Genomic DNA, 144,179 nt, shown 5'->3' with positions numbered 1-144,179 from the left:
TTTTTTTTTTTAATGTTCAACTTTATTTTCATTAAAAAATCCTTCCTTAGCATGAATAACAGCTTTACACACAAGTTATTCCTCGCTAGCTGGTCATCCCAAATAATTATTTAATAGTCAGGTGACTGGGCAGGTATAAATTAAAACAATTAGTGTTTTTCTTTTTTCTTTTTTTTTTTTTTCTTTCAATTCTTTTTATTGAAAAATCAACAATTACAAATACAAAAATGTAAACATAAATTCTCAACTTTCCTTTTTTTAACAAACAAAGAAGAAACACCCCCACCCCCCAAAACACAAACAAACCCCCAGACAAAGACACATACATGCGCACGCACACACCCCCCACATCCCCCTGCTTAAACAACTGAAGAAACAAAATAAAGGTCATGCATACAGTCCAATTTTGACCAATTTAGATCCTTAAGCAGGTAGCACCCGTAGTCTCCTAAAATAAGAAATAACAGGTTGCCACTTGCAAAAAAAAGTGCCAGTAGAACCCCTCAGTGTATATTTTATTTTCTCCAAATTAAGAAAAAACATTAAGTCTTTAAACCACCGAGAGATGGAAGGACATCCTCTTGTATGCAACATCTGGCCAATAAAGATGAGAAAGCTAAAACATATTTGTGTACAGAACTCAGTGATACCGACTCGTTGGTAACCCCAAATATAGCAATCAGTGGGCATGGCGTCAACTGCACTCCAAATATCGAGGACATAATGCTGAAAAAACCTGTCCAGAATGCATGTAATTTCGGGCACAGAAAGAATGACTTAAATGACAGGGGGAGGCATGACATCTGTCACATCTGTCCTCAAACCCAGGATAGATTTTTGCCTGTTTCGATTTGGAAAGATGAATTCTGTACAAAACCTTAAACTGAATGAGACTGAGGCGGGCACAGGAAGTGGTAGACCGTATCCTATCTACGGCCTTCTCCCACTGTTCATCGCCAAACTGCAGCCCCAACTCCTCCTCCCATGCAGTCCTGGTTTTATCTGTATTACAGCTTTTAAGAGATAAAATAAAACTGTATATCCGGGAGATCAAACTACGCTGGTGTGGAGTAAACATGACTAAACTCTCCCAAGGTTGCTTGGGGGGTACAGAGGGAAAATTGGGGAGGCATTTCGATACAAAGCTGCGGACTTGGAGATATCGAAAAAAATGAGCTGTAGGCAGCCCATACTCCAAGGATAGGCTGGCAAAACTTCTAAAGACGCCATCTTTGTACAAATTATAAAGTTGCTTGATGCCTTTTTTGTGCGAGAAAGCTGAATCCAAAAGTGACGGGGGAAACAAATGATTTCTATTCAAGGGATTCAGTGCTGATAAAGCCCTAAATTTAAAGTGATGCCTAAACTGAAACCAAATCTTAAGTGTGTTCAGTACGACTGGATTGTCAGTATATTGAGATGGTTTGACTGGAAAAGGTGAGCAAAGCAGAGCAGATACAGAGGATGATCTACAAGACAGTAGCTCTAGATTGCACCAAGTGGATTCTGCTGAATTGGACCAAAAGTTCAGTTTTTGGATATGTGCAGCCCAGTAGTATATTTGAAAATTGGGCAAAGCAAGCCCACCACTGAGCCTACATCTCTGCAATAAAGTCTTACGGATTCTGGGTGTTTTTCCATGAATAGATAGATTCCATGAATAGATAGAATGAATGATTCTATTTAAAGAATCAAACAAATACTTGGGTAAAAATAGTGGAAGCGATTGAAAAAAATAGAACATTAATTTTAACTGCATTGATTTTTCCTGTTAAAGACAGAGGTAGACTGCTCCACCTCTGAAAATCCGACTTCATGTCCGCCACAAGCGGAGCGAGATTGGCATGAAAAAGTCTGGGTAAGGAACGGGTCACCGTGATACCAAGGTATTTAAAGCCTGAACAGTTGAATTTGAATGGCATATTCAGATGCTGAAGTTGTAGAACAGTATTGTTTACCGGATAACACTCACTCAAATTCAATTTCAATACGAAATTCAATTTGTATCCCGAGAAAGAGCCAAAATCCCCCAAGATAGATAAAATGACAGGAACAGAGGCTGCAGGATCAGTCACATATAACAACAAATAAGGACACCTTATATTCTGCCCCCTTGCGAGTTATACCCTTAAAGGCTAATGAGGATCTAAGTTTAATAGATAACGGCTCAATGGCAAGGGCGAATAGCAGTGGTGACAGTGGGCACCCCTGCCGGGTTCCACGCCCGAGACTGAAATAACCAGAGCTAATATTATTTGTACGAACACTGGCTTGCAGAGATTTATAAAGGAGGCGGATCCAGGAGACAAATGTATCACCAAACCCAAATTTCTTCAATATTGCTAACAGGTATTCCCACTCGACTCTATCAAACGCTTTCTCAGCATCCAATGAGACTACCACCTCCGGCAAAGGAGATGACTGCTTAGAGTAAATTATGTTGAAAAGTGTACGAGTGTTAAAAAATTAGTGTCCCCCTTTTATAAATCCAGTCTGCTCCATAGATATGATATGTGGTAGTACACTTTCTAACCGGGATGCGATCACTTTCGCCAGCACTTTCACGTCGGCATTCAGCAGCGACAGCGGTCTATATGACCCGCACAGGTTGGGATCCTTGCCCTTCTTCAAGAGAAGAGCTATTGAGGCCTGATTAAAAGTAGGTGGTAGCACACCCCGACCCAGAGACTCATTTAACACACCAAGGAGCAGCGGCACCAATTTATCGATAAACCTCTTTAAAAACTCAACTGGAAAACCATCTGGGCCTGGGGCTTTATTAGACTGCATCACCTTTATTGAAGCTCTGACTTCGTCAAGAGATAGTGGAGAGTCCAAGTCCCTTACAGAGACCGTATCAACAACAGGAAGATTGACACCTTGAAGGAAATCACCCAGTCTCTTACCATCTGTAAGGCATTTAGATTTATAAAAAGCAGAGTAATATGACTTTAATACTGCATTGACCTCTATGGGATCGGTAACGGTGACATTTGAGTCATTATTAATCTGCGGTATTAGGCGCGATGCAGCCTGCCGTCTCAGCTGATGAGCCAACAATCTGCTTCGTTTGTCACTGTATTCATAATACGATCCACGAGTTCGTAACAACATGCATTCAGTTTCCCTAGTGGAGAGGAGATCGAATTCTGCCTGCAACTCAACACGCCGTTTGTATAGCTCTGGAGACGGGTTGGACGCGTAGCTCTAATCGAGTTGGCTGATAGCCGATGAAATTTCAGAGTTTAGCTCTGTGCTCCCAATATGTGAAAGCAGAGTGAAAATGAAATGATTTGCCCCCTGAGATAGGCTTTCAAAGTCTCCCATAATAATGAGCATGGAGTAGAGTCAAGACGATTAAACAACAAGAATTCATCAATAGCTTTAGAAATAGACGCACAGAAATCCTCGTCTGCTAGGAGATGCGAATTAAACCGCCAGGGAGATTGTGTAGGTCTAAGGGTTGAGAATTGGATATCCAACGCTAGAGGAGCATGATCAGAGATCACAATGCCCAAATAATCTGTAGATACAACGGAGCGATTAAGACGGCTATCAATAAAAAAATAATCAATTCTGGAATATGAATGATGCACCGGGGAGAAAAATGAAAATTCGTTTTAACCAGCGATTGCGACATCTCCATGGGTCTACCAAGCCGTTTTGTGACGCGAAATCGGAGAATGATTTAGACATTGCAGATTGGGATACAGAACGAAAACTAGAACGATCCAAAACAGGGTTCAAAACACAATTCAAATCACCACCAAAAATTATCAAATGGGTATCTATAACGGGAAGACTGCCAAGTAACCTATTCGCAAAATCAGGATCATCAAAGTTTGGAGCGTAAATATTAACCAGCAGAACCTTGGTCTGCATCAGTGTACCAGCCACAATGACATACCTGCCATTCCTATCTGCAATTGTATGGGTAGGTGAAAACTGTATGCTTCTATTCACTAGGATTGCCACCCCTCGTGCCTTAGAATTGAAATTGGAGTGGAAAGTTTGACCCACCCAAGGACAGTGAAGCCTATGATGATCTCTGACTCTGAGGTGTGTTTCCTGTAAAAATACTATGTCGGCGCGTAAGCGTTTCAGGTGGGTAAAAACCCTAGACCGTTTAATAGGATTACCCATACCCCTAATATTCCAGCTAAGGAACCGGACCGGTGCACCACTGCCAGCTAAACGTGAGTCTGTATTATTGTCAGCCATTCATCCAAAAACAACTATACAAAAAAAAGAGAACAGGACCTGTGAAGCCAGGGGGTGGGGGATCATCACCCCCCACCCCCGTGCGCGCGCATCAGACACTCAAACACAAACCCAACACACAAGTAGAGTCTCTGTCCTAACAATAACCCCAGGGGACAGCAACATAAACTACCAAAAAAGAAACCTATTGCCGCCCACACAAATAAATGTGCTAACGACACGGAGAACAAGCCCATCCTAAGCAAACCGTTGTGTGTGATACGTAGCCACGCTGGATAAAATAACCCGTACCGCACACCTTCAATGTCACGGAGCTGCCGACGCACCTCGTTAAAGGCAGCCCGTGCTTTTGCGGTTTTTACCGTATGGTCTGGAAAAATAGAAATGTTCAGACCCTGAAACTGAATTCGCTGCAGTTCTTTGGCACGCCGCAAGACATCCAGACATTCGCTATGTTAGTGAAATCTGGCCACAATGGCTCGTGGTCGTTCACCAGGTTTTGGTACGGGCTGTAAAGTGCGATGTGACCTGTCCAGAACCGGCTGGAGTGATGCGGTTGCAGGGAGAAGAGGTGGAGAAGGTGGAGGAGTTCAGGTACCTGGGGTCAACAGTGCAAAGTAATGGAGAGTGTGTTAGAGAAGTAAAGAAAAGAGTGCAGGCAGGGTGGAGTGGGTGGAGAAGAGTGACAGGAGTGATTTGTGATAGAAGAGTATCTGTGAGAGTGAAAGGGAAAGTTTATAGGACTGTGGTGAGACCTGAGATGTTGTATGGTTTAGAGACAGTGGCATTGAGTAAAAGACAGGAAGCAGAGCTGGAGGTAGCAGAGCTGAAGATGTTGAGATGTTCGTTGGGAGTGACGACGATGGACAGGATTAGAAATGAGTTTATTAGAGGGACAGCGCATGTTGGACGTTTTGGAGACAAGGTGAGGGAGGTGAGATTGAGATGGTTTGGACATTTGCAGAGGAGGGACACGAGTTATATTGTTAGAGGAATGCTGAGGATGGAGCCACCAGGAAGGAGGAAAAGAGGAAGAACAAGGAGGAGGTTTATGAATGTGGTGAGGGAAGACATGCAGGTAGTTGGTGTGAAAGAGGCAGATGTAGAGGACAGGGTGGTATGGAGACGGATGATCTGCTGTGGCGACCCCTAATGGGAGCAGCCAAAAGAAGAAGAAGAAGAAGCAGAAGATATAAAAATGACTGTCAATGACGCATAATTATGACTTATTATCTCATAATTTTACAACACCGGATTTGACGTAACTGCATTTTTTGCTAGGAAGCGTCTCATTGCACAACAATGGAGATGTAGCAGCTATTATATGGTTTAGCGTGATGACTGTATATTAGTTTAATTAGCTACTGGACATTTCCTCGCTGACCTGCAGCTACTGCTAATTCATTAAGTTACGGTAAGTCTTGCTTTAGGTAATAGATACTGGGCATTAACTATTATTATTATTATATTTTAACATAACTACTAATATAAAAAAAAAGTCAAGTCAAGTTTATTTGTATAGCGATTTTCACAACAGACATTGTCTCAAAGCAGCTTTACAGAAATCAACAGTGAAGGTGAATGGTGTGTGTTTATCCCTGATGAGCAGCCGTGAATAGCAGATATTTAAGCAAGAATATATATATATACCTCTCCTTGAACTGCCACCTTAACGTGGTGGAGGGGTTTGAGTACTCGAATGACCCTAGGAGCTATGTTGTCCGGGGCTATATGCCCCTGGTAGGGTCTCCCAAGGCAAACAGGTCCTGGGCGACGGGTCAGACTAAGAGCGGTTCAAAACCCCTTATGAGAGATACTACATCAGGGACCGTGACGTCGCCCGGTATGGCGCAGCCGGGGCCCCACCCTGGAGCCAGGCCCGGGGTTGGGGCTCGTATGCGAGCGCCTGGTGGCCGGGCCTTCCCCCACAGGGTCCGGCCGGGCTCAGCCCGAAGGAGCGACGTGGGGCCGCCTTCCAGTGGGCTCACCACCTGCAGGAGGGACCGTAAGGGGCCGGTGCTAAGAGGATCGGGCAGCAGTCGAAGGTGGAGGCCTCGACAACCCGATCCCTGGACACGGAAGCTAGCTCTAGGGACGTGGAATGTCACCTCGCTGGCGGGGAAGGAGCCTGAGATTGTGCGTGAGGTTGAGAGGTTCCGACTAGAGATAGTCGGGATCACCTCTACGCACGGCCTGGGCTCTGGAACCACACTCCTCGAGAGAGGATGGACTCTTTACAACTCTGGAGCTGCCCATGGTGAAAGGCGTCGGGCTGGTGTGGGTTTGCTTATAGCCCCCCAGCTCAGCCGCCATGTGTTGGAGTTTACCCCGGTGAACGAGAGGGTCGTTTCCCTGCGCCTACGGGTCGGGGATAGGTCTCTCACTGTCGTGTGTGCCTACGGGCCAAACGGCAGTATAGAGTACCCGGCCTTCTTGGGGTCTCTGGGAGGGGTGCTGGACAGTGCTCCGACTGGGGACTCCGTCGTTCTACTAGGAGACTTCAATGCACACGTGGGCAGCGACAGTGACACCTGGAGGGGCGTGATTGGGAGGAACGGCCCCCCTGATCTGAACCCGAGCGGTGTTCAGTTATTGGACTTCTGTGCTAGTTACAGTTTGTCCATAACGAACACCATGTTCAAGCATAAGGGTGTCCATCAGTACACGTGGCACCAGGACACCCTAGGCCGCAGGTCGATGATCGACTTTGTGGTCGTTTCATCTGACCTGCGGCCGTATGTCTTGGACACTCGGGTAAAGAGAGGGGCGGAGCTGTCAACTGATCACCACCTGGTGGTGAGTTGGATCCGATGGCGGGGGAGGAAGCTGGACAGACTCGGCAGACCCAAGCGTACTGTGAGGGTCTGCTGGGAACGTTTGGCCGAGCCTCCTGTCAGAGAGATCTTCAACTCCCACCTCCGGCAGAGCTTTGACCAGATCCCGAGGGAGGCCGGAGATATTGAGTCCGAGTGGACCATGTTCTCCACCTCCATTGTCGAAGCGGCCGCTCGGAGCTGTGGCAGTAAGGTCTCCGGTGCCTGTCGAGGCGGCAATCCCCGAACCCGGTGGTGGAAACCGGAAGTAAGGGATGCCGTCAAGCTGAAGAAGGAGTCCTACCTGGCCTGGTTGGCTTGTGGGACTCCTGAGGCAGCTGACGGGTACCGGCAGGCCAAGCGAACTGCAGCCCGGGTGGTTATCGAGGCAAAAACTCGGGCCTGGGAGGAGCTCGGTGAGGCCATGGAGAAGGACTATCGGCTGGCCTCGAAGAGATTCTGGCAAACCGTCCGGCGCCTCAGGAGGGGAAAGCAGTGCCCCACCAATGCTGTTTACAGTAGAGGTGGGGAGCTGTTGACCTCAACTGGGGATGTCGTTGGACGGTGGAAGGAATACTTCGAGGATCTCCTCAATCCCGCCGTCACGTCTTCCATTGAGGAAGCAGAGGCTAAGGGCTCAGAGGCGGACTCGTCCATCACCCAAGCTGAAGTCACCGAGGTAGTAAAGAAACTCCTCGGTGGCAGGGCACCGGGGGTGGATGAGATCCGCCCTGAGTACCTCAAGTCTCTGGATGTTGTGGGGCTGTCTTGGCTGACACGCCTCTGCAGCATCGCGTGGCGGTCGGGGACAGTGCCTCTGGAATGGCAGACCGGGGTGGTGGTCCCTCTTTTTAAGAAGGGGGACCGGAGGGTGTGTTCCAACTATAGGGGGATCACACTTCTCAGCCTACCTGGGAAAGTCTATGCCAGGGTACTGGAGAGGAGAATACGGCCGATAGTAGAACCTCGGATTCAGGAGGAACAATGTGGTTTTCGTCCAGGCCGTGGAACACTGGACCAGCTCTATACCCTCTACAGGGTGCTGGAGGGTTCATGGGAGTTTGCCCAACCAGTCCACATGTGCTTTGTGGATTTGGAAAAGGCATTCGACTGTGTCCCTCGCGGCGGCCTGTGGAGGGTGCTCCGGGAGTATGGGGTCGGGGGCCCTTTACTAAGGGCTGTCCGGTCCCTGTATGACCGAAGCAGGAGCTTGGTTCGCATTGCCGGCAGTAAGTCAGACTTGTTCCCGGTGCATGTTGGACTCCGGCAGGGCTGCCCTTTGTCACCGGTTCTGTTCATAATTTTTATGGACAGAATTTCTAGGCGCAGCCAGGGGTCGGAGGGTGTCCGGTTTGGTGACGACACGATTTCGTCTTTGCTCTTTGCAGATGATGTTGTCGTGTTGGCTTCATCAGACCAGGACCTTCAGCATGCACTGGGACGGTTTGCAGCCGAGTGTGAAGCGGCTGGGATGAGAATCAGCACCTCCAAATCCGAGGCCATGGTCCTCAGTCGGAAAAGGGTGGCTTGCCCACTTCAGGTTGGTGGGGAGTTCCTGCCGCAAGTGGAGGAGTTTAAGTATCTTGGGGTTTTGTTCACGAGTGAGGGAAGGGTGGAACGGGAGATTGACAGACGGATCGGTGCAGCTTCTGCAGTAATGCGGTCGATGTACCGGTCTGTCGTGGTGAAGAAGGAGCTGAGCCGCAAGGCGAAACTTTCGATTTACCGGTCAATCTACGTTCCTACTCTCACCTATGGTCATGAGCTCTGGGTCATGACCGAAAGGACAAGATCCCGGATACAGGCGGCCGAAATGTGCTTCCTCCGCAGGGTGGCTGGGCGATCCCTTAGAGATAGGGTGAGAAGCTTAGTCACTCGGGAGGAGCTCGGAGTAGATCCGCTGCTCCTCCACATCGAGAGGGGTCAGCTGAGGTGGCTCGGGCATCTGTTCCGGATGCCTCCTGGACGCCTTCCTGGGAAGGTGTTCCGGGCGCGTCCCACTGGGAGGAGACCCCGGGGAAGACCTAGGACACGCTGGAGAGACTATGTCTCCCGGCTGGCCTGGGAACGCCTTGGTGTCCCCCCGGAAGAGCTGGAAGAAGTGTCTAGGGAGAGGGAAGTCTGGGCATCTTTGCTTAGACTGCTGCCCCCGCGACCCGGCATCGGATAAGCGGGAGAAGATGGATGGATGGATGGATGGATATATATATATATATATATATATATATATATATATATATATATATATATATATATATATATATATATATATAAGTAGCTATATTGCCAACTTTTATGATTATTATCATTATCTTTTAAATAGAGAGAGAGGTAGCTGATATGATGGAGAGGAGAAAGGTAGAGATGTTGTGTGGAAAGAGAGTAAGAGCAGGAACATTGGAGGTGTTTAAACTGTTCTATCATGGTGTGGATGGAAAGAGAAATGGTGTAGGGGGGATTCTGAAGGAAGAGTACAGTAAGAGTGTAGTGGAGGTGAAGAGAGTTTCTGATAGGGTGATGAACATGAAGCTGTAAAAGAGGCAGATGTAGAGGACAGGGTGGTATGGAGACGGATGATCCGCTGTGGAGACCCCTAATGGGAGCAGCCGAAAGAAGAAGAAGAAGATCATTATATTTTAAATAAAAAAATAGTAATGACACTAAGATATCAATATTGTATTTCTATCTTTAGGTTATTCACAGAAAGAATGCTGTCATGGACAATCAAGCTGAAGAGTCGAGCTGAGAAACGCAGCTATTGCAAGAAATTATTCTATTAAAGAAAGAAAATGAGGATTTCTGTGCCCTGAATCTGCAACAGACTATTACTTTTCCTGTTCTGTATTTTATCTATTCATTTATATAAGTAGTTTATCTGTCAGGGTGGTTGTCTGCTAGTATCCACCTTTAATCTTTTACTATTATTATTTGTAAAGAAATTCTACCAATAAATACAATAAATGGTATCATGTGAAAATATATAGTTTTGTTGTGTAGTTTTCCACCTGCAGAAGAAAATGCTAAACTCCTACATCTCTCTCCTGCACACAATGTTGTAAATAGACCAGCAGGAACGTAATTCCTGCATACAACTGATTCTTTCAGAGACTTCCTGCATGTATCCTACAGGAGAATGAGCTGAAAATCCTGTAGGAAACCTGCATAAAATTCCTGCTAAGCTTTTATCTACATGTGATTGTTTATTTTTAATAAATTTGCAAATATGTTAAGCAAACTTCTTCCACGCTGTCATTATGGGGTTTTGTTTGTAGAATCTTTAGGAACATAATGAATTTAATACATGTTTGGAATAAAGCTATAATAAAATGTGGAAAAGTGGAGAGCTGTGAAGACTTTCTGCATCTACTGCATCTGTAATTCATCTCATTAGTGTGTAGAAAATAAAAGCTGAGCAGATGAGAGGAAGAAGTGGTGAAAATGATGGAGAGAAAACCCAAGAGATCCAGACCATTAAAGGGAATGTGTGTGTGTGTGTGTGTGTGTGTGTGTGTGTGTAGTGCGCATGCGCTCTAAAGTGAAAGTAGCAGTGGACGGTGGATGTGTAAAAGCACAGAGTGGAGATCAACCAGAGTTTCTAATCTTCACGTTTTGGTGAGTTTATGACCCACATTATAACACACACACACATCTTCTACACACTTTACACTTTCACCTGTAACTCACATCACTTTATCTCTTCATCCCGAGCTGCACTTTTCATCTCCTCACCATGAAGAGTTTCTGTACAAAACCCCACAGGAAACAGTTCTGAAATTCATTATACACAAATACAGCTTTCTGCTTTATTGACCCAGCCATTAGGGGGGCACAAGCCAGTGTACTCTTAGTGCCGGTCCCAAGCCCGGGTAAATGGGGAGGGTTGCGTTAGGAAGGGCATCCAGCGTAAAACATGTGCCAAATCAAATATGCGGATCACAAATGAGAATTTCATACCGGATCGGTCGAGGCCCGGGTTAACAACGACCGCCACAGGTATCGTTAGCCGACAGGGTACCGGTGGAAATTGGGCTACTGTTGTCTGAAGGAGGAGAAGGAGAGGAGGAAGACGTCTACAGAGACGGCAGGAAAAGGAGCAGTGTAGGAGAGTAGAGGTTCGGGTTGGTATTTTAAATGTTGGTACTATGACGGGTAAAGGGAGAGAGATAGCTGATATGATGGAGAGGAGAAAGGTAGATATGCTGTGTGTTCAGGAGACCAAGTGGAAAGGGAGTAAGAGCAGGAACATTGGAGGTGGGTTTAAACTGTTTTATCATGGTGTGGATGGGAAGAGAAATGGTGTAGGGGTGATTCTGAAGGAAGCGTACAGTAAGAGTGTAGTGGAGGTGAAAAGAGTTTCTGATAGGGTGATGATCGTGAAGGTGGAAGTTGAAGGGATGATGATAAATGTCATCAGTGCCTATGCTCCACAAGTTGGCTGTGAGATGGAGGAGAAAGAAAGATTCTGGAGTGAATTAGATGAAGTGGTAGATGGCGTACCTAGGAAAGAACGATTGGTGATTGGGGCAGACTTTAATGGGCATGTAGGTGAAGGGAACAGAGGTGATGAGGAGGTGATGGGTAGGTATGGTTTTAAGGAGAGGAATGTGGAAGGGCAGATGGTGGTAGATTTTGCTAAAAGGATGGAAATGGCAGTGGTGAACACGTATTTTAAGAAGAAGGAGGATCATAGGGTGACGTATAAGAGTGGAGGAAGGTGCACACAGGTGGATTATCTTCTGTGTAGGAGATGCAACCTGAAGGAGATTGGAGACTGTAAGGTGTTGGCGGGGGACAGTGTAGCTAGACAGCATCGGATGGTGGTCTGTAGGATGGTTTGGAGGCGAAGAAGAAGAGGAGGAAAGTAAAGTTTGAAAGAAGAATAAGATGGTGGAAACTGAAGGAGGAAGAGTGTAGTGTGAGGTTCAGGGAAGAGGTCAGACAGGGGCTCGGTGGTGGTGAAGAGGTGCCGGATGATTGGGCAACTACTGCAGGAGTGATGAGGGAGGCAGCTAGAAAAGTACTTGGTGTGACATCTGGAAATAGAAAGCAAGACAAGGAGACGTGGTGGTGGAATGAGGAAGTGCAGGAGAGCATTAGGGGAAAGAGGTTGGCAAAACAGAAGTGGGATCGACAGAGTGATGAGAAAAGTAGGCAGGAGTACAAGGAGATGCGGCAGCAGGTTAAAAGGGATGTGGCGAAAGCCAAGGAAAAGGCATATGAGGAACTGTATAAGAGGTTGGACACTAAGGAAGGAGAAAAGGATTTATACCGATTGGCCAAGCAGAGGGACCGAGCTGGGAAGGATGTACTGCAAGTTAGAGCAATAAAGGATGGAGAGGGAAATGTGTTGACTAGTGAGGAGAGTGTGTTGAGAAGATGGAGGGAATATTTTGAGCAGCTGATGAATGAGGAAAATCAGAGAGAGAGAAGGTTGGAGGATGTGGAGTTGGTGAAGCAGGATGTAGATAGGATTAGTAAGGAGGAAGTGAGAGCAGCGATTAAGAGGATGAAGAATGGAAAGTCGGTTGGACCAGATGACATACCGGTAGAAGCGTGGAGATGTTTAGGAGAGATGGCAGTGGAGTTTTTAACCAGATTGTTTAACAGGATTCTGGAAGGGGAGAGGATGCCTGAGGAATGGAGAAGGAGTGTGCTGGTACCGATCTTTAAGCATAAGGGAGATGTGCAGACCTGCAGTAACTACAGGGGAATTAAATTGATCAGTCACACCATGAAGTTATGGGAAAGAGTAGTGGAAGCCAGGCTGAGAGAAGAGGTGACCATCTGTGAGCAACAGTATGGTTTCATGCCGAGGAAGAGCACCACAGATGCCTTATTTGCTTTGAGGATGTTGATGGAGAAGTATAGAGAAGGACAGAAGGAGCTGCATTGTGTATTTGTGGATTTAGAGAAAGCGTACGACAGGGTGCCGAGAGAGGAGTTGTGGTATTGTATGAGGAAGTCAGGTGTGTCAGAGAAGTATGTGAGGGTGGTGCAGGACATGTATGAGGACAGTGTGACGGCAGTAAAGTGTGCAGTAGGTACGACAGACTGGTTCAGGGTGAAGGTTGGACTGCATCAAGGATCGGCCCTGAGCCCTTTCCTGTTTGCAGTGGTGATGGACAGGTTGACGGACGAGGTCAGACAGGAGTCTCCCTGGACTATGATGTTTGCAGATGATATTGTGATTTGTGGTGAGAGTAGAGAGCAGGTTGAGAAGAGCCTGGAGAGGTGGAGATATGCGCTGGAGAGAAGGGGAATGAAAGTCAGTAGGAGTAAGACAGAGTACATGTGTGTGAATGAGAGGGAGGGCGGTGGAGTGATGCGGTTGCAGGGAGAAGAGGTGGAGAAGGTGGAGGAGTTCAGGTACCTGGGGTCAACAGTGCAAAGTAATGGAGAGTGTGTTAGGGAAGTAAAGAAAAGAGTGCAGGCAGGGTGGAGTGGGTGGAGAAGAGTGACAGGAGTGATTTGTGACAGAAGAGTATCTGCAAGAATGAAAGGGAAGGTTTATAGGACTGTGGTGAGACCTGCGATGTTGTATGGATTAGAGACAGTGGCATTGAGTAAAAGACAGGAGGTGGAGCTGGAGGTAGCAGAGCTGAAGATGTTGAGGTTTTCGTTGGGAGTGACGAGGATGGACAAGATTAGAAATGAGTTTATTAGAGGGACAGCCCATGTAGGATGTTTTGGTGACAAGGTGAGGGAGGCGAGATTGAGATGGTTTGGACATGTGCAGAGAAGGGACATGAATTATATTGGTAGAAAAATGCTGAAGATGGAGCCACCAGGTAGGAGGAAAAGAGGAAGGCCAAGGAGGAGGTTCATGGATGTGGTGAGGGAAGACATGCAGGTAGTTGGTGTAAAAGAGGCAGATATAGAGGACAGGGTGGTATGGAGACGGATGATCCGCTGTGGCGACCCCTAATGGGAGAAGCCGAAAGAAGAAGAAGAAGACAGCTTTCTGCTTTATTACTATTTACTAAAAACACACACACACACACACACACACACACACACACACACACACACACACACACACACGATTATTACACTTAATATGTAAAGATAAACAGAGTCGCACAGGCCACACATCTGTGCATTTATTGTTTTGAGTGTTGACATGTGTGTCGTTCTGTACTAATAAAATTACGGTTTAATTCATGAATAAACTGTTTATTATTATTATTATTATTATTATTATTATTATTATTATTATTATTATTATTGTAACAGACTTTATTGAATGATGTTATGCTGTACTAATTCTGGATCAACTGGTGCTTGTTGTATGTGTGTGTACGGGGCTTGCTATTTGTCGGCAAGATATATACCATGTGAGAGAAGTGTGGAATAAAGCTGGGAACAGTTTGGATGCCCTCGTTTACGGTTTTCTTCCTTATAAGTGTTTAGGTGAACTCTGCTCGAATGCTCGGTCACATTAGTGGCAGCGGTGTGTTTTTTGGTTCAGTGTTACTGCGGGTGTCGACCCTGTTAGCCTTTGGCACAGATTTTGGGACTCACAGCTGAAATGCTCTACCTAACTTTAAATGTTTCCAGTTCCTGATAGAAATGTGCTACATACACGATTTAGATATCTTTAAAAAGAAGACACTTTGATCCATTATTCCAAGTTGATATTGCAAAAAGATAATACGTTATAAAACGTACGGTGGCCGAGAAGTGCAAAACACATTAACAAATCCGAAAACAAATGAACAAATCCAAAAACACAACGACAAGTCAGACCCTGAATGGAAACTTACAGATCATTGGACGAGACACCTGTCAGTCAAGATATACAGGTGAATGACATGTGTCTCATCCAATGATTGATAAGTTTCCATTCACAAACTATACCTACCTTTTCCAATTTATCTGACTTGTCGTTGTGTTTTAGGATTTGTTAATGTGTTTCGTGCAACGATTCAGACAAACCGGAAAAGGTAGGTATAGTTTGTGAACGTAAACTTACCGATCATTGGATGAGACACCTGTCATTCACCTGTATATCTTGACTGACAGGTGTCTTGTCCAATGATCTGTAAGTTTCCATTCACAAACTATACCTACCTTTTCCGGTTTGTCTGACTTGTCGTTGTGTTTTCGGATTTGTAATTTTGTTTTTGGATTTGTTGTTTTGTTTTCGGATTTGTTAATGTGTTTTGCACTTCTCGGCCACCGTAAGAATGTTATAAATTAAGTTAAATATATATAATATAAAAAATCTTGAATTGAAAATTTCTATTTCATATATAATTACATGAAATCAGTCCTGGAGCAATTCAGAAAAGTACTGGACATGTCTCATGAGTTTTATGAAGATTTTAATGAAAAATTAGATTCCTACAAACATTTATCTGAGACTGTGTCTGACCCTTTTCTCCCTCCCCCTGTTTGAGACCCACCTGCTAAACTCACAAGTTCATTCATACTCTATTCAAACAGTCTGCATATTGTAGCGATTTGCTCCCTGTAATTAAAGTGAGCGCGAATCCGTGAATTAGTCTGGAGCCGAACATTCTCCAATCTGCCTTCCTACGTGGCTCCTTTTATACTCTTCAGTCACCTTGATGAGGGTGAAGAGTTGCTGATCTCCTCATTAGGTCTCAGCTGCACCTTGTTGTGATGCTCCGCCCCCCTGCCATGTGCGCCACAGCTTTCCATAACACGGGTGCTGACATGGCGCTGTCCATTCAGCACCCACCTGCCTGAGTGTTCAGAGTGCTTGCCTGTTGTTGTGGGCATGACGTGAGGCCGACGTCACAATATAAATCAACTGCTGACCATTAAAGGCTTTTGTTCTACATGTTTAGATATTGAGATTGAGTTGGTGTTCATATTGATGACCAGGTAGCAGACAAGTATTGTTTTACAGTCATGACCATTCATTTTAATGTGCAGCCATTTCAATCTCAACAATACACACACACACACACACACACACACACACACACACACACACACACACACACACACACACACACACACACAAACTTACTTTTCAAGCATTTCTCTTTCAAAAACAAATGGGCAATGTAACCTATAACTGTCAGGGATCACCCTGCTTCTTCTCCCGTGCGCGCCCCGCCCGCTCGGAGCACCTCGCCATCATACTGATTCCACACACCTGTTCCTCATCACCCTCGCAGCGTACTTAAGCGCCTCACTCACCCCACTCCGTTGTCCGTTATTGTTCATGTTTGGACTCTGTGTGTGTGTTCCTGGCTCGGGCTTTTCTAATTTTTGTTCATTAAAGACTGTTTGCTGTGCCTCGGCTTCCGCCTTGCTCACTCACGGCTGACAGAATAACGGACCGAAAGAAAGGAAGGAAAAGAAGGAAACCAACGTAATATCTGCCCCGCGCTTACCTCGCGATGGAAGATCAGGCAGTCGCCGAGCCCACGGCGATACAGGATCTCATCGCCGCGCTCCAAGCCGCCTTCCCATCCGCGGCGGCTCAGCAAAACCCCCCCGCGCTCACCAACAGTCCCATGGCGCTTCCGGCCACGTTTTCCGAAAAGGCATCTGAATGCCGCGGCTTCATGCTACAGGTAAATCTCTACATCGAGATGCAACCACAGCGTTTTCCCACGGAGCGGTCGAAGGTGGCGTTTTTCATCTCCCTCCTCTCCGGGAGAGCGCTGGCTTGGGCACAATCCCTGTGGAAAGCGGCTGGCCCAGTGACGCACTCATATGCCCGGTTTACCGAACATTTCCTGGAAGTTTTCTGCGCCGCCTCCGGGACTCTTACCACAACCGACCAGCTGCTCAGGTTACGTCAGGGGAACGAAAGCATCACCGATTACAGCCTCCGTTTCCGCACCCTGGCGGCATCTAGTGGCTGGAACGAGTCAGCGCTGCTGGGTGTGTATCGGATGGGATTAAATTCAGAGATACGGCAGGCAATGGCTATTCATGAGGATTCAGTGGGGTTGGAGACCTTCATTCAAAAATCGATCGGGCTCTCTCAGCGCCTAGCGGTGGACAATCCTACTCTTCACCCATTGGGCACTCCACAGGGCGCATCCGCGGCCCCGGAAGGCGAGCCGATGCAGCTGGGATCGCAAAGGCTGTCTAGACGGGAGAGGAACCGCCATCTCGCTGCCGGCAGGTGTCTGTACTGCGGATCCCAGGGGCATTCCATCTCACAGTGCCCCACACGCCCTGCTCGTGCCGTGGTGAGTACAGTAGAGTTACCAACTGACAATTTCCCGTCTATCTAAGCTCGATGTGTCTCTCATAACCCCCACTCTCTCCATCTCTGTGCGTGCCCTAGTCGATTCCGGCTCGGCGGGGAACCTTATCTCCCAGGCCTGCCTCGACCGACTATGCCTCCGCCGAGAGCGGGGCTCCCAGGATCTAGCTGTCCAAACCATCCAGGGACGCCCGCTGGGTGAAGGGTGGGTGAAGTACTGCACGCCGGATATAACGTTACAAGTGGGGCTATTCCATCGAGAGGCGATCCGGTTCCTGGTCCTGGAGAAATCCACGGTCAGTGTGATCCTGGTGAGGCCCTGGCTTCAGAAACACCGGCCTAGATGCTCTTGGGACCCCTGTGACATCCTGGAGTGAAGTCCCCGCTGTAAGGCACACTGCCTCTCACATCTCCCCACGCGAACCCCAGGAGCCGTGATAGGAGCCACTCAGGTGGAGGAGGCCACAACCACGACCCCTGTGGAGATCCCGAGGGAGTATAGTTAGTTTGGAGATGTGTTCAGCGCGCAGGCCGCCACCCGTCTCCCCCCTCACCGACCTTGGGACTGCTGCATCGACCTACTGCCCGGGGCAAAGCTACCCAAGGGTTGTGTGTATCCCCTGTCCGTTCCGGAGCGTAAAGCCATGGAGGAGTACGTGCAACAGGCGCTTCGTAGGCGCTGGAGGTCTGCGTCCCTGCATCGACTACCGTCAGCTAAACTTGCAGATCGCACCTCTTCCCTACCCCCTCCCACTCGTGCCCGCAGCTCTGGAGGACCTGAGGGAGGCGCGGGTGTTCTCCAAGCTTGACCTCCGGAGCACCTACAACCTGGTGCGCATCAGGAAGGGGGATGAGTGGAAAACGGCCTTCATCACCCCCTCGGGGCACTATGAGTACCGGGTCATGCCGTACGGCCTCTCCATCTCTCCCGCCGTCTTCCAGGGTTTCATGAACGAGGTACTCCGGCCTTTCCTCCAGAGATTCGTCATGGTCTACATCGACGACATACTGATCTATTCCCGGGATCTGGAGGAACACCGACGACACGTGCGAGCGGTGCTGAGGGTGCTTCGTTCACAGCGTCTCTATTTGAACCTCTCGAAGTGCGAGTTCCACCGCCATACCATCCACTTCTTGGGCTACATCATCAGTGCGGAGGGCATCCAGATGGAAAGTAAGAAAGTAAGGGCGGTGAGGGAGTGGCCGGTCCCGGAGTCAGTCAGGGAGCTCCAACGCTTTCTGGGGTTCGCTAACTTTTATCGCCGGTTTATCCAGGGCTACAGCAGGATCACTGCCCCACTCACCTCGCTCCTCAGGGGAAAGGCCCGCACCCTGAGGTGGAACAACGAGGCTCAAGAGGCCTTCGACGAGCTTCGCCGTCGTTTCTGTTGCGCCCCGGTCCTGCGTAACCCCGATCCCTGGAGGCCTTTCGTGGTCGAAGTGGATGCCTCCTCGACCAGGGTAGGGGCCACCCTGTCTCAGAGATCAGGGTCTCCCCCCCAGCTCCACCCCTGCGCTTTCTTCTCGCACAAGCTCTCCACCACCGAGCAGAACTACGATATCGGGAACCGCGAGCTGCTGGGCATCAAGCTGGCCCTAGAGGAATGGAGACACTGGCTTGAGGGAGCCGAGCACCCATTCACGGTGGTCACCGACTACAAGAACCTCCAATACCTACGGAAGGCCCGGAGGCTAAACCCCCGACAGGCACGCTGGGCGCTGTTCTTCACAAGGTTCCGTTTCCAGATCACCTATTGAGCCGGGACACTGAATGGCAAGGCCGACGCCCTCTCCCGGATGTACGGACCGGACGAACCAGGTGAACCTGAACCCATCCTCCCTCCTGCACTCATCCTGGGGCCGATTGTCTGGGAGGTCGACCAGGAAATCGCCTCCGCTGCCCGCCGAGAGGCTGCTCTGGCCGGGTGCCCAGCAGGGCGCACCATCGTTCCTGCCTCTTGCCGGCCCCGTCTCTTTAGGTCTGTCCACGAGGGACCGGGCACCGGCCATCCAGGGGAGAAGCGGACCATCCAGATCCTCCAGACTAAGTACTGGTGGCCCGGCATGACCAGAGAAGTAAAGCGCCTCGTGGAGTAGTGTCCCACCTGCGCGATGTCCAAAGTCCCACGCCACCTGCCGGTGGGGAAGCTGATGCCGCTCCCCGTCCCTCAGCGTCCCTGGTCGCACCTGGGGATTGACTTCGTGACGGATCTACCCAGGTCAGACGGCCACACCTGCATTCTGGTGGTAGTAGATCGCTTTTCTAAGGCCTGTCGATTCATCCCCATAAAGGGCCTCCCCACCGCACTTGAGACTGCGGAGGCTTTGTTCCATCACGTCTTCCGGAACTTCGGTCTCCCGGAGGAGGTCGTGTCGGACCGGGGCCCACAGTTCGCATCTCGGGTCTGGAGGGCTTTCTTTCGACTCCTGGGTGTCTCGGTGAATCTCACGTCGGGATACCACCCACAATCCAACGGCCTGGCGGAGCGGAAGATCCAGGAGTTGAGCCGCTACCTGAGGACCTATTGCGGTCAGGATCAGGAGGACTGGTGTAGGTTCCTGCCGTGGGCCGAATACGCCCAGAACTCGCTACGTCAGGACTCCACGGGGCTCACCCCGTTCCGGTGCATGCTGGGTTTTCAGCCGCCCCTGTTCCCTTGGTCGGACGAGCCCAGCAGCGTGCCATCCGTCGACTACTGGTTCCGGGAGAGCAGTCGGGTCTGGGAGGCAGCGCACACCCAGCTGCGTCGAGCCCTCCGCAACACCCGCCGACACGCTGACGCACGGCGGCTGGACTCCCCCCGCTACCGTCCTGGAGACCTGGTATGGCTGTCCACCAGGGACCTGAAACTCAAACTGCCCTGTCGCAAGCTGAGCCCCCGGTTCATAGGGCCCTTCAGGATCACCGACCAAGTCAGCGCAGTGTCCTACCGGCTCGCACTGCCGCCAAGGTACCGTATCCATCCCACGTTCCACGTGTCCATATTGAAACCGTGTGCCTCTTCTGTCTCTCGCCCTCCAGGTGGCCCCGTAGCGCCCGACCCACCGGAAGTCGTGGACCAGCCCGGGGTCTACGTGGTGAGAGAGGTCCTGGAGTCCAGACAGCGCCGGGGTCGCCTCGAATATCTGGTGGACTGGGAGGGATTTGGCCCGGAGGAACGGTCGTGGGTGGCCCGGCAGGACATTCTGGACCCGGCGTTGCTGGCTGAGTTCCACGCGGCCCATCCTCGCTGCCCAGCGCCTCGGTCGAGGGGCAGGCCGCGCCGCCGGTTCAGGGCGTCTGGTGCCGCCCCTGGGGGAGGGGGTGGTGTCAGGGATCACCCTGCTTCTTCTCCCGTGGGCGCCCCGCCCGTTTGGAGCACCTCGCCATCATACTGATTCCACACACCTGTTCCTCATCACCCTCGCAGCGTACTTAAGCGCCTCACTCACCCCACTCCGTTGTCCGTTATTGTTCATGTTTGGACTCTGTGTGTGTGTTCCTGGCTCGGGCTTTTCAAACTTTTGTTCATTAGAGACTGTTTGCTGTGCCTCGGCTTCCGCCTCCCTCACTCACGCCTGACAGAAACATTGTATAAACTATAAAGGAAAATTTATTGTAACTTATAGATGTAAAATCGCATCTCCATGCAGATCTCCAAGTCTCTGTTGTTACTTTGCCCCCAAGAATATTTTCCACATCGCTGCTTTGTGCAAATCTCCGAAAAAAACACCTTTTTTGAGTGTTAATTTTTTTCTTTGTTTTCTTTTTTTTGTAAACAAAGTCCAGTTAGCACGAGTTATAAACAGCTGTTTGTGCCAAATTGAGAGCTGCATCACTTCCTGGTTTGTGTGCATGTGTGCTGTTTCGACCTGTAAGAGTTTATAAAGAATAATAAAACTAAGACTCACACGTGGGTAATAAAATCCTCCCATATATCGTTACAATCCTGCATTTATTGGCTACATTTTCCATCAGTCATTTTGTTTCCACAATGCTACTGACTGGAATAAAAGGTTTGAAATGATTGGTGGTGCAGTTGTTAGTCTGGTTTATAGTTGTTTATTCTAAGTGCTTAGTTGAGTTAGCATGCGCGAGTTCAGCATGGATGCGGCCATCATGTGGTCTAAAAACGAAGACGATTTATATCCGAGACGGGACCGCGATAGGATCAACAGAATTGAAAACAAAAGATTGAAAACCAGCGCAAATTTAAGAGCGATAATTGAATGGAGTGGAGGCCGCTTTGAGTCTATTGGTATGTGCCAGTGTGTCTGCGGGGGCTGTGGATGCCAATCATGTGTTTTTGACAGTGCACGGGTAATAACATTTGGAAAAAAATTAAATTTTCCAACGCAGTGATGAATACATCAAGTATGGATGTTCGTGATTATAATGACTCATGTGCTGCTCGGTCCGCTGCTAGATGCAGCCCCAGCCCTGCTCCTCGTAAATTACTGAGTTCCTCGTAGGAACTGTCATAAAGATGATTCAAGAAAAAGGGCCGTGCGATTCATGTATCCTGACAGGGCAGAACGTTGCAGAACAGACTGTCGCTGATGTTGCGGCCCAAACACCAGCTGTACTACCTGGGGGCCCTCAGAAGGACAGTGTTAATGATTGCTACTCAGTCCCTGAAGACGTCAGTGGCTGGCTGTCAAGCTTTAGCAAAGCCTTCTCTGTTGGCCTAAACACTATCAGAAGCACTGACCTACATTTACAACCTAAATTCTAATATTTGTTTCATTAAGTTGTATTAGTTTATTCCCAACAGATTATTCTCTTCATATCATAGCGTTTCTCTCGGCTGCACTGCTTCCAGTACGTGTATGTGAATGTTAGATTTCAGCCTTTATGTGCTGCCAGGTCAATCTAATCTGGTCAGTGCCTTCAAAGTCAGTACTGCTGGCCCTTTTACCATAGTCTCCTTAAGAAATAACTCTGTTTCTTTAACCGATCAGATTTCAGATTCTCCTCACAGGGCAGCTAGCTGGAACAGAATAGCGTCAGCATTTTTCTGTCCTCTGATTGGTTGGTCAGAGGGAAACTGTTACAGCCGAGTTTGACTGGTAAAACACGTGTGTAGCTCTGCACACATTAATACATCTGAGTTAGACTTTTTTACGCCTACGGAAGAAGAGAAATTGATTTGGTCTCGGACATACTTGAAAATCCATTTTGAAGAAAAGCTAGACATCATGAGGAGGTCGACCAACCCTGAAGCTAGCTAGCATGTCCCAGCCTGGGAAAGGGTTTGTTCACCACTTCCAGACAAGTGAATATGAGCGCTACCACTGAACCAACTCATTGGAAAGAATGCCCCCTTTGTGTGGACTCCCGAATGTGACATCATTTAACCTTTTCAAAGGTGTGTTGTCATCTGGCCCTGTAGTGATATTGCCTGACTTTAGTGTACCTTTTAAAATTTACACTGATGCATCCAACTTGGCAGTTGGTGCAGTTCTTGCCCAGGACAAAGAGGGACTTGAACCTGTGGTTGCATATTTATTGTTTTCTTCCTTATGTGTTTAGGCGAACCCGCACTAACGCTCGGTCACATTATTTTTATGGATGTGGTGAGGGAAGACATGCAGGAAGTTGGTCTGAAAGAGGCAGATGTAGAGGACTGGGTGTATGGAGATGGATGATCCACTGTGGTGACCCCTAATGGGAGAAGCTGAAAGAAGATGATGATGATTTATTATTATTATTACAGTTACAGTAGTATGTTTAGTAGTTATTCTCCGATGATGATTGCTACAAATAAATCCCAAATAACTTAATACTCTTAATAAGTCCTAGCCTTTTACCTTAGTGCTGTGTGTATGTGTGTGTGTGTGTGTGTGTGTGTGTGTGTGTGTGTGTGTGTGTGTGTGTGTGTTCTGTCTCTAGTCTAAATGCTGGTGTTGGTTTTAAAGTTCCAGTGTTTCTGGATGTGGTTAATGACTCCCCTGTTCTCATCTGTGCAGTGCTGCTGGTGCTGTTGTGTCTCAGACATGGAGTCCTGCAGGGTTCCTCACCATGTCCTGCTTTCATTCACCCTCATCTTCATCTTCATCTCTATCCCAGGTGAGTGTGATTTCAGTCTCCCTGCTCACACGGAGCTCAGCTCGTTCCTCTTACAGTCTCCAAACCTCCATTAAACCTGTTTCAGGATTCATTTCATTTACTTTCTCAGGATTTACTCCAGAGTTCAGGAGCTCAAAGTGTGAAAATTCTTACTGCAGTGCATCTAAAACGTTTAATGTCACTCCATGCTGCAGGTCACATGTGCCTCAGTTTTAGTTTAGAAACACAAAGACGTCTAGAGGAAGGATTTAAACTGAAATGTGTAGCACATCAGTTTCTGTTCATTATATGTACATGTATAGATTTATATTTTATTCTGATTCTCTCTTTCAGTACCTGGATCAGCTGATGGTACTGTACAGGTGAAGTTTAATCAGCCTGCAGTTCTGCCTTGTGTACAGAAATGTTCTGGTGAAGCCAAATGGACTCTGTTCAGTAAGAGAGATGTTGTAGTGGCTCGGTGTGATCAGACGTCCTGCAGCTCATCAGATGGATATAAAATATCTCATGATCAGTACCTGAATGACAGGGCCGCTGGAAGTAATTTTGAACAGGGGGTGCTGTGAATTATTATTATTAATATTTTTTTGACAAAAAACCTATGAGCCTATTTAGAATACATTTTAATAAATAACATAGGGCTGTGACGATGGCACTTTTTTTTTTTTTTTACCACCGCGGTGGTAGTGGACCAAATACCGGCGGTGTTGCGGTGGTTGGGGGGTTGTTTTGAAATAATAATAAAAAAAAACCCCAAAGAAACAACACACTAAAGCCTGTAAAGCATTAAAATAAATATCAGTAAATACTGGTAACTTACATAATATAATAAAGTTGAATCCTTAAAAAAAAACAACAAAAAAAAAAAACAGTTGTATATTTCCACACAAAGACGCGTTATAGCCTCCCGCTCTGCGCTTTGAGAGGGATGTGGAACACGAGCAGGAAAGAGACCACCGATCTCTTCTTCTGATATCTTCATGTTGTTGTAAAAGGTATGAAGAGCTAATTTGATCTTCCACAAGGGCAAGGCATTTAGGCTATGTGTGCGCGCTGCCAGAGAAAGCCAAACTCAAATCACCCGCGCGTGTGAAACGCGCTTTACACATGAACCTGAAAAATCAATATAATTTAAATAATCAAAATAATTAAATTAAAATCCAAAATACACTTAATAGCCTACGTGTGTCAAAATCTTTTCCTAAAATATTCATAAGGAATTTATAAATTGTGCAAAATATTTTTAATAGGCCTACATTTTTTAAAGCCAATAAAACAAAGCTGCAGCACCCCCACTTCTTGCAAATTGATGATGTTCTTCTCAGAATCGAGAGTAAGTGTCTTTACTTTATCTGCTCTATAGCTTATAAACTCTCACTGATTCAACTTTAATGTTATAACACATTTACTTCCACTTACAATATTGTGTTTCTCCTCAGCCATGAAATCTTTACTTAACATAAACCCTGGTGATGATCTGCTGCTGGAGTTACACATATCACCACATGGAGGTGATCTATAACAGTGAACAGATCTGCAGTGTGGAGAGAAGATCACTGAACTGTAAAGATAAATACACACAGAGAACATCACTCACTAACACACTACTTACTCTGAGTGGAATAAATGTAGCTGATGATGGAGTTTACAGCATCCAGGACTCAGTGTATAAAGAAGATCTTCATATTTACGCAGTATCAGTGAGAGGTACGTATTCAGAGTGATTTGTGTAGAAACTTCTACATTTATCAGAATAAAGTGAATTCTGGGAAACATTGAGAACAGTTTTGTGTGTGAAAGTTGTAACAATCGGGACTGCATTGCCCAGAATGCACTGGAGAGTGTGGAGTGACTAGGTACAGTGGGGCAAAAAAATATTTAGTCAGCCGCCAATTGTGTAAGTTCTCTCACTTTAAAAGATGAGAGAGGCCCGTACATCATAGGTAGACTTCAACTATGAGAGACCAAATGAGAAAAAAAAAATCCAGAAAATCACATTGTCTGATTTTTTAAGAATTTATTTGCAAATTATGGTGAAAAAATAAATATTTGGTCACCTACAGACCTGTAATTTCTATTTCAAGAGGCTCCTCTGTCCTCCACTTGTTTCCTGTATTAATGGCACCTGTTTGAACTTGTTATCAGTATAAAAGACACCTGTCCACCACCTCAAACATTCAGACTCCAAACTCCACTATGGCCAAGACCAAAGAGGACACCAGAAACAAACAAAAAAGGACACCAGAAACAAACTTGTAGACCTGCACCAGGCTGGAAGACTGAATCTGCAGTAGGTGAGCAGCTTGGTGTGAAGAAATCAACTGTGGGAGCAATTATTATAAAATGGAAAACATACAAGACCACTGATAATCCCCCTCGATCTGGGGCTCCACGCAAGATCTCACCCCGTGGGGTCAAAATTATCACAAAAACTGTAAGCAAAAATCCCAGAACCACACGGGGGGACCTAGTGAATGACCTGCAGAGAGCTGGGACCAAAGTAACAAAGGCTACCATCAGTAACACACTCATATCCTGCAGTGCCAGACGTGTCCCCCTGCTTAAGCCAGTACATGTCCGGGGCCATCTGAAGTTTGCTAGAGAGCATTTGAATGATCCAGAAGAGGATTGGGAGAATGTTATATGGTCAGATAAAACCAAAATAGAACTTTTTGGTAAAAACTCAACTTGTCGTGTTTGGAGGAGAAAGAATGCTAAGTTGCATCCAAAGAACAACATAACTACTGTGAAGCATGGGGGTGGAAATATCATGCTTTGGGGCTGTTTTTCTGCCAAGGGACCAGGACGACTGATCCGTGTAAAGGAAAGAATGAATGGGGCCATGTATCATGAGATTTTGAGTGAAAAACTTCTTCCATCAGCAAGGGTATTGAAGATGAGACGTGGCTGGGTCTTTCAGCATGACAATGATTCCAAACACATCACCCAGGGAATGAAGGAGTGGCTTCATAAGAAGCATTTCAAGGTCCTGGAGTGACCTAGCCAGTCTCCACATCCCAACCCCATAGAAAATCATTGGAGGGACTTGAAAATCCGTGTTGCCCAGCGACAGCCCCAAAACATCACTGCTCTAGAGGAGATCTGCATGGAGGAACGGGCCAAACTACCAGCAACAGTGTGTAAAAACCTTGTGGAGACTTACAGAAAACTTTGATCTCTGTCATTGCCAACAAAGTGTATATAACATAATAAGTATTGAGATGAACTTTTGTTATTGACCAAATACTTATTTTCCACCATTATCTGCAAATAAATTCTTAAAAAATCAGTCAATGTGATTTTCTAGATTTTTTTTTCTCATTTTGTCTCTTATATTTGGTCTCTTCTGGTTGAAGCGTAACTATGATGAAAATTACAGGCCTCTCTCATCTTTTAAAGTGGGAGAACTTGCACAATTGGTGGGTGACTAAATACTTTTTTGCCACACTGTATGTGAGGGGGACAGAAGTTTAATAAATAAATGGATGTTCACCATGTGTCAGGGATCCACCAGCCTCACCTTTCCTTAACACCCCGCCCTCACACAGTGAGTCTCCCTCATACTAAACACCGGCACCTGGTGCTCATCACCCCAGGGCCAACTTAAGGCCCCTCTCCTCTCGTTCCGTGTCCGTTCTCTCAGATTATGCTGGCAGAACACCCAAGGACTCATCTCGGCTTTCTCATCTCGCCTTCCCCAAGGATCTCGCCTTTCCCCTGGCGCCTTATGGATCCCGCTTCTCTAACCTTCCTATAGGACTTCCTGGTTCCTAGTGACTTTCCAGGTTCGGAATCTAACTCCTGCATTCCCGATTCACCATACAGATTATAACCCTGAGCTTTATCTTGGTTAGGTTTTGTGCTGTTCCACTACATTAAACTTGTAAAACGGACTTCGGTTTCCGCCTGTGTTTGTCGGCCGGACACCATGTGAGTTGGACATGACGGTGTACTGCGTGGTTACTGAGAAAGCACAGAGATTATAATACATGGTGTCAGAAGTGAACCTAACGATTAGGTTACAGAAAAACGCAGGCAGAAAGCAAACTGCATAATGGCTGTTGCAGCAGTGCAGATATCGCAAATGGAGCCGTTTGATTTCTCCAATTCGGTGGATTATCCGAGATGGATCAAACGTTTTGAGTGCTTTCGTTTAGCGTCTGGATTGAGTGAAAAGCCTGAGAAATACCAGGTCAACTCCTTGTTATATGCCATGGGGGACGAAGCAGATGATATCTTCGCTCTATTACCGCTGGGTGAGTCGGACAGAAAGACATATGACTCTGTGGTAGAGGCACTGTGTCGGCAAACACACGTCAAATTTAAACGGGCTCAGTTTAATCGGCCATGCCAAAACAACTTTGAAAATGTAGAGGCTTTCATAACAGCAGCAGACAAACTGCCAGAACACTGTTAGAACGTTTACAACTGGACCCAGAGCTAACGTTAGCCAAAGCTATCCAAACAGTGCGCCAAAACGAAACAGTCAAGAAACAACAAGCTGACTTGAATGAAATCAGATCACATGACCATTTATCATTTAGTTCTAATCAGAATATGTGTGAAATAACAATCCAATAGAAATAGAAATCCATAGAAATGTGAGTGAAATGTCTTTATCACTCATGATAACTAAGACATACAGGACTGTAGCAGATGATCTGTGTTCAGCTCTGAGACAGATGGAGGTGGTTTCATATATTTTGGGTTGTTTATGGTGCAGTATCAGAGGCTTCTAGAAGATCAGCAGCAGTGTTCTTTGTTCTATACAGTTTGCTGTTTTGGATGAAACACTGTGAGAAACACAAAGTGTTTGTGAAGGTGGATGTAAGATGTGAGTGGACTTCATAGGAATCTTGTGCTCTTGTGATTTTTCCTGCTTGTGATGTTTAATTGATCAAATCACACTTTAAGACAGAACTTAGCGTCTAAAACTGACACGAACATTTTCACCTTCATATAACAAAAGATAAGTTTCAACTTTATTAATCCTGGAGGAAATTCTTCTGCCGGAGTCTGCTTTAGATTACAAGGAGAAATAAATAAAAATGAAATATAATCTTGAATACTTCAAGATGGCGCCACGGATTGCAGCCTTGGCACGACTTTTTTCTTTCTTTTATTTTATTGTCTGTATGTTTGGTTAACCTGCCCTAATCACTTACACTGCTTAAGAACTGTTAAACATTGGGCAGTTTACTGTCAGGGATTCACCCTGCCACGCCCCCCTCTGTAGCTGTCAGGGATTCACCCTGCCACGCCCCCGTCTGTAGCTGTCAGAGATCCACCCTGCCACGCCCCCCTCGATAGCAGTCACGCTGCTTCCCAAGATTACCGACAGCTGTGGCTCATGAAAGATCAGACTACATAAACTCACGTTCTTGAGTCACAGGCTGTCGGTCGTTGTATTGTCATGCAGGTAAATCGCGTGGCTGCTCAAACGCCGGGATTCACCGCTGGCTATTTCTCCGAACTCCATTTCCTTATTTAAGTACTCATTGCCGAAAGCTTTACTTGCATTGGGATTAGGCGTTTGACATTCGCGCTCATAGTGGATACTTCGTTACGAGCGGATGTCTGGGTTTGCTTTTGTTTTCATTGGTGTATGAGTGTTTTGTTTTTTGCACCTCAATAAAGAACATGATTGGACTTTATCTGCTTCCGCGTCTGCAGCCTGACATTTACTCTAGATACTTTTTTTTACCAGTGTTTACAAACCCGGAAAGTTATTTTGGAGATCTTAGTTGGAGGAGCAGCTGCTCTCTATGAAACATGGAGGAAACGCCAGCAGAGGAAGCGCACCGGTGAAGCTACGACAGAGGGGATTTATAACTGCGCTCCCATCGATTCATTTGAATCTCCACTCATTGCAGTACAAAATGGACAAACTGATTCTTCTTCATGGAACAAACAAAGACTTTGCATTATCTGCTGCTCCCTGTTTTACTGACCGGAGGTTACATCCCACCACAGGCCAACGTGAGTAATGCACTGAAAACCTGGTAAACCAAATACCCGGCTTGGAGCAAAAACATCCGACTTCCCTATTTATTATCCTTGGGGACTTTAACAGAGCAAAACTAACACTCAAACTTCTAAAATACAGGCAGCATATTATTTGTCCCACTGGAGAAAATTACACACTGGATCACTGCTAGAAAATTTTAAAGGATGCATAGGGTTAGGCATCAATAAGTGTTTCACTTCAGCCTAAACCCCTTCAGTCATTGCTGTACTATAAAAATTCTGTTTGTGTATGTTGTAATGTTTGAATGACTGAAAAAAAAAAAAAAAACTAACTAATATTACTCTGTACACCAGGCAGCCTTGGGGAACTCTAATTACTGGCTCACACCAACTGGCTCCTATCTTTACTCATATCTTTAACAGATCACTGGAGCTGTGTGAGGTCCCCTCCTGCTTTAAACTCTCCACAATCATCCCAGTCCCCAAGAGACCCTCCATCACTGGACTGAATGACTACAGGCCTGGCGCTCTGATATCTGTCGTCATGAAGACCTTTGAGCAGCTGGTATTGGCCCACTTGAAGAATGTAAAGAAACAGATGCTGGATCCCCTACAGTCTGCCTACTGAGCAAAAAGAACGTTGTATCACACAGTCAACATGGGGCTGCACTGCATTCTGCAACACCTTGACTGCTCAGGGAGATATGCCCGGATTCTGTTGGTCGACTTCATTTTGGCTTTTATTACAATAAAAGCACATCAGGTGACCCAGCTGTTAAACTCCTGAAATTTGCAGATGATACTATGCTTATTGGACTAATCCAAGATTGCGACAAGTCTGCATATCAGCAGGGGGTGAAGTGGCTGGTACTATGGTGCAGTCAGCACAACCTAGAGCTAAACACGCTCAAAACTGTGGAGATAATAGTGGACTTTAGACTTTAGACCTTCGAGTTTCTGGGAACTACCATTTCCCAAGACCTGAAATGGGAGTCCACAAACCACAAACGGGAGTCTAAAATAAACGCTATTCTTAAAAAGGCCCAGCAGAGGATGTACTTAAGTAGTAACAGATGTTACTATGGAATGCTGAAGTATAATTACAAGCATTTCGTAAATGCCAAAGGCTTTTACTGACAATTACATGAAGTTTATGCAAAGAATCAATATTTGCAGTGTTGACCTTATTTTCCAAGACCACTACAATTCGCTCAGGCATGCTGGCAATCAACCTCTGGGCCACATCCTGACTGATGGCAACTCATTTTTAAAGAATCAATGCTTGGAGTTTGTGGGTTTTTGTTTGTTCACCTGCCTCTTGAAATACCGCGTCTCCCGGTATTTAAGGACAGACAAGACTTTATCTTACCGGCTTACTATTGTCCCATAGCTGAATCAACTTTAGGAGACCTTGCTGGATTTTCTTGGGTACCTTGAAGCTATCTTTACAACAATTGAACCTTTCTCCTCAAAGTTCTTGATGACCCTATAAATGGTTAATTTAGGTGTAATCTTACTAGCAGCAATATCCTTCCCTGTGATTCCCTTTTTGTACAAAACAATGATGACTGCACGTGTTTCCATGCAGGTATCCTGGTTAACAGAGAAAGTACAATGATTTCTAGCACCATTCTTTTAAAGCTTCCAGTTTGTTATTCTAACTCATTCAGCATGGCAGAGTGATTTCCAGCCTTGTCCTCTTCAACTCTCTGACCTGTGTTAATGATAGAATCTAGAGATCAAGATGGCGCCGGTGAGGTTGGCTGCCGTCACGACTGCTCCGGCTACGTTTTCTCTATTTTTGTTTATTTAATATTTTTATTTACTTAGTTACCAATTCATCTACACAAGATGGACATCATTAGATATGACAGAGACACTCTTATAGCTATTGGTGTACAATCCACTCACCTTTTGCCGTTTTTAAACCCGGACCCATGCTGACCGAGCGAGATCCTGAGGAAGAACAAAAGGACGCGACCCATACCGGCGTCCACGAGGGAAACGAGCCAGCATCAGGAACAGGCTGAGGGTACGCACACACCGTGCTCCCTTACCTAGTATCCTGTTAGCCAACATCCAGTCACTGGAAAACAAGCTAGACGACATCAGGGCAAGGGTCAAGTTCCAGAGGGACATTCCTACTAGTACTAGTACTAGTACTGCAACCTTCTCTGCTTCACCAAGACATGGCTGAACCGAGCGGTACCAGACCACGGCGTGGTGGGCCTGATCTTTAACAATGATGAGACGGCCAACCTACAAGAGGTTAAAAACCTGGAGAGATGGTGCCAGGAGAACAACCTTCTCCTGAACGTCAGCAAGACTAAGGAGTTGATAATAGACTTTAAGCAGGAATGGTCATACCAACCGCTAAACATCAGTGGAGACCCCAGTGGAGAGAGTGGACAGTTTCCGGTACGTAGGGGTTCACATCACACAGGACCTCTCTTGGTCCTGTCACACCAACACCCTGGTGAAGAAGGCCCGGCAGCGTCTGTACCATCTGAGACACTTAAGGGACTTTAAACTACCCTCTCAGGTGCTAAAGACTTTTTACACTTGTACCATTGAGAGCGTTCTGACGGGTAGCATCACTTCCTGGTTTGGGAACATCACCATGCAGGACAGGCGAGCCCTCCAGAGGGTGGTACGTTCAGCTGAACGTACTATCCACACTGAGCTCCCTTACCTTTAGGACATCTACAGAATGTGGTGCAGGACCAGAGCCAGGAAGAATATGAAGGACCTCAGCCATCCCAACAATGGACTCTTTTCTTTGTTGCGTTTAGGGAAATGCTTCCGCTCCCTGAAAGTGAACACAGAGAGAATGAGGAGGAGCTTCTTCCCACAGGCCATTCGGAGTTTGAACCAGGAAACACCCAGAATCTAAACCTGGTCCTCTCTCTCCATCGCCACACTTTTCTGCAAATATTTTTCTTTTTGCACTACGACACTTCAATCTCTGGACTGTCACTCTAACTGTGGACTTGCACAGCACAGTGAACATCAACCACCTTATGTGATTACTGTTTACTGTCATAAGCTTATCTTGTATATACACTTTTTCCTCATATATATTTACATCTACATTTGCGGCATTTAGCAGACGCCCTTATCCAGAGCGACGTACAGCAGTGCTGGAAGACTGGAGGTCATAAAGTGTTATTTGGAGATCTTGACCTGGAGATGAATCACCTGGGATGACCAGCAGTTCTGTTTTGCTGGGGTTGAGTTTTAGTTGGTAAGCACTTATCCATGAAGATATGTCTGTCAAGCATGCCAAGATCCAAGCAGAAGCTGTGGTATCTGATGGAGGGAAAGAAAAGAATAGTTGAGTATCATCTGCATAGCAGTGATAAGAAAACCCATGTGAGGATATGACTTTACCAATAGAGTGGGTATAGATATTTTTTATATATTTTATATTTTACAGATCTGTTGTATAGGACTTGATGTTGATATCCCTTAATGCATACTTGAGGCACCGATGAGACTCTGTGGGATGGTCAATTGAGTGATGGCACCCTCTGCCACACTACTCCTCAGTCGATCCTTCTCCTGAGGTTGCTCCTTTCTTGTAACTCAGTGCATAAACCCATCACATGACCTGAGGCACCGTTGAGACTCCGTGGGATGGTCAACTGAGTGATGGCACCCTTTGGGTTGTCAAGTGGGTGCCCTCCTTCCTGGTTGTTTTGCTGATAGGCCCATGACACCTCCAGAGGGTTCATCAGTTCATCTGAACTGCACCCTCCCAGGGCACGGTGAGCTCGATGATGTAGACAAGCTTGAGCGAGGCTGACCACAGAACAAGGTCTGGTCGCAGGTTGGTGGCTGCAATTTCAGCTGGGAAACAGAATTTCTTATTCAAGTCTGCCAGCAGCTTCCAGTCCTGTGCTCCTCCCAGCTGACCAAAGTCTGATCTTATCGTAGTAAGGTTGGCTTGACCCTCACCCTCCCGGACAAATGGTGTTGGCTGCCACTGGGATGATGGGGGAGGAAGGGCATTTACACTTGTCTGTTGACTTTTCAACACTGCAGCAAGACACTTCAGCACCTGGTTGTGCTGCTAGGTGAAACGGCTTTGGCTTAGGCTGGTCTTGCATCCCACTAAGATGTGCTTCAGTGTTGCTAGACTTGGGCATAGAGGGCACCATTGGCTTAGGTTTGCAGGAGAAGGTAGGACATCATAGGCAGCCCTGATGGTAAAGCTCGCTCTGAATGTCTCCATTTCCCACAGCTCTTTCCAGGAGATCTTCCTCTTCGCCACTCCTTCCTATGTAATCCACTGTCCTTGCTTTGCCTGTGCCACAGCTTGGGCGCACCTTCTTGCTTCCTTCTCCCGACGTATCTCCTTGACCACCATCTTGCGTCTCTGAGATGGAGAGGCCTTGCTCCACACTGGTGAACTGGCCCCAAGTCCAAGACCACTCCTTCCCTCCTGCACTCAACCCACGATGTCCTTGTGTCTGAGTGCTGCCTTTGCCTGCTCAGTTGCAGCCAACGGGGTCCACTTACTTCCGGTGGCCAAGATGGGGGCGGCTTGGGCTACAAAGGGATCGCTCGAATCCAGTAGCATCATCACCAGTCTGACTTTAGCACTCTTCTACTCCTCTACCAGACTGGCAATGGGCAGATATAGCATCCCTCTGCCTCTGCCATGCACCAGAGCTTTAGCTTGCCAGAAAGCAGGGTTCTGTCGATGTTCTCCAGGCCACTGGCTACCTCCTTCCTAAACTGCTCTACTTGCTCTTTGTCTTTAAGGGAGGCATCATACCCTAGGCTCTTCACTGGCTTCTCAGAGACAGTTGGGATAGGTTCCTCGCTGATGTGGAACCGGTGGTCTGACAGCTTCTTGAGAGATTTTTCCCTCCATGTTTTGAAGGCTGATCTGTCGGGAACTGCCCGATCTCTGCTGATTCCTTTTCCTGGGGGATAAGGATTCCTCCGGCTCTCTGCCAGGATGTTGGTATCTCCTTCTTTTGCCACACAACTCTCTTCAGATTCCAGAGGAAACGCAGGACAGCTGGAGCATTTTTGTAGAGCTTGTATGGAACTCCATTGGGGCCTGGAGATGATGCGGCCCTTGCTCTATGCACGGTTTGTTCTACCTCACTCCACCTGGGTGGGCTGATATCCAGCTTGTGCTCTGGTGGGTTGACTGGTGGCATGTCATGTGGGAGTGTAACTTTTTCTTGGTGTCTTTCATCTGTGCAGAAGTTTTTCAGATGTTCTTCCAGGGTGGCCTTTGACACTGAGAGCTCTCCGCTCTTCTCCTTTGTGAAGAGACAAATTTGAAGGGATCTTTGTAGAAGCGTGATCTTGTTTGCTTCTTCCTTCTGCACTTCCTTTAGGAGGTTTTTAGCTCTCCTCAGTGTTAGCCATAGTTTATACTCTTTATTTATCTGCCTTTTTTTTCTTTGTTTTATTTTTCTCCCCATTCTATGTCCTCATGCCGGACAGTTGTATAAAGCATTTCACTGCATGTCGTACTCTGTATGTATGTGTATGTGACAAATATAATTTGATTTGATTTTGAGAATCGTGACATGATATAAGCTGGTCTTTTTTGTGGCTCAGCTGAAATGCAGTGGAAATTTTCATTTTTAACTTTGATATATATGTTTATTAAAGTTTATTTTCATGGCAAAAAGAGACTTTGCATTTCATCTGACCACTCTTTTTGTGTGTTTTGGAGTTTGAACATTTTGGAGTTTATGCAAATTGCCATCATAAAAACTGAGGCAGCAGACTTTGTGAAAATTCATATTTGTGTCATTTTCAAAACTTACAATGGTGACTGTTTTTCTCCTCAGCCATAAAATAATCAGTTCACATAAATACGGGTGAAGATCTGCTGCTGAAGTTACATGTATCAGAGAGAGTGGAGGTCATCTTTAAGAGTAAAGATTTAGTAGATCTACATGGTGAACAGATTTGCAGTGTGGAGAGAAGATCACTGAACTGTACAGATAAATATACACCGAAAACATCACTCACTAACACACTTCATAATAAATGTAGCTGATGGAGGAATTTACATCGTCCAGGACTCAGTGTATAAAGAAGATCTTCATATTTACGCAGTATCATTGAAAGGTACGTATTCAGAGTGATTTGTGTAGAAACTTCTACATTAATCAGAATAAAGTGAACTCTGGGAAAAATTGAGAACAGTTTTGTGTGTGAAAGTGTGATCACTGCAAACAGTCTGATTCTGGCATCTGATAATGACTTGATGAAATAAGGTCACATGACCATTTATCATTCAGTTCTAATCAGAAAATGTCTTCCTCTTTATCACTCCTGATAACTAAGACATACAGGACTGTAGCTGATGATCTGTGTTCAGCTCTGAGACAGATGGACGTGGTTTCAGATATTTGGGGTTGTTTATGTTGCAGTATCACTGGCTTCTAAAAGATCAGCAGCAGTGTTCTTTGTTCTACACAGTTTGCAGTTTTGAATGAAACCCTGTGAGAAGCAGAAGTGTTTGTAAATGTGGACATGATTGTGGGAGAGCTGACGGTTTGGGGAAGGAGAAATCACTCAGGACAGAAACAGTTCAAAATAAAATTATTTATTTTCAGTGTTCAGTGCTATTTCAGAAGCTCATAGGCACACACCATGGCACACCCTTTTGCTCCTCTTTATATGCTCCCCCTGATAACTGCAAGAGAGAGAACATTTGTTAGTCAGGATTTCCTTGAGGTGTGTCATTCCTACGCCTTTCTGCTTCCAGCCTCGCCCTCCATCCACAAACCGGCGCTCAGCCACGCCCCCACTGCCACAGTGATCATGTGAATGGACTTCATAGGAATCTTGTGCACTTGTGATTTTTTCTGCTTGTGATGTTTAATTGATCAAATCACACTTTAATCAAATCATACATGCTCCTTGCTACGCTTCAAGTCAAGCATCCAGTTAAATTTGTCATTTGCTACAGTTTCATCTCCTGCTCTCTTGTGTTTGCATGTTTAGACTAATAAACGACAATCTGTTTTACTCCCGGTTTCTGATGCCTGGTCTTTCTAAGACAGGAAAGCCTACCAAGTTCCCCACTGATCGTTCCAAGATGACTTTCCTCATATCACTGCTAAGCATTAAGGCTCTGTCATGGGCGAGAGCGATATGGAGCACCAATAGTGCCTTTACCACCTCATATGTGCTCTTCACCAGCCACTTCACGGAAGTGATCTGCATAGCCACCGGGGCCCCTCACCACGGCAGACCAACTCTTATGTCTGCGCCAAGGGTCCTCCTCTCTCATGGAATATAGCCTCCACTTTCGCACCCTGGCTGCCACTAGTGGTTGGAATTAAACCGCTCTCTTTGGCGCATATCATCAGCGGCTTAATCAAGAAATCAAGATGGCCATGGCGATATATGACGATGCGCTGGGTCTCGAGGCATTCATCCAAAGATCCATATGCATCTCCCAGCGGCTGGCTGCCTGTCAATCCCGGAAGGCTGAACCGTCACCTCGCCCCACTGTCCCTTCTATCCCAGAACCAGAACCCATGCAGATCGGGTCCAAACCGCTAACAAGAAATTGCCTCGCGGCGGGGGCTTGCCTGTATTGTGGTGATCCCGGTCAATTTATTTACCAGTTTCCTGCCCAACCTCCACACCCGTTCGTGAGTACTGTAGATCTCACCTCTGACATCACCCACTTATCCAATGATTCGGGCTCCGCGGGCAATTTCATCACCCAAGAGTGCCTAGAGCGCCTCCAGCTGGCCTGTGAGAGAGGGATTTAGGAGCTCGCCGTCCAGACGATCCAGGGGAAACTGTTAGGGCTTGGTTGGGTGAGATCAGGTTCTTGGTCCTCAAACACTTCACTGCCAGCATCATTCTCAGGTGTCCCAGACTCTTGTGACTCTCCGCTAAATTCTTCTGGAACCCATGTGACATCCTAGTGTAGAGCCAAGAGTCCCGAAACGACTGCCTGCACCACCTGCCCAAAACACGCCCAGCCCAAATCTCCCTAGCATTAACACTAGTTGGAAGTCCTGAGACCCACAAGGAAATGAAGGTTCCTCCCGAGTCCCGATCGTTTATGGATGTATTCAACAAGCAGGCTGCCACTTGCCTGCCCCCTCATTGCCCTTGGGATTGTGCCATCGACCTGATGCCAGGTGCCAAGTTGCCCAAGGGTCGAGTCTACCCGCTGTCCGTCCCAGAGCTATGGAGAACTACATACAAGAAACCTTAAAGCAGGGCTTCATCACCCCATCCTCTTCTCCAGCGGCCTCTAGCTTCTTCTTCGTGGAGAAGAAGGATGGCGGTCTTCGGCCGTGTATTGATTTCTGCAATCTCAACTCCTTTACCCGCTCCCCCTGGTCCCGGCCGCCCTGGAAGATCACTGTGGGGCACAGGTCTTCACCAAGTTAGACCTCCAGAGTGCTTACAACTTGGTGCATATACGCAAGGGCGACGAGTGGAAGATGGCCTTTAACACCCCTCTGGGCACTGTAAGTAACGGGACATGCCGTATGGACTGTCCATGACTATGGACATTTCCCCAACGGCCTCCTCCACAGGTGCAGGGGGCGCCCTATCCCAACATATGGGCAACCCACTACGCCTGCAACCCTGTGCCTTCTTTTCAAAGAAACTCTCTCCCGCAGAACAGAACTATGACATTGGAAATTGGGAACTTCTGGCTATAAGCCTGGCTCTAAAAGAGTGGCGGCACTGGTTGGAAGGGGCGACACATCCGTTCACGGTGATCACCGATCACAAGAAGTCAAGTCAAGTCAAGAGGCTTTTATTGTAATTTCTACTATACACAGTGGTACATAGTACACAGTAAAAACGAGACAACGTTCCTCCGGAACCCTGGTGCTACACTAAACAACAACATAGAGCTATAACACAAAACAAGCTACATAAAGGGGCATCAAGTGCAACCTAGTGCAAACAGTGCAGACAAAAAACAGTACAGAAGACAACACAAGACACAAAACCTAATATAGCGCCGAACAGTAAACCTACTGTATACTTTGATTATACAGTACTGTGCGAGGAGAACTGTAAAAACTATACCCAGGAGTGAATATAAACAGAACAATGTAGTGCAAAAAACAGCAGCAGTCAAGAGGTGCAAAAGACAGCATGTAAACAGAGTAATGTAATACAGTCAAAGCAAAAAATAGCAGTTAAAGATTGTAGTACGGTTAGGTATAAATAATAATAAATAAATAAATGGTTGTTAAATGGATTTGGATGAGTAATGAGTGTGTGTTAAGTGTTAAGTCCAGGTTCTACAGTTTGGTAACACACATTGGAGTGTGTGTGTGTGTGTGTGTGTGTGTGTGTGTGTGTGTGTGTGTGTGTGTGTGTGTGTGTGTGTGTGTGTGTGTTCTGTTTCAGTTCTGTGTATTGAGAAGCCTAATGGCTTTAGGAAAGAAATTGTTACACAGTCTTTTTGTGTGTGGCCCGAATGCTTTGGAACCGTTTTTCTGATGGCATGTCCTCTGGATCCAATCCCTTCAACTATACTTCAGACCATCACACATGAGCTCCTGCCCTTCATCTCCACAATTATCAACGGGTCATTAACATCTGGCTATGTACCAACTACCTTCAAGCAAGCAAGGGTCATTCCTAACTTGAAGAAACCTGCTCTGGATCCATCAGACATCAACAACTACAGACAGGTATCACTTCTCTCCTTTCTTTCTAAATCTCTGAAACTCACTGTTTTTGACCAACTGTCTGTCTATCTCTCACAGAACAACCTATATGATCCTAACCAGTCTGGGTTCAAAGCGGCACATTTCACAGAGACAGGCCTTTTGACTGTTTCTGAGAAACTGCATGCTGCTCGGTCAGCCAAGCTGTCATCTGTACTTATTTCCCTGGACCTTTCAGCAGCATTTGACACAGTCAACCACTAGACAATTTTGTCAACCCTCAAGAGCCTCGGTATCTGCGGAACAGCATGGGAATGGTTTGCTTTCTACCTGGAAGGTCGCTCATACCAGGTAACATGGAGGGGATCCACATCTGCCCTGTGCAGACTCACCACTGGTTCGGTACTTGGTCCCCTCCTTTTCTCCCTCTATACCCACTCCATTGGTGAAGTCATATCCTCACATGGGTTTTCTTATCACTGCTATGCAGATGACACTCAACTAATCTTTTCTTTCCCTCCATCAGATACCACAGCTTCCACTCGGATCTCGGCATGCTTGACAGACATATCTTCATGGATGAGTGTTTACCAACTAAAAACTCAACAGAACTGCTGGTCATCCCAGGTGATTCATCTCCAGGTCAAGATCTCCAAATAACACTTCATGACTCTCTGCTCTCCCCTTCAGCCCCTGCTCGTAACCTTGGGTTAACTATGGACAATGAACTGTCCTTCTTCCCACATGTTGCTAATGTGTCTCTTGTAGATTTCTTCTCTACAACATCTAAAGGATTCAACCATTTCTGTTCACACAGGCTGCCCAGGTGCTTGTTTAGTCTCTTGTGATTTCAAGACTCGACTACTGCAACTCTCTGCTGGCAGGTCTTACCTTGAACGCTATCCATCCACTGCAAATGATCCAAAACGCAGCTGCACAGCTTGTGTTCAATCAGCCTAAGTTCTTCCACACCACCCCACTGCTGCGCTCCCTTCACTGGCTTCCAGTAGCTGCACGTATCAGATTCAAAACACTGATGCTTGCCTACAAGGCCAAAAATGGACCAGCACCATCTTCCCTCAGTGACCTCATTACATCTCTCCTGCACCACGCTGTCTGAGATCCTCCAGCACTGCTCGACTGGTACCACCTTCTCTCAGAATGAGAGGCAAGTACACTTCAAGGCTTTTCTCTGTTCTGGCACCGAGGTGGTGGAATGAACTTCTCCTAGATGCCCTCAGGCTCTCAGATGCTTGTCAGGTCCATCAGACTTCCGTGGGTTAACTCTGCATAAAGTTTTCCTCACTTCAGCTGTGGTAAGACAGAGCACCTGGTCAGTGGGAGAAGGGATGGTTTACCTCGCCTTCACGTTGTTCTGTACCGCAAACCGGGCGTAGAAGTCGTTCAGCGCATCTGGGAGGGAGGCGTAACGGTCACAACCAGGTGATGTTGTCGTGTAGTTAGTAATCGCCTGGATGCCCTGCCACATGCACCGGGTGTCTCTGCTGTCCTGAAAGTGGTCGTGGATTTTCTTTGCGTGTGCACGCTTCGCCTCTCTGATGGCAAGGGACAGTTTGGTCACTGATGATGTGTACTCCTCCAAGTTGATGGAATCACTGTTGGTTGCAGCCTCTCTAAACATGTCCTAGTCAGTGCACTCAAAACAGTCCTGAAGAGCAGAAGTGGCTCCTTCTGGCCAGGTTTTCACCTGTTTCAGAACCAGCTTAGAGCGTCTGACGAGCGGTCTGTATGCTGGAATTAGCTTAACAGAGCAGTGGTCTGAGTAGCCAAGATGGAGGTGGGGCTCCGCACGATACGCGCCGGGGATATTTGTGTAAACAAGATTCAGCATGTTCACTCCTCTTGTTGCAAAGTCCACATGCTGATGGAGTTCAGGGAGCACAGTCCTGAAATTCACATTCCCCATTCCTGTGCGTGCTCGGTTTCCAACCGCCACTATTTCCCTGGGCGGATGAACCTTCGGACATCCTTGCGATGGACCACTAGTTCTGGGAGAGCGAGAGAGTTTGGGAGTCGGCACATAACCAACTCCAAAGAGCCCTCAGAACGACAAGGAGGTTCACAGATCCTCGAAGATTAGAGGCACCTCCTTACAAACCAGTTGTGGTTGTCGAGCTGAGATCTGCATCTCCGACTGCCCTCCAGGAAGCTCAGCCCGCGTTACATTGGGCCGTTCAAAATTACGCGGCAGATCAATGAAGTGTCTTACCGGCTTGACCTCCCTCTTAGGTACCACATCCAGCCTACCTTCCATGTGTCACTCCTAAAACCCTTCTCCACCCCCTGCCACAGAGAACCCTGGAGCCACCATCGATCCGCCTTCCCTGGAGGTGCTGGACCAAGCCTCTGTTTACGCCGTCCGAGAGATTCTGGACTCACGGTGGCGGGCTCCACCCTAGAATACCTCATTAACTGGGAGGGGTATGGACTAGAGGAGTGCTCATGGGTCTCCAGACAAGACGTCCTGGACCCAGCACTCCTGGAGGAGTTTTCATCAATCACCCTAACGGTCCTGCACCCTGTGGTCGCGGGCGTCACTGGCACTGGGTTAGGAGCCGCCTCCTGGAGAAGGGAGTAATGTCAGAGAGCAACCAGCCACGCCTCCCTCCTTCACTCTACATTCTCACACATACATACACACATTTTAAATATATATATATATATATATATATATATATATATATATATATATATATATATATATATATATAAAATGTGTGTATGTATTCAAAAGTACCAATAAAGTACTAGCAAACTAAGAACATATTGCACATAATACAATATTGCACATGGTGTGAATTGCATATGGTATTATATTAATGTTCATTGTAATTATTGTGAGATTTTAATAATATCTATAATGGGACAGTGATGCTGTCAGTGTTCAGTGTGTCAGCTCTGCTCCCTACTGAAAGAGAGGAGTTATAGAGTTTGATAGACACTGCTAGGAAAGATCTCCTGTGGCGTTCTGTGGTTGTCTTTAATGATCTCTGTGTACGGCTGAATGTGCTCGGTAGGACTCCAGTGTCACATGTAGGGGTGTGACGCGTTATCAAGGATACTGAGAAGTTTCAGCATTCTCATTTCAGACACCTTAACCGCCCACTCCAGCTCCGTTCTTATAACAGAGTCTGCTTTCATAATAAGCTTGTTGAGTCTGTTGGCATCGGCTGCCTTCACCCTGCTACCACAGCACACTACAGCGTAGAATATGACGCTGGCTACCACCGAGTGGTAGAACATCTGCAGCATGGTTCTGCAGACATTAACGGACCTGAGGCTGCTTTTATACAGTGCATCAGTGTTTTTGGTCCATTCCAGCTTGTTGTCTATGTGGACACCCAGGTTCCTTATAGTTGTCCACAATGTCCACCTCAGTGCCCATGATGCTGATTGGGCTTAAGGTAGTCCTCAGCTTCCTAAATCTACCACTAGCTCTTTTGTCTTTGAGACGCTGAGTTGCAGATTATTTCATCTATACAACTCTATAAAGCTGTCCACCACACTGCAGGTCTCCTGACCTCTCCTAATACAGCCTTCAACAGCAGAGTCATCAGAGAACTTCTGCAGATAGCAGGACTGTGAGCTGTGTCTCAAGTCTGATGTGTAGAGTGTAAACAGAAAGGGAGACAGGACTGTCCCCTGAGGTGCCCCATTGCTGCTCACTATGATTTTTGCGATGCGTTTTGCAGCTGCACTACTGTGGACCTGTGAGGTAGGTGATAATGCAGGTACCAGAGGAGCATCAACTCTCATTTTCAGTAGCTTATCACTGAGCAGTGCAGGTCATATAGTGTTGAAAGCATTTGATAAGTCAAGAAACATGACTTTCGCAGTGTCACCTGTCTCTTTCAAGGTGGTGTAAACTCTGTTCAGCAGGAAGATAATAACCTCCCTCTACTCCAGTCCAGACCTGATAAGTGAACTGCAGAGGGTCCAGAGATGGTTTAAATGTTGTTCTCAGGTGCTTCAGGACCAGTCTCTCCATTGACTTTATGACATGTGATGTCAGAACCACTGGCCTGTAGTCACTGTGTTTCCTTGGAAGTTTGTTTTTTGGGAACAGAAACCAGGAATTTTGTTTTGCACAGAATTAAAGTATATACCATGAACTTTATTACTAAAGTCTTCCATTTCAGCTTTATTTTTATTTAATATTTCTAACAGTATTTTAGATCTTTTACTATTTTTGCAGAATTTATTACACTTTAATGAACGTTTTAATCCTACAGTCTAAGTGAAGTTTTGAAGTTTTAACCTGGAACTAACATGGACGATACTCTGTGTGTGTGTGTGTGTGTGTGTGTGTGTGTGTGTGTGTGTGTGTGTTTGTGTGTGTGTGTATGTGTTTGTGTGTGTGTGTGTGTGTGTGTGTGTGTGTGTGTGTGTTTTTAGATGATAGGAGGGCTTCACCAGTGTGGATGATTGTCCTGATAGTGGTGCTGGTGCTGCTGCTGGCTGGTGCAGTGGGTGTAACAATCTGTCAGAGGAAGCGAATTCAGTTCCTCTATATAATAATAATTTAACCCTCTGGGGTCTGAGGGTGTTTTGGTGCTTGGAGAAGTTTTTACACGCCTGGACATTTGTGCCTTTTCCAGGTGTTTATAAACATATAAATGGTTAAAGTTTTGTTCACAAGACTTTTGAGAAGTGGTGCAGTAGTGTTTTTCCTTCATATGATATAAACACCATCCTGTTCACTCATTCACAGAAAACAATCTATTGATTTAAATGTTTAAGACACTTTATGTTTAGAAGGTCTGAATACGAGGAGGTGTGAATGATCATGTGAGATTCACACCTCAGAAGACAAAGATCTGCATTATGACTTGCTACAAGAAAGAATGTGTATACATTTTTTATGTTATTTGTATTTGTAATTTATTTAGAATATATTTAACTATCATGCTGAATAACAGCCACAGTCCTAAACGAAAAGTGAAATCCAGATGTTGATCAGATCCCATGCAGTCACAGTCATGGTCCACCTGAAGTGCTTCTTCTCCTGTGTAGCTGCCATCATTCAAACACAAGCTAAAGTCCATTCTATGATCAAACTTGACGTTTTGTGTCATTATTCAGGGGTGTGTACATGATTACCTGCTTCACCTCAGATCATTTCCATATGAACAGCACAGTGCTCAGTGTGAGGCGCGATCACATGAGTGATAATGAGCTGATACCAGAGATTATCAGTATCACATATCATGTGACGCAAATATTCACTGAGATTCAGGTTGTTTTATTGATGTGTCTGTGAAGAGAGATGAGTGAGACAGCAGAGAGCGCCCCCTGTCTGCACAGCATTTTGTTATGAATGTATACATATAAAAGTACAACCTTTACAGATTTGAATGACACATTTATTGTTTTTATTTGTACCATTTGTGTGTGTGTGTGTGTGTGTGTGTGTGTGTGTGTGTGTGTGTGTGTGTACAGATTTAACACTCGTTATTCAAATACAATATATTTTATGTTTGCTTTTTGTTAATGTTTTATGGATATTTTATCAATTAAAAGTAAAAAAAAAAACAAGTATTTTGCTCCGAATTTTCTGATGAAAAATGTTTTTCTGTAGTGTAATAATTCACTGTGCTGGGAATCTCAGCTAAATGACACTTTGGAGCTCAGAGTGAACAAAGACTATGTTTCCCATCAGCCACCTCACCCTTTACATGTCACATCACATGATCTCTGTGTGGTTCTGAGGATTGTGCAGGCAAATCCAAGATCTTGGTGTTCTTCTGGTTGAGGGCCCAAATTCCCTGCATGAAGAAGCTTTTTTCCATCCTCTCTGTTTTGGTGTTCTGCTAATGGAAGCATTTCCCAGACTACAAATAAGAGAACAGTCCATTGCTGGGATGACTGAGGTCCTTCCTCATGCTCTTGACCTTGGTTTAGCACTGCTTTCTGTAGAAGGACTACAGGTCAGGGGGCTTGTGCACCTTCTGGAAAGTTCATCTACCAGATATTTAACACTGAGTGCATTGTAAAATGTAATAAGTTGCTTTCTTTAAAAAATGCTAGTTCTTTAAAGATATTAAGTTAGAGAAACCTTTTTCCTATTGTCCAAAAACCAGTGAAAATGATTAATGACCTGTACAACTAACTTGAACATTTTAAGTTCATGAAACTTGACAGAATTTTTCACAAATTGAAATATTCAAATCAGCTTATTTACATAGTTATATTTAAATCATATAACCATTTAACTTAATAATGGATTTATTCTCTAATTCCCAAGATAACTTCATGAAACACATTTTAAACACTTAACATGTATAGAACTGTAAATGACCAGTGCAGTAACACTTGTGAACAATAGTGTATAAATAAGCAATGACTGCATGAGTAAACTGTAACAGTGTCACCAAAACAATGAATGGACAACACAATTAACTTTACTCAAATGGAATGTCAATAACTTTCAGCCCTACAAATGTAGCAAGACAGATTTGTAGTAATCAGCAAACAGTCTGGAGTTTTCGATATTTTACATTTTATCATGCAAAAGTTTATCACTGACGATCACTGTGCATGTTATTGTGGTGCTTTTATTCCAAGTTTATTTTCAATCTTTAAACATTTAGGAAAAAATGCAAATGCTTATACTGCAATGCAATATTTTCTCTCTCTCTCTCTCTCTCTCTCTCTCTCTCTCTCTCTCTCTCTCTCTCTCTCTCTCTCTCTCTCTTCTCACTCACTCTCTCCTCTCTCTCTCTCTCTCTCTCTCTCTCTCTCTCCCTCTCTCTCTCTCTCTCTCTCTCTCTCTCTCTCTCTCTCTCTCTCTCTTCTCACTCACTCTCTCCTCTCTCTCTCTCTCTCTCTCTCTCTCTCTCTCTCTCTCTCTCTCTCCCTCTCTCTCTCTCTCTCTCTCTCTCTCTCTCTCTCTCTCTTTATTGCATTAAACATGTTCCTGGGTTAACAGTAATCAGTGTTCCTGTCCCTTTCTTCTGTTCAGATTTGCATGATTTATCTGGATGTCCTTCTTTTGGATGTTCTACTCTTCCAGTTGGAGACAGCCTGTACAGCTGGAGATGGTTCCACATCTACAGCCTCAAAATCCATAAAGTTCCTGAGCAAAAAGGATTTTAACTACAATTAATATCAACAGTCAGTGTGCTCAGGACCAGAGTTTGCATGGACAGTTCTGCATGTAAGCGTCCATCACTAAAGAGTTTATAACCTCAACACTCATAGAATTGTAATAAATGCACATTTGGTGATAAAGATGATGTTCCCTTTTGAGTATGGTTGATCTCATGGTTTCCTCCTCATGGGAGTCGGAGTTAAAGTGCTGGTTTAATGATTAGAAGGTCAGCTGTTCAAGCCCTGGTATCACCAAGCTGCTTTTTTTGGGCCCTTGAGCAAGGCCCTTAACCCTCTGTGCACCAGGGCACTGTATCATGTCTGACCCCAGCTTCCAAGCAAGCTGGTATATGTGAAGAAAGAATTTCACGGTGCTGTAATGTATATGTGACATGTTAAGGCTCTTCTATTCTATTCATGCTACCTGAGTTTTTCAGTCACCACTGGATTTCTTTGCTCATTTAGTTACTTCAGTTAAAGCTACTAGTTCTGCTGCATGAGCGGGAAAATGACATGGCAAAGATTCTGCTTTCAAATTGTCATGTTTATTTACTACTGCAAACCCAACACAAGTGCCACCTGTTTCTGGATCTTTGTAATCGGCCCCATCCATGAACAGAACCAGGTCAAAGTTGTCCAAAGATTTTTCTGCAAACTGGCCCAGGGGAACAAACCTCAAAGATTATTGCTACATAGGTATGATGTACACTGGAAATGTCTGAAGCTAACTGTGGTTTTCTTGCTGCTGACGTGTGTACTGTTTATTTGTAAGAGTCCAAGTGAAACTGCATGTGGAAGTAACAGGGTGAGATTACTGTAACCCACATCATCAGTCTCCAACATCGTGATTTCTTTTCTCTGAGATTTTGGATAACTTCTGTTTCCTGCATAGTTGTCATTATCCCAGACTTTGTGTCATGTACACATTATTTTCACTCCAGATCATGTAAAATTTAGCAAAATCCCACCAAGTTTTCTTTTCTTAAAACATTCTGTCCTGACCCTCCCTTCTTTTCCTCACCCTAACTTCTGCTTCAGATTTTCACTTTAACTGCAGATCTATCTACAAATCACTTTCATTTCCCTCTTTTTTTTTCTACTTCCTCTGCCTTCCATAATCAGTCACCCAGATTCCTAACTGAGGAACTGATTCACCATAATTCTTTCTCATGAATATTGCTGATGGTCAAAATATCTGTACATTACCTTCATTATCTGGTCGTTTCCTTCATCACCTTCACTTAAAAATCCATAAAACCAATCTTAAAGCTCTGCAGAAAGTGGGCTTGCCAGTCCTCTCAGAGCATGAGCAGACAGAAGAAGCCCCATGCTCTGTTTACAGCTTTATTTTAAAATCTTCACCCTTTGTAGAAAAATGGTACATAGTGATTGGCTTATTTAAGTATTCTTAACCATATAACAAAGTAGAAACAGTTACAGATAACTTTTCCCAATACAGTATCTGGTGGACTGGTAGGGCTAGAGGAGCGCTCATCAGCTCCAGAACATCAGAGTCATAATTAAAGATGTCTACCTTTTCTCTACCAGATGAACCCCCCCTTAAAAAAGAAAACTTTCTCTGCACTTGACCTCACACCATCTTCTTCAACACTTTCAAACCTGGTTCGAGTTCGGAACCTGGCACTGATGAAAGGTGACATGCAGCCCACAAACTCCCTCATAAAACCAATGTTTACAACCATGCTAATCAGATAAATCATCTCAGAACAGGTTTAGAATGGACTTTGTCTTAATGGAAAAGCACGAGTATTTTATTACCAATGATTATTCTTTAATAATAGAACAAAAAATGGTGAAAAGGACCTTTGTACTTTTACTTTTTATTAGCCTGTAAAATAGGGCTATGCAATATAACATGATCATATTGTGATAAATGAGGTCTGTTTCTATATTACAGATTTCAGCAATAATCTTTATAACAATTGAAAACTCGGTGAGACTTTATATAAAATGTTACTATATTTTATTGTTGTTTTATGGAACTCTAAATAAAAGTATATTTAGGATCAGTTTCTCACAGATTTTCTCATTTTCTAATACACCAATACCTTTATTGTGTTTCAGTAGAGCAACATTTCTGAAGGGTGTAAAGAAGTGTACAGTGTGTATCTGCACTTCATGTCATGTGTGTATAAAAAAGTGTTTACGGTACTATCAAAGATTTCACAATAAGTCGCTGCAATAAACCCAATTAACTAACTAAAGACCTCAAATAAACACTAAGAGAAACTAAGAGTGCCCAGACTCTTCATTAAACATGTGCAAAGACCAAAAGCAACAAAAAATAGCATTGGGATTAAAATCTATGGCAGGACAAACATTAAATAGAATAGTTCCACTAGAAAGACCTTTACAAAAGGAGTGAAGTTTATTTCTATTGCGCTTTTTACAACAGACATTGTCTCAAAGCAGCTTTAAAGAATTTTAAGCGTGAAGGTGAATGATGTGTATTTATCCCTGATGAACAGCCATGCACTAAATGAATGGTTACAGTCATGGTGTCGGGAACATAAACTTCTCTTTGTTAATAACTGGAACTGTTTCTGGGAGCGTCCGAGGTTCTTCTGCCCTGATGGCCTGCACCCCAGCAGAGTTGGAGCAGCAGTGCTATCAGATAACATCTCTAGGATACTTCACACCATCTGACTGGTAAGACATCAAGAAATCTTCAACTATAAGAACACGCATACTACAGACCAAATAGTTACAAGTTCACACACAGCTCAGTTTATAGAAACCGTATCTATTCCTCGTGTAGTAAAACCAAGAATTACATACACAAGATCCAGAAATAATCTTATTGCAGTTAAAACTGAAAAATGCCAGATAAACAAACACAACAAAGTTCTAAAGTTCGGTCTTTTAAACATTAGATCACTTGCACCCAAAGCACTGATTGTAAATGAGATGATCACAGATAATAATCTCTCAGCACTCTGTCTCACTGAGACCTGGATTAAACCAGGTGATTATATGGGTCTAAACGAGTCGACACCGTCAGGATATGTTTATAAGCAAGAGCCCCGTCAGACTGGTCGTGGGGGGGGTGTAGGAACCATTTATAGTGCCTCTCTTAATGTTAGTCAGAGATTAGGATTCAGCTTTAAATCATTTGAAGTGCTCGTTCTTAAAATTGCACTTTCAGAGATGCATAGAAAACTCGCTCTGGTCACCGTGTACAGACCCCCAGGGCCCTACGCTGATTTTCTTCAAGAGTTTGCTTGTTTTCTATCCAATCTCTTGATTAATTTTGATAAAGTGCTGCTTGTAGGAGATTTTAATATTCATGTAGATGATGTAAACGATGCTCTAGGATTATCATTTGTCGACTTTTTAAACTCTTTTGGGGTTAAACAAAACATCACCAGACCAACTGAATTGGAGGTATTTAGAATTGCGTATAAAGACAGTATGCTTAGCTACAGACAGGCGCTAAAAGCTGCTAGAGCTGAACACCTGAGCAACTCGTAGAAAACAACAAAAACAATCCCAGGTTTCTTTTCAGTACAGTAGCTAAATTAACTACAAATCAGGGATCTGAAAAATGTGTTTCATCACAGTTTAGTAGTGAAGACTTTATGAATTTCTTCACTGAAAATATTGATAACATTAGAAAAACATATGTGGAGGTCCAACCTCTGACAGCATCTCCTCATCCAATCTCACCTACAACTTCACTGTTTTACATGTACAGGACAGGAAGAGCTGTATGATGTTATTACCAAAGCTAAATCAGTATGTCAGTTAGATCCCATTTCAACTAATCTACTGAAGGAAGTGTTCCATACAGCTGGTGAGCCTCTTCTCAATATTATTAACTCCTCACCATCTTTAGGTCACGTCCCTAAACCCCTCAAGTTAGCAGTTATTAAGCCCCTAATTAAGAAACCTAATCTGGATCCAAACACGTTAGACAGCAACTTATCTTTTAAAAATCATATCAACCAAGTTACAAAAACAGCCTTCTTTCACCTTAGAAATATTTCTAAGCTAAGAAATATGTTATCTATATCTGATGCAGAGAAGCTCGTCCATGCGTTTATGACCTCTAGAATAGACTACTGTAATGCATTACTAGGTGGATGTCCTGCATCATTAATAAACAAGCTTCAGTTAGTTCAGAATGCAGCAGCAAGAGTTCTTACTAGGTCGAGAAAATACGATCATATAACCCCAATCTTATCGTCCCTACATTGGCTTCCTATTAAGTTTCGAATAGACTACAAACTACTGCTACTCACTTATAAAGCACTAAATGGTTTGGCTCCTATGTATCTATCCAGTCTTTTAACACGCTACAATCCGTCACGCTCCCTGAGATCTCAAAACTCTGGGCTTCTAGTAGTTCTTAGAATAGCAAAGTCCACTAAAGGTGGTAGAACATTTTTACATTTAGCTCCAAAACTCTGGAATAGTCTTCCTGACAGTGTTCGGGGTTCAGATACACTCTCCCAGTTTAAGTGTAGATTAAAGACGTATGTTTTTATTGAGTTCTACACATAACACACATCACATCATAACCTTGTGCTCCAGAACATCTGATCACATCAACTTGTGCTGTTAATATCATGAACAGCAGCTACGCTAATTCCTCTCCACTGCTTCTCTTTCTCGCCCCATCCCGAGACATCCTGAGGTTTGGCCAGCTCCAGTCACGTCCCACCTCATGAGGATTGTGGACCTTTAAAGAAATAGATGCGAAACACGCAAACTTCCCGTACCACCTTGAAACGTACCAGTGCCAATTGGATCCCACTTCATGTGGTGTTTGGACACTGGACCGCTTTGAGTGTTTAAAGGCTCTGGAATGGAGAAGCTGGTGTTGGATCTGTGATGATCTCAGATGTTGAGTTATTTTATGAGTTGCTCAGTAGCTCCTAGTTTTATAACCATAATGACTGTAAAAGACTGTAGAAAGATCATCAGTCATAATCACACACTCCAGTGCTCATGTTAGTTCTCACTCTCCAGTGTTCTGTATTGTTTAAAGATTTATGATCAAACTCTTGATGTCACCCAAATGAGGATGAGGTTCTGCTTTTGAGTCTGGTTCCTCTCAAGGTTTCTTCCTCATTACATCTAAGGGAGTTTTTCCTTCACCACAGACTCCATGCTGCTCATCAGGGATAAACACACATCGTTCACCTTCACTGTTAATTTCTGTAAAACTGCTTTGAGACAATGTCTGTTGAAAAAAGCGCAATAGAAATAAACTTCACTTGACTTGACGTGTCTAAAAAACTCCCTTAAATGTTATGAGGAAGAAACCTTGAGAGGAACCAGACTCAAAAGCAGAACCTCATCCTCATTTGGGTGACATCAAGAGTGTGATTATAGTCTTTAAACACTACAGAACACTGGAGAGTGAGAACTAACATGAGCACTGGAGTGTGTGATTATGACTGATGATCTTTCTACAGTCTTTTACGGTCATTTGTGTTTAATTGTGAGTAATCACCAGAGTCCCAAAAGTTGCAGAACTGGATAAAATCAGGAACTCTGTGATAGTAGAAAAAGATAATTAAATCAAAAAGCAATATGTCAGAAACAGTGAGAAGATGGACAGTCTATCATCTTAGATCTCGATGAGGACATTATGCTTAAACGGTTAATGTTTCATAAATGAGTCACAGAGTTTACATAACTCCAGCATTAGATGTTTCACAGGGCAAAAACATGGACATGTAGCTGCAGTGTTTAAGGGTAAACAGCAATGTGCTAGGTGTGGCTCAATCATGAATTATAGACAATGTGAGCATTAAGCAAAGCTAAAGTGTTCTAATTGTAAAAGTGAACATGATGTTGTGTACAGTGGCTGCATAGCCTATTAAAATGATGTGAAAGTAAGAAATATTAAAATAAAGGAAGGAGTGTCATGCTGAAGTCATACAAAAGTAAAAGCAACAATGCCAGTACAAGTAGAAGAGATAAACCAGGACCAAAGACAAGTGGAAAAAACTCAAAACAGTACAAAAGAAATGATGGTTCACTAATTGTCAAAGAAAATACGTCACTCATGGCAGAAGTGGTGAACTGTTCAGCACAAACAGGAAGTAGAACAGAAAGGGTCAAAATATACTTGAAAGTTATATTTAAAAATATAAAGTGTCATTCGAAAGGAGATTTTTGTAAAACTACAGGGCAAATAGGCAGAGAGCAAGTACCCCTCATACATCCACAAAGCCAACAGCAGAACCAGACTATGCAAAAGTTTTTTCTCGCAAGCCATCAGACTCCTCAACACATAGAAACTAAACTGAAACACACACACACACACACACACACACACACACACACACACACACACCCTCAACTGTGTGTACTAAACTGCTACAAACTGAACTCAAACACACACTCACTTCACACATCCATGACTTCAGTATCACCCATATCCTGTTATTTATTAATACACAACTGATTACATGCTGTTTTTGTAAATCCATTTGACTGCTGCTATTGCTGTTTTGCACAAACTTCTATGTTTACATTTTCTCCTGTATCCAGTTCTGACTTGCACACACACACACACACACACACACACACACACACACACACACACACACACTGCACAATATACATGTACATTTACAGCATTTAGCAGACGCCTGTGTCCAGAGCGAAGTACAAAAGTGCTTTGAGTCTCTAGCAATGAATAAATAAATCTACACTGGTACACTGGATTGCAAACTTCATATAAATCTGACTGTAACTAGAATTATACAAAGCAAACTTGGAAAGTGCTAATTTAATTGTTTCAGGAAGATGAAGGTCTTCAATCGTTGCTTGAAGATAGTCAGGGACTCTGCTGTACGGACATCTAGGGGAAGTTCATTCCACCGCCTCGGTGCCAGAACAGAGAAGAGCCTTGAAGTGTACTTACCTCTTATTCTGAGTGAAGGCGGTACCAGTGGAGCAGTGCTGGAGGATCTCAGACAGCGTGGTGCAGTGTGAGATGTGATGAGGTCTCTGAGGTAAGATGGTGATGGTCCATTTTTGGCCTTGTAGGTGAACATCAGTGTTTTGAATCTGATACGTTCAGCTACTGGAAGCCAGTGGAGGAGCAGCAGTGGGGTGGTGTGGGAGAACTTGGGCAGATTGAACACAAGTCATGCAGCTGCGTTTTGGATCATTTGCAGTGTACGAATAGCGTTCAGGGGAAGACCTGCCAACAGAGAGCTGCAGTAGTCAAGTCTTGAAATGACAAGAGACTGAACAAGCACCTGGGCAGCCTGTGTGGAGAGAAATGATCAAATCCTTCGGATGTTGTAGAGAAGAAATTGACAAGAACAAGCAACATTTGCAACATGTGAGAAGAAGGACAGTTGATTGTCCATAGTTACCCCAAGGTTGTGAGCAGTGACTGAAGGGAGTGCAGAGAGTCATAAAGTGTTATTTGGAGATCTTGACCTGGAGATGAATCACCTGGGATTAACAGCAGTTTAGTTTTGCTGGGGTTAAGTTTTAATTTATGAGCACTCATCCATGAAGATATGTCTGTCAAACATGCTAAGAGCCGAGCGGAAGCTGTGGTATCTGATGGAGGGAAAGAAAAGATGAGTGTCATCAGCACAGACAGGGAGGATGAAGCAGGTGTGGCAGGGGGGTTGAATAGTGAAGAGATGTTGTGGAGCTTATGAGAATCTTGTGCAGAGGCCTTGAGCTTTTACTTAAAGAAGGCAGTTTTAGCAGAAATCACATCCGAAGAAAATATGGGCAGGAGTGCACAGTAAGATGCGAGGTCTACATCGAGTTGTGATTTTTTTCCACTTCCGCTCTGCAGATCTGAGTTCTCGCCAATTGCTGCGCAAAACCTCTGACCACCAGGGTGTGGGACAAGACATCTTCTTGGGTTTTGTAGTCAAGGGACAGAGGAGGTCCATGGATGAGGAAAGAGAGGAGAGGAAGGAGTCAGTGGCAAAGTCCAATGGTAGAGAGGAAAAGGAGTTAGGGTCAGGAAGAAATGAAAGAGTACAGGAAGCTACAGAGGAGGGAGCGATTGAGTGAAGGTTAGGACGGATAAGAGAGACATGTAAATTGTTTTTCGGTAGAATAGGAAGAGAGATTGAAAAGTGAAACTAGGTGATGATCAGAAATTTGAAGTTGAGTGGCAGTCATGTCTGTAGCTGGGGTAAGGTGGGTGAAACCAGGTCCAGGACATTTCCTCCTTTCTGTGTTGGAGGGCAACACACAATGAAAGTTACCTCATTTCACTCTGTACTGGGTCAGTTACAGTATATATGGTTGAAATGACCATACGTTACCGGTAACGCGTTACTTTTGACAGTAACTAATACTGTAACGCGTTACTTTTAAAAATAAAGTAACTCCGTTACCATTACCGTATGGTGCGTTTCCCGTTACTTTTATAAATGAATGAATTTGGGCTGAAGTGTAGACTACAGCCTAACCTGCTTACAGCAGCGTCGCATTGTAGGATTGGTGGATGAACCTCTGTAAACAGGAAACAGACGCACTGTAGGATTGGTGGATGAACCACTGTAAACAGGAAGAAGACGCGCTGTAGGATTGGTGGATGAACCACTGTAAACAGGAAGAAGACGCACTGTGGGCGTGTCTCCGTTAATTCAGGTCTGTGCGGCATTAATGGCGAGTCGAGGCGAGAGCAAGACGAGTTTCTCAAAGTGGAAATATGATCATTATTTTACTTTAGTTGAGCATAAAGACAAAAACTTTTAAGTCAAATATAATCTGTGTCTTTCTGGTTCGAAGCTCGTATCTACTGCGATAAACAGCAACTCCAATCTGTTGTAGCTCCTCCAGGACCTCCATGCCTGAGGAGCTAGTAGCTATGCGCTAACCCGGTGTTCTACATTGTTGATAGTTTTCATACTTCAGCTGTGAAAGGAACATGTTTAAGAGCTCAACACAACAGCAGAAGCCTCTATAGTGTTTGATTGTGAATCTATTATTCAGCTTGTTTTGTTCTTTATTTCAGAAATCCTTGTGATATATTCAGTTTGTGCTGCTCTGACTTTAATAAAATAGTGTTTAAGTCAGTTTTGTGTTTGTGTAGACCATAACGCATAAAAGGGCATTAATGGGAACATTAAAGAAGGTTCTTTAAAAAAGTAACAAAAAAGTTACTTTTAACAGTAACGCATTACTTTTTGGTGTAAATAATCAACAAATTAACGGAGTTACTTTTTGAATGAAGTAACAAGTAACTGTAACTAGTTACTATTTTTACAACACTGCTCTTGACTCTTGATATCTATCTATCTATCTATCTATCTATCTATCTATCTATCTATCTATCTATCTATCTATCTCTCTATCTCTCTCTCTCTCTCTCTCTCTCTCTCTAGATAGATAGATAGATAGATAGATAGATAGATAGATAGATAGATATGCACACACCAATATGTAGATATAAAAAGGTAGGTAATGAAGGTGGGGTGGTAAGTCTCCTTAAAAAATAATTGGGATAGAGAGTGGTAGATTAAGAAAACAAAGCAATGGGCTAATCTACTGGGGAATCGCCTTTAACAGAGAAATAATATTAAATTTCAACTACAGCTACATTCAGGACAGGACACAGAGGTTAAATGAAAACACATTCAAATTACAATAAAGCAAATTGATTCTATATACTAATACTCAACCTGATGGAACTCCTGGGCTGGGCACCTCACTCTACTGGTCTCTGAATCCACAGCAAGCACTCATGCACTCACACAATACAACACCCCCCAACTGTTGAACACGGCACGCCGAAGGAAACAACCACCAAGCAGAGAGGAACTTTTCCCCTTTATAATAGAATCCGTCACTCAAACAAAAGAAGCAAACCACAGTATAATAATTTGCCCCACAGCCGCCAATGATCATGGAAAACACACCTTAGCAAGGTAACTATGGGCTTCTTATATTGGCCAACTAATTCAGCAAAATGAAATGCCCATTGTTCTGATTGCTCCACCAGCTATAAGACAGCCACCACTGCCACATCTGCCTCTGCCTCTTTCAAACCAACTACCTGCATGTCTTCCCTCACGACATCTTAAAACCTCCTCCTTGTTCTTCTTTTTTTCCTCCTTCCTGGTGGCTCCATCCTCAGCATTCTTCTACTGATATACCCCATGTCCCTCCCCTGCAAATGTCCAAACCATCTCAATCTCACCTCCATCACTGTGTCTCCAAAACGTCCTACATGCACAGTCCCTCTAATAAACTAATTTCTAATCCTGTCCATCGTCGTCACTCCCAACGAACATCTCAACATCTTCAGCTCTGCTACCTCCAGCTCAACCTCCTGTCTTTTACTCAATGCCACTGTCTCTAAAACATACAACATCTCAGGTCTCACCACAGTCCTATAAACTTTCCCTTTCACGCTCACAGATACTCTTCTATCACAAATCACTCCTGCTATCACTCTTCTCCACCCACTTCAACCTACCTGCACTCTTTTTTTCACTTCCCTAACACACTCTCCATTACTTTGCACTGTTGACCCCAGGTACCTGAACTCCTCCACCTTCTCCACCTCTTCTCCCTGCAACCGCACCCCTCCACTGCCCTCCCTCTCATTCACACACATGTACTCTGTCTTACTCCTACTGACTTTCATTCCCCTTCTGTCCAGCATGTACCTTCACCTCTTCAGGCTCTTCTCCACCTGCTCCCTACTCTCACCACAAATCACAATATCATCCACAAACATCATATAACTCAGCCATTATGGTTGCACAGGCCAATGCACTGTTAGTGATGGCCCAAGCCCGGATAATTAGGAAGGGTTGCATTAGGAAGGGCATCCAGCATAAATGTGCCAAATAAAATATTTGAATTACAAACCTAACCTATTCTTACTAACTCTAACCCTTGAATAAGAAGAGAGGCACTGGAAAGAAAATGTTAAACTGCAATCTAGGACGTAGCATAGCATTGGCATGGAATATAAGTGCTTATCACAGGAAGTGACTCATGACCTGAAGATGTTCAGAATTCAGGTGACAACTCCCTCTGGTGGAGTGGCGGGGCTGATGATAGTGACAGAACGCCCACTTTTAGGAACAGCTCCAGGTGTTTTTCTACACGGCTGGCCCTGAGGTCGGGAGGCTGGTTGGTCTGGATGGTTCAGGTGAAACTCCTCATTTAGGTGGATAACACTTGATGGATAACATTGATGGCAGACCCAGAGACTTTAAGATCGCAGAAAACCCTGGATCCAGAGGGCAGTGCAATTTCCCTGGTAACTGCACACTGTTCAAACATGCTCACCTTAGTCTAGTGTTTCTCTGGGCATAATGGCCAGCTTTGCCACATTAAAAGCATAGCCGGACCCAAAGTGGGAAAACGTGGGATGCGACATGCTGGGTGCTGGTTCCTGTTAAGGATTTGAAGGTGGATGACAAGCATGATGTGACAATGAGCTGTTCTCTTCCATGCAGGCCATTTCTACCTGCAGAGTAGGACTCAGACCCTCCTGAATGCGGCTCGTAGAGCCGTATTGTTCCAGAAACTCTCCGCATCTCCAGGGTCCGAAATTTCATGGCATATACCACTGAGTCAAACCCCTGGCGTAGCTGCAGTACCTGTCTTGACACGTCTAGCCCCCCTGCAAGATATTAAAAGATCTCAAGGATCTGAGTGAAATTTGTGTATGAACTTCTGATTTGTTCTTTATAGCCCCAAACGGCCGAGGCCCAATCTAAGGCCTTACCGGTGAGCAGTGTTAACAGTAGTGAACACTTTGTAGAATTCATCACATCAGCTTTGCTTGATGCATAAAATAGACATCACATTGGCGAAGAAAACCCTGGCAGTCATCAGCAGCACCATCAAAATTATCTGGAAGGGCCATTGCGGATGATTTGGGACTGCCAGTAGTCAGCACACGCAAAGCTTGCAGTAAATCATTGTTTGACATCTGGTGTGCCTTTAGGCTGTTTGAAGTAAGCGGTGAGCATTTCCCCATGGTAGTTGATAAAAAATGTAAACTTGACTCGCCAGCTCAGGCGGCAAAGTATTTTGTAACATATTTCCTAGGACAAGGGACGTAGAATCTATACAAGGTTTATTTACAACAACACAGTAGTAGATCCAAAACCAGAGTCGAGGAAACTGTCAGCCAGGAACAAATCCAAAACCTCTCTACTGGCGTGCAGGAAATCATGGGATTTTTGCGCACACGTTTTGGTGACCGACTCACCACAGGTGCTTCACTGCCATCGTCGCCTGCAGCCCCGGCCCGGCCGGCCCCTGCTCGTCCTACCACCCCTTCGGCCATGCGTGAGCCTCAGCTCGCGCAACCAGCCCGATTTTCGGGCGACCCGGACTCCTGCCGATCGTTTGTTATGCAGTGTGACCTGATTTTTAGCATGCAGCCCTCCCAGTTTGGTACAGAGCGCTCCAAGGTGGCCTACGTCATTTCCCTCCTGTCAGGCCGGGCCCTAAGGTGGGCCACTGCGGAGTGGGAATGTCAATCAGCCAACTGCAGATCGTTCGCCGCCTTTTCTGCCGAACTCCGGAAGGTCTTCGGCACATCTACACCACGCCAAGATGCCGCCCGCTCCCTGGTCTCGGCCGCACAGGGGCATCGCTCTGTTGCAGAGTTCGCGGGCGGAGTTCCGGACACAAGCCACTGACAGCGGATGGGATCGCATTGCGCTTTACGATACTTTCCTCCAGGGCCTCTCCTCTGCCGTTAAGGATGAACTTGCTACTCGTGATCCGCCCCGGGATCTGGATTCACTGATCTCATTGGCTACACGCATCGATCGGCGCATTAAGGAACGCCGCCGGGAGCGTGGTTACCCTGCTCAGAGTCTAGATCCTCACAGTCCTTCAACTGCGAGCTGTTCCCCACCTCGTGCCTCGGGTTCTGGCACCCGTTCTTTCTCTCCGCCGCCAGCCATGGAGATAGGACGCCACCACCTGACCCCCGCTGAGAAGGAAAAGCGTCGGTCTCTAGGTCTTTGCCTCTACTGCGGGGGTAAAGGGCACATGGCCGCCTCCTGCCCGGTAAAAGGCAAGGCTCGTCGGTAAAGGGGGGAGCACCCGCGAGCCACTCCTTCCCTGCTCCCTCCAAACCCACTATCTTGGTCCACCTTCAGGTTGGCCCCGGAGGCAAAGAATTGACTGAATTCATCGACCTCAAGCTTGCCCAGCAACTGCTGGTTCCCAATGGAACCCCTATCCGAAGCTCTGCTGATCAGAGCCCTGGACGGCAGCCTTTTAGGCCGGGCCACGCACCGCACTAAGCCTCTACTCATGTCAGTGGGGGAACAACATCAGGAGTGGCTTTCCTTCCTGGTCATCTCCTCTCCCCAAGCCCCCGTTTTGCTCGGGTTCCCTTGGCTTCGGAAACACAATCCACGCGTATTCTGGATTGGGGTGTGCATTGCTTCGGCCACTGCCTTGCTCCCCCGCCACCCAAACCACTGCCGGCTGTCACTCCCGAACACTCCGAGTTAGCATCGGTTCCTGCGATCTATCATGGCCTTGCGCGCGTGTTCAGTAAGGCCTTGGCTACCTCCCTGCCTCCCCACCGGCACTTTGACTGTGCCATCGAACTGCTTCCCGGAGCCAGTCCCCCTAGGGGGCGCCTGTATCAGTTGTCCGCCCCGGAGAGGACTGCCATGAACCAGTATATCCGGGAGTCCCTGGCGGCGGGTATCATCCGACCATCCTCCTCCCCGGCTGGGGCGGGTTTCTTCTTTGTTGAAAAGAAGGATGGGTCCCTACGCCCCTGCATCGACTACCGGGGTCTTAATGCTATCACTGTCCGGAACCGTTACCCCTTGCCGCTTATGGCCTCGGCGTTTGAGCTCCTGCATGGGGCCACAATCTTCACTAAGCTGGATCTACGCAACGCGTACCACCTGGTGCGTGTCAGGGAGGGGGACGAGTGGAAGACCGCCTTCAACACCCCAGCTGGACATTACGAGTACCTCGTCATGCCGTTCGGCCTAACCAACGCTCCGGCCGTCTTTCAGGCTCTAGTCAACGAGGTCCTCCGTGACATGCTCAATACGTTCGTGTTCGTCTACCTGGATGATATCTTGATCTTCTCCCATTCCATGGACGAGCACGTCCGGCAGGTGCGTCAGGTTTTGGAGAGACTTCTCAAGAACGGGCTCTACGTAAAACCCGAGAAATGTGAGTTCCACACCTCACATACCTCGTTCCTGGGATACCTGCTTTCAGCAGGGAGTATCCGGATGGACCCTGCCAGGGTCCAGGCAATCCGGTACTGGCCGACCCCCACCTCCCGCCGCCAATTACAAAGGTTCCTGGGATTCGGCAACTTTTATCGCCGCTTCGTGAAGGGCTATAGTTCGGTGGCGGCACCCCTCCACCTTCTGACGTCTTCCCTCCGCTTGTTTGTTTGGGGCCCCGAGGCTGTGGAGGCATTTCTGGGGCTTAAGCGGCGATTCACGGAGGCGCCTATCCTCATCTTTCCTGACCCGGCTCGGCAGTTCGTTGTTGAAGTCGACGCCTCCGGCGTAGGGGTAGGGGCGGTGCTCTCCCAGGTCTGCCCTGAGGATAACCGCCTGCATCCTTGCGCCTTTTATTCCAGGCGCCTTAGCTCCTCGGAACGTAACTACCCGGTGGGTGAGAGGGAGCTCCTTGCCGTCAAACTTGCCTTGGAGGAATGGCGCCATTGGTTGGAGGGTGCGGAGGTCCCCTTTCTGGTCTGGACGGATCATCGCAACCTTGAGTACCTCCAATCGGCTAAGTGACTCAACCCCCAAAAGGCCAGATGGGGCCTTTTCTTTGGCCGCTTCCAGTTCTCTCTTTCGTACCGGCCTGGGAGCCGGAATGTCAAGCCTGATGCGCTCTCTAGAGTCCATGCCCAGGAGGAGGAGCCATGCCCAGAGACCATCCTTGCCAAGTCTGTGTCGGTCCACACCCTTAGCCTCGCTTTGGAGGAGCGGGTCAGGGAGGCCCGAGACAGGGGCCCTGTCCCCGAGGGTTGCCCCACTGGTCTCCTGTTCGTCCCCGAGGGGCTCCGCTCTGGAGTTCGGGCCTGCTCCCTGGTGCCCTCCGCAAGGCCCCCTCCGCCCGCCCGGGTCATTGGTGGGGGTCCTGCCTACACCGTGCGCCGCCTGCTCCGCTCCCGTCGTCGTGGTCGGGGCCTTCAGTACCTTGTGGATTGGGAGGGCTATGGTCCTGAGGAGCGCTCCTGGGTCCTCTCCCGCTTTGTCCTGGACCCTGACCTGATTGCCGGCTTTCATCGGGCCCACCCGGGCCAGCCTGTTGGGGCGTCCGGGGCCGCCCTGGATGGGGGGGTACTGTCAGCCCGCCTGTGCACTGCTGGCATTACCGCCTCAATCACCGAGGAAACACCCTCTCCCAACCAGCTGCACGGAATTGGCGTCTAATTTTCTGGCATTTATAAGGACGCCTGAATCCTCCAGTCAGTGCCAGATTGTCTTTAGGCTTGCCCTGAACACTCTCCAGCGTCTTCTCTGTTTTGTTTGTTTGTTTGTTTGTTTGTTCGTTTGTTTGTTTCTGACCTGACTATTCTGTCCTCCGGTTTCCGACTCGGCTCGGCTCACGCTGAATGCGCTCCGGTTTCTGGCTCGGCTCTGCTCTGCTCGCGCTGAACGCGCTCCGGTTTCCTGCTCGGCTCTGCTCTGTTCGCGCTGTGCGCGCTCCGGCTTCCGGCTCGGCTCAGCTCGCACTGAACGCGCGTTTAGGTTTCCGGCTCGCGCTGAACGCGCCCCCGCTTCCGGCTCGGCATCCTCGCCCTCCGCGTAGGATCGGCTCCCTGAATCAGCTCCCTGAATCAGCTCCCTAAATCGGCTCCCTGAATCGCCTCCCTGAATCGGCTCCCTGAATCGACTCCTTGAATCGGCTTCCCGATTCGGCTTCCCGATTCGGCTCTGCACAGCTTTTCTCCCCTGCTCCTTTTGCATCTGCCTTAGATCCTATAACCTGAACATTCTGACATAAAAGTCCGATACACAGAAAACCATAAGTAGCGAAAGCGAAAGCTAAACAAAAAACAAAAACACACAAACAAGGAGAGTAATCAGAAACATTGGTACACTAATAAGAACATAAAATGGAGTCAAGGCCTGGAATGTGCAAGAGACAACACTTTGATTCACACTTTCAATTCACACTTGCAGAATCATGTCAAATGTCTATGTGGCAGATTTGCCCACTTTCACACAGAATTACATCATTAACATTTACATTTGCGACATTTAGCAGAAGCCCTTATCCAGAGCGACGTACAAAAGTGCTTTGAGTCTCCATCAATGAACTTTGAGTCTCTAGCAATGAAAATTTACTTTACGTTTCCCCTTTTTTGTGACTTGCTGTCCTTGATGAAATCGCAGACGTGGTAATGCATGTGGACAGAATAGCAATAGTTGCACAGCTCCTGATGTACACACGATGTGGACGATGTCTTTTGGCACACTGACATATGAAGGTCGACACTCCCTGTGACTGCATGCAGCCTTGTGCTGCTTTCTGTTGGAGTATTACAAAACTACCCTTGAAATTTTTTGATACCACAATCAAAATCAGAATCAGGTTTATTAGCCATGTGTGTTGACACACGCAATTAATTTGGTTTCAGTTGTTAGTGACTCTCAAAGTACAGACATAAATAAAACTATACATTCAGCTTAGACTATACGAGACAAAACAGACAAGACAAGATAAAAACAGATAAAAGACAATAAAGACAATTTTTAACTGTTAACTGTTTTAACTGTTTTAACTGTTTTCTGCAGTCTGTTCCTGTCCTGTTTTGTTGCTGCACCAAACCAGATGGTGATGGATGAGTGAAGGACAGATTTAATGACTGCAGTGTTGAACTGCATCAACAGCTCCTGTGCAGACTGTACTTCCTTAATTGGTGTAGAAAGTACATCCTCTGCTGGGCCTTTTTAAGAATGGATTTTATGTTAGACTCACATTTTAAGTATTGGGAAATGATGCCCAGAAATTTGAAGTTCTCCACAGATGACACATTGATGTGCAGTCGTTCATATAGAGGGAGAATTGTAGTAGGGAGAAGACACAAGGCAGGAGGGGACCTCACACAGCTTCAGTGATCTGTTGAAGATATAGGTAAAGATAGTAGCCAGTTGGTCAGCACATGCTTTGAGACAGGAGGGGGAGACACCATCTGGGCCGGGAAAATACATTGTCTTCTGTCGATACACATCCTCTTCACAAATCGTAAGCACAACTTAAGTGCTGGGAGGAGTTGTAAGATGGGTTCCCAGAGGTGTGATGGTGCAGACAGTGGGCTGGGTTGGATGAGAGGTTTGAAGATATTGTTCTCGAACCTGCAGTAGAAGGTGTTGAGGTCATCAGCAAGGTATTTGTTTGCTTTAGTGGGGAGGGGTGGTCTCCTGTAGTTTTTTAATATCTTGCAGGCCTTTTGGCTATTCTGATGTCAAAAGACATCAACTTAAAGGTAACTTATACAGCATATGAATGACCAGTTTCACAATATACAGTAAATAGTCCCTTAAATACTGGTGCCGAACAAGGAAAAGTATAGAAAATTAACTAAGATTAATGTCAAGTCAAGAGGATTTTATTGTCATTTCTACTATACACAGTGGTACACAGTACACAGTAAAAACGAGAAAATGTTCCTCTGGAACCCTGGTGCTACACTAAACAACAACAAACAAACAACATAGAGCTACAACACAACACAAAGCTAATAAAGTGCATCAAGTGCAACCAGTGCAAACAGTGCAGACAAAAAACAGTGCAGACAGACAACACAAGACAAGACACAAAACCAAGATAGTGCCGACCAGTAAACCTACTGTACACTCTGAATATACAGTACTGTGCGAGGAGAACTGTAAACACTCTACCCGGGAGTGAATATTAAACAGAACAATGTAGTGCAAAAATCAGCAACAGTCAAGAGGTGCAAAAGACAGCATGTAATCAGTGTAGTGCAGTAAAGTATAAATAATAATAAATAAATAATGGTGGAATAGGCTGAGATGAGTAATGATCTGGTTAATATGTCTGATTAATAGAATTTAAAATTAAATATTCTACCTTTTTTAAACCTCTAATACACCAATTGGGAAAAAAAAATAAGGAAAAGGAAAAGGAGAAGTACGGTAGGAATAAAAGGAGAAGAGGGAGAACTAGACAGTTTGATGTTAAAGATCACGGAGAGGAGAAGATCAACCAGAGTTTCTAATCTTCACACTTTGGTGAGTTCAGGATTCATATTATAACACACACACATCTTCTACACACTTTACACTTTTACCTGTTACTCACATCACTTTATCTCTTCATACCGAGCTGCACTTTTTATCTCCTCACCATGAAGAGTTTCTGTACAAAACCCCACAGGAAACAGTTCTGTAAGAGTTCTGTAAGAGATTTGTTAGAGTTCTGTAAGAGTTTGGTAAGAGTTCTGTATTTCTTTATTTGTACAGAAATACAGTTTCTTCTTTTATTCCTAATTACAGTTTTGGGGAAGAAATCACACACACTGGAAAAACTGCTCGTGACATGCTTTTACTTCCTCTTTCCTTCTCCTTCTGTTGTGAAGAAAAAAAACAATAAATAAAAAACAGTTTAATTTTTGAATTATTATTAGTTTATATGAATTGTAGTAATAGTGTAGTAGTGTCAGTGTGAGTGTTGTACAAATTCTCTGTTCACTATCAAATTAAATGTTGCTGCAGATAAATGTAAAAAATAAGTGTAAAATAATGAATTATAATTGAAAAAGCAATTATTCACCCGTAATAATTACTAACCTTCAGCTTAGGACTGTGTGTGTGTGTGTGTGTGTGTGTGTGTGTGTGTGTGTGTGTGTGTGTGTGTGTGTGTGTGTGTGTGTGTTCTGTCTCTAGTCTAAATGCTGGTGTTGGTTCTGAAGTTCCTGTGTTTCTGGATGTGGTTAAATAGGGCTGTGTGTGTGTGTGTGTGTGTGTGTGTGTGTGTGTGTGTGTGTGTGTGTTGGTGTGAGAGATATTGTGTTGTTAATGACTCCCCTGTTCTGACCTGTGCAGTGCTGCTGGTGCTGTTGTGTCTCAGACATGGAGTCCTGCAGGGTTCCTCACCATGTCCTGCTTTCATTCACCCTCATCTTCATCTTCATCTCTATCCCAGGTGAGTGTGATTTCAGTCTCCCTGCTCACGCGGAGCTCAGCTCGTTCCTCTTACAGTCTCCAAACCTCCATTAAACCTGTTTCAGGATTCATTTCATTTACTTTCTCAGGATTTACTCCAGAGTTCAGGAGCTCAAAGTGTGAAAATTCTTACTGCAGTGCATCTGATACGTTTAATGTCACTCCATGCTGCAGGTCACATGTGCCTCAGTTTTAGTTTAGAAACACAAAGACGTCTAGAGGAAGGATTTATACTGAAATGTGTAGCACATCAGTTTCATCTCATTATATGTACATGTATAGATTTATATTTTATTCTGTTTCTCTCTTTCAGTATCTGGATCAGCTGATACTACTGTACAGGTGAAGTTTAATCAGACTGCAGTTCTGCCTTGTAAACAGAGATGTTCTGGTGAAGCCAAATGGACTCTGTTTAGTAAGACAGGTTATGTAGTGGCTCGGTGTGATCAGACGTCCTGCAGCTCATCAGATGGATATAAAATGTCTCATGATCAGTACCTGAATGAAGATCTGAGCCTCACCATCACTGCAGCTGATTACAGTAAGAGGAACGTGTACACGTGTGTTTGTGATGATGTGGACATTGAACATGTTCGTCTCAGCATCAATCGTAAGTGTCTTTACTTTATCTGCTCTATAGCTTATAAACTCTCATTGATTCAGCTTTAATGTGTTATAACACTTTTACAATGTTGTGTTTCTCCTCAGCCATGACATCTTCACTGAACATAAACCCTGGTGAAGATCTGCAGCTGGATTTATACCTATCAGATAGAGTGGAGATGATCTATAAGAGTAAAGATTCAGTAGATCCATATGGTGAACAGATCTGCAGTGTGGAGAGAAGATCACTGACCTGTACAGATAAATACACACCGAGAACATCACTCACTAACACACTTCTTACTCTGAGAGGAATAAATGTAGCTGATGGAGGAGTTTACAGAGTCCAGGACTCAGTGAATAAAGAAGATCTTCATATTTACTCAGTATCAGTGAGAGGTACGTATTCAGAGTGATTTGTGTAGAAACTTCTACATTTATCAGAATAAAGTGAATTCTGGGAAACATTGAGAACAGTTTTGTGTGTGAAAGTGTGATCACTGCAAACAGTCTGATTCTGGCATCTGATAATGACTTGAATGAAATCAGGTCACATGACCATTTATCATTCAGTTCTAGAAGATCAGCAGCAGTGTTCTTTGTTCTATACGGTTTGCTGTTTTGGATGAAATCAAAGCAGAAGAGTTTGTGAAGGTGGACGTGATCATGTGATTGGACTTCATAGGAATCTTGTGCACTTGTGATTTTTCCTGCTTGTGATGTTTAATTGATCAAATCACACTTTAATCCTCCAGAACTGAGCGTCTAAAACTGACAGCAACATTTTCACCTTCATATAACATGATAGAACTTTATTAATCCTGAAAGAAATTCTTCTGCCAGAGTCAGGTTCAGATTACAAGAAATATACATATAAAAATGTGAAAATAATTCTACACTGAACAAAATTATAAACGCAACACTTTTGTTTTTGCCCCTTTTTTCATCTGAACTCAAAGATCTAAGACTTTTTCTATGCACACAAAAGGTCTATTTCTCTCAAATCTTGTTCACAAATCTGGTGTGACCACCATTTCCCTCACGCATTTTGCCCTGTACAGTGAAGACCTGGATTAATCCTTGAAGAGAGAACACTTCTCCAAATTGCCAGACGCCATTGAATGTGAGCATTTCCTCACTCGGTTACGATGTTGGACTGCAGTCAGGTCGAGTCCATTAGAGACACTTAGGATGTAAAAGTGCGTAAAAGTGCGTCACTGAAGGAGCTGCTCAGAGATGAAACTGTATTATACAGGTGGTGAGAGTCGTTCTCCAGCAATGATGATAGTTTTGCTACCATCCTCATTTCTCCCAGAGGAATCCCCAGAACTATGCTGAACTTCCTGATCAGCTTGTCCAGTCTCTTCCTTTTTGCAGTAGAGTTGTTGCTGCACCAGCAGACCACACTATAGAATATGGCTGAGGCCACGACAGAGTCAACAAAGGTCTTCAGTGGCTCTCCCTGCACCCCAAAAGACAATCTCCTCAGCAGAAAGAGTCTGCTCTGCCTTTTCTTATACACTGGGGGAAATAAGTATTTGACACATCAGCATTTTTATCAGTAAGGGGATTTCTAAGTGGCCTATTGACACAAAATTTCCACCAGATGTAGCCATGAATCCAAATATTGAATTCATACAAAGAAATCAGAGCATTTAAGTATAAAAGTTGAGTCATAATAAATAAAGTGAAATGAATAAGTATTGAACACACTTTATTTAGTACTTTGTAGAAAAGCCTTTGTTGGTGATTACAGCTTCTAGATGCCTCTTGTATGGAGGGACCAGTCGTCTGCATTGCTCAGGAGTGATTCTGGCCCATTCTTCCACACAAATAGTCTTTAAATCTTGAAGGTTCCTTGGGCCACTTTTATGAACTTTAATCTTCAGTTCTCTCCATAGATTTTTTATGGGATTTAGGTCAGGTGATTGACTGGTCCATTCAAGCAACTTGATTTTCTTTATTTGAAACCACTTCATTGTTTCCTTGGCCTTGTGTTTGGGATCATTGTCTTGCTGAAAGGTCCACCCTCTTTTCATTTTCAGCTTTCTGGTGGATGGCAGCAGATTTTTATCCAGAATGTCCCGGTACATTTCTCCATTCATACTGCCTTCAATAATATAAAGTCTGCCAGTACCCCTTTCTGCAGCCCCAAACCATGAAGCTTCCACCCCGAACTTAACTGTTGGTATGGTCTTCTTGGGGTGGTAGGCAGTGCCATTTCTTCTCCAAACATAGTGTGTAGAATGACTGCCAAAAAGTAAAATTTTGCTTTCATCTGACCATACTATAGTCTCCCAATAATCCACAGACTTCTCCAAATGCTCTTTTGCAAACTTTAACCGAGCCTCAACATGCTTTTTGTTCAGCAATGGAGTCTTGCGTGGTGAGCGTGCATGGATGCCATGGCGATTCAGTGCATTGCTTATAGTTTTCTTTGAAACAACAGTACCTGCGGATGCAAGGTCTTCCTGAAGTTCTGCCTGAGTGGTTCTTGGCTCTTGGCGAACTATCCTGATTATTCTTTGGACTCTTCGGACAGGGATCTTACGTGGAGCACCTGATCGTGGCCGGTTTATGGTGAACTGATGCTCTTTCCATTTCCGGATAATGTTCCCCACAGTGCTCTCAGGAACATTTAGCATTTTGTTAATGCGCCTATAACCATTCCCATCAATGGGAATTTATAGGCCATCAATTAGGACTAAAGCAGCTGATATCAATTAGTACTGATAGGGGGCAGGGTTTCTCTCTCAATACTGACAGATTTCAGGTGATCTCCTGGCTTTCTATGCCCTTTTGCACCTTGTTATCTTCATGTGTCCAATATATATTCCCTGTGTCATTTAACTTTATTTATTATGACTCAACTTGTATACTTAAATGTTCTGATTTCTTTGTATGAATTCAGTATTTGGATTCATGGCTACATCTGGTGGAAATTTTGTGTCAATAGCCCACTTAGAAATCCCCTTACTGATAAAAATGCTGATGTGTCAAATACTTATTTTTCCTGCTGTAAATTGCCTCAGTGTTGTCTGTCCAGTCCAGTTTGCTGTTCAGATGAACACCCAGGTATTTGTAAGAGTCCACTCTCACAATGTCCTTTCCCTAAATTTTCACTGGTGTTAATAAAGTTTGTTTGTGCCTACGGAAATCCACCTCCAGTTCTTTGGTTTTCCCCTTGTTTATCTGGAGGCAGCTCTGTTGGCACTAGTTCACCAAGTTCTGGATCAGTCCTCTGTACTCCCTGTCATCATCATCCGTGATCAGACAGACGATGGCAGAGTCATCAAAGAACTTCTGCAGGTAACAGTTTGCTGAGCTGAACATGAAGTCTGGAGTGTAGACGGTGAAGAGGAACGGGGCTAGAACTGTTCCCTGTGGGGCTCCAGTGTTGCAGACAATCATGAAAGACTCACAGTCACGAGTCCTCACATTCTGTGGTCGGTCTGTGAGGTAGTCCAATATCCAGGTGGACAGATGATGGTCCACTCCCATGTACACCATCTTATCCCTCAGGAGCACAGGCTGGATGGTGTTAAAGACACTAAAGTAAAAAAACATGACTCAGTGCTCCCAGCCTTTTTCAGGTGCGAAATAGCCTAATTTAGGAGGAAGATGACAGCGTCTTCCACTCCAATGCTAGGTTGGTAGGCAAACTGAAGTGAATCCATTGGTGGGTTAACCAGAGGTCAGAGATGAGTGAGCAATAGCCTCTCCAATGTCTTCATCAGATGCGAGGCCAGTGCTACTAGTCGGTAGTTCCCAAAGACTTTTGGATGTGACAGGCACCATCTGTGGTACAGGCACCATGCAGGATGTTTTCTATAGCTGTGGCACCTTCCCCAGCTTCAGGCTCAGGTCAAACATGTACAGCAATATGCCGCACAGCTGGTCAGCACAAGTCTGGGCCCACAGCGTTCCTCCATTTGATCTTCAAATGGGAATAATACCCACCTCAATTCTTCTCCTCAGGACCTTAAAAGAGCAGGCACAGCTTCCTTACTGGTCTTTCAAATATACTGGTTTTGGTTCTGACTTGCACAGTTCTTACTAACGCTGTGGCATCTGTTAAGATATTTTCAATGCGTCCTAAAATCCATGATCCTCTGGGAGCTTTATTATACACCACCATTACAAATCTTTTGTAACCTTTTGGTAATTGTCCATTTTTTTTTTCCTGTAACAAGGGCAGATTTTCCTTTGTCCACTGTTTCCAAAACAGATCTGTTAGATATTGAACTTGTCTCCAATGATGTCAGATATAAAGATTTGTTTTTTTGTAATAGTCCTGGAGGAAAAACCGGATGACATTTAAAAAGCAAAATAAGGTTTGGTGTCAGTGCTTCTAGGTCATATTCATCATCAGATACTGTGCTGTTGGGACAGCTGATTAGAATGGCCTTGCCTAATCATATGTATCAACCTTTCCCACACTCCACCATAATGTGATGCTGCCAGGGGGTTAAAAGACCACTGTATAATTTTTTTGAAGCATATACTTCTTAATCTTCTCCGTATTCCAACTTACGTCTTGCAACTCTCTTTTTAGCTCATACTAGGTTGGATCCATTGTCAGAGCGAATATGCTGCATAATATGCTTCATTAATGCATGAGTCTGTGTCTAAAGAGTGAGCCATTTCTAGAATCACTGCTCTACTTGACATACAAGTAAATATGACACAATATTGTTTCACCAGGCTTCTTCCCCTTTTTGTTTCCAAGGGTCCAAAATAATTCACACCCATATTGGTGAATGGGAAAATGTTTGCTTCAAGTATCTCTTTAGGGAGATCTGGCATTTTTTGTTATCCTTTTTTTGCCTCGGACATTTACATTTACATTTATATTTGCGGCATTTAGCAGACGCCCTTATCCAGACCGACGTACAAAAGTGCTTTGAGTCTCTAGTAATGAATAAATCTACACTGGTACACAAGATTACAAAACTTAATATAAATATAACTCTTGAATTCTACAAACTTGGAAAGTGCTCATTTAAGTATTTCAGGAAGAGGTAGGTCTTCAGTCGTTGTTTGAAGATAGTCAGGGACTCCGCTGTACGGACATCTAGGGGAAGTTCATTCCACCACCTTGGTGCCAGAACAGAGAAGAGCCTTGAAGTGTTCTTACCTTTCATTCTGAGAGAAGGTGGTACCAGTGGAGCAGTGCTGGAGGATCTCAGACAGCGTGGTGCAGTGCGAGATGTGATAAGTTCACTGAGGTAAGATGGTGCTGGTCCATTTTTGGCCTTGTAGGCATCATCAGTGTTTTGAATCTGTGCGTGCAGCTACTGGAAGCCAGTGGAGGAGCAGCAGTGGGGTGGTGTGGGAGAACCTGGGCTGGTTGAACACAAGCCGTGCAGCTGCGTTTTGGATCATTCGCAGTGGACGGATAGCGTTCAGGGGAAGACCTGCCAGCAGAGAGTTGCAGTAGTCGAGTCTTGAAATGACAAGAGACTGAACAAGCATCTGGGCAGCCTGTGTGGACAGAAATGGTCGAATCCTTCGGATGTTGTAGAGAAGGAATCTACAAGAACGAGACACGTTAGCAACATGTGGGAAGGAAGTCAGTTGATTGTCCATTGTTACCCCAAGGTTACGAGCAGTAGCTGAAGGGGAGAGCAGAGAGTCATGAAGTGTTATTTGGAGATCTTGTGTTACCTGGAGATGAATCGACTGGGATGACCAGCAGTTCTGTTTTTCTGGGGGTTAAGTTTTAGTTGGTGAGCACTCATCCACGAAGATATGTCTGTCAAGCATGCCGAGATCTGAGCGGAAGCGGTGGTATCTGATGGAGGGAAAGAAAAGATTAGTTGAGTGTCATCTGCATAGCAGTAATAAGAAAACCCATGTGAGGATATTACTTCACCAATGGAGTGGGTATATAGAGAGAAAAGGAGGGGACCAAGTACCGAGCTTTGTGGGACACCAGTGGTGAGTCTGCATGGGCAGATGTGGATCCCCTCCATGTTACCTGGTATGAACGACCTTCCAGGTAGGAAGCAAACCATTCCCATGCTGTTCCGCAGATACCTAGGCTCTTGAGGGTTGACAAAAGTGTCTTGTGGTTGACTGTGTCAAATGCTGCTGAAAAGTCCAGGAAGATGAGTACAGATGACAGCTTGGCCTGCACACAGCACATTTAGATAAAGCTTTGTGAGCTGCATAGTTAGCATTGTTAATCCAGTATTTCCTTCTTTCTGCCACCCATTTTTGAAGGACAACAATAAGTTAGCTCAGTGCCAGATTATCTTACTGGGTTCCTAACTCAATGAGAGTACTCTTGCCACCTTGCCTGGTCCTGTTCCCTGTTCCCTATTCCTGATCCTGCCTCGTTTTGGATTTTTGCTTTGCTTGTATTGTGAATTTGGGTCCTTCCACCCAGTCACACACCCTGACAGAATAATCTGGCTCCTGTCCCTGCACCGTGTTTTCTTACAGGAACTTCTTTCTTTTTGCACTAAGTATCAGAAAAATACCCTTCAGCTTCAAGTACCAGGCAACAGTTTGTTTTACCTTAATCCAACATGAGAAGAAATAAAGAAGATGGTATGTGGGGTTTTCATGTGTATAGACCAAAGTGCTGTAGACCCTTGTAGACTTCTTTACCTCAACATCATCAAGGTAGAGTGACAAAGATTCTGTAGGATTCTATGGCCATTCATCTTTTGATTTCCACAAAAATCTGGTCCACTAATCCACTCCTTGACTTCACAAAAGTGTTGGTGTTCATCCCTCTGGATGCCAAATCAGAGCGTTTAGTTTCGACCTGTTGTATTTCCACTGTTCCACTTCTGTATTTTCTCTTAAAATGGAGATCCGATTGGCCACAAATATGCAAAATCTCGTATTTTCATTCACTATATACTTCAACACTGACTGACTGTATGTCCAGAATGTTGAATTGTCCAGGTTTATCTGTAGCTCCCTTTTTTAACATCTTATCAATTCTACCAGCCAAGATAGCTGCCACGACCTCTATGTGTGGAATTGTCACCTGCTTCAATGGTGCAACTCTGGCTTTGGCCATCAAAAACGCTACATGCACAAAATGTTGTCAGGAGATAAGAAACTCAGCAGATCATGAATGGAACTTACTATTGACAAGATGTTTCTTCTGGTGTGGGGTCTATCCTTAAAAGAGATGTTAAGCTTGAACATATTACTCTTTACATACCATAGCAGTCCTAGTGCTTTCTCTATGGGGAGTTTATCCCTTTCCAAATTCAGCTCATTTATCTACCTTAATCCACCCTTGTGGCAAAGACCAGTAAGGTCCTTCATCATGTTCACTGCTTCCTGCTCTGTTTCAAAAGACTTTAAGCAGTCATCATCATAAAAGTTAGCTTCAATAGTGTTTAACACTTCTGGACTAAAACAGTGCTGATTGTCAGTGATAGTTTGTTTAGAGCAAAGTTTGGACAGTTCAGAGAGGACCCTGCTTCAAAAAGATAAACAGTCATGCAGTACTCAACCTGAGGCTTAGAAACATCACTGCCACCACAAGAACCTTAAAATGTCAACCTGAGACTTGGAAACTCTGGCCTGATGGAACATTGACTTTATGTCTGCCATCAAAGCCTTAAGTGCCACATGCAGTGGGTGTGACACTTTGTTAAGGATACTGAGAAGTTTCCTCAGCATTCTCCTCTCAGACACCTAAACCAGAGCTCCATTCTTATGGCAGAGTCTGCTTTCCTAATAAGCTTGTTGAGTCTGTTGGCCTCGGCTGCCTTCACCCTGCTACCCCAGCACACTACAGCGTAGAAGATGATGCTGGCTACCAGCAAGTGGTAGAACATCTGCAGCATGTTTCTGCAGACATTAATGGACCTGTGGCTCCTTTTCTACAGTGCTCAGTGTTTTTGGTCCATTCCAGCTTGTTGTCTATGTGGACACCCAGGTCCTTATAGTTGTCCACATGCCCTTAGTGCCCATGATGCTGATTGGGCTTAAGGTAGTCCTCGGCTTCCTAAATCCAAACCTAGCCCTTTTGTCTTTGAGACACTGAGTTGCAGGTGATTTCATTTATACCACTCTACAAAGCTGTCCACCACACTGCAGGTCTCCTGACCTCTCCTAATACAGCCTTCAACAGCAGAGTCTTCAGAGAACATCTGCAGATAGCAGGACTGTGCTTAGTTTCTGAAGTCTGATGTGTAGAGTGTGATTAGAAAGGAAGGCAGGACTTTCCCCTGAGGTGCGCCGTTGCAGTGTAGCCTGTCTCCTCAAGGTGGTGTAAACTCTGTTTAGCAGGAAGATGATAATGTCCTCTGCTACAGTACGCAGCTGATAAGTGAACTGCAGAGGGTTCGGAGATGGTTTAAATGTTGTTCTCAGTTGCTTCAGCACTATTGACTTCATGACATGTAATGTTGGAGCCACTGGCCTGTAGTCACCGTGTTTCCTTGGATGTTTGTTTTTGAAAACAGGAACCAGTAATTCTGTTTTGAACAGGGCAGTACAGTCAATATGCTTAGGTTTAGGTTGAATATGTGCTAAAACACTGCATGAAGCTTGAATCTAGGGTGACATGGTTGAAATCCCCAGAGATAGCTATGAAGTGGTGCAGTGTCTGAAATCTCAATGTCGTGTTGATGATGTCAGCAGCCCACGCCGCCTCATCAGTAGGGAAACGTAAACATGATAATGGCTTTGGAAAACTTCCTGAGCAAAAAATATGGATAGACACTTTCCGCTAACAGTTGGATGTCAGAGCTGCACACTCTTTCCTTCATTGTAATGTGTCCAGGATTGTACCATTTATTGTTTACGTAAATCATGACTCCCTCTCCTTTCTTCTAACCGCTAACAGTGAAATTCTTATCCGCCTGCCCTAACTGAAAGCCAGCTCAACTTACAGTCTGTTGTGAAATTATACAGCCATGTTTCCATGAAACACATAACAAAAGCTTCGCAAAAAACACTCTTGCTCTTTGAAAGTGATGTTAACTTGTCCATCTTGTTAGACAGCGATCTTATGTTTCCCATGATAATAGAATGAAGATATGGTCTGTATCTCCTCTTTCTTATTCGTCGTCTTTTCCCCACTCGGCAGCACAGGTATTTCCCCTTTAACTCTCTGGGATTTCAGATGTTTGTCTGAGGGTGTTGCTGTGTTGGAGGCTCATCAGCTGTTTCCTGGTGTAAACAATCCGACATGATAAAAGTGCACCAAAAGTGTCACTAACAAAAAAGAATGTGCAGAAAAGCTGAATTTTTGCACCATGCTGTTCTGTTTATGGAAAACTATGTAAAAGATCGCAATTAATACAAAGTATAAACTATGAACTTTATTAATAAAATCTTCCATTTCAGCTTTATTTTTATTTCATCTTTCTAAAACTATTTTAGATCTTTTACTATTTTAGCTGAATGTATTTGGTGAAGAGAAACACACCCTGAATTTATTTTACTTTAATGAACTGTTTAATCCTACAGTGTAACCTGGAACTAACATGGACATTACTGTGTGTGTGTGTGTGTGTGTGTGTGTGTGTGTGTGTGTGTGTGTGTGTGTGTGTGTGTGTACAGGTCACAGCTCAAGTGTTATGAGGGCTTCCACAGTGTGGATGATTGTCCTGCTGCTGCTGCTAGTGGTTGGTTCAGTGTAAACAAATTTAGTTCCTCTAAAGGAACCCTGTAAGTATCAGAACCATGCAGCACTGTGACATCAGAGATCACATGACTGTGTGCTGTAATCAATCAATCAATCAATCAATCAATCAATCAATCAATCATCTTTATTTATATATCGTCTAAACATCTACCAGGTAGAAGCTAGGTGCTGAACAAAGTGCAAGAGGCAATGTCCAAAATAGTAATAACATTTGAATGAACATAAAGTAATAACATAAACAATATCATAAAAGAAAGAAGTAACTTGTAAGAACTTAAAACAGTAGAGAAATAAAATAAGCATTAAAACACAACAAATCAAATAAACGTAAAGAAACAGGAGACTGCACACCATCTACTACACAACACAGGCTTTGGAAAATAAATGGGTCTTTATTTTAGTTTTTAGAAGTAGAGAATTCCCTTTCAGTCGTGAGATCAGGAGGGAGGGGATTCCCAAGTTACTGGTACCAGTTAAAAGCTGTGCTGCAGTGTTCTGAACCAGCTGTAGATAGAGAGAGGACTGAGAAATGCCTAAATAAAGAGCATTGCAGAAATCTAATCTAGAACTTATAATATCTTTTATTGAAACAAAAGGCTTCACCTTTGATAGTAAACAGAGTTGAAAGAAGTTTGTTTATAGCTGAGCTTTTTTGCTTTGCAACATTCAAATTGCTGTCAAATATGATGCCTAGTTTGTGAAACTTGTTTTTAAATCCTGGTGCGAGACCCCTAAAGGTAAAATTAGGCTGCTCCTGCATACTAAATAGTATACACTCACACATATTTCCACGTGTTCTTCAGTGATGTCTCTGAGATGCTCTACTACTGATCACTGAGAGAGAAAACCATCAGATTAGTCCTGGTCCTACATGTTCATGTGAACACTCAGTATTCCACACCGTACTCTTTACACCTCAATTCCTGAGACAAGAAGTGATATGACGGATGTGTGCGCACACACACACACACACACACACACACACACACACACACACACACACACACACACACACACACACACACACACACACACACACATACCTTATTCATCCCAATGGAGGAAATGTACAAAATCTGTTTGGTGTCTAATAATGTACAATCTTACTGACTGTGGACGTCTGTATTCCCTCACAGGCATCAGCAGATTTATAATGAGAAACATCTGATAAGTTAAAAGAGGTGAAAGGTGAGCAGGAGAAGAACAAATCTTTTTCTTCTTCTTTCGGCTTCTCCCATTAGGGGTCGCCACAGTGGATCATCCGTCTCCATACCACCCTGTCCTCTACATCTGCCACTTTCAAACCAACTACCTGCATGTCTTCCCTCACCACATCTATAAACCTACTCCTTGTTCTTCCTCTTATCCTCCTACCTGGTGGCTCCATCCTCAGCATTCTTCTACCAATATAATTCATGTCCCTCCTCTGCACATGTCCAAACCATCTCAATCTCACCTCCCTCACCTTGTCTCCAAAACGTCCTACATGCGCTGTCCCTCTAATAAACTTATTTCTAATCCTGTCCATCGTCGTCACTTCCAATGAACATCTCAACATCTTCAGCTCTGCTACCTCCAGCTCCACCTCCTGTCTTTTACTCAATGCCACTGTCTCTAATCCATACAACATCTCAGGTCTCACCACAGTCCTATAAACTTTCCCTTTCACTCTCACAGATACTCTTCTATCACAAATCACTCCTGCTATCACTCTTCTCCACCCACTCCACCCTGCCTGCACTCTTTTCTTCACTTCTCTAACACACTCTCCATTACTCTGCACTGTTGACCTCAGGTACCTAAAATCCTCCACCTTCTCCACCTCTTCTCCCTGCAACCGCATCACTCCACTGCCCTCCCTCTCATTCACTCACATGTACTCTGTCTCATCACTCCAACACCTCTTCACCACTACCGAACTCCTGTCTGACCTCTTCCTTAAACCACACTACACTACACTCGTCCTCTTTCAGCTTCCACCATCTTATTCTTCTTTCAGTCCTCACTCTCCTCCTCTTCTTCTTCGCCTCCAAAACCATCCTACAGACCACCATCTCATGCTGTCTAGCTACACTGTCCCCTGCCAACACCTTACAGTCTCCAATCTCCTTCAGGTTGCATCTCCTACATAGGACATAGTCCACCTGTGTGCATCTTCCTCCACTCTTTTAGGTCACCCTATGATCCTCCTTCTTCTTAAAATACGTATTCAAGTCAAGTCAAGTCAAGTTTATTTGTATTGCGCTTTTCACAACAGACATTATCTCAAAGCAGCTTTACAGAAATCAACAGTGAAGGTGAAGGTGTGTGTTTATCCCTGATGAGCAGCTGTGGTGACTGTGGCAAGGAAAAACTCCCTTAGATGTAATGAGGAAGAAACCTTGAGAGGAACCGGACTCAAAAGGGGAACCCATCCTCATATGGGTGACATCAAGAGTGTGATTATAAATCTTTCTACTGCCATTTCCTTTTAGCAAAATCCACCACCATCTGCCCTTCCACATTCCTCTCCTTAAAACCATACCTACCATCACCTCCTCATCACCTCTGTTCCCTTCACCTACATGCCCATTAAAGTCTGCTTCAATAACCAATCTTTCATTCCTACACCTTCTACCACTTCATCCAGCTCACTCCAGAATCTTTCCTTCTCCTTCACTAAGAGTGCACTGGCTTGCGCCTCCCTAATGGCTGGGTTAGCAGGAGAAGAACAAATCATCATCTGAAATATACCACAGCATCGACTGGAAGAGACTGATAGACCTTAAACAGTATGAGCTGGGAGTGATCAGTGTGAATAATGTAATTGCTGTATGTGTGCATCATGGCGGATTTTAGTGCTGATTTGAGACATAAATAAAACAAATTAATTAATTAACAAAATGATTTTGCGATGGAGTTTTTATATATATATATATCTGAGTAAAGAAAGGACATTGTGAATAAATGTGTGTTGTTTTAATTGAACCTTTTTATATTTACTGATTTACATTTTTAATATAAATATATTTGGGTCAAACAGAAATGCATGATGCATTAATCACACGTTAATAAGATTTGTGCCATTAAAATGAATTTGTGTTAACGCAATATTAATGGGTTCATTTTGACAACCCTAATTAATATATTAATACAAAAATAATATAAAATGTTGTTCTCTAATGAATGTATCCAGACTGAAGATCCACCATGTAGAACACAAGCAAAGAAAAGATGATGATGATCAGGTGATCAGGAATGTGTCTGTTCTCAGTCATGTTCTCATCACTGACTCCCTCTGTCTCATCCACATTAACCCCAGACTTCTTACTGCCTTCTGCCTGCTGATTCTGAGCTTCAAAATCTATTCTACATCTGTGGTGTGAGAGAGACAGGAGATGATCCACCAGTGGATTCAAAAAGCAGCACAATGATAAGCAACAGGTTGATGTGTGAAAAACGGCACAGTGAAAAGAAAGAATATTGATGATGTCACCAAACATATTAAAACTAAATTAACAAGTCTGATTTGAAAATGTAGGACAGGGGTGGCCAATCCGCGGCTCTCGAGCCGCATGTGGCTCTTTGTCTGATTTCATGCGGCTCTTACGTTCATATCGAAGTTCGTGTTTGTGTTTTTTTTTTTTTGTTGAATGTGCGTGTTTGCTTGAGTTCAATACGGTATTTTTAAGACTTAAATGATCTTGCCCCTACTGGGAAACTTTGCGGTATTTCATCTTACGCACATGCGAATTTGATGAAAATACCGTAATGAACTCAAGCGAAGCGAACACGCACATTAAAAAGAAACAAACTTACTTAAATTTTAAATAAACAATTTGTGTTAAGTTTGCTCTCAAAATGGCAGGGAAAAAAATGCACAGCAAAACGAAAATTTTTAAATTAACACATGACGTTTTTAACAGAGTGAGAGAGTTTCTATTTTTTTGTTAATGACCAGTCATTCTGCCTTATGTCAGGTGTCATTAGCGCATTTAAAAGTTTCAAATCTTCAGCACCACTTCAGCTCACTCCATGCTAACATCGACCAGGAATTTCTAAAAGGGACTGAACTTCACAAACGCTATTGTAGATTATTATATTTTTGTTTGTGGACTTGGTTGAACTGAGAGTTTGTGTGTGTGTGTGTGTGTGTGTGTGTGTGTGTGTGTGTGTGTGTGTGTGTGTGTGTGTGTGAGTGCACACAATGTATATTGTTGAAACTGACTGGCCTGTCGTCTTGGTACTGTAGGAGTCAATTTCTCTCATTATCATGCCGGTTGTGTGACATTTATAATAAATCTGGCTGAGCAGAGGTGTGTGTGAGTGAGAGAGAGAGGGAGAGAGAGAGAGAGAGAGAGAGAGAGAGAGAGAGAGAGAGAGAGAGAGGGAGGAAGGGATGGGTGATGTTCATATGTGCCCATGTGTATGATGTGGCTCTTTGCTGTAACACAGTAAAAAATGTGGCTCTTGGTATCTTGACTGGTTGGCCACCCCTGATGTAGGAAGTAGAAAGTATAGATATTTGTGTAAAAATGTTACGAGTAAAAGTAAAAAGTCCAAAAAATAAAGTAAAGTACTGATACCAGAAAAATCTTTCTATTAGTATTTGTACTTTTTTACTTCTGTCCTCTGCACCACTCCACTCTTTTTTCTGTTATCTTTAGGGGATAGTAGCTCTTCTCCTGCTCATTTTCTAAAATTTCCCAATATTATTATTATAATTATAATATCAAAATGTAATCAACATTGTGAGTGTTTGAAATACAAGTTCTCCAGCATCCATCAGTGTCACATGAAGATTTATTTCTTCTGGGTCCCAGCACTTCACTCTCTCCTGTGTTTAGTGTCTCCATGTCTTTTTTTTGTTTTTTATTTTGAATGATTTTGCAAAGATTTTAAACACACTCCATTCATGTTGTCATTATGGGGTACTGTTTAATCCATTTCATCCATTTCAGTATAAAGCTGTAACATAACAAAATGTGGAAGAAGTTAAGAGCACTATAAATAGTTGAAATGACAATAAAGCTTACTTCACTTGACCTGACATGAATCCCTGTTTTGCCACTTCTCCATTACTGAATTTAACAATCATCCACTCGTTCTGGGAAGAGCTGTGAACTCCACAGATATAATGACGGTATTCTCTGCTCCTGAATCCACATAAATGTTATAGCTTTTCCTTCTACATGTAAAAATGATAATGGGCATATTTTTGTATGCCTCAGCATTATATTTCAAAGCCATAACCATGACCTCTCCCTCAAACTGTATGAGAATCTTGAAGAGCTTTTAACACTATTTGCACCATGGTGAGCTGTTGCTTCTCTCTGCTGAGTGCACTTTATCTTACCGTTTTGCAGAGGTTTCTCAGTGTGCCTGGCATGCTATTCAATGAGTTCCAGTTTTTCAGTGTACCAGGTGATGCATGTATTCTTCACAATGACTGCTATTTCAGGTTTCAGGCTATTCATAGAGCTGGTTCTCAAATGAGCTTCATATGTGCCACCTTGGCGGTTTGTTTAATTCCACAGTGTTCATCATGGACCTCTGCACATCGTGATTTCTATTCTGCAGCGTAAGAGCGTTAAGTGCTTTATACGTCAGTAGTAGTATTTTATAATCAGTGTGAGATGTAATTGGGAGCAGTGTAGATGATTAAAACAGGGCTGATGTGATCATATTTTCTAGATCTAGTGAGGACTCTTGCTGCTGCATTCTGAACTAACTGAAGCTTATTTCTGCACTTACTCCAACACCCAGACAGTAAAGCGTTACAGTAGTCTAATCTAGATGTTACAAAACCATCAACTAGTTTTTCTGCATCCTGTAACGACATCATATTTCTAATTTTAGCAATATTTCTAAGGTAAAAGAAGGCGATCCTGGTGATATTATTCACGTGAGACTCAAAGGAAAGACTCGGGTCAATAATCACACCAAAGTCTTTGACTGCTGTACACACTGAGACAGAAACACCATCCAGAGATGCTACAGAATCAGAAAGTTTACTTCTAGCTGCATGTGGTCCTAGTAAAAGTACTTCTGTCTTATCTGACATTATTTTGACTGCTTTAAATTTAATTTTAAAGTCACCAACAATTAATGCTTTGTGTAAAGAAGTAGCTAAATATGAGATGAAATCTGCTAATTCTATGAGAAAATCTGAGTCGGGCCCCTGGGGTCAATTAATGTTAATTAATGGAATTGACTAAGTGGTCCTGTTTTTGGACACTAAATATTTTATGTTGGTGTAAAGAACTTAGAATGTGCTACATTTGTGTTTAGTCTTTTGTGTGACGTTTAGATTATTATTATAAATAGCTGTGACTCCGCCTCCTCTGCCATTTAGACAGGGTTGGTGTATGTAACTATACCCAGAAAGACTCGCTTCATTTAATGCTACATATTCATTCAGTTTAATCCACGTTTCTGTCAAACACATTATTTTAGACTCCTGGTCGGTAATAATTTAGTTTATAGTCAGCGCTTTTCATGTGAGAGATCTAATATTCAACAATCCTATCTTTAGATCAGAGGTGCTGCTGTGCGTTCATTCTTATTTAATTAAATTTTAATCGGGTTACTTTACCAGACATTCTGGGAATTTCTACATTTTGGTCTCTCTCATGAGACAAGTGATGGATCCAGAGTTATGACTCCGTCAAAATATACTCTGTCATAAAATACTTTCCCTCAAAATAGCTCCAATTATTTATGTTGCCCTCTTTGTTTTTGGAGCACCATTCGGACATCCAGCAGTTCAGCGACCATAACCTACTGTAGGCTACATCGCCATGCCGCATTGGGATGGGGCCAGAGCATATTAAAGCTTCAGACATTGCCTTTGCTAATTTACAAACCTCTATTATGATATTCTTAGTAACCTCTGACTGTCAAAGGCATATTTCTTTAAATCCTGTGTGAAAAACTATCTTATAGAACATATAGCTTTCCTACATATAGCTTTCCTAAAAACCTAAGATGGCCTGCTATATCTGTCACCCTGGCTCCCGGTATACACATAACCTGTGCTGCTGGTGCCCCTAAATGTCTCACTAATTTCACGTGCCTCAGAATAGAGTCTCCTATAACTTTCAGGTTTCTCAGCGGGTGCTTAATGAGGAGAGCAAACCTTTCGCACACGTGAACTGAAGAGGAATGGTGCTCCTGTGGGACTTGCAATTATGCCACTGAGTCCTCACCCACTTGCTGTGAGGGCCCTTATGCCAGAGTGTCAGGGATTCACCCTGCCACGCCCCCCTCTGTAGCTGTCAGGGATTCACCCTGCCACGCCCCCGTCTGTAGCTGTCAGAGATCCACCCTGCCACGCCCCCCTCGATAGCAGTCACGCTGCTTCCCAAGATTACCGACAGCTGTGGCTCATGAAAGATCAGACTACATAAACTCATGTTTTTGAGTCACAGGCTGTCGGTCGTTATATTGTCAAGCTGGACAATCGCGTGGCTGCTCGACCGCCGGCTGTATATGCGAATTCCACTTCCGACTTGGATTACTCATTGCCGAAGGCTTTATGGATTATGCTTGGGACATTCGAACTCATAGCGGACAACGCGTATCGAGCAGATGTCTTTGTTTGTTGTTTTCAACGGCTTATGAGTGTTTTTGTGTTGTACGGTTGTTGAAATAAAAGGACAATGATCGGACTATATCGGCTTCCGCGTCTGCAGCCTGACAGAACGACCGACCTATACCGAACGCGGATTCGCCATTCCGCGATTCCGACCGCAACGGATCGGCAGCTGAACCCGGCTTCGGATTTCCTCCGGAAGCTCAGTGCCGCTTCTCGCGGTTCAGATCCACAGAAGCCAGATCATGAGAGTGCGGCTGCGCCACGCCCCTCAGAGAGCGCGAGGGGATTACCGGCTCGTTACTCGGGGAAAAAAGATGAATTGGGCGGATTTCTGCAAGGCATCGGCGAGTATGTGGCTGTTAACATTTCCCGGTTTCCTTCCGAACGAGCCAAGATTGCCCTCTGTATTTCCCTCCTGTCTGGAGAAGTTCTTTCCAAAGCCAGCTCACTATGGAGCGCCAAAGGGGGCAAATTCGGCTCACTCGCCGAATTCAGCGGGCTGCTCCAGGGGAAGTTGGGGATAGAGGTGGTGGATCTCCACTACAGTCCCCTTCCTCCTCAAGGGGACTGTGGTGGATCTCCACTACAGTCCCCTTGAGGAGGAAGGTGCTCCATTCCAAGGTTCTCAAGAGCACGCGGCTCCGTGCCGGATCTCCCATGAGCCTGCAGCTTAGCCCCAATGTTTTGATGAGAGGGCTGCTTCATCTCAGGGTCTCTACCAGCGTGCTGCTGTGTTCCGGGGTTCTCATGGACGCACCACACCATCTCCGAGCGTCGGCGAGCACACCATGCCGTCACAGAGCTTCTACAGGCGTGCCGCTCTGTTCCGAGGTTCCCGTGGGCGTGCCACGCCGCCACAGAGTCTTCACGAGAGCGCCGCGCCGCCACAGAGTCTTCACGAGAGCGCCGCGCCGCCACAGAGTCTTCACGAGAGCGCCGCGCCGCCACAGAGTCTTCACGAGAGCGCCGCGCCGCCACAGAGTCTCCAGGAGCATGCTTTCCCGCCACAGAGACGTCACGAGAGCGCCGCGCCGCCACAGAGTCTCCAGGAGCATGCTTTCCCGCCACAGAGTCTTCACGAGAGCGCCGCGCCGCCACAGAGTCTCCAGGAGCATGCTTTCCCGCCACAGAGTCGTCACGAGAGCGCCGCGCCGCCACAGAGTCTCCAGGAGCATGCTTTCCCGCCACAGAGTCGTCACGAGAGCGCCGCGCCGACACCTCCGGTCACAGAAGGCGAAGTGACTCCTCCGAGTCCCTCTCCAGATGACGCCCCATCCCAGAGCCCCTTCCAAAGCGACATCTCGCCCACGGAAAGCTCGGCTCCGCCCCAGGACCTTCAAGAGAGCTCCGCCCAGCTCCAGGTCCCTCCAGAGAGCTCCGCCCAGCTCCAGGTCCCTCCAGAGAGCTCCGCCCAGCTCCAGGTCCCTCCAAAGGGCTCCGCCCAGCTCCAGGTCCCTCAAGAGCGCTCCGCCCAGCTCATGGCTCCTCAAGAGGGCACGACTCCGCTCCAGGCTCCTCCCGAGAGCTTGTCTCCGCCTCCGAGCGACCCCACGAGCTCGTCTCCGCTTCAGTGTCCCAAAGAGAGCTCCACTGATGTCGTGGACCTCCAGGCGAGCCCTTCTCCGCTCGTGGATCTCCAGGCAGGCTTCACCTCATTTCCAGGCTGCTCAGTAGGCTCCGATCTGCTCCTAAGGGTCCCAAGGAGCGCCCCTACGCCCAGGGGTTTCCCTGTGCACCCACCCCGGCTCCAGGACTGCGAAAGGGAAGTTAAACCGCTGCCCCCGGGTTCCACCGACGGCGACGGCTCACCCCACAGTCCCGCAGAAGGCGACGGCTCGTCTCCAGCGCCCGCAGAAGGCGACGGCTCGTCTCCAGCGCCCGCAGAAGGCGACGGATCGTCTCCAGCGCCCGCAGAAGGCGACGGCTCGTCTCCAGCGCCCGCAGAAGGCGACGGCTCGTCTCCAGCGCCCGCAGAAGGCGACGGCTCGTCTCCAGCGCCCGCAGAAGGCGACGGCTCGTCCCCAGCGCCCGCAGAAGGCGACGTTTCGCCCCCAGCGCCCGCAGAAGGTGACGTTACGCCCCCAGCGCCCGCAGAAGGCGACGTTTCGCCCCCGGGCTCCACAGAAGGCGACGTCTCGCCCCCGGGTCCTCTTCAGGGCGAAGGATCGCATCCAGGCTCCATGCAGGGCGAAGGATCGCATCCAAGCTCCACGCAGGGCGAAGGATCGCATCCAAGCTCCACGCAGGGCGAAGGATCGCATCCAAGCTCCACAGAGGGCGACGTCTCGCCCCCGGGCTCCACAGAAGGCGACGTCTCGCCCCCGGGCTCCACAGAAGGCTCCACAGAAGGCGACGTCTCGCCCCCGGGCTCCACAGAAGGCGACGTCTCGCCCCCGGGCTCCACAAATGGCGACGTCTCGCCCCCGGGCTCCACAGAAGGCGACGTCTCGCCCCCGGGCTCCACAGAAGGCGACGTCTCGCCCCCAGGTCCTCTTCAGGACGACGGATCGCCCCCAGGATCCCCGCATGGTGACGTCGGTCCTCCAGGTCCCTCTGACGGCGACGTCGGTCCTCCAGGTCCCTCTGACGGCGACTTCGGTCCTCCAGGTCCCTCTGACGGCGACGTCGGTCCTCCAGGTCGCTCAGAGGGTGGTACGACGTTCCTGGTCTCCGCCCGGGATGTCCTCCACTCCCCGGTCATTGTCATGGTTGGTGTCCAGTTCTGGTTCCCCGCCATAGAGGTCGCTCCGGCTCCAATCCCCGCCAGGAGCTTTACTCAGCCTCCCGTCAGCACCGAGGGCGTGGCTCCGTTCCGGATCCTCCTGCAAGGTGTTGTCCCATGCCGGCTCTCCGCAGAGGATGCTCACCAGGCCTCCGTTGCTCCCAGGCGTCTAAGGAGGCCTTCCTCGGAGTGCCCTGGCCCGCCTGGCATAAGTGGGTTTTGGGGCGTCAGGTGTCGCCCCTGGAGGGGGGGGTACTGTCAGGGATTCACCCTGCCACGCCCCCCTCTGTAGCTGTCAGGGATTCACCCTGCCACGCCCCCGTCTGTAGCTGTCAGAGATCCACCCTGCCACGCCCCCCTCGATAGCAGTCACGCTGCTTCCCAAGATTACCGACAGCTGTGGCTCATGAAAGATCAGACTACATAAACTCACGTTCTTGAGTCACAGGCTGTCGGTCGTTATATTGTCAAGCTGGACAATCGCGTGGCTGCTCGACCGCCGGCTGTATATGCGAATTCCACTTCCGACTTGGATTACTCATTGCCGAAGGCTTTATGGATTATGCTTGGGACATTCGAACTCATAGCGGACAACGCGTATCGAGCGGATGTCTTTGTTTGTTGTTTTCAACGGCTTATGAGTGTTTTTGTGTTGTACGGTTGTTGAAATAAAAGGACAATGATCGGACTATATCGGCTTCCGCGTCTGCAGCCTGACACAGAGTAAGGGGAATGCAAACTCCACCTAGAGCATCCAGAATTTCCCCTGCAGAAACTGGACTGCTCTCGCTTTCACTAATTCTCTCAGGACTCTGGATGCAGGAAATCAAAACGATAATTTGAGATTATTTCAGGGATGAGAAAGAAAAAAAAGAAACTGTAAAAATGTAAACTCCGACACAAACACAAAATTACTGGCAACAACAGGAAGCTATGTCACACCGCTCAACAGCGCTGCCATAGCCACCTCCATCACCTTCATCTAAAAATCCATAAAACAAATCTTTAAATTCTGCAGAAAGTGGGCTTCTCAGTCCTCTCAGAACATGAGCAGACAGAAGATGCTCTGGTTACAGTTTCACACTTTGTAGAATAATTATACATACTGATTGACTTATTCAAGTATTTTTTTACCGTATAACAAACTTATACGGTTTTTGTGTCACTTTGCTGCACATTTGGATCCCACTTCATGTAGAGTTTGGACATTGAACCTCTTTAAATGTTTAAAGTCTCTGGTATGGAGGAGTTGGATCTATGATGAAATATTTTATGAGTTGCTTACAAGCTCCTTGGTAATGTTACTTGGTCCGACCAAGATGGCAGAGTGCACAAAGCGAGGCTCAGTTGCTCTCCAGATTTGCGATTCAGTAGTAATTTCTTCACTATGGGATGTGAGGCAGCATTAGGGGCTAGGCTAAGGCTAAACCCGCATCTACCCTCTCTTCCAAGCATCTTCCTTGCTAACGTACGATCTCTTGCGAAGAAAATAGATGAATATGGATGAATATGAATGGATAACAGCACACATGTGGATTGAGGAATGTAATGTCATGTTTTTTACGGAATCATGGCTCAATGACAAGGTCTGTGCATTTATGTTAACAAATCATGGTGCACAGACTTGTTGTTACTAGAAGTCATTGCTCTGTTCATTTAGAGTATTTGATCATTAAGTGCAGGCCCTTCAATTTACCAAAATAATTCTCAGCCATTGTTGTGACTGCAGTCTACATTCCACCGGACACTAACGCTAAACTAGCTATGGAGGAACTGCATGCAGCTATCAGCAAACAACAGTCTGCACATCCCAAAGAAGCTATCATCGTTGCTGGAGACTTCAACCACTCCAAACTAAGATCTGTTTTACCAAAGTTTCACCACTAAATCTCCTGCTCTACCAGAGGGGACAACAGACTCTGGGGGATACATTTCCATTCCCCTCCCCCCATCTGGGTCAGTCTGATCACCTCTCTTTGCTCCTGCTACCCAAATACACACCACTGATCAAATAGGTGAAACCAGCTGTGAAGACAGTAAAAATATGACCAGAGGGAGCATTTCTTCTCTACAGCAACAGTTTCAGGATACTGACTGGAACATGTTTGCCTCACAGGCCACACTGGACTCTCAGTGGACCATATCAACATGTGCATCGAAAATGTTACTACCTTCAAAAACCAATGAAATGCTTTCCGAATCAGAAGCTATGGATGGACTCAATCACTTTTTGCTCATTTTGTTTAAGGCATAGGACATTTCACCTCAATCGCTGGGTCTTCTACTGCTCCCATAATACACACTGCTCAGATAATTCTTAGAAGTAACTAAACCTGTTTTAAAATAATAAACTCCTCCATCAGCACTGATTTTGTACCTAAAACCTTCAAACTGCAGTTATCAACCCCCTAATTAAGAAACCTGACCTTGACCCATGTCAGCTGTCCAACTGCAGTCCAATATCAAACCTTCCCTTTATCTCCAAGATTCTAGAAAAGGTTGTAGCACAGCAGTTCTGCTCACATCTACTGAGGAAGAACATTTATGAAATGTATCAGTCAGGATTTCAGCCTCATCATAGCACAGAGACGGCGCTAGTTAAGGTGGTAAATGACTGTTATTGGCCTCTGATCAGGGTTTTGTCTCTTTACTTGTTTTGCTCGACCTCAGTGCAGCTTTTCACACCATTGATCATCATCTCCTGCTTGCTGGACTGGAGAACATTGTTGGAATAAAGGGAACAGCTCTCTCCTGGCTCAGGTCTTATCTGACTGATCTCTATCAGTTTGTTGATGTAAATGGTGAGTTCTCCACACTCTCTGAGGTAAAGTTTGGTGTTCCTCAAGGATCTGTCTTAGGCCCTCTGCTTTTCTCTTTATATCTGCTGCCTCTTGGTGAAATTATTCATAAACATGGTATTCGCTTCTATTGCTATGCTGATGACACATAGCTGTATATTTCAGCAAAGCCAGATGAGAGAGATCAGCTTAACAATGTTGAGGAGTGTGTAAAGGACATTAGACAGTGGATGCTTGATAACTTTCTTCTGCTCAACTCAGATAAGACAGAAGTACTTTTACTAGGACCACATGCAGCTAGAAGTAAACTTTCTGATTCTGTAGCATCTCTGGATGGTGTTTCTGTCTCAGTGTGTACAGCAGTCAAAGACCTCGGTGTGATTATTGACCCGAGTCTTTCCTTTGAGTCTCACGTGAATAATATCACCAGGATCGCCTTCTTTCACCTTAGAAATATTGCTAAAATTAGAAATATGATGTCGTTACAGGATGCAGAAAAACTAGTTGATGGTTTTGTAACATCTAGATTAGACTACTGTAACGCTTTACTGTCTGGGTGTTGGAGTAAGTGCAGAAATAAGCTTCAGTTAGTTCAGAATGCAGCAGCAAGAGTCCTCACTAGATCTAGAAAATATGATCACATCACCCCTGTATTAATCATCTACACTGCTCCCAATTACATCTCACACTGATTATAAAATACTACTACTGACGTATAAAGCACTTAAAATATATACACCAATACAAAGAGATAGAAAGGTAGGTAATGGAGGTGGGGTGGTAATTTTCCTTAGAAAATAACTGATATATAGAGTGGTAGAGATCAAATAAGAAAAGTATATGAGAGGTTGATAATGAAACTACAATTGTAAGTGATTATTTACCTGATGCATATCCTGTCTTCTTCTTCTTTCGGGTTCTCCCATTAAGGGTTGCAACAGCACATTATTCTTCTCCATACCCCCATGTCCTCTACTAACTCCTTTTGACCTTCTCTATACTTCTCCATCAACATTCTAAAAGCAAATAATGCATCTGTGGTGCTCTTCCTCGGCACGAAACCTGTGGGAATAATCTATGTACATTATGTGTTCTGAATACAACCTTTGCTCTGAACATTAGGTTCTCATCTTCTGATACATACACATACACATATATGTACATTGCTAGGGTACAGACTTTTCCCCCATCAAAGAACATTTTGTTCTTGTGGTAATCTTTTATTTTTTTAAACACCCAGACTGTAGCCCTTTTGATATGTGCTAAATCTGCACGCATGCTCTAGATCTGTTTGTGTTTGCTTGTTTTTTAATGTGCGTGTTCGCTTCGCTTGAGTTCAATACGGTATTTTTAAGACGTAAATGAGCTTGCCCCTACTGGGAAACTTTGCGGTATATCAGACCTGGGCAAATTATGGCCCGTTTTATTAAGGCGTGAGGCCAATCATAAATTACAGAGATGCACCGAAAAATTTCGGCCGAAATACCTAAATCACCGAAACAACACTGCAGAAGAACAATTGTAATGACGCAATAAAAAAGCGCAGCAGCACACGGTTATCTGGATAAGAACCAACATGCAATGCTGAAATTTAAAGAGGGGGTGTATCTGCAAAGAGTTTCTCCAAGTCATGTTTAATTTATAACCTGAAATCCAAACATCCCGATTGCCTTCTAAATATGAGAAGAACGCGGCGCAGAAAAGTAAAGTCAATCCTTTTTTAAAAAGCAGGAAAGTTTTCCAGTGATGGTGCCAAGGCAAAAGGCATAACACAAAAAATTATGGATTTCATTGCCTTTTGAATAGAATTTTCATTTCGTTGCATCCCTAAAATATTATCGTTGGTGTGGCCCTCTGACACAATTCAGGTTTCTCATGTGGCCCCTTGTAAAAGTTAATTGCCCACCCCTGCAGTATATTCATCTCACGCACATGCGCATTTCACGAAAATACCATATTGAACTCAAGCGAAGTGAACACGCACATTAAAAAACAAACAAACACAAACTTTGATATGAACATAAGAGCCGCATGAAACCATGACAGCCCCATGACACCCATGTGAAAGAATTGCTTCGAGTGGCAACAACGGAATACGAGGCAGATTTGAAGAGGATTGTTCAAGGCAAGGATGCCAAAAGTCCCACTAAGTAACATGCAGAGTAAAAGAAAAACGCTATTGTAAATTATTATATTTTTGTTTGTGGACTTGGTTAAACTGAGAGTTTGTGTGTGTGTGAGACAGTGCAGTGTTCATTGTAGGAGTCCATTTCTGTCATTATGTTGGTGTGTGACATTTACAATACATCTGGCTGAGCAGAAGTGTGTGACATCCGAAGGATTCAACCATTTCTGTCCACACAGGCTGCCCAGGTGCTTGTTCAGTCTCTTGTGATTTCAAGACTCGACTACTGCAACTCCCTCCTGGCAGGTCTTCCCCTGAACGCTATTCGTCCACTGCAAATGATCCAAAATGCAGCTGCACGACTTGTGTTCAATCTGCCCAAGTTCTCCCACACCACCCCACTGCTGTTTGCTTCACTGGCTACCAGTAGCTGCACGTATCAGATTCAAAACACTGATGCTTGCCTACAAGGCCAAAAATGGACCAGCGCCATTATACCTCAGTGACCTCATCACATCTCTCACTGCACCACGCTGTCTGAGATCCTCCAGCACTGCTCGACTGGTACCACCATCTCTCAGAATGAGAGGTAAGTACACTTCAAGGCTCTTCTCTGTTCTGGCACCGAGGTGGTGGAATGAACTTCCCCTAGATGTCTGTACAGCAGAGTCCCTGACTGTCTTTAAGCAATGACTGAAGGCCTACCTCTTCCTGAAATACCTAAATTAGCACTTTCCAAGTTTGTAGAGTTCAAGGGTTATATTTATATTAAGTTTGTAATCTTGCGTAACAGTGTAGATTTATTCATTACTAGAGATTTAAAGCACTTTTGTACGTCGCTCTGGATAAGGGCGTCTGCTAAATGCCGCAAATGTAAATGTAAATGTACCAGAGTCAAGAAATGTCCCATGGGAGGTGACGCTTGTAAGACTTTGGCTTGATCCTGACCAAAAGGTCGGCCCTCCCAGAGAACACAGCATCAATGCCCGAGAGTGCAGGGTGTGGGCCCTGTAGGTGCCCAAGGCAACAAGGACATCAAAAGAACTCTTTACGACACAACACGTTTCCTCCAGGACTCATGGCAGGGGACCAAGACCCCACAACACCCCTTTCGAGAACCAGAACTTTATTTGGAATACAGTAGGCTCCCCGGAGAGATACCCTTGGTCTTCAAACACCACATCTCCATACAAATGGTAGATCTGCAGACAAATGTCTGACCCCTCTACCCCTCCTTTTCTTGTTACATTCTCAAACACAGGACATTCTACAACACATCAGATGATTATGTGTAAGAAAGGTCATATCACATGTAAATAACGACGGAAAATGTTCAATTCATTTCATTACAAAGGTTTTATCGCGACTGGTGCACAGGTCCCATTCCCACAGCAATAAAACAAATAATAAAAAAGGTTTAATTGAGTCAAGGGGCGTGTGCCCCACTTCAAATGTATAAAGGCGAGGTGCCTCCCACAGGTCTGTAAGAACCAATCAATGCAAACTTTCATGGCTAAATAATGTTTACATAATGCTTACTCTATCTGGGTATTCAAGGAGAACTGACCAACAATTCAGGGAATCTGTAAACAGATCTCCCGCACGATTACTGTGTGTCGTCTTCACCAGGTATGAAAGGTTTAATATTTCTTGTTTAAATGTAAATACTATTGGTTTGTATTTATGTCATATTTTAATTGAACTATGAATTGGCTTTGAATTGTGATGTTCTTACCTGGTTAAAAATTGTTATGTTTGATTTCATTCTATGTTGCTCGGTAAATGTTGACACTGCAAGTAATAACGTTGCATCCGTAGTTACCGTAAGGACTGAAATCAGGCTAGGTTCGGCCTAAATCCCAGTTAGATAGTGAATAATACATCAGCTGAGGATTTGAGAGCTACGACTAGCATTCGGCGTTAGTTAAAGTGTACTAAGAAGCGTGGAGGCTAACAATATGTATTTCCGTTTAGAGTAACAGTTTTGATCACTCTAAATAGGGTCAGCCTCAACCTCTGATTATTTCAATATTATTCTATTCATTACCTGTGGTTAGAAATAATTATTGTAATAATTAAGTGTCACCTCTAAGGGGACTAAATAAAGTATGTTTAAAGTTGAGCACGCAGAGAGCGGCCGCTTAAGCGTATAGTCCAACCTCTGGCAGCGACCAATACTGATTCGCTTATGACCGTTGACCAGTATATTAATTATAGGGCCTATACTAGGATCATGTGCGACTATGAGAACCGAATGAACGAGTGTAATGCCAGAGCTTAATCAGAATAACTAAACAAACATCCATCAAAAGTATACTATTAGTAAAATAACAACCTATGCAAATATTTATTATGTTTTATCTGATTGGAGTCAGATTGCATTAATCTAAATCTTATTATCTAATGTGAAAGGAAACATTAGAATGTGCAAGAATCCTTCGCGACCCCTCTGGAAACCGCCGTTGGACCAGTGGGTGGTTCCCCACCTTACACCCTGTTTCGAAAGAATGAATTTGCTATTCACTATTTTTTGACCTTTTTGACCTCCCTATGAGTTCTCCAGGAGACATCTATCAGTTCCTGTTTCCCTCTATCTCGAACTTCTGGTGCCGACTCTTTGGCCATACTCAACATTGCACGGCGTGTGAGAAGAAACTGCAGGGAACGGAGAAACAACCTCTCATCATGCAAAAAGGAGCACAGCCAGTGACCAGTATGGCTGTCCATCTCTCCCTCATCCTGGTGATCGACAGCCTTCTTTTATTTATCCATTAATAGTTTATCATAAAAAAGGGGAATTGTGGGAATAATCTATGTGTTCTAAATACAACCTTTGCTCTGAACATTAGGTTCTCATCTTCTGATACATACACATACACATATATGTACATTGCTAGGGTACAGACTTTTCCCCCATCACAGAACATTTCGTTCTCGAGTAATCTATTTTTTATATACCCAGACTGTAGCCCTTTTGATATGTGCTAAATCTGCACATATGCTCTAGACAGTTCCTATTTCTGTATTCTTCTTTAGCGCCGTTCCTCTTTTTCGCACCCACACTGACCTCCCTGTCACCTTTTATCTGTGATATATATTCATGTGCAACACAATAAACTTTGGAACTTCTCTCTGAAAGCTGCCTCGTGTGTTTTCTTTGAGACTTCCCCAAGCACTTGTAGGAGAGCAGAGATCGAGAGAAAAGGCTGAATTCGGGGGTATCCTGTCTATACGACAGAAGGTGATCCTGTCCAGGGGGCAGATGATGAGATAATTCCTTACAAATCCATACTGCTGCTCACAGATGGTCACCTCTTCTCTCAGCCTGGCTTTCACTACTATTTCCCATAACTTCATGGTGTGACTGATCAACTTTATTCCCCTGTAGTTACTGCAGATCTGCACATTTCCACCTATTCTTAAAGATCGGCAGAGGTGGGAAGTAACGAAGTACAAATACTTTGTTACTGTACTTAAGTAGATTTTTCTGGTATCAGTATTTTACTCCACTATTAATTTTTCAGACCTTTTTACTTTTTACTCATTACATTTTTACACAAATATCTGTACTTTTTACTTCTTACATTTTTAAAACAGACTCGTGACAAGTTTTAATCCATTGATTTGGTGAAATGTCAATAAATTTATTGACTGCACCGATTTCAGCACATCAACCGATTTCCTGTCATTGCGCGTCTTTTTCAATCCACTGGTGTATAAAGTCCTGACCCTCACTTACCACAGATGTAGACTAGTTTACGAAGCTAAAAATCAGCAGGGCAGAAGGCAGTAAGAAGTAAAGTTAATGTGGATGAGACAGAGGGAGTCAGCAATGTAAACATGACTGAGAACAGACACATTCCTGATCATCATCATCGTCAACATAATCATCTTTTCTCTGCTCTGCATGTGGATCTTTATCTGGACACATTCATTAGGTAACAAAATTTTTAATCCGTTTTGCAAAAATCTTTTGAACAGCACTAAATTTTATTAACGCGCTGTAAATTCAGCGCGCATCTCTGTTTTACAATTTTTATAAAAAATATAAATACATAAATAAATAACTAAATATAAAAGAGGCGAATTAAAACCTCCAGCAAAATATACACTTATTCACGACATCCCTTCTTTACTTAGATATAAAATAAATAAATAAACGCCACCGAAAAATATTTTTAATCTGTAAACTTTTGTTTTATTTCTGCGGCAAGTCTCAAATCAAACACCAAATCCGCCATGTTTTACACAATTTACCCTCTAGGTGGTGTTTTGTGGGTTTTTCCCTCATAATGGCGACACAAACCAATTGGATCCCACTACATGTGTGGAGTTTTGACATTGGACCTCCTGGAGTGTTTAAAGGCTCTGGCATGGAGAAGCTGATGCTGGATCTGTGATGATCACAAATGTTGAGCTCAGTAGCTCCTTTGTTTATACCAAAGACTGTTGAAAGAACATTTACTTATAATCTTATACTCCAGTACTCATGTTAGTTCTCACTCTCCAGTGTTCTGTATTGTTGAAAGATTTATGATCAAACTCTTGATGTCACCCAAATGGAGGATGAGGTTCCCCTTTTGAGTCTGGTTCCTCTCAAGGTTTCTTCCTTATATCATCTAAGGGAGTTTTTCCTTCACCACAGTCGCCACGGCTGCTCATCAGGGATAAACACACACCATTCACCTTCACTGTTGATTTCTGTAAAGCTGCTTTGAGACAATGTCTGTTGTGAAAATCGCTATACAAATAAACTTCACTTGACTTGACAAACTTAAATTACTGTCTTTATTGATCGTACAGATAAAAACAATACATCATTCAAATCTGTAAAATCTCTATAATTATATCTATAAAATCTTCTGGACTTGACTTGAAGAGTTGCAGTTTCTCTGGTATCACCTCATTAACTGTCCGTGTGGAAACATAGCAAAGGTTCCGTTTGGTGTCCTGATGATTTACGTCATTTAAACCATCATTATTACTTTAAAACATTTACAATAATTTTTTGTCTTCATGCTCTATGTTGCATTCATATTTCTCCATGTCCATGTTGCTTAAAGTATTAAAAACAGGAAGTATTAATATACATTAAGAACAGATAGAATGTGTGATTTAGTTGCGATAAAATATTTACATTTTCTTTGACAACCACTGTACAATTGTACATAGTATATCTTATTTACTCCTTACGCCCAACATTTCATATTCATGTATGTGTGTTTATAATGTGTGCGTATTTTTATATATATATATATATATATATATATATATATATATATATATATATATATATATATATATATAGTGAGGAAAATAAGTATTTGAACACTCTGCTATTTTGCAAGTTCTCCCACTTAGAAATCATGGAGGGGTCTGAAATTGTCATCGTAGGTGCATGTCCACTGAGAGACATAATCTTAAAAAAAAGAATAATCAAGAAATCACAATATATGATTTTTAAACTATTTATTTGTATGATACAGCTGCAAATAAGTATTTGAACACCTGTCTATCAGCTAGAATTCTGACCCTCAAAGACCTGTTAGTCGTCCTTTAAAATGTCCACCTCCACTACATTTATTATCCTAAATTAGATGCACCTGTTTGAGGTCGTTAGCTGCATAAAGACACCTGTCCACCCCATACAATCAGTAAGAATCCAACTACTAACATGACCAAGACCAAAGAGCCGTCCAAAGACACTAGAGACAAAATTGTACACCTCCACAAGGCTGGAAAGGGCTACGGGGAAATTGCCAAGCAGCTTGGTGCAAAAAGGTCCACTGTTGGAGCAATCATTAGAAAATGGAAGAAGCTAAACATGACTGTCAATCTCCCTCGGACTGGGGCTCCATGCAAGATCTCACCTCGTGGGGTCTCAATGATCCTAAGGAAGGTGAGAAATCAGCCCAGAACTACACGGAAGGAACTGGTAAATGACCTGAAAAAAGCTGGGACCACCGTTTCCAAGGTTACTGTTGGTAATACACTAAGACGTCATGGTTTAAAATCATGCATGGCACAGAAGGTTCCCCTGCTTAAACCAGCACATGTCCAGGCACGTCTTAAGTTTGCCAATGACCATTTGGATGATCCAGAGGAGTCATGGGAGAAAGTCATGTGGTCAGATGAGACCAAAATAGATCTTTTGGGTCATAATTCCACTAAACGTGTTTGGAGGAAGAAGATTGATGAGTACCATCCCAAGAACACCATCCCTACTGTGAAGCATGGGGGTGGTAGTATCATGCTTTGCGGCTGTTTTTCTGCACATGGGACAGAGATACTGCACTGTATTAAGGAGAGGATGACCGGGGGACATGTATTGCGAGATTTTGAGGAACAACCTCCTTCCCTCAGTTAGAGCATTGAAGATGGGTCGAGGCTGGGTCTTCCAACATGACAATGACCTGAAGCACACAGCCAGGATAACCAAGGAGTGGCTCTGTAAGAACCATATCAAGATTCTGGCGTGGCCTAGCCAGTCTCCAGACCTAAATCCAATAGAGAATCTTTGGAGGTAGCTCAAACTTCGTGTTTCTCAGCGACAGGCCAGAAACCTGACTGATCTAGAGAAGATCTGTGTGGAGGAGTGGGCCAAAATCCCTCCTGCAGTGTGTGCAAACCTGGTGAAAAACTACAGGAAACGTTTGACCTCCGTAATTGCAAACAAAGGCTCCTGTACCAAATATTAACATTAACTTTCTCCGGTGTTCAAATACTTATTTGCAGCTGTATCATACAAATAAATAGTTAAAAAATCATACATTGTGATTTCTGGATTTTTTTTTTTTAGATTATGTCTCTCACAGTGGACATGCACCTATGATGACAATTTCAGACCCTCCATGATTTCTAAGTGGGAGAACTTGCAAAATAGCAGAGTGTTCAAATACTTATTTTCCTTTTTTTTTTACATACGTATATATATATATATATATATATATATATATATATATATATATATATATATATATATATATATATATACATACATACACATTATATATACATTATATATATATATATATATATATATATATATATATATATATATATATATATATATATAAACACACACACACACACACACACACTCACACAATATAAACATAAATGTAAAATATTTGCCAGGATGTACAGTATGTGAGGTATACTGTATATAGATACACATACATAAAATAGTACAGATGTGTGTAAGGCAGATTATGTGTAGAGAATAAGTATAAAAAGTATTAAAAAAAGTATAAAAGATAAAAGTATATATAAGTATAAAAAATTATAATTTGTACATTGTGTATAATTGTACAGCAGTTATATCCAGTGTCTATAAAGTGTTTATACAGTGTTTATACAGTGATGTAATGGTGTAGTGTAGAGTTTAGTAGTGTGATGGTGAAGGTGATGGTGAAGGTGATGGTGGATGGAAAAAAGCTGTATCTGAACCTGCTGGTTCTGGTGTGTATGTTCCTGTATCTCCTTCTTGATGGAAGGAGGTTAAACAATTTTTGAGTCCTTGATTATTTTGTGAGCTCTACACAGACATCTGCTGTGGTTAGGGTGCTCAGTGGCAGGTAGTGTCAGTGATGCGTTAAGTGATTTTGACCAGACTTTGCAGGTCTTTACGTTACACACAGTGGAGCCTCCGTACCATACAGTGATGGAGTTGGTTGGGATGCTCTTGATGATGCAGCGGTAGAATCTCATTAAAATCCCTGGAACTTAAAGCTGGAGACTCGCTCTATGTCAGTTCCATTGATGTCGACTGGGAAATTCAATTCAATTCAATTCAATTCATTTTTATTTGTATAGAGCTTTCAACAATGAACATTGTCTCAAAGCAGCTTTACACAGATAATGTGGTGATTAAAAGTGAAGATGTTCTTTATAAGTGTAAGTTTGTTCCTGATGAACAAGCCGGTGGTGACTGTGGCAAGGAAACCTTGAGAGGAACCTGACTCAAGAGGGATCCCATACTCATCTGGGTTGCACCGAATGTCCATTTGTAGCAGATATACAATGTTGTGGTGTACAGTGATGATGATCAGAAGCGAACTGTATTCCTTAGTCACTGTAGGAGACTGTTGACATTATCTACAGTCCAATCCATCTTTAAAGCGCCCGTTCTTACTCAGGAATTTCATGGAACCACCCAAGGCGTTGATGAGAAACCGTCCCAAGCTGCACAGAGTGGCCTCCAGTCGTAGAGAACACTATCCAGAGGCAGACCTGGATGAAGTGGGAAGATCCACGGAAGGAAGAGGGGCAGGAACAGTGGTCACGAGCATGTTTAACTCGACAGAGAGAGAGAGAGAGAGAGAGAGAGAGAGAGAGAGAGAGAGAGAGAGAGAGACAAGGGATGACAGGAAGACAAGGATATGGATTATTAAGTGTCCTTATTGTTATATGAAAGTTAATGTCACTGTGCAGTTTGGACTCCAGCAAGACTCGCTATGGCAGCATAACTACAAGGGAGAACCAGAAGGCAACACGAATGTGGCGCGAGGGTGGGGGGACGTGTGCCTAGTGGGGAGAGCTGAACGGCTCGTCACACCCAAGCTCAACTTTATATACTTAACCAATTCGACTACGCCACCTGGGAGGGTTACATCCAGGAAATAGAAGTAAACCCCAAAGTTTATTAGATCACACAAGTTCGATTCCCTTATCAATGAGTGTAGGCAGGAAACGTGGGCATCGTATACAAAATACAAAGTTTATTAAAAACTTGAAAATATTCTCAATGGTAAAAATGGTCCGGTGACAATTACACAAAAAACAAAAATAAACAATCAGACACGAAATATTAAACAACCAATTTACACAACTTCCAAATAAAAAAAAAACAAAATAAAATCATTAAATACAGGGCTGGGGTTACCCACCGGAGTGATCAGCACTAATTATCAAAAAGCACACTTCCACACACACCTCACCGTGAACTCAGAGCACCCACTCATACACGTCAAAAGTGTCACACGGCAAACGTAGAAATAGCACCACCAAAGACCTTTCACCCGTGGAACCCCAGCTCCTGAAAGAAACCAAAAGCAAAATAAATCTCAGACAAAAATGAAGGAAAAAGCGAATTAGGGTCACAATTCCACCGTAATACGATGGACGGTCACCAAAGCACAATATGATTCACCATATACACCTCTTACAAAGAAAAACAATGAACAACTTTATTAAAAGTTTGAGGAAAGCAAAACTAAAAAACAGCGGCCACGTCATCCTTAAGCCAGCCCCGATACTTGCACGTTGCTCGACCCCACAGTAGGCCAGACAATACCAGTTAAAAACAAATCACAAAAGCCAAACGGCAGCAGCAGAAGTCCCCTTTTAAATAGTTGTAAGCCGAGGTTGTTCACTCGGCACGCAGCGAGGGAAAAGTCGAATCGCAGCAATAATCACCCAGGACGAAAAAGGAGGATCCTATAATACAAACGATGATACAAGATATAAATGACACGAGTAATTGCACAACTACATGCCGTAATTCCCCCTAACAAACCGAAAAAACTTACCAAACGCGGATAGATGACTTCCTAAGAATCAATTCACCGCTCAGGATATGCAGCCTTCAAATAACCTGCTGTTAAACTGAAGTTCAAGGACTGCACATTACTCACGCCACCCGACCCGCATTAAAGCTAAACATTACTAAACAACTTCCTCATACCTGCAGGGAGGGCAGTAACCAGATCCAAAACAGCATCCAACAGGGTCACACACGGAAAAGACAGGCTAAGGATACACAAACGAGCCATTAGTGCAACAAGCAAAAAAAAAACTAATTAGCCAACGCTACATTCTAACAGCACATACCTGAAATCACTATAGCAAACGCAAAAGGGGAGGATACGGACGTGACGCATGGCAGGCTCAAACCAACCAGCTCTAAATAGTGCCTGTTTGCTGCTGATTGGTGGTAAATCATTCATTCGGTCACAATCCACCCCCGGCTTCTGCATCGTCGCCCCGACAATGAACTAAACCAAAAGCCCACCCTCTTAACTTTCAGTCCCAAGGACGGAATAAAACCACAGCTGTACTACCCACTATACTAGACACTGTACCTGGCCCCAATGATCGTGGGAGGTGATGTACATTAGAGTGCTGCCCAGCAGTACTCCTTCCAGTCCTGCTCACCACGCTCTCACCCACCGAAGCAGAGTGTAAAGGAGGGTTCATTAGTGGCTGCACATTCACTCTTGCCTCAGGGATTTCTTCTGATTCCTGGACTTCACCAGAACCCTGGGGTTCAGACTGAACCATACTCCTAGGTGTTTGCCTACTAACCTGCGGTGTTTCAGGTACCAGAACAAACAAATCTCCCTCGTCCAACTCTTCTTCTCGAGGCCGCACAGTTTCCACCAATGGAATGTCCTGCAACATGGGAGGAGGGTTCCTGCCAATCTGAAGTTTCAGCAAAGATCGGTGCACATGCTTTAACTTGCCTAGATCTGTGATGGGAGCAATTGTATACACCACACCTCCTTCCTTAGGTGCCTTCACAATCTGGTACACCACGGAGCTCCACAGGTCATGGATTTTATGTCGACCTCTCACGCTATAGTCACGGAGATATACCAATTGACCCTCCTGCAGTTGTGATTCTCGTACCTGCAGATCGTGCCTGGCTTCTCGGCGGTCAGCAGTGGCCCCCAACCGCTCACGAGCCCCCTCAAAAGCCACCTGCAACCGATCCTGATGCTCCAGGACCCACCGATGAACACTACCTGACCGTGGCTCTTCAACTCTACTAAGCAGGAAATCAACTGGAAGTCTAGGCTCCTGCCCAAACATAAAAAATACTGGCATTCTCCCGTAGCTTGGTGAGGAGTAGTGTTTGTAGGCGAACAGTACCTGTGGAAGACAAGATGGCCAGTCCCCCTTCCTTGACACAGGCAAGGTGCGCAAAAGATTGTGCAGCGTCCGGTTAAAACGTTCACATTGGCCATTTCCAGCAGGGTGATATGAAGTAGTGCGTGACTTTTCAACTCCATATAAACAGCACAACTGCTTAATAAGTGCCGACTCAAAGTTACGGCCTTGGTTCGAATGGATACGGCCAGGCACCCCAAATTTACAGAACCATTCAACAACCAGAACCTGTACCACAGTCTCAGCTTGTTAATTTCTAGTAGGTACCGCCAGGGTGTATTTGGTGAAAATATCAGTCATGACCAACACATTCTCAAGACCGAAACTTGAGGGTTCCAACACCGTAAAGTCCAAGGCCAGAATCTCATTTGGCCGTGCAGCCAGCAGGTGTCTCATAAAACTAACAGGGGCAGGCCGGACACCCTTTGCAAACTGGCACCTCTCACACTCATGGCACCACCGGGCAATGCCAGAGGACATCCCTGGCCAATAACATCGTTGCCACACCAGCTGAGAGGTGCGCTCCACCCCCTGGTGCCCATGCAGTTGGTGTAATTGTGTCAACACCTCGGGTTTCATGGCCACCGGCAATAGCACTTGGAGGACCTCCTCTCCACCATCCGGGCAAAACACCCGACGATAAAGCACCCCCTCCTTCTCCACCAGACGATCCCACTGCAGAAACAAAAGCACAGCAGACTTAGAAAGTTTCTTATGCTCCTCAGAGCTAGGCAGCAATTTCCGCCTCCAGAACACCAGCAGCTCTCCAATAACTGGGTCGGCCTGCTGCTGAGCAGACATATCACTGATGGAATAACCAGGAAAGGATACAATCTGGTTTACCTGAGTCATCAATCCGCCTTGGTCGACTTGACGCAATGCAGCAGGAACAGATACACCTAGGCACAAATCCTGAACCTCCACAGCAGGTAAGTTCTGGCGTGACAAGGCATCAGCATTGCGGTTGCTCTTACCTGATCTATACTTAAGCTCAAAGTCAAAGGCTGCCAACTGGGCAGCCCAACGCTGTTCCATGGCACCCAACTTAGCTGAGGCCAGGTAGCTAAGAGGGTTATTATCAGTGTAGACTACACACTTGTGTCCCAGCAGGTACTCCCGGAACTTCTCAGTCATGGCCCACTTGAGCGCAAGAAACACCAGCTTCATAGAACTGTAGTTTGAAGTATTGCGCTCAGTGGGCTGAAGACCTCGGCTACCATAAGCTATGGGACGCACCTTACCTTGTTGCTCTTGTGAGAGGACCGCCCCTAACCCCCCATGGCTGGCGTCCACCTCCAGGATAAAAGGAAGTGACTTACCACAGGGGCTGTGGTAAGTCTACCCTTTAACTCCTCGAAGCTACTCCGACACTCCATAGACCATGCCTCAGCAAACTCACGGGACCCAGACTTTGACCGCCTTGGGGTTGCCAGCTCTGCCACCAACCTATGAAGGGGGGCAGCCAGCCTCGCAAACCCCTCCACAAAGCGGCGGTAATAGCTAGCAAACCCCAAAAATGACCGCAAACCTGCAACACTGGTTGGCTGAGGCCACTGCGAAACTGCCTCAATCTTGCCTGGGTCTGTGGAAACCCCTTCTGAGGAGATCACATGCCCCAGGTACTGCACTTTGTGTTTGAAGAAAGCACACTTGGACAACTTAGCCTTCAAACCTTCCCTGGATAAACGGCTTAAGACTACCTCCATCCAAGCTAGATGTTGGTCAACTGATGAGGAGAAAACAACAATGTCATCAAGGTACAAGAGGAGAGACTGACACTGTTGGTCCCCAAACAACCGTTCCATTAATTTCTGGAAGGTGCTGGGAGCGTTGCAAAGGCCAAACGGCATCCTGTTCCATTCAAAGAGCCCAAACGGAGTACAAAAAATGCTGTCTAAGTTCTATCTGCCTCACTAACAGGGACCTGATTGTACCCACTGGCAAGGTCCATGGTAGAGAACCAATGTGCCCCTGCCAGTGAGTCCAACGTCTCCTCGAAACGAGGTAGTGGGAAGGCATCCTTTCTGGTCTTAGCATTTAAATGACGGTAGTCTACACACATGCGTAGACTGCCGTCCTTCTTCTTAACCAAAACGATGGGCGAAGCGTAAGGGCTGCAGCTCTCTCTAATTACCTGGGCCTCCAAAAGTTGGTTAATGTGAGCCTTTACTACCTCGTACTCTGAAGGAGGAATACGCCTGTACCACTGGCGCACAGGGACCTCATCTAGTAAGGGGATGTCATGGGAAATGAGATTAGTACATCCCAAATCCCCATCATGTATAGAAAACACAGATGAATACCGGTCTAGTAGCATCCTCACCTTGCCTTGTTCTTCCACTGACAACACAGACAAGTCAATTGCCCTGATCTGCTCTTGTACAGGAGGGGAAACCTGCACAACTTGTGTACTTACCCTAGCTGAAACCTCCTGAACTTCAGTTACCTCTGGGGGTAAGCTCACCACCTGAAAATGGTTAACAGTGCCTATGACCGTGCTAGCGTATATCACTACATCTATTGTACCCACATTAACCATGGTGCACGTGGACCAGAGCAGGAGATGCCAACAAACCTGCTGGGAGACCAGAATCTGGAGGCTCAAACAATACTGTACCACTTGAGTACTGGGCAGAGCACGTTACGGCAACCAATTTCATGGTGCCCCCTGGGATGCGACACGCCCGATGTCCACGCACCTTGACTCGACCCCCCTGATCTGAAACTAGCTGGATGTCGATGTGATGGCAATACTGTAAGGCCTGGACAACTGAAATAGGGGCCTGTAACACAACAGGTAAATCAAAAAGACTGGTGCCATGCTGACCAAAGAGCTCCCGGTAGCAGCGGCTTAGGACGTTCATTCCCAGAACACCAGGAACCTGAGCACCCAAACCACCGGGAGGATCTCTGACCACCAGCACTCCACACCCTAAAACCACATGCCCACAAAGTTGTACATCTAATTCTAAATAGCCAATATAAGGAATTTAGAGGCCATTCGCAGCCCGGAGCTGTAACCAATCGCACAACCTAAGCTGTTCCTGACCCCACGACCCAAAATTTCGCCAAGAAACACTTCTCCGTAATGGTGGACACCATAGAACCAGTGTCCACCAGGCAAGGTATCATAACTCCACCCATACACACGTCAAGTTGTGGACACGTTGACATAAAACGAGACATAAAATCGGCATAATTTAAAACACCCGAGCCTGTCTTTTCCCCGACCAAGCTGTGGCCCTGCAGCTCAGCGGGAACTAGTTTTCCGAGGGTTGCCTGGACTGTGACTGCCCACCTCTCGGTACCGCGGAGGCTGCACGCACTGGTGGAAAGCGAAAAGGTCTCCGTTCCCACTCACAATCCCTAGCAAAGTGACCAGGCTGCTGACACCTTCTACAAATTATCTGATTAGATCGGGATAATTGTGAACGCTGAGGATTTTGAATTTGAGCCACACTTCGAGTAAGTTGATTCAATTGTTGTTGTTGCTTTTTCAGCATTTCTCGCAACTCGCCTAATTTGGAGGTCGCCGAGTTACTACTTCCCCCTGTGTGCTGATGTCCCTGTACCCCGTACTGAATACCCTGAGCGGAAGGAACTGATTGGCTTCGACCACGCGCCCCCCTAGGCATTCCCTCACGTTCCCAGCGAATAGCTTCGCTGCGAACATCCAACAACGTAACAGTGGGTTGGCGGCGGACTAACTGTTTCAATTCACGTTGAAGCGCACCGTCGCTCACATGTTCAACAAATTGATCTCGCAATAAAATATCCGCATTAGGCATACCATGGGGTGATTGACATTTCACCTTTTCCAGAAGATTCAACAGGGCTAGGGAGAACTCTAACAAGGTCTCCCCACCCTGTTGTTTTCTGGAAAAAAAGGACTCTTGAAGAGCTACATACGAACTTGTGCAACCATACAATTCGTGCAACGCCTGAATAATTTTGTTTGGATCCTCCCTCTTGTCCCTTGGCCGATATCTAATTTCCTCCCTTGCCTCTCCCTCCAAATGATCAACCAAAAAAAATGCTTGATCAACCGAAGAGAGATGGCGAAGACGCATGCAGGCCTGAGCCTCCTCCACCCATTCCTCAATCGTAACGCCGGACCTACCGTTAAATCTCGGACACTTACGATCCCGAGGAACAAAAACGAAACGATCTGTTGCAGAGGCAACAGCACCAGTAAATGGTGGATCTACAACGGGAGACATAGGAGCATTAAATGGGCCAGTGTCAGGCGGGAACGGAGGCGGAAGCCAAAGTGAATGCAAACCGTGTTTTATTCAAAACAAAAAGGCAGAGCCAACACAAATACCTGCGTGAGCAAGGATAATCCAGAAAACAGAGTCCGAGTCCAAGTCAAAAGGGCACGTAGCGGAGCTGAGCATACACGAAGACACCGGTACACACGCGGACGGGCATAAACACGCACGCACGCACGAACATACAATAACGGACACCAGTTCATGTGAGTGTGAGGCTTTTATAGGTGGTGTGATGGGTGCATGAAACTAGTCCCAGGTGATCGGGATGAGCCCAATTGCAATGAGCCTCGTGCGGGCGGGGCACGCACGAGAGCAAGAGCGAGGTGCATTGGGGAATCCCGGGGTATGACAGCCTCCGAAGGGGGCGTGGCAGGGTGATTCCTGACAGCCAGGTTGCGCAATTGGCATTTGCGCCTGTTGCAACCTTTCATTATCTGCCCTTAATTGGGCTACCAATTCTCTAAATTCGCGTAGTTCATCATCCATAATTGCAAACCCCGCAATTACTTACCACTACTGAGGAAAAATACGAAGCTCAGGATCTACTCACAAAAATGGAAAAAACTGCTGCTGCCCAGCTTCTGCAAAAATACAAAATATACAAAACACAAATACACAAACAATACCCACTTCTTCTGCACTACACAAGAGATCCTGCCGTCTACGCCAGAATGTGGCGCGAGGGTGGGGGGACGTGTGCCTAGTGGGGAGAGCTGAACGGCTCGTCACACCCAAGCTCACTTTATATACTTAACCAATTCGACTACGCCACCTGGGAGGGTTACACCCAGGAAATAGAAGTAAACCCCAAAGTTTATTAGATCACACAAGTTCGATTTTCTTATCAATGAGTGTAGGCAGGAAACGTGGGCATCGTATAAAAAATACAAAGTTTATTAAAAACTTGAAATTACAATAGAACGAAAAGAAAATATTCTCAATGGTAAAAACGGTCCGGTGACAATTACACAAATAAAAAAAATAAACAATCAGACATGAAATATTAAACAACCAATTTACACAACTTCCAAATAAACAAAACAAAATAAAATCATTAAATACAGGGCTGGGGTTACCCACCGGAGTGATCAGCACTAATTATCAAAAAGCATACTTCCACACACAAGCACACCTCACCGTGAACTCAGAGCACCCACTCATACACGTCAAAAGTGTCACACGCCAAACGTAGAAATAGCACCACCAAAGACCTTTCACCAGTGGGACCCCAGCTCCTGAAAGAAACCAAAAGCAAAATAAATCTCAGACAAAAATTAAGGAAAAAGCGAATTAAGGTCACAATTCCACCGTAATACGATGGACGGTCACCGAAGCACAATATGATTCACCATATACACCTCTTACAAAGAAAAACAATGAACAACTTTATTAAAAGTTTGAGGGAAGCAAAACTAAAAAAGAGCGGCCGCGTCGTCCTTAAGCCAGCCCCGATACATGCACGTTGCTCGACCCCACAGTAGGCCAGACAATACCAGTTAAAAACAAATCACGAAAGCCAAACGGCAGCAGCAGAATTCCCCTTTTAAATAGTTGTAAGCCGAGGTTGTTCACTTGGCGCGCAGCGAGGGAAAAGTCGAATCGCAGCAATAATCACCCAGGACGAAAAAGGAGGATCCTATAATACAAACGATGATACAAGATATAAATGATACGACTAATTGCACAACTACATGCCGTAATTCCCCCTAACAAACCGAAACAACTTACCAAACGCGGATAGATGAGTTCCTGAGAATCAATTCACCGCTCAGGATACGCAGCCTTCAAATAACCTGCTGTTAAACTAAAGTTCAAGGACTGCACATTACTCACGCCACCCGACCCGCATTAAAGCTAAACATTACTAAACAACTTCCTCATACCTGCAGGGAGGGCAGTAACCAGATCCAAAACAGCATCCAACAGGGACACACACTGAAAAGACAGGCTAAGGATACACAAACGAGCCATTAGTGCAACGAGCAAAGAAAAACTAATTAGCCAACGCTACATTCTAACAGCACATACCTGAAATCACTATAGCAACTGCAAAAGGGGAGGATACGGACGTGACGCATGCCAGGCTCAAACCAACCAGCTCTAAATAGTGCCTGCTCGCTACTGATTGGTGGTCAGGAGTGTCAATCACCACCTTTACCTCATTCATTCGGTCACACAGACATGAGGGATCTCTGGGATAAGAGACGACCCACCACACCACCGTCAAAAAACCTGAGTGAACGTGTGAATGTGAAGACTAGGGTCAATAATAACACCAAGGTCTTTGACAGCCGTACACGCTGAAACAGAAACACCATCCAGAGATTCTACGTAATCAAAAAGTTTACTTCTAGCTGCATGTGGTCCTAGTAAAATTTCTTCCGTCTTATCTAAATTGAGCAGAAGAAAGTTATCAAGCATCCACTGTCTATTGTCCTTTACACACTTCTCAACATTGTTGAGCTGATCTCTCTCATCTGGCTTTGCTGAAATATACAGCTGTGTGTCATCAGCATAGCAATGGAAGCGAATCCCATGTTTATGTATAATTTCACCAAGAGTCACTTGTTAACTAGTGCTGTTCTGAGACTATGACCTATACTACAAGAAATGAGAGCAGCAAGTTCCCGGGTGGGATGGATACTGTCCCGCCCTAACAGGCCAGCCTTGCCCTCAAAAATGCTCCAAATATTAATGAAGCCCACATTGTTTTTGAAGCACCACTCGGACATCCAGCAGTTCAGCGACCATAACCTGCTGTAGGCTACATCGCCTCGTCGCATTGGGATGGGGCCAGAGCATGTTACTGCATCAGACATTGCCTTCGCTAATTTACACACATCTATAATATTACACTTAGTAACCTCTGACTGTCGAAGGCGTATATCATTAGCTCCTGTGTGAAAAACTATCTTAGAGAACCTAAGAACCTAAGCTGACCTGCTATGTCCGGCGCTCTGGCTCCCAGTATACACATGACCTGTGCTGCTGGTGCCCCTAAAAGTCTAGATAATTTAACGTGCCTCAGAATGGAGTCTCCTAAAACCAGAGCTCTTTCAGGTTTCTCAGCGGGTACTTCACTGAGGAGAGCAAACCTGTTAGACACGTGAAGCGGAGAGGAATGGTGCTCCCGTGGGCAAGCCTTAGCGTTAGCTTTAGCTTTAGCTTTGCGAGTATGCCGCCGAGTCGTCACCCATTCGCCCCGCTGCGAGGGCTCTAATGCCAGAGTCGGGGAATATTAACTTCACCTAGGGCATCCAGACTTTCGCCTGCAGAACCTGGACTGCTCTCGCACTCACTACTTCTCTCTAGACTCTGGATGCGCTCCTCTAATGCTAAGATCTTCTCTGTACACTTCTTACAGATAAAATTATTGCTAACAACGGAGAGAAACTGACCAAACATGTCACACTTCACACACTGAATGAACTGGATGTTTGCCATAGCAGAGAAATTACATACCTTAATGTGGTTATTGTAGTGTGTGTTCATAGTTCTGGTGGGAATGTCCTCCACGCACTGCTTTCAAATTCTCAAACAGGGAAAAAGTGGTCTTCTGAAAGCAAAAATAGACGAGACGGAGCCAACGAAGAGTAAAGGATGCAGGAAATCAAAACGATATTTTGATATTTTAAAGCGATGAAAAATAGAGAAAACGAACTTTAAAAATTTTTAAATGCCGATACGAACAAAATTCCCGGCAAACAGTTCAGCAGAGAAATGTCTCCTGCTGTTGGATTTCAGAAAGTCCACGATGAGCTTTTTAGTCTTCATGGTGTTGAGGGTCAGGTTGTTGGTGGCACACCACTCTGTCAGACTTCGAATCTCTTTTCTGTAGGACTATTCGCCGTTGTTGCTGATCACGACTACGGTGGATGAATATGTTGAAGTTGGAGTTATGCAGAGGAGCACAGTCATGGTTGAACAGGGAGTAGACTAGTGGGCTCAGAACACAGCACTTTGGGATGCCAGTTTTTATGTGATGAATGGGAGGCGAAAGCTGAAGTAAAAGCAAAACAGAGTTTATTGCTATACAGGGCAGAGCCAAACACAAACACTCGCCTTGAAGGTGAATATTCCAGTGGTGCGCTCTGGAACGCGGCCCATTAAGTCCCAAACTGAAAAGAGGCAGTCTGTATATACTCCACGGGTGAACCTTGGAGAAGCGCAGTGCTGTGCAGCACATGGGAGAATGTGGGTTGAGCAGCACATGCATACAATCAATAATGGACAAGGGATGTGGGTAAGTGAGGGGTTTATATGTGTGTGATAATTGAGTCAGGTGTGTGAAATTAGTACGACGATGAGGAGAAGAAGCAGGGTGCTCCCTGACACCAGTGTTCAGAATGAAGGTTGAGGATACCTGGTTGCCCAACCTAAAAGATTGAGGTCTGTTGGTGAGAAAATCCAGAATCCAATTGCAAGTTTAGGTGCAGATACCCAGTTCACTGAGCTTAGTGATCAGTACAGTGGGGAGGAGTGTATTGAACACAGAGCTAAAGTCAATGAACAGCATTCTCATGTTTTTATCCAGGTGGGTAAATCTAATATCTAATTGTCATATCTAAATTTTAAATCTATTTTTCTTTCTTTTTTTTTAAAACCTTAAAACCTCTACCAATTGGGAAAAAAAGGAAGCTAAAGGAAAAGGAGAAGTACAGTAGAAAAAAAAAGAGAAGAGGGAGAACTAGACAGTTGGATGTTAAAGATCATGGAGAGGAGAAGATCAACCAGAGTTTCTAATCTTCACACTTTGGTGAGTTCATGATTTATACTATACACACATTACAGCACATTTTCACCTGTAACTCACATCACTTTATCTCTTCATACCGAGCTGCACTTTGTATCTTCTTACCATGAAGAGTTTCTGTACAAAACCCCACAGGAAACAGTTCTGTAAGAGTTCTGTAAGAGATCTTTAAAAGAATTGTAAGAGGTCTATAAGAATTCTGTAAGATATCTATTTTTTTCTTTTTCTTTATTTGTACAGAAATACAGTTTCTTCTTTTATTACTATTTACAGTTTTATTGGTTTTAGGAAGAAATCACACACACTGAAAACCCCTAACTGCTCGTCACATGCTTTTACTTCCTCTTTCCTTCTACTTCTGTTGTGGAGGAAAAAATATTTTTTGTATTCTTTTATATTATTATCAGTAACAGTAGTGTAGTACAAATTCTCTGTATAGTTTAATCAAATAAAACTCTCTGTGTGTGTGTGTGTGTGTTCTGTCTCTAGTCTAAATGGTGATGTTGGTTCTGAAGTTCCAGTGTTTCTGGATGTGGTTAAATAGGGCTGTGTGTGTGTGTGTGTGTGTGTGTGTGTGTGTGTGTGTGTGTGTGTGTGTGTGTGTGTGTGTGTGTGCGTGCGTGTGTGTGTGTGTGTGTGTGTGTGTGTGTGTGTTCTGTCTCTGGTCTAAATGCTGGTGTTGGTTCTGAAGTTCCTGTGTTTCTGGATGTGGTTAAATAGGGCTGTGTGTGTGTGTGTGTGTGTGTGTGTGTGTGTGTGTGTGTGTGTGTGTGTGTGTGTGTGTGTGTGTGTGTGTGTGTGTTCTGTCTCTAGTCTAAATGCTGGTGTTGGTTCTGAAGTTCCTGTGTTTCTGGATGTGGTTAAATAGGGCTGTGTGTGTGTGTGTGTGTGTGTGTGTGTGTGTGTGTGTGTGTGTGTGTGTGTGTGTGTGTGTTGGTGTGAGAGATATTGTGTTGTTAATGACTCCCCTGTTCTCACCTGTGCAGTGCTGCTGGTGCTGTTGTGTCTCAGACATGGAGTCCTGCAGGGTTCCTCACCATGTCCTGCTTTCATTCACCCTCATCTTCATCTTCATCTCTATCCCAGGTGAGTGTGATTTCAGTCTCCCTGCTCACACCGAGCTCAGCTCGTTCCTCTTACAGTCTCCAAACCTCCATTAAACCTGTTTCAGGATTCATTTCATTTACTTTCTCAGGATTTACTCCAGAGTTCAGGAGCTCAAAGTGTGAAAATTCTTACTGCAGTGCATCTGATACGTTTAATGTCACTCCATGCTGCAGTACCTGAATGGAGATCTGATTCTCTGATTACAGTAGAGGAACGTGTACACGTGTGTGTGTGTGTGAGAGATGGTGTGGACATTGATGATGTTCGTCTCAGAATCGAGAGTAAGTGTCTTTACTTTATTTGCTCTATAGCTTATAAACTCTCACTGATTCAGCTTTAATGTGTTATAACACTTTTACAATGTTATGTTTCTCCTCAGCCATGACATCATTACTTCACATAAACCCTGGTGAAGATCTGCAGTTGGAGTTACACGTATCAGAGAGAGTGGAGGTGATCTATAGGAGTACAGGTTCAGTAGATGTATATGGTGAACAGATCTGCAGTGTGGAAAGAAGATCACTGACCTGTACAGATAAATACACACCGAGAACATCACTCACTAACACACTTCTTACTCTGAGAGGAATAAATGTAGTTGATGGAGGAGATTACATCGTTCGGGACTCAGTGTATAAAGAAGATCTTCATATTTACTCAGTATCAGTGAGAGGTACGTATTCAGAGTGATTTGTGTAGAAACTTCTACATTTATCAGAATAAAGTGAATTCTGGGAAACATTGAGAACAGTTTTGTGTGTGAAAGTGTGATCACTGCAAACAGTCTGATTCTGGCATCTGATAATGACTTGAATGAAATCAGGTCACATGACCATTTATCATTCAGTTCTAATCAGAAACTGTGTGAAATAACAATCCAATAGAAACAGAAATCCATAGAAATGTGAGTGAAATGTCTTCCTCTTTATCACTCATGATAACTAAGACATACAGGACTGTAGCAGATGATCTGTGTTCAGCTCTGAGACAGATGGAGGTGGTTTCAGATATTTGGGGTTGTTTATGGTGCAGTATCAGAGGCTTCTAGAAGATCAGCAGCAGTGTTCTTTGTTCTACACAGTTTGCTGTTTTGGATGAAACCCTGTGAGAAGCAGAAGAGTTTGTGAAGGTGGATGTGATCATGTGAACTTCATAGGAATCTTGTGCACTTGTGATTTATCCTGCTTGTGCTGTTTAATTAATCAAATCACACTTTAATCCTCCAGAACTGAGGGTCTAAAACTGACAGCAACATTTTCACCTTCATATAAGATACGTTCAGAAATTCTTTTGCCAGAGACTGCTTCTTAGAGCATTTTAAATGTTGGTACTATGGTAGAGGTAGAGATGTTGTGTGTTCAGGAGACCAAGTGGAAAGAGAGTGAGAGGAGGAACTTTGGAGGTGTTTAAACTGTTCTATCATGGTGTGGATGGGAAGAGAAATGGTGTAGGGGTAATTCTGAAGGAAGAGTACAGTAAGAGTGTAGTGGAGGTGAAGAGAGTTTCTGATAGAGTGATGATCGTGAAGCTGGAAGTTGAAGGGATGATGATAAATGTCATCAGTGTTTATGCTCCACAAGTTGGCTGTGAGATGGAGGAGAAGGAAAGATTCTGGAGTGAATTAGATGAAGTGGTAGAAGGTGTAGGAATAAAAGATTGGTGATTGGGGCAGACTTTAATGGGCATGTAGGTGAAGGGAACAGAGGTGATGAGGAGGTGATGGTAGGTATGGTCTTATGGAGAGGAATGTGGAAGGGCAGATGGTGGTAGATTTTGCTAGAAGGATGGAAATGGCAGTGGTGAACACATATTTTAAGAAGAAGGAGGATCATAGGGTGACGTATAAGAGTGGAGGAAGGTGCACACAGGTGGACTATGTTCTATGTAGGATATACAACCTGAAGGAGTTTGGAGACTGTAAGGTGTTGGCAGGGGACAGTGTAGTTAGACAGCATCAGATGGTGGTCTGTAGGATGGTTTTGGAGGTGAAAAAGAAGAGGAGGGGAGTGAGGACTAAAAGAAAAATAAGATGGTGGAAACTGAAGGAGGAAGACTGTAGTGTGAGGTTCAGGGAAGAGATCAGACAGGAGCTCAGTGGTGGTGAAGAGGTGCTGCATGATTGGCATCTACTGCAGAAGTGATTAGGGAGACAGCTAGAAAAGTATTTGGTGTGACATCTGGAAATAGAAAGCAAGATAAAGAGACATGTTGTTGGAATGAGGAAGTACAGGAGAGCAGAAGGAGAAAGAGGTTGGCAAAACAGAAGTGGGATCAACAGAGTGATGAGAAAAGTAGGCAGGAGAACAAGGAGATGCAGCAGCAGGTAAAGAGGGATGTGGTGAAAGCCAAGGAAAAGGCATATAAGGAGCTGTAGGAGAAGTTGGACACTAAGGAAGGAGAAAAAGATTTGTAGCGATTGGCCAGGCAGAGGAACCGAGCTGGGAAGAATGTGCTGCAAGTTAGAGCAATAAAGGATGGAGATGGAATTGTGTTGACTAGTGAGGAGAGTGTGTTGAGAAGATGGAGGGAGTATTTTGAGCAGCTGATGAATGAGGAAAATGAGAGAGAGAGAAGGTTGGATAGTGTGGAGATGTGAAGCAGGAAGTGGATGGGATTAGTAAGAAGCAAGTGAAAGCAGCAATTAAGTAGATGAAGGGTGGAAAGTCAGTAGGACAAGATGACATACCAGTAGAGGCATGGAGATTTTTAGGAGAGATGGCAGTGGAGTTTTTAACAAGATTGTTTAACAGGATTTTGGAAGTTGAGAAGATTCCTGAGGAATGGAGAAGGAGTGTGCTGGTACTGATCTTTAAGAAAAAGGGAGATGTGCAGACCTGCAGTAACTACAGGGGAATTAAGTTGATCAGTCACACCATGAAGTTATGGGAAATAGTAGTGGAAGCCAGGCTGAGAGAAGAGGTAACCATCTGTGAGCAACAGTATGGTTTCATGCCGAGAAAGAGCACCACAGATGCCTTATTTGCTTTGAGGATGTTGATGGGGAAGTATAGAGAAGGTCAGATGGAGTTGCATTGTGTATTTGTTGATGTAGAGAAAGCGTACGACAGGGTGGAGAGAGGAGTTGTGGTATTGTATGAGGAAGTCTGGTGTGTCAGAGAAGTAGGTGAGGGTGGTGCAGGACATGTATGAGGACAGTGTGACAGCAGTGAAGTGTGCAGTAGGTACGACAGACTGGTTCAAGGTGGAGGTGGAACTGTATCAAGGATCGGCTCTGAGCCCTTTTCTGATTGCAGTGGTGATGGACAGGTTGACAGACGAGGTCAGACAGGAGTCTCCATAGACTATGATGTTTGCAGATGATATTGTGATTTGTGGTGAGAGTAGTGAGCAGGTTGAGAAGAGCCTGGAGAGGTGGAGGTACACGCTGGAGAGAAGGGGAATGAAAGTCAGTAGGAGTAAGACAGAGTACATGTGTGTGAATGAGAGGGAGGGCAGTGGAGTGGTGCAGTTGCAGGGTGGAGTGGGTGGAGAATAGTGATAGCTTGGACATGCTTGGACATGTGCAGAGGTGGGACATGGGTGTCAGGGATCACCCTGCTTCTTCTCCGGTGCGCGCCCCGCCCGCCCGGAGCGCTTCGCCATCATACTGATTCTACACACCTGTTCCTCATCACCCTCACCGCTATATAAACGCCTCACTCACACCGCTCCGTTGTCCGTTATCGTTTTGTTTGGACTCTGAGGGTGTTCTATGTTTTCCATGTTTGCTTTTTGTTCGGTGTGCATTAAAGTCTGTTTGCTGTGCCCCGGCTTCCGCCTCGCTCACTTACGCCTGACAGAATAACGGACCGAAGGAAAGAAAGAGAGAAAAGGAAGGAGAACCTCGAGATCTTTGCCCCGCGCTTACCTCGCGATGGAGGATCAGGCAGTCGCCGAGTCTTCGCCGATACAAGATCTCATTGCCGCGCTCCAAGCCGCCTTCCCATCCGCGGCGGCTCAGCCAAACCCCTCCGCGCTCACCAGCAGCCCCATGGCGCTTCCGGCTGCATTTTCCGGAAAGGCATCAGAATGCCGCGGCTTCCTGTTACAGGTGAATCTCTACATCGAGATGCAACCACAGCTTTTTCCTACGGAGCGATCAAAGGTGGCGTTTTTCATCTCCCTCCTCTCCGGGAGAGCGCTGGCATGGGCACAATCGCTGTGGGAAGCGGCCGGCCCGGTGACGCACTCATACGCCCGGTTCACCGAACACTTCCTGGAAGTCTTCTGCGCCGCCTCCGGGACTTTCACCACAGCCGACCAGCTGCTCAGGTTACGTCAGGGAAACGAAAGCTTCACCGATTACAGCCTCCGTTTTCGCACCCTGGCGGCATCTAGTGGCTGGAACGAGTCAGCGCTACTGGGAGTGTATCGGATGGGTTTGAAACCGGAGATACGGCAGGCAATGGCCATTCATGAGGATTCGGTGGGGTTGGAGAGCTTCATCCAGAAATCGATCGGGCTCTCTCAGCGCCTCGCGGTGGAGGATCTCACTCCACACCCACCGAGCTCTCCACAAAGTACATCTGCTGCCCCGGAGGGCGAGCCGATGCAGCTAGGATCACAAAGGCTGTCCAGAAGGGAGAGGAATCGCCGGCTCGCAGCTGGAGGCTGCTTGTACTGCGGAACCTCGGGGCATTCCATCTCGCAGTGCCCCACACGCCCGGCTCGTGCCGCGGTGAGTACTGTCGAGTTATCTCCTCTCTCCCTAAACTCGCAGTGTCTCTCATAACCCCCACTCTCTCCATCTCTGTGCATGCCCTAGTCGATTCCGGCTCAGCGGGGAACTTCATCTCCCAGGCCTGCCTCGACCGACTACGCCTCCGCCGAGAACGGGGCTCCCAGGATCTAGCCATCCAAACCATTCAGGGAAGGCCGCTGGGTGAGGGGTGGGTGAAGTACTGCACGCCGGAGGTGACTCTACAAGTGGGGCTGTTCCATCGAGAGGCGATCCGGTTCCTGGTCTTGGACAGATCCACAGTCAGTGTGATCCTGGGGAGGCCCTGGCTGCAGAAACACCGGCCTAGATGCTCTTGGGACCCCTGTGACATCCTGGAGTGGAGTCCCCGCTGTAAGGCACACTGCCTCTCACATCTCCCCACGCGAACCCCTGGAGCCGTGATCGGAGCCACGCGTGTGGAGGAAGCCACAACCGCAACCCCTGTGGCGATCCCGAGAGAGTATAGGTCGTATGGTGATGTGTTCAGCGCGCAGGCCGCCACCCGTCTCCCTCCTCACCGACCTTGGGACTGCTGTATCGACCTGCTGCCCGGGGCAAAGCTACCCAAGGGTCGTGTGTATCCCCTGTCCGTTCCTGAGCGCCAAGCCATGGAGGAGTACGTGCAACAGGCGCTTCGTCAGGGGTTCATCACGCACTCTTCCTCCCCCGCTGCCTCAAGCTTTTTCTTCGTGGGAAAGAAGGATGGAGGTCTGCGGCCCTGCATCGACTACCGCCAGCTAAACTCGCAGATCGCACCTCTTCCTTACCCCCTCCCACTCGTGCCCGCAGCTCTGGAGGACTTAAGGGAGGCGCGGGTGTTCTCCAAGCTTGACCTCCGGAGCGCCTACAACCTGGTGCGCATCAGGAAGGGGGATGAGTGGAAAACAGCTTTCATCACCCCCTCGGGCCACTATGAGTACCGGGTCATGCCATACGGCCTCTCCATCTCTCCCGCCGTCTTCCAGGGGTTCATGAACGAAGTATTCCGGCCTTTCCTCCAGAGATTCGTCATGGTCTACATCGACGATATACTGATCTATTCCCGGGATCTGGAGGAACACCGGCGGCACGTGCGAGCGGTGCTTAAAGTACTTCGTTCCCAGCATCTCTACCTGAACCTCTCGAAGTGCGAGTTCCACCGCCCTACCATCCACTTCTTGGGCTACATCATCAGTGCGGAGGGTATCCAGATGGAGAGTCGAATGGTAAGGGCGGTGAAGGAGTGGCCGGTTCCGGAATCTATCAGGGAGCTCCAGCGCTTTCTAGGGTTCGCCAACTTCTATCGCCGGTTCATCCAGGGCTACAGCAGGATCACTGCCCCACTCACCTCGCTCCTCAGGGGAAAGGCCCGCACCTTGAGGTGGAACCACGAGGCTCAGGAGGCCTTCGACGAGCTTCGCTGCCGCTTCTGTTGCGCCCCGGTCCTGCGTCACCCCGATCCCCGGAAGCCTTTCGTGGTCGAAGTGGATGCCTCCTCGACCGGGGTAGGGGCTACCCTGTCACAAAGATCCGGATCTCCCCCCCAGCTCCACCCGTGCGCGTTCTTTTCGCACAAGCTATCCACCACCGAGCAGAACTACGATATCGGGAACCGCGAGCTCCTGGGCATCAAGCTGGCCCTAGAGGAATGGAGACACTGGCTTGAGGGAGCCGAACACCCATTCACGGTGGTTACCGACCACAAAAACCTCCAATACCTACGGGAGGCTCGGAGGCTAAACCCCCGACAGGCACGCTGGGCGTTGTTCTTCACACGGTTCCGCTTCCAGATCACCTATCGAGCCGGGACCCAGAACGGCAAGGCCGACGCCCTTTCCCGGATATACGGGCCGGACGAGCCTGGCGAGCCTGAGCCCATCCTCCCCCCCGCACTCATCCTGGGGCCAATCGTCTGGGAGGTCGACCAAGAGATCGCCTCCGCTGCTCGCCGGGCGGCGGTTCCGGCCGGGTGCCCAGCTGGACGCACCTTCGTTCCTGCCGCGTTCCGGCACCGTCTCTTTAGATCTGTTCACGAGGGACCAGGCACCGGCCATCCAGGGGAGAAGCAGACCATCCAAATCCTCCAGACCAAGTACTGGTGGCCCGGCCTGACCCGAGAGGTAAGGCGCCTCGTGGAGTAATGTCCGACCTGCGCAATGTCCAAGGTCCCACGCCACCTGCCGGTGGGAAAGCTGATGCCGCTCCCCGTCCCTCAGCGTCCCTGGTCGCACCTGGGGATTGACTTCGTGACGGATCTCCCCCGGTCAGAGGGCCACACCTGCATTCTGGTGGTGGTAGATCGCTTCTCTAAGGCCTGCCGATTCATCCCCATGAAGGGGCTCCCCACTGCACTCGAGACGGCGGAGGCTTTGTTCCATCACATCTTCCGGAACTTCGGTCTCCCGGAGGAGGTCGTGTCGGACCGGGGCCCACAGTTCGCGTCTCGGGTCTGGAGGGCTTTCTTCCGACTCCTGGGCGTCTCGGTAAACCTCACTTCGGGATACCACCCCCAATCCAACGGCCAGGCGAAGCGAAAGATCCAGGAGTTGAGTCGCTACCTGAGAACCTATTGCGGCCATGATCAAGAGGACTGGAGTAGGTTCCTGCCCTGGGCCGAATACGCCCAGAATTCGCTACGTCAGGACTCCACGGGGCTCACCCCGTTCCAGTGCGTGCTAGGGTTTCAGCCACCCCTGTTCCCTTGGTCGGACGAGCCCAGCAGCGTACCCTCCGTCGACTACTGGTTCCGGGAGAGCAGTCGAATCTGGGAGTCAGCGCACACACAGCTGCGTCGAGCCATCCGCAACACCCGCCGACACGCTGACGCACGGCGGCTGGACGCCCCCCGCTACCGTCCTGGGGACCTGGTGTGGCTGTCCACCAAGGACCTGAAACTCAAGCTGCCCTGTCGCAAACTGAGCCCCCGGTTCATAGGGCCCTTCCGGATCACCGACCAGATCAGCGCAGTGTCCTACCGGCTCGCACTGCCGCCGAGGTATCGTATCCATCCCACATTCCACGTGTCCCTGTTGAAACCGTGTGCCTCTTCTGTCTCTCGCCCTCCAGGTGGCCCCGTAGCGCCCGACCAGCCGGAGATCGTGGACCAGCCCGGGGTCTACGTGGTCAGAGAGATCCTGGAGTCCAGACGGCGCCGGGGTCGCCTCGAGTATCTGGTGGACTGGGAGGGATTTGGCCCGGAGGAAAGGTCTTGGGTGGCCCGGCAGGACATTCTGGACCCGGCGTTGCTGGCGGAGTTCCACGCGGCTCATCCTCGCTGCCCGGCGCCTCGGTCGAGGGGCAGGCCGCGCCGCCGGTTCAGGGCGTCTGGTGCCGCCCCTGGGGGAGGGGGTGGTGTCAGGGATCACCCTGCTTCTTCTCCGGTGCGCGCCCCGCCCGCCCGGAGCGCTTTGCCATCATACTGATTCTACACACCTGTTCCTCATCACCCTCACCGCTATATAAACGCCTCACTCACACCGCTCCGTTGTCCGTTATCGTTTTGTTTGGACTCTGAGGGTGTTCTATGTTTTCCATGTTTGCTTTTTGTTCGGTGTGCATTAAAGTCTGTTTGCTGTGCCCCGGCTTCCGCCTCGCTCACTTACGCCTGACAATGGGGTATATTGGTTGGAGAATGCTGAGGATGGAGCTTCCAGGAAGGAAGAAAAGAGGAAGAGGTTTGTGGATGTGATGAGGGAAGACCCTCATCACACCGACCAGTTTTTAGTTTTGGAATTGTTTGATGGTTTGACAGAGGGAGGGAATTGTGAAAATTAGTCAAAATTAGATTTGGGCCACGGCAGTGTGAAGTAACAACCAGGAAGTATAAAACACACATGAAGTGAAGCAGTGTGGCATAGAGACACAGCCTCTCCTTCCCTCAGGGTGCAAGGGTTACATCCGCAGAGCGCCAGGCAGGAACCCTGACTGGGGGAGTGCGAGACGCGACGCTCAATTTCTTTTGGAGTGTGTAGTGATGGTCTTGGAGATGGTCACATCATCAACGCTCTTCCTGATGTAGCTGGCCACTGATGATGTGCACTCTAAACATGTCCCAGTCAGTGCACTCAAAACAGTCCTGAAGTGCAGAGGTGCACCTGTTTCAGAATCAGTCTGTATGCTGGAATTAGCATAACAGAGATGTGGTCTGAGTAGCGGAGATTGGGGTCGTGTGCTGCGGATGTTTTTGTGTAAACGAGATCCAGCGTGTTCCCTCCTCTCATTGCAAAGTCCATATCCTGATGTAGTTTAGGAAGCACAGTCTTGAGATTTGTTTGGTTGAAATCTCTAGCAATAATAAACAATCCGTTGGGGTGAGCATTCTGCAGGTTGCTTATAGCATCATAGACTTAACAAAGTGCCTCCTTAGCATTAGCATGGGGGGGGGCTACAGTCTCTGAACTCTCGCCTTGTGGTGTGCTGGAGTCAAATGTAATCCAATTTATTGTCCAGGAAGCAGACGTTTGAAAGTAGAATGGATGAGAGAGCCTTTAGCCTTTAGCCTAGCACAGACACCCGCACACTTGCTACGCTTTTGCTTCCTCCAGCAGCGATTTCGACGTCCCACTCTTCCGGCCCCCGGCATCAGGCGACGCCGAGGGCTGGGGGCCAGGTCTTTGTGGCCGAAGTTGCAGCAAGCCGGGGTCTTGAAGGTTATTGATTTATCATCATGCATCGACATCATCATGCAGATTAGTTGTTAACTGGTGGTCGTATACATGAACACACCTGTCTCTGGTGTCCATGTATTTTGAAAAGTTGTGCTAAATATGGTAAAAGCACTAGTTTTGTATCCGGAGAGGAAGCTACTGCCAGCTACATGTTAAATTATTGATAATTTCTAAAAGAGTGAGCCAACGGTGGCTTTCTGTCAAGACGAGGGTGGCCATGGACCAGCCAATGGCCCTAGCGGTCTCTTTAGTGGCTTTAAGAGCTCTTGAAGCTGGCTGCCCAAGGCACCTTACACATTCAGCTCATGCAGCAGGTCAGACTGATATGCCTATAGGACCATTATAGTGTGCAGGGATGCAATAGCTTAACCTACCGAGGCAGAAGCCTTACCCACAATCGCCGATGTACTACCTAGGGGCTTCTTGGGTAGCAAGAAGGAGTCAGGAGTTCTTCCATAAATGCAGTACAGTGAAAAGCTTTTTTCCTGTGGCTGTTACTATGGCTGTATGCTGTTCAATACTGCATTGTCACTTTCTGTGTATTTGCACTGCTAATTCACTACACATTTCTTTCCACTACATATTTCTTTTCACACCATCCTTAATTCACATTTGCACTGTACATTATACCCATATTTATACTATATATAGTGTATCATACATACTGTACATTCATACTTGTACATAACTATATCATGTTATTTGAGTATATTATCTTCTGACATGTTTATCCATGCATAATCTTTGCATAGTATATTGTATATTACTATATATACCATATATTATTAACTACGACTCCTTCTGAACATAAATCACCGTCATCCCTGTATATATGAACATCATGCACTATTTATTTATCTGTTATTTATTGTAAATCAGCCACTTGTGCACTTCTGGTAAGATGCTAAATGCATTTCATTGGCTCTGTACATGTATCTTGCACAATGACAGTTCAATCTAATGTAATGTAATGTAATCTAACAGATATAGACACACATACCCACACACAGACACACATATTGTAAAAATCTACACTGATACGCTAGATTACAAATTTAAGATATCAGACCTATAGGATTAGAATTAATAGAATTACATTACAGTCGAACCCACTTATCTGGACCTCGGTTAACTCGCCAAACCCTATTAAGTCGACGTTTTTGAAGTGGAACCGTCAAATTCTCTCTTTGTCTTAGCATTTTCTCATCGGTTATGTCGATTCTTTTATGTTGCCGAACCCTAATATCTCGAGCACAAGTGGGGGCAAATTTACCACTTAACGTCGGTTATCTCGATCCCCATGACCAATCGCCGGCTTTTGAAAATGTTAGTTATCGATGCCACTTCACCATCACACTACCGTATTTTTGCGTATATAAGAAGCATCTTATAGATAGTGTTCCGTACTGCTCACCCAGGGTGCGTCTTATATTAAAGATCAGCCTGGAATGATGTGAAGAAGGAAACAATCTCAAACTGCTGGATGCACTGCGTCATTCAGGATATTTCCGATGATGAGTTTAAGATTACAAACTTAAGATATCAGACCTATAGGATTAGACCAAGGTGGAGGTTTATAGATGTGGTGAAGGAGGACATGCAGGTAATTTGGTTGAAAGAGGCAGACCCCTAACCCTAATTCTGTAGAGGACAGGGGGCTATGGAGACAGGAAGTTTTGCTGTGGTTGAATCTAAAACTCAACCCCAGCAAAACAGAACTGCTGGTCATCCCATGTGATTCATCTCCAGGTCAAGATCTCCAAATAACACTTTATGACTCTCTCCTTCAGCCACTGCTCATAACCTTGGGGTAACTATGGACAATGAACTGTCCTTCTTCACACATGTCGCTAATGTGGCTCGTTCTTGACGATTTTTTCTCTACAACATCTGAAGGATTTGACCATTTCTGTCCACACAGGCTGTCCAGGTGCTTGTCCACTGCAAATTATCCAAAACGCAGCTGCACGACTTGTGTTCAATCAGCCCAAGTTCTCCCACACCACCCCACTGCTGCGCTTCCTTCACTGACTTCCAGTAGCTGCACGTATCAGATTCAAAACACTGATGTTCACCTACAAGGCCAAAAATGGACCAGCACCATCTTACCTCAGTGACCTCATCACATCTCGCACTGCACCATGCTGTCTGAGATCCTTCAGCACTGCTCGACTGGTACCACCTTCTCTCAGAATGAGAGGTAAGTACACTTCAAGGCTCTTCTCTGTTCTGGCACCGAGGCGGTGGAATGAACATCCCCTATATGTCCGTACAGCAGAGTCCCTGACTATCTTCAAGCGACGACTGAAGACCTTCATCTTCTTGAAATACTTAAATGAGCACTTTCCAAGTTTGTAGAAATCAAGGGTTATATTTATATTAAGTTTGTAATCTTGCGTACCAGTGTCGATTTATTCATTACTAGAGACTCAAAGAACTTTTGTACGTCCCAACCCTAACCCTAACCCTAACACTGTTGGTTTGATAACATGATGGTCATGATAACATGGATCTATCATAAGAGGGAAATTAAATGTGTGAGAGACATCAATACATATGATACTTCTTCTCACATTTACTTTCTACAATCTGTCTTCAGTTCACCACCTCTCCATCTGTTGTCCCTTTTTCCCCTTCTGTTCACAATGTGCGTACATAATTTTTTATAGTTTACTAGTTTTTGTTATATAGATAGGGACCTTTGTGTGGGAAGTGGTGTATGCATGTTTCCAGTACCTTTCTTTTGCATATGCCACATTTATAAATGAGTCCCCAGGGTTTCTTGTTTCATAGTGACATACTTTTGTTCTGCTGGTGTCAGTTTTCTGCTATGGTACAGTACTGTGTGTTCTTTCTCTTTGAGACTTTTCCTCTCCCAGCATGGTTTCTGAAGCATCGGTGTACAGAAGAAAAGGTTGGGTAAAGGCAGAGTTCCTCGGCACCAGCATGCTGGTATGTAATTTTTTAGGAACTGGAATGGCTGCTCCATTAGCTCTATCTAACTGACTCATTTGGGCTGTCCCTTCTTTGTAAGATCTGAGAAGGAGGAACTGATTATGTGGCAGAGCAATTCATTTAAATGTTGGAATGTGGCTGGTGCTCTGTGGAGGCTGAACAGTAGAATAAAGCCTATACTGCCAGTGAGTGCTGGCTGTGCTGAACATGGATTTGGACTCAGGGGTCAGAGCTACCTGCCAGTACCCTTATGTTAAGTTTATTGTGGGAATGAACCTTGCTCTCCTCAGGTGCTCCACCAGGCATCGGTCCATAGCTATTGAAATCCAAGAACTTGCTAAGCTTTCGCAAATCATTACACAGTCTGAGGCTAACATCTGGCTCTGGTACCACCAAGATGAGACTGTATCAAAGGCAGAAAGACTACTCACTGATTTTGTACCACAGCATTTTGCTGGAATTTGGTGCTCTTGACGATCTCCACAGAGGATCCATCGATGATTACTGGAGAATGGTTGCTCTGTGCTCTCCTGAAATCAACAACATTCTTGCTGATGAGACCACCATGATCTTGTCATTGGCGAACTTGATGATGTGATTCGAGCTGTGCATTGCTACACAGTCATAGGTCAGCAGAGTGAACAGCAGTGGACTGAGCAGACAGCCCTGAGGTGCCCCAGTGCTCAGTGTGGTGGTGCTGGAGATGCTGTTTCCGATCCAGACTGACTGAGGTCTCCCAGTCAGGAAGTCCAGGATCCAGTTACAGAGAGAGGTGTTCAGGCTCAGTAGGCTCAGCTTCTCAATCAGGTGCTGAGGGATGATTGTGTTGAATGCTGAGCTGAAGTCTATTAACAGCATTCCTACATATAAGTCCTTGTTGTCCAGGTGGGTGAGGGCCAGATGAAGGGTCGTGGAGATGGCATCGTCCATTGAGCGATTTGGAAGATACGTGAACTGCATGGGGTCCAGGGAGGGTGGAAGCTGGGTCTTGATGTGCCTTATGACGAGCCTCTCGAAGCACTTCATCACGATGGGTGTGAGCGCAACAGAACGATAGTCATTGAGGCAGGAGACAGTAGACTTCTTCGGCACGGGAACGATGGCCGTCGTCTTGAGGCAGGTAGGAACAATGGTGCTGCTCAGGAAGATGTTGAAGATGTCGGTGAAGACAACCGCTAGCTGTTCTGCACATTTCCTAAGCACTCTGCCAGGAATTTCTGCAATCGCTGTATGTGATTTTTCAGCATTGCATTACACATTTAGTCACAATTTGCTCTTATAATTTCCTCCACTCTTCTGTGAAGCTGTTCAATTAGATTTTGGAGTGTGCATATGGATATTTGTGTTCATCAGCCAGCAGGGTATTATGAAAGGCAGAGACTGATATAGGTGAGGAGGCCTGGGGTGTAGCATTTCAATTCATCCCAAAGGTGTTCAGTAGGGATGAGATCAGACGTTTATAGTAGGCCACTCAAGATCTTCTTCTCCAAAGCATGTAACCCAGATCTTCAAGGAGCTCACTTTGTGACATCCTACACAATTGAGTGCCTCCAGTTTTGTGGTAACAGTTTGGAAAAGAACCCAATATAGCAGTAAAGGGCAGGCGACCCAATACGTTTAGCAATATATTGTACATGTACCATAAAAGGTATTAAAGTCAATTGTTGAAGTTTGAGCAGTTATCTCTGTGGGTTGGGAGAGCTGGGCAATACCACTAGCCAAGCAGGAATGCTGAGTTTTGGAAGACCCCCCAGCAGGCCTTAGGTGACGGAGGGACAGCCGTCTCAAGAGGTTATCCAAGACCAATTGGCACACCATAGATTGGGCAAGACATACCCTCTGTTGTGTCCTTGACTTTAGGGTGGGGCAAGTCCGACGCTTTGGTGCTTCCACTGGGTCCATGTTTTAGCCAGATTATTTTGTGGGGACACGATTCAAGGTCAGAAAATACTGTCAGGGTTGTGACTTGAAGAATCCAATTGCAGGATGCAACAAGAGCATGGTGAAAACATAAAACATAAATAAAAGAAACAGGTAAAGAAAACAGTTCAAAAATATCCGACAGGCAAAACAATGGGGGCAAAGGCAAAAACACAGTCCAATAACCAGTCCTAAATCTGAGAGCCAGCAGACAGGGCAATGCAGGGAGAACCAACAGCAGAATACAAAAACAGTCAATTTATCTGACACTGCAAACTTACCAATATAGGCACATCCAAAACACATACCAGGAACAGTCCAGAGTCCAAACCAGTAACTATAGAGGCAGAGCAGAACATGGAGCAGAACAGGGATCAGGAACAGGATCAGGAACAGAAATATGGAACAGGAAGCAGAACATGAAGGGTGGAAAAAAAAAGGTCAGGAATTTAGCGCACCATTGAGATAATCTGGGTGCGAGTAAATGTCTAACTTGTCCTTAAATCCTGGGTGGCACAGGAAAAATGTCAATATGGCCGCCAACCCTGGAGTGCATCCTGCGAAACCAGAAGGTCCTGACAGGTAGCAGCAATGTGCAAGGAAACAAGATGATGTGGAGGAAATTATAATTATGGTCAGTGTGGTAAAGATGTAGCACCTCCTTCTTCTTCTTCTTCTTCCAGCTTCTCCCATTAGAGAATGTGAATCGGCTCTTTCAGAGACAGAAGACCTGTCACCTGGGGGTGGTCTGTACCCTCAAGTTTATAGAAAGATAATTTTCGTGGCCTTCCATCTGGAAGGACGTTAAGGCTTTGTTGCTGCCTGTGTCAACTCCTCTCAATCCAAATCGTCTCATCAAATGACCCAGGGGTCATTCATTCATTCATTCATTCATTTTCTCCCGCTTATCCGTAATTCGGGTCGCGGGGGCAGCAGTCTAAGCAGGCCCCCGCCTTCGACTGCTGCCCAATCCTCACAGCACCGTCCCTTACGGTCCCTCCTGCAGGTGGTGAGCCCACGGGAAGGCGGCCCCACGTCACTCCGTCGTCACGGACCTTGATATTTTCCTCGTAAGGGACCCCCGGAGCATAGAGGGTTAAGGGCCTTGCTCAAGGGCCCAGGGGTGGCTCCACCTATTACTCATTCCTTATAGGCTCTGGTCCCATATACGTATCTTTGGACTCTGTTACTGGACTTCCCTGGTCTCAGGGGGGTACTGTGATCTGGTTATCGTGGATAGGTTCTCTAAAGCTTGCTGCCTCAGTGCTCTATCCAAGCTGCCTTAGGCCAAAGAGATGGCAGAGCTGGTCTGCAACCAGATATTTCGGATCTTTGTTATATACCGGGATTGCTGTCTTGTGCTTTTAATGGTGTTCTCTCCGTTTTATCATTATATATTCCATTTGCACTTCCAGGTTTGTCCTCTCTCTGCATGAGAATCCGCCTGTGGCAGATCTCTAGAGAGCTAGCCTCTCCCTCTGATGACCCTGGTTCGAGCCCTGGTCACAACCCCTTTGAGAGTCACTAACGACTGGAACCAAGATATAAAGATAAAGGTATATGTGGCTGTTTGTTGAGATAGAAGTGAAGATGATGGGGAGGAGTGCTACATTTATTAAGCAGGAGCTTCCATATAGGATTGCAGGCAATCACTGAGGTAGATTGATGTTGTACTGATTAAGTCTGTTAAAGGTGATAAGTGTATCGCATATACAGACGGAAAAACTACAGTGGATAAATTGGAAGTCATACAAACCCAAGCCCATAGAATATGTAGTGGGTTGTCAGACTTCACCTCCAGTAATGTTGCATGTAGAGATGGTGAGATACCATTACATTTAAGGAACAACCATAGGCAACCAAAAAATAGGCAAACCTGGGCACATCCCACCCCACAAGAGTAGTAATGCAGGCATGCTGGGAGCATGGAGGGGTTAAAAATTCGAAGGGGTATGTGAAGCTGTTGGAAAATAGAAGGGATTGGAGGGGAAAGGAATTAAGTCTAACATTTATGTTGCCAGTCAGACCACTTTGGCAGCCTAGTTTGGACCCGAGATATTAAATAGCCACTTAAAAAAATAGAGAGGGGATGGGCTTATGTGAAGTATTTTGTACTCATCTGAATCAGGACTATAATGTGGAGATCTACACAGATAGGTCTAAGGATCTTCAGTATGGGCAACTGCGGATGTATTCTTAGTACCAAAGATGTGAATCAAGGTACAGAATAGACTGTCTGTTCACATATCTGTATTTACAGGGGAGCTGATGGGTATCTGGTTGGCATTACAGCAGGTAGAAAAAAAATAGAGCAGATGAAGTCCTAAAGAGACAGTAAACATTTAAACGACAGAGAGGTAAAATGTACATGGATGCAGCACATGTAGGACTTAAGATATACAAGATGGCACCGGTGAGGTCAGCTGCCGTCACAACTGCTCCGGCTACGTTTTCCCTTTTTCTGTTAATTTTATACATTTATTTAATTAGTTACAGTTCCATCTACACAAGATGGACATCGTTAGATATGACAGAGACACTGTTATATCTATTGATGTACAATCCACTCACCTTTCGCCGTTTTTAAGGCCAGACCCATGCTGGCCGAGAGAGATCCTGAGGGACAACAAAGGACGCGACCCGTACCGGCGTCCGCAAGGGAAACGAGCCGGCGTCAGGAACAGGCTGAGGGCACGCGCACACCGCGCTCCCTTACCTAGTATCCTGTTAGCCAACATCCAGTCACTGGAGAACAAGCTCCACGACCTCAGGGCAAGGGTCAATTTCCAGAGGGGCATTCGGGATTGCAACCTTCTCTGCTTCACCAAGACATGGCTGAACCCAGCGGTACCGGACCACGCCATCCAGCCGGCCGAGTTTTTCTCGGTTTACCGCATGGACAGAACACTGAAGTCGGGGAAGTCAAGAGGAGATGGAGTGTGTCTGATGGTGAACAACCACTGGTGCGACAGCATGAGCATTGTTTCTCTTTCACTCTCCTGTACACCAAACCTGGAACTACTGACCATCAAATGTCGGCCCTTTTATCTACCTCGGGATTTTAGCTCGGTCACAGTCAGTGCCATTTATATTCCACCTCAAGCGGACACGGACACTGCGGTATGGGACTTACACGAGACACTAACGCAACACCAAACACAGCATCGGGACGCTGTGCTCATTGTGGTTGGAGATTTCAACAGTGCCAACCTCAACCTCATGTTCCGGCGCAGCTCTGATGACGTCAACATGTTTACGGAAGCGGTTGTGGGATTCATTGGGAAACTAGCGTATGATACAGTGCAAAAATATCAGAACATTTCCCAACCAGAAGCCGTGGGTGGATAAAACAATATGCGACGCTCTGAGATCCCGCTCCGCTGCCTACAACACGGGGCTCGCCACCGGGGACATGGATGAATACAAGGCTGCGTCTTACAGTGTTCGCAGAGCGGTGAAGGATGCAAAACAGGGCTACGGGAAGAAACTAGAGTCACAGTTCCAATATGGTGGCTCTAGGAGCCTGTGGCAGGGATTAAGGACAATAACGGACTATAAAACACTATCTTCTAGAACGGTGAATGCGGACGCTTCTCTGGCAGACGAGCTAAACACATTTTATGCTCGTTTCGAGGCTGCAGCTAACCATGCTAGCGGCGCTAGCGGCACAACCAGCATGCACGCCGAGAGAACCGGAGAGGTAAACACGTTCACCATCTCGGAGCATGACGTGAGGAGGGAATTCAAGAGAGTGAATACCAGGAAGGCAGCAGGACCAGATGGAATCACAGGTCGGGTTCTGGTTGGTGTTCACTGAGATATTCAACCTCTTACTGGAACACTCTGTTGTCTGCCCATGTTTCAAACAGTCCACCATTGTTCCTGTCTCGAAGAAACCCCAGCCCGCCTGCCTTAACGACTATCGCCCTGTAGCTCTGACCTCAGTAGTGATGAAGTGCTTCGAGAGACTGGTCAGAGACTTTATCACTGCATCACTACCAGACACACTGGACCCATTACAGTTCGCGTACCGTCAGAACCACTCTACTGAGGACGCCATTGCTCATCTCCTTCACACCACGATGAGTCACCTGGACTACAAAAAAGGTAATTATTTATAATTATTATTATTATAATAATAAAAAGATGCTGTTTGTTGACTACAGTTTACCATTTAACACCATAATTCCCTCCACACTCACCTCTAAGTTGGAGATCCTGGGACTCAGCCAGTCACTGTTTCAATGGATCTCTAACTTCCTGACTGACAGACCACGAGCCGTACGGGTGGGAAAACACACCTCATCCACCCTTACCCTCAGCACTGGACCCCCCTGTGTGACTGTGTGGCCACTTCCAACTCCACCACCATCATCAAGTTTGCTGACGACACTGTTGTGGTGGGTCTGATCTCAAACAACGACGAGACGGCCTACCTACAGGAAGTTAAAAACCTGGAGAGAGGGTGCCAGGAGAACAACCTTCTCCTGAAAGTCAGCAAGACTAAGGAGTTGATCGTGGACTTCAGCACAAAGCAGGAGCGGTCATACCAACTGCTAAACATCAGCGGGACCCTAGTGGAGAGAGTGGACAGTTTCTGGTACCTGGGTGTTCACATCACACAGGACCTTTCTCGGTCCTGTCACACCAACACCCTGGTGAAGAACCCTGGCAGCGTCTGTACCATCTGAGACGCTTAAGGTAGTTTAAACTACCCTCTCAGGTGCTAAAGACTTTCTACACCTGCACTATTGAGAGCGTTCTGACGGGTAGCATCACTTCCTGGTTCCGGAACAGCACCATGCAGGACAGACGAGCCCTTCAGAGGGTGGTGCGTTCAGCTGAACGTACCATCCACACTGAGCTCCCTGACCTGCAGGACAGCTACAGCACGCGGTGCCGGACCAGAGCTAGGAAGATCATGAAGGACCTCAGCCATCCCAACAATGGACTCTTTTCTTTGTTGCGTTCAGGGAAACGCTTCCGCTCCCTGAAAGCGAACACAAAAAGAATGAGGAGGAGCTTCTTCCTGCAGGCCATTCGGAGTTTAAACCAGGAAACACCAAGGAACCAAAAGCTGGATCTAAAAGCTGGTCACTCTCTCTCCATCATCACACTTCTGCAAATATTGTTATTTTTTTCTTTTTCCTCACACTACAACACTTTAAACCCTGGACAGTCACTATAACTCTGGACTTGGACGGCACAGTGCACTTTATACCACACCACACCGCACACGTTCACTTTAAAGACAATCACATCAACCACCTTATGTGATTACTGTTTTACTGTACATAAGCATAACCTGTATCATAAGCATACCCTGCATACCCTGTATCATAAACATACCCTGTATATACAATTCTCCTATTTTTTACATAGTTTTACATGTATATCTTCATCTTTATATATTTTATATTTTACATAGTTTATTGGTTTTATTTATCTGCCTTCTTTTCCCTTGTTTTATTTCTTCCCCCCACCCTATTCCCTCATGCCGGTCAGTTGTATAAAAGCAATTCACTGCATGTCGTACTCTGTATGTATGTACATGTGACGAATAAAATTTGATTTGATTTGATTTGATTTGATAAAGAAAATGAAATAGTGGATGGTTTTGGTAAAACAAGTCTTTAAAGAGAAGATGTTGAAATATCAATCTCAAAAAATAGAGCAGAAGCTAAAACAAAAGGAATGTTAGGAGAGGGAGGAACACTGGAAGGAATTGAAAAGAACAAATTATTGTTCACTAGATTAAGGATTAAACACTGCATTAAATAAGTACTTACATATTATAGTTAAAGGAACTGCTAGGAGATACATCAAATAAAACGAGTACACATTTATTTAGCTTCCTAAAGGACACTGGTCTAGCAAACAAGAGAGTTTACATTTTTGGAAATAATTAATAGGATAAGGGGAGGAGGGAGGAGGAGGAGAGTCTCCCTTCCATATAGAGATTATTATTTTCTCCTGCTCCTGCAAAAATATTTATTATTCCCCCCAGAACAAAATCCTGCATGTACAATGTAAAAATAGTTTCACTGACTGCTTCTTTCTGCTACTCTGCTTTTTTTCACCTGCTTCCCTTTTGAATATGAATGAAAAAGAAACAGAAAATTAACAAACGTTTCATTTTATTTGAGTTTGCCTTTTTGTGTAAATGATGAACATGGACATGAACAAGGAACTTTTCAGAACATAGAACACCAACTGAGACTATTTCTTCTAAAAACAGTTTTTTGTTCCTTTCTTTAATAATGCAGTGATATCCGGAGCACTCAGTGATTCTCCTGTCCTGCGCTGCAGAAGTTGTGTCTCGGTGTGCTCTAGTAGTTACCGAACAACGCGAGAGTTCACCTCAGACCTTCTGCCTGTACATTATTTTAGTTTAGTTCAGTTGCCATAGTTGCTTTACATAATATTTACATAACTAAATAAATAAGTTTGTTGACTTTTAGTAATTTATTCTTTTTTTATATTTTAAAGACTATTTAAGAAGAAAGAGAAGAAGAAGAGGAAGAAGAAGAAAGATAAGGAGAAGTGGAAGAAGAAGAAGAATGGGAAGGAGAAGAAGAAGAGGAAGAAGAAAAAAGAGAAGGGGAATATAAAGAAAGAGAATGACAAGAAGAATGGGAAGGAGAAGAAGAAGTAGAAGAAGAAGGAAAACCGGAAACAGAATCAGATGACTCAGCCGGAAGTCGGCTCTTCCTGTTCGGCACAAAGAATCGGCTCTTAGATCCGGCTCGTTGATGAGCGACACATCAACTAGAACATTAATTTGTTGATTTGGTGAGTTTATAAACCACATTATAACACACACACACACATCTTCTACACACTTTACACTTTCACCTGTAACTCAAATCACTTTATCTCTTCATCCCGAGCTGCACTTTTCATCTCCTCACCATGAAGAGTTTCTGTACAAAACCCGACAGGAAACAGTTCTGAAATTCATTATACACAAATACAGCTTTCTGCTTTATTACTATTTACTAAACACACACACACACACACACACACACACACACACACACACACACACACTGAAGTTAATATTCATGTTGTGAACTGTATCAGAAAAAAACAACATAACTGTTCGTGACAACTTTCACTTTCGGTTTAATGCGTTTTTCTGCTGTGATTAAAATAAAGAGTTGAATTAATTATTTGATTTAAATTAAATCAGTGTATATTATTATAATTTTTATTATCAGTAACAGTAGTAAGTATAGTAATTATTTTTTGATGAATGTTTTATGAAATAATAGTTTGCAAATAAATTAATGTTAATCACTCTTAATAATAAACATCAATAATCATAATGTTAATAATAATTACTAGGCTTTCACCTTAGTGCTGTGTGTGTGTGTGTGTGTGTGTGTGTGTGTGTGTTGGTTCTGAAGTTCCTGTGTTTCTGGATGTGGTTAAATAGGGCTGTGTGTGTGTGTGTGTGTGTGTGTGTGTGTGTGTGTGTGTGTGTGTGTGTGTGTGTGTGTGTGTTCTGTCTCTAGTCTAAATGCTGGTGTTGGTTCTGAAGTTCCTGTGTTTCTGGATGTGGTTAAATAGGGCTGTGTGTGTGTGTGTGTGTGTGTGTGTGTGTGTGTGTGTGTGTGTTGGTGTGAGAGATATTGTGTTGTTAATGACTCCCCTGTTCTCACCTGTGCAGTGCTGCTGGTGCTGTTGTGTCTCAGACATGGAGTCCTGCAGGGTTCCTCACCATGTCCTGCTTTCATTCACCCTCATCTTCATCTTCATCTCTATCCCAGGTGAGTGTGATTTCAGTCTCCCTGCTCACACGGAGCTCAGCTCGTTCCTCTTACAGTCTCCAAACCTCCATTAAACCTGTTTCAGGATTCATTTCATTTACTTTCTCAGGATTTACTCCAGAGTTCAGGAGCTCAAAGTGTGAAAATTTTTACTGCAGTGCATCTGATACGTTTAATGTCACTCCATGCTGCAGGTCACATGTGCCTCAGTTTTAGTTTAAAAACACAAAGACGTCTAGAGGAAGGATTTGGCCACTGAAACACTTGTACCAGCCTTTATCAGGTCATCCTGTAGGAGTCCTGCGGTCACACAGGGTTTTTGTTGTTGTCCTGAGTAAGTTGGTACGGGGTTTGGGTTAAAGTTCAGGCTACATTTCATGGCCAGGCAGGTTTTCAGCTGTTCTATAAGTTTTAAACTTCCTTATAATGTCCCCAGTGATTTCTCTTGGAATGTTACATTAAAAAAAAAATCTTCTTATACCCAAGACTACTCAATCTACATTTTAACAAAAAACCGAATTGAGCTTTATAGCTTTGTTTAAATAAACACTGGTTTACAATAGAAAGTTTTTTGTTATCAGAAGTTTGACATGATTACCAAAAACACTTCCTATTTTTCTCATTTTATTGATAATTAAAAAGTATTTTTAATTGATAACTTTATTAGAAACCACATCACATATTAATCAGTCTTAGTCTCAATGCACCACTTTGCTGTTTAACACAAAATTAATCACTAATTTAAATAATATTTGAGGGCATATGCAGAATCTTCTTCTTTCGGCTGCTCCCATTAGGGGGTGCTACAGTAGATCATCTGTCTCCATACCCCCCTGTCCTCTACATCTGCCGCTTTCACACCAACTACCTGCATGTCTTTCCTCACCACCTCCATAAACCTCCTCCTTGGTCTTCCTCTTTTCCTCCTTCCTGGTGGCTCCATCCTCAGCATTCTCCTACTGATATACCCCATGTCCCTCCTCTGCACATGTCCAAACTATCTCGATCTCACCTCCCTCACCTTGTCTCCCAAAACATCCCATATGTGCTGTCCCTCTAATAAACTCATTTCTAATCCTGTCCATCGTCGTAACTCCCAACGAAAACTTTAACATCTTCAGCTCTGCTACCTCCAGCTCCACCTCCTGTCTTTTACTCAATGCCACTGTCTCTAATCCATACAACATCTCAGGTCTCACACAGTCCTATAAACTTTCCCTTTCACTCTCACAGATACTCTTCTATCACAAATCACTCCTGCTATCACTCTTCTCCACCCACTCCACCCTGCCTGCACTCTTTTCTTTACTTCTCTAACACACTCTCCATTACTTTGCACTGTTGACCCCAGGTACCTGAACTCCTCCACCTTCTCCACCTCTTTTCCCTGCAACTGCACCCTCACTGCCCTCCCTCTCATTCACACACATGTACTCTGTCTTTCTCCTACTGACTTTCATTACCCTTCTCTCCAGCGTGTACCACCACCTCTCCAGGCTCTTCTCCACCTGCTCCCTACTCTCACCACAAATCACAATATCATCCACAAACATCATAGTCCATGGAGACTCCTGTCTGACCTCGTCCTCCAACCTGTCAATCACCACTGCAAACAGGAAAGGGCTCAGGGCAGATCCTTGATGCAGTCCAACCTCCAACTTGATCCAGTCTGTGGTTCCTACTGCACACTTCACTGCTGTCACACTGTCCTCATACATGTCCTGCACCACCCTCACATACTTCTCTGATACACCTGACTTCCACATACAATACCACAACTCCTCTCTCCACCCTGTCGTACGCTTTCTCTAAATCCACAAACACACAATGCAACTTCTTCTGATCTTCTCTATACTTCTCCATCAACATCCTCAAAGCAAATAATGCATCTGTGGTGATCTTCCTTGGAATGAAACCATACTACTGCTTCATCCTCTTAATCGCTGCTCTCACTTCCTCCTTACTAATCCTATCCACTTCCTGCTTCAGCATCTCCACACCATCCAACCTTCTCTCTCTCTGATTTTCCTCGTTCATCAGCTGCTCAAAATACTCCCTCCATCTTCTCAACACACTCTCCTCACTAGTCAACACAATTCCATCTCCATCCTTAATTGCTCTAACTTGCAGCACATCCTTCCCAGCTCGGTTCCTCTGCCTGGCCAATCGCTACAAATCCTTTTCTCCTTCCTTAGTGTCCAACTTCTCCTACAGCTCCTCATATGCCTTTTCCTTGGCTTTTACCACATTCTTCTTCACCTGCTGCTGCATCTCCTTGTTCTCCTGCCTACTTTTCTCATCACTCTCTTGATCCCAATTCTGTTTCTCCAACCTCTTTCTCCTTCTGCTCTCCTGCACTTCCCCATTCCACCACAACGGCTCTTTGTCTTCCTTTCTAGCTGTCTCCCCCATCACTTCTGCAGTAGTTGCCCAATCATCCAGCACCTCTTCACCACCACTGAGCTCCTGTCTGACCTCTTCCCTGAACCTCACACTACAGTCTTCCTCCTTCAGTTTCCACCATTTTATTCTTCTTTCAGTCCTCACTCTCCTCCTCTTCTTCTTCACCTCCAAAACCATCCTACAGACCACCATCTCATGCTGTCTAGCTACACTGTCCCCCGCCAACACCTTACAGTCTCCAATCTCCTTCAGGTTGCATCTCCTACATAGAACATAGTCCACCTGTGTGCACCTTCCTCCACTCTTATACGTCACCCTATGATCCTCCTTCTTCTTAAAATACGTTTTCACCACTGCCATTTCCATCCTTTTAGCAAAATCTACCACCATCTGCCCTTCCACATTCCTCTCCTTAAGACCATACCTACCATCACCTCCTCATCCCCTCTGTTCCCTTCACCTACATGCCCATTAAAGTCTGCCCCAATCACCAATCTTTCATTCCTACACCTTCTACCACTTCATCTAATTCACTCCAGAATCTTTCCTTCAACTCCATGTCACAACCCACTTGTGGAGCATAAACACTGATGACATTTATCATCACCCCTTCAACTTCCACCTTCACGATCATCACCCTATCAGAAACTCTCTTCACCTCCACTACACTCTTACTGTACTCTTCCTTCAGAATCCCCCCTACACCATTTCTCTTTCCATCCACACCATGATAGAACAGTTTAAACACCTCCAATGTTCCTGCTCTTACTCTCTTTCCACTTGGTCCCCTGAACACACAACATCTCTACCTTTCTACTCTCCATCATATCAGCTCCCTCTCTCCCTTTACCAGTCATAGTACCAACATTTAAAGTACCAACCTGAACCTCCACTCTCCTCCACTCTCCTCCACTTCCTTCTCCTTTTTATGACTTCTGTACTGGAGTGCATCTGAGAGGAAAAAAATTTGGCATGCACGCAATATGCCATCTAAGCAGTGCACTGCCCACACACTGCCCCCTATTGTTAAAAATTTAGAACTACAGCTTTCACTCTTAAAGTACTTGTACTAATAAAACGAGGAATCGTATAGTTTTTATAAGTAGGACCTTTCTAATACCAGTATTTCGTGCAACATTATCATTTATAGATTTATATTTTATTCTGTTTCTCTCTTTCAGTATCTGGATCAGCTGATACTACTGTACAGGTGAAGTTTAATCAGACTGCAGTTCTGCCTTGTAAACAGAGATGTTCTGGTGAAGCCAAATGGACTCTGTTTAGTAAGACAGGTTATGTAGTGGCTCGGTGTGATCAGACGTCCTGCAGCTCATCAGATGGATATAAAATGTCTCATGATCAGTACCTGAATGAAGATCTGAGCCTCACCATCACTGCAGCTGATTACAGTAAGAGGAACGTCTACATGTGTAAGTGTGATGGTGTGGACATTGATGATGTTCGTCTCAGAATTAAGAGTAAGTGTCTTTACTTTATTTGCTCTATAGCTTATAAACTCTCACTGATTCAGCTTTAATGTGTTATAACACTTTTACAATGTTGTGTTTCTCCTCAGTCATCACATCTTCACTTGACAAAAACCCTGGTGAAGATCTGCAGCTGGATTTATACCTATCAGATAGAGTGGAGGTGATCTATAACAGTGAACAGATCTGCAGTGTGGAGAGAAGATCACTGACCTGTACAGATAAATACACACCGAGAACATCACTCACTAACACACTTCTTACTCTGAGAGGAATAAATGTAGCTGATGGAGGAGATTACATCGTTCGGGACTCAGTGTATAAAGAAGATCTTCATATTTACTCAGTATCAGTGAGAGGTACGTATTCAGAGTGATTTGTGTAGAAACTTCTACATTAATCAGAATAAAGTGAATTCTGGGAAACATTGAGAACAGTTTTGTGTGTGAAAGTGTGATCACTGCAAACAGTCTGATTCTGGCATCTGATAATGACTTGAATGAAATCAGGTCACATGACCATTTATCATTCAGTTCTAATCAGAAACTGTGTGAAATAACAATCCAATAGAAACAGAAATCCATAGAAATGTGAGTGAAATGTCTTCCTCTTTATCACTCATGATAACTAAGACATACAGGACTGTAGCAGATGATCTGTGTTCAGCTCTGAGACAGATGGAGGTGGTTTCAGATATTTGGGGTTGTTTATGGTGCAGTATCAGAGGCTTCTAGAAGATCAGCAGCAGTGTTCTTTGTTCTACACAGTGTTTATATACAAATGTATTTTATATATAAATGTATTGCATATGGTATGATATTAATGTTCATTGTAATTATTGTGAGATTGTGATAATATCTATAATGGTACAGTGATGCTGTCAGTGTTCAGTGTGTCAGCTCTGCTCCCTACTGAAAGAGACGAGTTATAGAGTTTGATAGACACTGCTAGGAAAGATCTCCTGTGGCGTTCTGTGGTTGTCTTTGATGATCTCTGTCTACGGCTGAATTTGCTGCATTAGGACTCCAGTGTCCTCTCAGACAGCTCAACCGCCCACTCCAGCTCCGTTCTTATAACAGAGTCTGCTTTCCTAATGAGCTTGTTGAGTCTGTTGGCATCGACTGCCTTCACCCTGCTACCACAGCACACTACAGCGTAGAAGAACTAGTTACAGTTACTCGTTACTTCATTCAAAAAGTAACTCAATTACTTTGTTGATTACTTACACCAAAAAGTAACGCGTTACTGTAAAAATTTACTTTTTAGTTACTTTTTTAAAGAACCTTCTTTAATGTTCCCAGTGTTTCCTTGGATGTTTGTTTTTTGGGAACATGAACCAGGAATTTTGTTTTGCACAGAATTAATAAAAAATATAAACTATGAAGTCTTTTATTTCAGCTTTTTTTATTTCATCTTTCTAACACTATTTTAGATCTTTTACTATTTTAGCTGAATGTATTTGGTGAAGAGAAACACACCATGAATTTATTTCACTTTAATGAACTGTTTAATCCTACAGTGTAAATAGAACTAACATGGACATTACTCTGTGTGTGTGTGTGTGTGTGTGTGTGTGTGTGTGTGTGTGTGTGTGTGTGTGTGTGTGTGTGTGTGTGTGTGTGTACAGGTCACAGCTCAAGTGTTATGAGGGCTTCCACAGTGTGGATGATTGTCCTGCTGCTGCTGCTAGTGGTTGGTGCAGTGTAAAAGAATTCAGTTCCTCCAAAGGAACCCTGTAAGTATCAGAACCATGCAGCACTGTGACATCAGAGATCACATGACTGTTCTGTAATCAGAATCAAATCCACAGCACATCCTCCTGATTAGACTCCACTCAGACACTGCATGGACACTTCCACCAGAGAAACATCATCATCTATAAATAACAGAATATTTCCACGTGTTCTTCAGTGATGTCTCTGAGATGCTCTACTACTGATCACTGAGAGAGAAAACCATCAGATTATTCCTGGTCCTACATGTTCATGTGAACACTCAGTATTCCATACCGTACTCTTTACACCTCAATTCCTGAGACGAGAAAATGTTGTGGAGGAAATGTACAAAATCTGTTTGGTGTCTAATAATGTACAATCTTACTGACTGGGACGTCTGTATTCTCTCACAGGCATCAGCAGATTTATATAGAGAAACATCGGAGAAGTTAAAAGAGGTGAAAGGTGAGCAGGAGAAGAACAAATCATCATCTGAAAATGACCGCAGCATCAGAACACCACTCAAGTGTCTTTCTTGTGCAGTCCTTAACAAAAAGTGAAATCCAGATGTTGATCAGATCCCATGCAGTCCACAGATACAATCAAAGCGTACATGTCCATACATGAAGTTCTGTGTAATAGACATGTTTGGTTTGATTTATCTGCATCAGTGGACTGCATGAGTTGTTAAAAACATCTGGTAAAATGATTGTCAGTAGCACATTTAGAAATATAATTACTGTTGAATACTTACAGGATGTTCCCCGCTGTGTGTCTGTCGATGGGTCACTTATCAGTGACATTTACAGATCCATGTCAAATAAATGATCATTTTAAACCCATGAGGAGTTTTTATAAGAGATACAGTATTATATTATATTAGTTTCTTTTTAGCATCGTTTATAAACACACTCTGTACAACATTCACAACTAAAAGTAGCCTGTAAGGAGATCTTTCATATTTCACCCAGTTTTTACTCTGCAGTTTTAAATATGTAGATTTTTGTGTAGAGCTGAGCAACATTTACAATCATGAAGAGAAGATGAAAAGTCTTACTGGTCAGGAAGGAGATCCTCTGCTGGAGGAGTCACGCTCCTCTGAGGTAAACTTATCCTCACTCTCCATCATCCTTCAGATCCACCTGAAGTGCTTCTTCTCCTGTGTAGCTGCCATCATTCAAACACAAGCTAAAGTCCATTCTATAATCAAACTTGACGTTTTGTGTCATTATTCAGGGGTGTGTACATGATTACCTGCTTCACCTCAGATCATTTCCATATGAACAGCACAGTGCTCAGTGTGAGGCGCGATCACATGAGTGATAATGAGCTGATACCAGAGATTATCAGTATCACATATTATCATGTGACGCAAATATTCACTGAGATTCAGGTTGTTTTATTGATGTGTCTGTGAAGAGAGATGAGTGAGACAGCAGAGAGCGCCCCCTGTCTGCACAGCATTTTGTTATGAATGTATACATATAAAAGTACAACCTTTACAGATTTGAATGATGAATGTATTGCTTTTATCTGTACCATCTGTGTGTGTGTGTGTGTGTGTGTGTGTGTGTGTGTGTGTGTGTGTGTGTGTGTGTGTGTGTGTGTGCGCATAATGGTGGTTTTATTTTGTATTTTTTTTTACAGATTTCACTTGTTATTCAAATTCAATATATTTTATGTTTGCTTTTTAAAAATGTTTTATGCATATTTTATTAAATTAAAAGTAAAAAAAGAGAACGTGTTTTTGCTATTCTTTTTTTATGAAAAATGTTTTTCTGTAATGTAATAATTCACTGTGCTGGGAATCTCAGCTAAATGACACTTTGGAGCTCAGAGTGAACAGAGACAACGTGGTGATGATAAAGTCTCCACTCCACACTCTTTACTGGGATCTTAAGGGAATAGTAGCTCTTCACCTGCTTCATGGAGGTCCACCAAATTGAAAAAAACGATTATTATAGTTCTGTTTCGAGCATTTGGCACACGCCCTAAAAATACATTATTCACATCTTTTTATTTCAGTTCCTGGAAATGTTTCCAATATATTATGATATTAAAAGTTTGTTTATGTTAATGTAAAGTTTCTTAATCACTTCTGCAAACCTCAAATCTTCAGACCTCATTTCCTCATATAAAGTGTTTTGAGCAAAAGTTCTTTAGCATCAATCAGTGTGACATGAAGGAGAATAAAATAATCTCTTCTGGGTCCCAGCACTTATCACACATCACCCACAGCATGAGCTGGAAATCCCCCGTGTGTCCTGGATAAGGAGGAGGAAAGTGATCGTGGAAAATAGGAGAAGAATGGAGCAGAGTCTGAACCCATTCATTCTAACCCTCTCCATTAATCTGGGCTTGGGACCGGCACTAAGAGTGCACTGACTTGTACAACACTCAATTGCCTCAGTGAAGGTCAGTGTTCATGACTCCACCTTAAGAAATAGACTGAGCAAAAATGTCTTCATGTCAGAGGTCCAAGACCAAAACCACTGCTGAGCAAAAATAACATGAAAGTTTGTCTGAGTTTTGCCAGAAAACATCTGGATTATCCCCAAGACTTTTGGGGAAAATACTCTGTGGACTGAAGGTGTGTGTCCCATTACGTCTCGTGTAAATGTAACACTGCATTTCAGAAAAAGATCATTATAGCAACAGTAAAACATGGTGGTGGTAGTGTGATGGTCTGGGGCTATGGTTTTGCTGCTTCAGGAACTGGAAGACTTGCTGTTATAAATAGAACCATGAATTTTGCTGTTTACCCAAAAATCCTGAAGGAGAATGTCCAGCCATCTGTTCGTGACCTCAAGCTGAAGCGAACTTGGGTTCTGATCCAAAACTCTCCAGCAAGTCCACCTCTGAATGGCTGAAGAAAAACAATATGAAGACTTTGGAGTGGCCTAGTCAAAGTCCTGACCTGAATCCTATTGAGATGTTGTGGCATGACCTTAAAAAGAGGGTTCTTGCTGAAAAACCCTCCAATGTGGCTAAATTACAACAATTCAGCAGAGATGAGTGGAGTAAAATTCCTCCACAGCGCAGAAACAGACTCAGTGTAAGTTATCACACACGCTTGATTGCAGTTGTTGCTGCTGAGGGCGGCCCAAGCAGTTACTAGGTTCAGGGGGCAAACACTTTTTCACACAAGGTCATGTAGGTTTGGATTTTGTTTTCCCTTAATAATAAAAACCTTTATTTAAAAACTGCATGTTGTTCACTTGTGTTTATCTTTTACTAATATTTAAATTAGTTTGTTGATCTGAAACATTAAAGTGTGAAAATCATGCAAATAAATAAGAAATCAGGAACACCTGATTTTCACACACTTTTTCACACCACTGTATATATAAGACCATATATCAGATTTCTGTATAGGAAGATCTTAATGACATTGGTTGTATGTTTGAGGTCGTTGTCCTGCTGCAGAATAAATTTGGTGCCAGTGAAACACCTCCCTGATGGTCCTGCATGATGGAGAAGTAGCTGCCTATATTCCTCAGCACTTCACTGTTCATTATTGTAACACTTTCCAGACCTTCAGCAAACCTCCTGCAAACATCTCACCTCCTGTTTCAGCACATTCGGGCTTTTAGTTTACAGTTCTGCCATGAAGACACTTCTGTTCAGACTTCTCCAGACAGTAGATGGTGTACCAGGGGCCTACTGGTTTCCTGCAGTTCTTTGTTGTTGGCACTGCTGGACATCTGATGTTAAAGGGAAGTGAGCATGATGTGTCCTTCACCCTCTACATCAGGTTTCCTTTATACAAAGTTCACTTGGATACAAAGTGTGTAAACATGTTACAGCAAACAATGTGATTTAGATTCCCTTCTGTTCAGTTACTTTCCATTTAGTTCATTAATAAAAAAAATTGCCTATAACTTACACACACACACACACACACACACACACACACACACACACACACACACACACACACACACACACTTTAATAAAGTACAGATAGTAAAAAACTAAATAACATTTACTTCATTACTGCCCAAGAAACAGGAAGTCTTGGCAGAGAAACAGGAAGTCTTAGGTTTGCGAGTTAAAGTGGACGTGTTTGATGAGAAACTTTGGTTTTGTTGGACTTCCTGTTTTAGAGGAAACTCCACATCACTGATGGACACGGTGCAGAATACAATCTTATCAGTGACCCTGACCTCTGACCCCCTGCTTCCTTCCTTCTAGGCTGGTGAATGTGATGTTCAGTACAGTTCAGTTTATTTCTTTAGTTTATACAGGAATAGCCCCGCCCACACACTACACACACACACACACACACACACACACACACACACACACACACACACACACACACTACAGTACACACAACCACTACATACACACTACACTACACACATGCACAAACACCACCCACACACTCACATACACAGAAACACACTACACACACTACACACAGACAAACACACACTACTCCACACACACAGTACACACACACACACACACACACACACACACACACACACACACACTACTCCACACACATAGTACACACTACACACACACACACACACACACACACACACACACACACACACACACACACACACACTACTCCACACACATAGTACACACTACACTACACACACACACACACACACACTAAGTACACACACTACACTACACACACACAAACACACACACACACTACACACCACACACTACTCCACACACATAGTACACACTACACTACAAACACTACTCTACACACATAGTACACACTACACCACACACACTACACAACACAAACATGCACACACACAGACTCAAGAACGTTCCCAGTTTCGGAACGCAGGTTGTGGATAAAAATGTTTTTGGCCGTTTTTCTTCTCAAGGTTAAAAAAGAACGTAGATGGTGCATCCATCTGGTCCGCATTCTGGAAGCGTGATCTTATCAGCGCACCTTGCACTTTCAACCCTAGGAGGTCAGAT

At 44.9% G+C, this 144,179-nt stretch overlaps 1 protein-coding gene and 3 long non-coding RNA genes across 4 annotated transcripts; all 4 read left to right on the top strand.

Annotated features, from left to right (window-relative positions):
- The first annotated feature begins 10,556 nt into the window (after positions 1–10,556).
- LOC310725929 lies at positions 10,557–23,797 on the top strand. The gene is made up of 3 exons (XR_014533561.1): positions 10,557–10,646; positions 23,179–23,278; positions 23,612–23,797. It is a non-coding gene; the product is annotated as an uncharacterized lncRNA (long non-coding RNA).
- A 908-nt stretch (positions 23,798–24,705) lies between these two features.
- Positions 24,706–43,411, top strand: LOC310725945. Its single transcript, XR_014533581.1, has 3 exons — positions 24,706–24,985; positions 35,065–35,347; positions 43,303–43,411. It is a non-coding gene; the product is annotated as an uncharacterized lncRNA (long non-coding RNA).
- Positions 43,412–64,093: 20,682 nt separating this feature from the next.
- LOC310725879 (uncharacterized protein) lies at positions 64,094–140,063 on the top strand. The gene is made up of 8 exons (XM_083540990.1): positions 64,094–64,196; positions 65,010–65,109; positions 65,443–65,739; positions 111,982–112,275; positions 137,200–137,496; positions 137,595–137,864; positions 139,133–139,240; positions 139,634–140,063. The coding sequence occupies exons 1-7, from the start codon at positions 64,140–64,142 to the stop codon at positions 139,210–139,212; spliced, it is 1,395 nt and encodes a 464-aa protein (XP_083397116.1). The 5' UTR covers positions 64,094–64,139; the 3' UTR covers positions 139,213–139,240; positions 139,634–140,063.
- On the top strand, positions 110,351–111,799 carry LOC310725939. Its single transcript, XR_014533575.1, has 3 exons — positions 110,351–110,498; positions 111,482–111,581; positions 111,691–111,799. It is a non-coding gene; the product is annotated as an uncharacterized lncRNA (long non-coding RNA).
- Positions 140,064–144,179: the final 4,116 nt, after the last annotated feature.

The sequence above is a fragment of the Silurus aristotelis genome (assembly GCF_946808225.1).
Source record: "Silurus aristotelis genome assembly, chromosome: 5".
Lineage (NCBI taxonomy): Eukaryota > Metazoa > Chordata > Actinopteri > Siluriformes > Siluridae > Silurus > Silurus aristotelis.
This window is presented reverse-complemented; position numbering and strand designations above follow the sequence as displayed.

Coding starts and splice junctions, on each gene's coding strand:
- LOC310725879 (XM_083540990.1), top strand. CDS start 64,140: ATGTTAAAGATCACGGAGAGGAGAAGATCAACCAGAGTTTCTAATCTT. Junction 65,110..65,442: donor CATCTTCATCTCTATCCCAG/GTGAGTGTGATT, acceptor TCTCTCTTTCAG/TATCTGGATCAGCTGATACT. Junction 137,497..137,594: donor TGTTCGTCTCAGAATTAAGA/GTAAGTGTCTTT, acceptor GTTTCTCCTCAG/TCATCACATCTTCACTTGAC.